General features: G+C 38.5%; 2 protein-coding genes across 7 annotated transcripts; one reads left to right on the top strand and one right to left on the bottom strand.

The window, feature by feature from the left end:
• Positions 1 to 1,508: 1,508 nt before the first annotated feature.
• LOC128738462 (uncharacterized) lies at positions 1,509 to 79,367 on the bottom strand. 6 transcript variants are annotated; one of them, XM_053833613.1, is made up of 6 exons: positions 79,106 to 79,367; positions 45,388 to 45,592; positions 12,450 to 12,582; positions 3,223 to 4,016; positions 2,876 to 3,160; positions 1,509 to 2,805 (listed from the first exon to the last, which is right to left on the bottom strand). In XM_053833613.1, the coding sequence occupies exons 2-6, from the start codon at positions 45,429 to 45,431 to the stop codon at positions 2,430 to 2,432; spliced, it is 1,632 nt and encodes a 543-aa protein (XP_053689588.1). In that variant the 5' UTR covers positions 45,432 to 45,592; positions 79,106 to 79,367; the 3' UTR covers positions 1,509 to 2,429. The 6 variants fall into 6 exon arrangements, with proteins under 6 accessions (XP_053689588.1, XP_053689589.1, XP_053689590.1 ...); XM_053833614.1 differs by having other exon boundaries at positions 45,388 to 45,576; XM_053833615.1 differs by having other exon boundaries at positions 79,235 to 79,367.
• Positions 79,368 to 99,455: 20,088 nt separating this feature from the next.
• On the top strand, positions 99,456 to 99,966 carry LOC128736835 (Golgi-associated plant pathogenesis-related protein 1-like). Its single transcript, XM_053831330.1, has 2 exons — positions 99,456 to 99,463; positions 99,531 to 99,966. Exons 1-2 carry the CDS (start codon positions 99,456 to 99,458, stop codon positions 99,964 to 99,966), a joined length of 444 nt encoding a protein of 147 aa, XP_053687305.1.
• Positions 99,967 to 105,782: the final 5,816 nt, after the last annotated feature.

Genomic DNA, 105,782 nt, shown 5'->3' with positions numbered 1-105,782 from the left:
GCCCTTCCAGATCAAGATTTTACCCCCGCGCCTGGGCTGTCGTACGCCGGTGCACCTGCCGGTCCAACTCATTTCGGAGGTTATTGTCATCAAGCTTTCCTGTAAGATCTCAGCTAAGCAATTCCAAGTTGTAATCTCCATCGTCAGCAGATATGGACCATGAAGTCCATATGTGGAGATCCAGATCTTCCGACCAATACCCTGATTGCCATCGCCCAGGCAAATGCGATCCTAGTTCAACAACATCAGGTAAGCAGACTGAAGTTTTTTTTGGAGCGTCTTAGTAGAATTGGAAACCTGAAATTAAATACAAAGACTACTTTTCCAAACTAATAAATAGTAGAATTTAACTTGGAAAAGTTTTCTTTTTATTTGATTTCAGATCAGGCAGCTCTCTTGAAATAGATTCCTTCACCAAACATCTAATGCGGTTGTGCAACGAACGCGGATAAAAAGGCAGACGAAAAGGGGCAGAGCCGTAGCGTGACATTGTGGTGCCCTTGACGAAGACCCGATTTAATGTACCCTCGTTTCTTAAATCAGTGTTCCTTCCAAGTATTATTTTTTTGATAAGATTTTGAACCACCAACCAGATTTTGAATTTGGACTACTTTCTAGACCACATTTTTTCAGGTTTTGTTACAAATTTTGAAATAAATTTTGAAACAAATTTGGACTAGATCTTGGGTCTGATATTGGACCACAATCTGTACCAAAACCAGATTTTGGACCTGGATCATCCTTTATCAGTTCTTAAGCCGCCAAGCAGATTTTGGATCAGGTTTTGAACCAGATTCCGAACCTGGACTACATCGTGGACCACATTTTCATCAAATTTGAACTAGGATTTGGGCAATATTCAAGACCACATTTTTTATCAAATTTTAGACCAGATGTGAGACCACACTCTGGGCCAAGACCAGATTTTGGGCCTGGATCAGATTCTGAACCATTATCAGATTTTAAATCAAATTTTGGATCAGATGCTCAAACTGGACCAGATTATAAACCAGATTTTTGATCAGATTTTGGACTTGGAGCATACTTTGGGCCACATTATTCTATCAAATCTAGATTCATAAATTAGAGTTCCTTCGAAATTTATTATTTTTTAGAATTAGACTGTCATACATGATTCACCTATGTCTAGTACTTCACTACACTTGAGAGTGCCTTACTGAGGTTCAGGTCATTTTTGGCGCCCTCTAGAGCTAACGCTGGCTCTGGGTCCACAGTTGGTAGTGTCTCACTATCCAGGACAGGACAAAATTTTCTGATGTATCTTCTCAAGATCTGAAAAGTGTGTTCGCAAACACTTAACATCTCTGAAGGCGTATCTCAAGGAAGTATCTTGGGACCCATCCTGTATAACTTCCTTCCCCTCCCTGAGTCTGGGGTATTTACTGTCGATAATGCCAATTGTAGGTGAATGCGAGAATCTAACTTACAATTTTATTTTAGTTAGGAATCATGAATTGTGAATATCACTAAGCAACTAAAAGCGGAACTGTGTAGAACCATAAGAGAATAATTTTTTAATATTTGAACTTGCGTGATTATTTGCTTTCGTTTAATGACACAAATATTATGGCAATGAATGAATATATTATAATAATTTTGGTTTTACTTCAAATAGTGTATGTAAACTTGCTTTTGGAATAAAATTTTGTGCTGCTTACAATTCATTCCTAAAAATTGCTAAACCGCGTATCGTATAGTAACCAATCAATCGATTTTTCCTTTTTCGTCAGCCTAAAGTTAAAAATTCGAGCATGAAACATCTACAAAACGTTACAAACAACATCTAGGTACTTGCCAAACGTGGCGCGAAACTCGCCATGTGTGTTTGTGTATATTAAAGTTTAACCGTAAATTACCTGTGTACTTTTTATTGCAAAGCTATCAAATGCTACTGAGAGCGCGCTGTTAAAAAGCTCCGATAGAAAAATATGCTTTCTCTCCTCTACTGATATATACCCATTCCTCTCCTACTCTGTTTCGCTCACTCTCCCACACACCAACCCGTTAGCGCTTTTAACATGGGGCAAGCTTTTTTTTTATAGTGATAAGTGCTTTCCATTAATATGGTGCGTTTCTGTGCTATTATGGATCGGTAACGGTTGCTGCAAAGGACGAATAATGTGGAGGAACTGCAGAGAAACATCCCGCGAAGGCATCTGTTCTCAGGTTACTTTGGGTAATTGCTTTGCTTTGCTGCTTGCAGTTTGCTGCAGAGACTCGTACTTTCCGACCCGAAGGCCGCCATTGCTTAAGTAGGTTTATGTTAAGTAACTACTCTAAGTCAGTGAGGATCATCCGGATTAGATGGAGGATGGTCTATCTATTTGTTACGAGTTGTGATAAGGCTTCACGTGTGTCCTGAAGATTGCGTAGGATGTTTGAGTTCAGTGTTTTGAAAGGAAAAATGTTTAATTCCGTTTTTGAACGTTCGCTACAAACTGTCCCAGCACGTTTCCTCGAGGGTAGTACGTACAAACGACGATAACTTTACCGCTACGGGTTTGCCCGACGCCGACGCCGAGCTCTTTGGTTCCCTTCCAGACCATCTGGGTAAACTGTCCACCCTTGATGACGCCACGTGGTTCAACGTTGAACGAATACTGCTTGACTTCCTCGTACCAGGAACGGCACACGTCTTTGGGATTTGGTTTGGCATGCCGATCGGAAGACCACAGGCAGTACAGATTTTCGCCGTACTTGGAATTCTGTCGGTAGGTGAAACGGTCATCCCGCGCCAGAATCTCCGCCCATTGCTGCGCATCCCGGAGTAATTCTTTGTGCAAACTGAAAAACAGACAAGCATTTTTAAGTCTCGTTTCCAATGCAATGCACGACAACGTGTTATGGCACTCACACTAAATCCGGAGCCCCGTGCCTGCGACGGTACTCATTATGGTGACGCAGCATCGCCTGCGAGAACTCGTCAAACTGGTCGGGATCATTTTCATCTACGATTCGAACGTGTTTTTCCGCTTTTGGTGTAGAATTTTTCGGCTCCCCTTCTGCTGCCTTGTTTGCCGTTTTATCAACGATAATCTTTGGTACCTCAAAACCACCCGGCGGAGGGACGTTCTTAGCGAAGCTCCCTATGTAGTTGCCCGGCGGGTCATAGTTGGCTACAACGAAAATTTGACCAGATCTGAAAAAAAAAACACAATTTAGGAGATTGCCTTCAAAACACCAATGACCAATTAAACTCACCGATTGCTAGCCATCCCAACGCCCAGCTCTCGACTGTCCTTCCAGACGACCTGCGTGAAATGTCCAGTCTTGAGCGTGGCCGGTTCCTTGCCGTACGCGTGGGTGGACTCCTCGCTGTACCAATTTTCCACTGGTTCCCGCCCGGTGATGGCAACATTGGCATTCGGCGAGCTCCACGAGCAGAAGATGTTTTCCCCGTACTGCGAATTGCTCCGATGAACCAGCACGCCCCGTGCCGCTATTACTTTGGCCCATTCGTCCGCGTACCGACAGAGACGTTTGTTTAGCTTCAGCGGCAGCACACCGTGCTTCGTCCGGTACTCGTTGTGCGCTTTCAGGCACTCTAGCTCGAAGTCGCTGAATATTGACCGCCGAAGAGAACTCTGCGACGCCGAAAGGGACGGACTCTTGTGGCGTAGATTGCTGATGGAGGGACTCTTGGAAAATCGAGTTGACTTCGGAATAGAGGAAATGTATCCGTTGCTCGTACTGTTATTACCCCTATCCAGTGATTTATGGCGCGTTTGAAAATGTTCCTTAACCAATGTGGTGGTCGTTGTATTGTTGTTCCGATCACTTTTGCCGCCCGTTTCCAGCTCGGTCGTCGTAGTCAGAATCGTTCGCAGTGGGCTAATCGATAGCCGTGGCGATCCCATTAGTTTACCGGTGGACAGCGACTTGTTCATATCGTTACCGCTGAGGTCGAACTTTTCCTTGAAAACCACAGTCCGGTCCGGTTTGTGGCCCTTGTACGTTTGAATGGTTTCCATCGTGATGACTTCGCATAGTGGATCCTTGAACGGAAGGAAGTAAGAGAGAAATGGGGGTTTGTCAATATATTTTTGCTCAAAAAGTGCAACCGTGAACTTCACTTGAATTGAAGGTGCATGTTTGCAGTTTTTTTTTTCATTTTCATTTCAGCGGTGCGGTTTTCTCCTTTCAAGTAAACTAATACCGTGTGCCAAACGCGCGCACACGCCAAGGTCGGAGGAAAATCTGACAAGCTTTTCCGCACTTTATTTCCTCTTTGTTTGCAATTCAAACAACCCGTCATCGAAGTTAGGAAAGTTTTCCATTTCAATACGAATAAATTGAAGTAAAATGGGGTGTATTTTCACGTAGAATAATTCGCTCTTACTAGGATAACGTGGCGAGTTCCATTGAATGCAGAAAAACGAAAAGAGGCACAACCCTAACTAGGAAAGAGTTAAGCCCCAAACACAATGCATACGGATTTTACTACGTTGCGGCAATTTGGCAGTTTTTCCATGGGTTTTCTGTCAAATTTCCGCAACGTAGTAAAATCCGTATGCATTGTGTCTGGGCCTTTAGAATTATGATTCATAAATGTATCTGTCAAATGGGTCTTCCAAAATATAAACATCCTATCCGATTGGGAGTGCAGTATGCCATGATCTTCAAATGAGGCTTCACAACTTTTTCGCTGGCAATCAGCAGAATATATTGCACAATGTGAAAACTAACTACTGGGGGCCCCAACAAACACCGAAGCTGAATTAAAATGCTTCTGATTTGGTTATAGCTGATTTAACTCTGAATACAAGTGGTAGACGCTGAATAAATTTAAACAAAGGCCTCTGTATTCTATAAGTGTTTAAGCAGCCAACGAATGCGCTGTAAATCAGCTGCTTCACATGACAGTGTCACAAGCAGATTAGGCTTCAACATCTCCACAAACTGTCAATATTCCAAATAATTGTGCTATACTAACTGAATAAACGATTTGTCATCTTAATAAAAAGCCCTGCCAAGAACCATTTATGCACTGATTGAACATTTTAGCAGCCATTATAATTCAGCCATAGCTGAATATGCATCGAATAAAATTTATGGAAACAATTCTACAATACTTATTCAAGCCGGAAAATGGAGAACTTATACAACCTATTTCGTTTGAGGCAGAAAAAACACTTGTTAAGCAATTATATCGCCCTTTATATAGCCACTGTGCGCCTTGTTTCCAGCTTTGCGCAAGTTGGTTATTTAAAAACACGCAATGGAGCTGCAATGCAGCTTAATAGAGTCTTTTGCGTGTTTTTAAATAACGAACGAGAACGAGAAATAGTTTTGCAATGCTTTTTCAGTCGCCTAATCAACGTCTCATCAACCTTTATGCAGCCAAAAATAATCTTTTAAATTAAAAAAAAATGGAAAGCGTCATATTTATTTTGCTAAGGCGTCGTATGCTATATTTTAAATTTCGAATAACTTGAATTCGTATATGCAAGCTAATTAAAAATGCATGTCGTCATTTTTCGGGAATTGAACCGCCATCTTTTGAAATTAAAAAGTTTCCAAGCATTTTAAACATAAATTCTACTATTTATATTTATTCGTGACAGACACGTATTTCGCCTACGACTTGCAGGCTTCACTGATGAAGCCTGCAAGTTTCTGTTTTCGAAAAATCTTGCACACTGAATCGTCTCAAACCAACTCGTAAACAGCAAGAGCAATTGCTGTTTACGAGTTGGTTTAAGGCGATCCAAGCTGCATAAAGTAAGCACTGAAATGGTGTTTGACCAAGCGATGTTTAAGCTACTTTAAGTTTTTTCAAACCAGCTTTTATTCAAAGCTGATAAACAAGCTTAACAGCGGATTTTTTTGCTAAACAATCCGCTTCTAAACAGCCATAAACATAGAACCGTTTTACGGTTGCTTAAAGGTGCTAAAGTGGCTTTATAAACCAGTAGAGGTTTTCACTAGGCTCACAGCTTTCAACCTACTTTAAAGCTGCTTAAGGGTGTTAAAGTGGTTTTACAAACTAATACCAAACTTTCATTCGGTTCACAGCACACATACTGTCAGATCATAGAATTTCGCAATTCGACTGGCAGCAAAAATATCATAATAATATGCATAAAGGTTGATGAGCCGTTTATTAGGCGACTGAAAAAGCATTGCAAAACTATTTCTCGTTCTCAAAATAGAATTGACAGCATTGCGCAAATTGGTTATTTAAAAACACGCAAAAGCCTCTATTAAGCTCCATTGCATCTGTGAAAGCAGCTACCCAAGTAACAATTTCAGGCTGATCAAACGTTTTTTAGCTGAATTTTTTCAACCTGTGACTGAACTATGGTTTAGAAATTTAGAAATAAAAACGTTTTTTCAGCTCTTAAACATCTAAGTCAAGCTTCGGGCATGCTAATAGCAGCTTTGAAGCTGTAATGTAGCTTAATAGAGGCTTTTATGCGTTTTTAAATAACCAATTTGCGCAAAGCTGGAAACAAGGCGCACAGAGGTGATATAACTGCTTAACAAGTGTTTTTTCTGCCTCAAACGAAATAGGTTGTATAAGTTCTCCAATTTCGGCTTGATAAGTATTGTAGAATTGTTTTCATAAATTTTATTCGATGCATATTCAGCTATGGCTGAATAATTATGGCTGCATAAATGTTTCTTGGCGCTTACCGGGAAGTTTACCGAGTCTGCTTTGATAAGCGAATGATCCTGGGTTCGAATCTTAGAAGAATCAAGCCATTCGGTTTCCATGTGACTTTAGCATGAGTTTATTCTCAGGCCTTCCTTCGTGCTGAATTCTATATAATCCCGATGAAGCCTGCTTGACAGTGCAAAAGTCACAGCCATAATTGAAGACAGTACTAGCATGAGAAACGAGTATGACTCGTGCTGTTTCAAGCAGTCGTCTTCATTCAGTTGGATCTTGGGCCACTGGTCGTCGCCAAGTTTCCAGTCGTCTCAGAAGTCGCAAATCACTTTCGGCCTGGTCGAGCCATCTTGCACGTTGAGTCCCTCTGTTCCTGGTCCCAAATACACGATTTCATTTATCAATTTTATGTTGTCTCCGTCAATGGTTAACGTCCGTGGGAGACGCGTATTTATTTCGTTTGACCTTCTTGCTTTAATGTATTTGGTCTTCGATGCATTTGTTTTTAACCCAATTGTCCTAGACTCCGCTTTCAGTTCCTGACTACGACATCAAAGCCATCTGCAAAGCCTAGGTGTGTTGGCTACCCTTGGAGAAAATCGTGCCTCTCGTTTCGATGCCCGCTCGTGGGATCACCCCCTCAAGAATGATATTTAACAGCATGCAGGATAAGCGGTAACCTTGTCTCAATCCTCGCCGCGTCTCTAAGGGACTCCAGAGTATCCCCGAGATGCGCACGAAACACATCACTCGATCCAATGTAGCTCTGATCTGTCGCGTCCGTTTACTAGGAAAACCGTGTTCGTGCATTATCTGCTATAGCTGGTCTCGATCGACTGCATCGTATACTGCTTGGAAATCAATAAAAATTTGATGCGTTGGCGCGTTGTACTCTCGACATTTCTGCAAGATCTGTGAAGCCCGCCTGATAATTCCCTACGAAACCTTGTGCTATCGGTGACAACCGGAGTAACAGGATCTGGGAGAGCACCTTGCAGGCGGCGTTTACCAGCGTTATGCCGCGGTAGTTGCAGCAGTCGAGCCGGTCACCCTTTTTATAGATGAGACAGACCACTCCTTCCATCCAGTGTAGAGCCGTGCCAACATTTCTAGGTTATGTTTATAAAGCTCTTCCGGTAAGTGGTCCTTACCAGCGACTTTGTTGGGTTTCAGCAATCCGATTTCTCGTTTGACTTCTTTGGTGGTTTGGTGCTGGGACATTACTATCTTCCATGGACACTTTTAGATTAAATTACTCCCAGTGATGAGCCCATATAATGAAAATAATTACTACTGCCACTAGTACTACTACTGCTACTACTACTTATTTGTTTTTTTATTCCTCCTTTTTATTCCACTTTTGCTTCTTCGCTGTTTGCCTTACTTATGATTATAGTTTTTGACTCTCTTTTCTTTTTTTTCATTTATGTTCCTCGTTTTTGATCTAGGCTACTTTTTCTTGTTTTTGTTTCCCGTTTTTTTGTAGGTTATAGTCACTTTAACAACTTGGGTCATACGTGACTTCTGCGGGGTCGCACTGCACCGGGACTGACCCCGTTTTCCTCATTTTATACATTGGTTTTGCTCTATTTTTTTTTGTTTCTCGCTTTTGTCCCTCGCCTTTGTTTTTTATATTTTCCTTCGATTTTTTCTTATTTTATTTCGTTTTTCATTTATTCTTTGTTTTTCAGCTTGTTTTTTCTCACTTTTCTGTTTATTAGTATCTCCCCGCTTTTTTCTCATTGTTTCTTTGTTTTGTTTCCGCTTTGTGCCCCTTTTTTCTCAGTTTTTCCTAATTTTTATTCCTCACTTTTATTCATCTTCATTTTTATTTTTTGCACTGTTCCCCGTCACTTTGTTCCTCGCTGCTATCTCTCGCTTTTGTTACAGTAATGTTCCTATTTTATCAGCCCCATGTTGAATTTTGGGCTGATAAAATGGGGAAACTGACAAAATCGGGAAATTTTTTCAAAATTCAAGACTTAAGACCTTGCAATATCGAAGACTTCTACTAAAAATTAAATTTCAACCCTCAATTGGTCAACCGAAAGCTCAATGAACCAACCGGCCACAGCACACTGGTCCAGAGCCTTTTTTGGTGCGCATTAGCTTTGAGCGGGAGAACTTGGTTTTAGGTTTATGGAACCTTTGGAAGAGTTTCTTAAAATTGAAAGCTCTATCGTCCAGCGGAATTCAAATTTTGATTATTCCCTCTAAAAGTGCAATAAAAAATTTATTTCACTTCAGTTTCAATATAACACATTGATGTGTTCTGCAAAGTTTTACAGCATATTATTACAAGAAATATTGCTGAAGACAGTAACCTTCTATCTCTTCAGCAAATATAGAAAAATCCTATTTCTTATAAATGAAAAATCGTTAAAATCAGTTATTCTATTTTAGCTGTTTTTGTAGTTGTATGACTTTTTTCATGTTCTACAAAGTTATACAAATAGTAAAAATACACAACATTGCTGAATATAGTATACCTCTATATTTGCTTCTTTAGGAACTACAGAACTTTTACTATAAAAATACCCTAATTTTGACCCCGATTTACTCGCAAGAAGGCATCGTTTTATTCAAAAATTCTTCCCAGAGAACCAGCATAGTTTCAAGCAGGCTTGACAGTTCTATAAATCATGTTTAAAAGCACAAAAGTTAAACAAAATTTATAGACTGACAAAATCGGGATAAAAACCTGTTAAAATCGGGGGTAGACAAAATCGGGAGCTGACAGAATCGGAACATTACTGTAATCGATCTCTATTTTCTCTTTGTTTTTTCTTAAGGAAATTCTAATCCTTTTTTCTTGAGAATTCCTTTATTTTTTATTTTTCTTTGTTGTTTACCTATTTTTTCTTTGTTTTGGTTCCTTTTGCTCCACTTTTTTTCTTAATTCCTATTTTGTTGCATATTTATGATTCTCGCTCTTGAGCCTCGCTTTTGTAATTTTTTTTTTTAATTTATCTTCGCTTTTCTCCTATATTTGCTCTTTTCTTTCTTTGTTTTTCTCATGTTTCTTTATTTTTCTCATTTTTGAGCGTTTTTTTAATTTTTTCTCAGTTTTTTCTTTTTGCTTACCTTTTCTCTTCTTTTTCTGTGTTTGCCTAGTTGTCATTCCTTACCTTCTTACCTTCTTACCGTTTTTATTTTTTGTTATGTCCCTTGTTTTTGTACATTGCTTTTGTTGCACCTCGCTTTTGGTATTTGTTATTTTTTGCATTTTTCTTATTTTTTCTTGTTTTCCACCATTCTTTATGTTCTTATTTTTTTGTTTTCTTTCCTTATATTTTCTTCTGTCTTTTTTTGTTTTTGACTGAAGTTTTTCAAGTGTCTTAGTGTAATGTGTAACACGAACATTGAAATTAAACAAATTATTTTTCCCGCGTGATTAAAATCAATAGTGGACTTCAATCGTGAAAAAACTTTTTTTTAATTTCAATTTTATTTATTTTTCTTGTATTTTTTGTCTCTTTTCCTATTTAGTTACCGTTTCTCTCCTTTTAGTTGTTGCCAGATATTGTTTCTTCCTTGCTTATTTTGCACATTTTTGATCTTCGTTTTTGTTTCTTGTTTTTTTTGCTTGTTTTTGACCTAACTTGTGTCCCTTGCCCTTTCCTGAAATTAAATTGAGGTTTCGTATTCTACTAAGACGCTTCAAAAATTTCAGTCGCTTACTTTTATAGTTCGATTTTTTTGGATTTTTCTTCACTTTCATCTCATTTCTTGGGGCTTTTTAATATTTTCCGTATTTTGTTCCTTTTTATTCGTTTTACTTATTTTTTTCTTGTCATTTTTTCTTTGTTTATATCCTCGTGTTTTGTTTATCTCTCACTTTTCCTTGTTTTCTTCTTACTTTTCTCTGTTTCGTTTCGTCTTTTTTTACCTGTTCTTTGTATTTCTTAGTTTTTGCTCCTTGTTTTTATATTCGGTTTTGTTCCTTATTTTTGTTCCACGTCATTTGTCTTTTTTCACATTTTTTTCCGGTTTACATTTTCTTTATTTTTCTCATTTTTCCTTATTTTGTTTGCTCTTTCTTAATCTTTTCTGATTTCTCCACTTTTTGTTTCGTTTTTCCTAATTTTTGTTTCGTTTTTCCTAATTTTTGTTTGCCGTTGTTTCCTATTCGTGTTACAACGAGTAACGAAAACATATATTCGTATTTGCTTTTGACGCGATTTTTGTTTAAGTTTTTTTTTAGTTTTTTCCTCGTTTTAGTCTCTTTCTACGTCAGCTTTGTCGTCTTGTTTTACAAGCTTTATTGTTCCTGATTTCATGTTCTCTTTTCTTCGTTGTAGTCTTTTTTTCAGCTTTGTCTTCTTTTTTCACGTCTATATCTTTGGTTTCTGCTCGTTTTGATATTTTTTTCCACGTCATTGTCTTTCTTTTTTCTCATTTTCTTCTTTCTTACGTTTACGTTCATTCTTCAACTTTTATTTTTATTTCTTCGTCTTGTTTTTTTTATCATCTTTCCCATTGTGGTTTTCTGTTCTTGTGTTCTGTTATCGTCGTGACCTTTCTTATTGTTCTTTTTGTTTTTTTCGTTTTCTTTTTACCACATCTAATTTTTGTTTGTTCTGTTTTCTATTACTTTTCTTCGTAGTGACCCCTCTCTTTTTAATTTTTTCGTTCTTCTTTGTTCCAACCCTATTTTAACCTCATCTTCTCGTTATTTACGTCGCATTAGTCTTTTTTACTTGTCGTTATATTCTATCTCCTTTTTATTCGTTATATTTTTCTTTTTTTTCTTCCTCGCCTATTTTTCCCTCGTCTTCTATTCTTTTCATCGTCGATTTCATATTCTTAATTTTGCCTTCAATTTCATATTTTCCTCATTTTCGTCCTTTCATATCATTGTTTTTCCTGCTTTATATTCTACTTTTTTTTTCTTTCGTGTTCATCATTTTTGGTTTTGCTTCCTCTCTTTCCTTTGTCTTCATTTTTTTTGCTTTTTTCTTATTTATTTTTCATTTTTTGTCTTATTCTTCATCTTGCAAAAGTTTTTTTTTCTTTTTTGTTCGTTCTCTTTCCTCGTTCTATTTCCTTTGGTATCGATTGGCAAAAAACAATCCACTTGAAGCATCTTAAAAATAGTTTTAGTGCTTTTTCAAAGAACAACAACTCTTTTAAACGTCAAACCTCTAACGGGCAACTAGAGCGCCTGGCCTGCATTTTTCGAGCCAAAATGTTAACCCAAGTAACCAACAAGCATTAACATAAGAACTAAATCAACCATTTTATGGCATTTCTAGCGTTTTTTACTGTACGTTGCTGTATAGTAGCTTTTTGACTGCATAGCTGTGGTTAATTGGCCAAAACCCAAATTCTATTCAAACTCTTCTTGTCAGTAATCAGCTTTAATGTAGCCAGCACTATAAGAAAGATAGCAGTAAAGTAGCGGTATATTTTGGCGTAAGTGAATTAAATGCTTATTGGCTTGAATTAAAATAGCATTGATAATGCTTATTATTTATCTGGGAACTCATTTATCATTCAAAACTAATTTTATGTAGTTCCAAGTCTCTAAAGTTAGAGGGTTAAAATCCAGCAAAAGGTTGAACAAAATAGGTGGTCGTTCAAAAATGCTGTCGCGGTCAGAAATCTGATGATCAAGATTGCTTATAGTAAAAAAACTGACCGTCGAAAATGCTGATGTTACCATTCTGGAAACCATAAAAATTTCCAAACTATGCACTATTATTCATTTTTCTCATTTAGTCCAATTTAATTTCACCTTCACTTTCAATGGTTTTATAACGATTGCATGGATCCGCCGAAAAACACTATTTTTATTTGTTCACATTTGACTCACCTTTTGGCTTCCCTTGTGATTTATAACGCGTTGGTCCGTTTTGCGCACCATCACCACCCGGGACAGGGAACCGCAGTCGTGGGACGAACCGGCCGTCGACAGCTGCGTTATGTCCTTGATCGGTCTCGTGGGCCTGCAAATTAATCACAATCGAAAGAAAAACAAATCAATTTAGTAATTGATTCCGGTTTAGGGTTATCGAGTTTTACATTTGCGTTGTTCAACAAATGTAAATTGAACTAGTTCAGAAAGTCACTCGGTAGTTATCGGAAGTAGAATCTGGCTTCTGTAGCTACAGTATTGTTTGGCGGCACTAAGAGGACTAAACATTCTTTCTCAGCACGCCTGCCAGCAGCCACCATCATGAGATTGTAGAAAGAAAGCATTTGAAGCATGACTAGTAAACTTTACACCTTCGTTAAACAATTTTTCAATATTTACCACAAACCAACAGTAAACGGTTTGTGGTAAATATTGACCCAATTCCCCAATTCTGGGTTACAGCGCATAATTTACTTTACTAAACAGAGCAGAAGACCCGCCTCCATTGTGACATCTCACAAAGCAAGCCAGTCAGTCTCTGCATTATCCTTCCCACGCTTTGTATGTTGCCATTATCATGATTTGCGTATTTTGGTACAGTAAGGAAAATTACCTGTCAAAATCGGACGTCCGCTGGAACTTATCAATGTTACAGTGATTGAATAACATACTTAGTGATTTTCGCAAAATATTTGCTTTATGCAAACATGACACGTGACAGAAAAAATATTAAGTCCATTCAATGCACGATGACACGCTTATCAGCAATAAAAACCTCTCACTTTAGTAAAAGTACGCAATCAGAGCTCCAAACAAGTGGCCTACTCTTATCGAATGATGAGTCAACCTTTTCCGAGCTTAAAGCGAATGATTGATCGAATCAATTACACTGCTTGTGACTTTAATACTTTCCTATGTGAATACCGCAAAATGATAAGAAAACATGCTCTTTGGACTGGAAAATAAGGCTATCATCAGTACCGACGGCAACGAGTTGACGTCAGCCGGTCTGAGAGGCTGACTGACTGGGCTGAACACTGTTGCTGACGAAGATGTCCTTCCTATCGATATTGGCTAGATTCGTTTATCATTTCGTGATGTAGGTTTATCTGAATGATGCGGCAGAAATATATTATCAATTAATTTATTTATTTTTCCGAGGATGGCAATAATTTGCTCTATATAATGCAGCTCAAACGTACTTATGTTGCTGCACTTTTCTGCTGTAAAATGCAGCTTGTCTACCACATGAAACATGTTTTATAAAGGACACCATACGAACCGTTCCTTTTCAAGAGAGTGCGCTTTTCTAGTGGTAGTAAAATCAAAATTTCTCACTTATCTATGTTTATCTACCTAAAAAAACAATCACAAATCTAATTTAATTTGTGGTACAGTTACTCTGTTATACTTAATTTTCATGACTTCTGCCTAATTTTGATAACAAACAATCTTTTCCCATACCTCTCCATAGCATCTTACTACCACCAGTCATCCGAGAGCTCGGAAAAGTGATTTGATACCGTACGAGAGTCAGGAGTTGAATATGTTTGCGGCATTTCAATTCGAAAAAATTAAATTTCGCAACGTGAACGCAATAAATAAAAACAATGTTTAGCAACTATTTATTGGTTCAGGTGTCAAACGTCATTTTGCGATTAGCGATAAACACAAATGAAACTGAGATGCATGAGACAGTAATGCTGCTGCTTGGAGTAAATTTATTGTCGTGCAAACTTGAGCTGGGATGGGATTCCAAATGATCTGATTCGCAACTACCTTTCTTGGAGAAGTCAACATAAGCGGGATAAATAGCTCTCTGCGTCTATTGACGGTTGACGTTCCACAAGGTAGCAATATGGGGCCGCTTATTGCTTCTCTACAGAAATGATTTACCTACACACAAAGCCTCGATTATTTGCTGACGATACTTAGTTATCGTACAAAGGAACGAAATCTAACGAAAATTTATCACTGGACTTGCGAACGCGGATTCGTCGATACTGAATTAAAAACCGCCATATGTCCCTCGTAACGTCAACCTAGCTCTTCGCTACTCTATCCATACCACGAATCATCTCATCAGCTGCTCGGAGTTGAATCGGAATGCTGGCAACAAGGCACTACTAGAACCCCTGTTGGCTCTGACTCAGTCGTGAATCACAGGGCAGAACGAATCGCCATAGCCGTACTGTATCCTGACACCAATGTCGTGTCGGTCGTGCAGTCGGAGTCGCGGCAGGGGTCTCTCAGCCTACCCAGGTAACCAAAAGTTCCGATAAAAGGAGATTTTTTGGTCTATTCAGCCAACGAAATGATCATGAATAGAACTCTATTCAGCTTAATTTTTAAGTCATTAACCGTACTTTCAAGTTCGTATTTGATGATTAAACTTCAAAGGGAATACAGAGCAACTTCCAACAGAACTAGAAAGTTCGCAAAAAGTTCACTCAAGTCGCTATATAGAGCACTATTCAGCTCAAAAAGAAACACTAATCATCTTAAAATTTAAAAAGATTGGGGGAATTTTCCCTCTTCTTCCTATTTTCTAGATTCATGGCATTTCCCATTTAAACTAAGGCATTTAATTTCGGTTAATAGTGATAGCCAATATCAATTATTTTTTATTTAAAGATCATCATCAGAAGAATCAGAAGAAGAATGCTAGTTAGAGTCAATAGGATTGTTGCACTGGCCCCGTAATTTTCCTGTACTCTAACAGCCGGCTGCGAAGTCTGTCGATAAAGAAGGGTAATGTCTAAAGACGGTATAAACCCATGGCTTTGCTTTGCATCAGAAGAATAATCGACTGGTTTTTTTATAAATATTAATTTATTGTAACTTACCGCACACCAGCAACCAAAGCATCAGGGATTTGAACTCGAGTACTCCCTTTCGGTGACATAGATGCATACCACTGGTCAGTTGCTGGAATATGCGATCTGCATCGATTTTACTTGATGTGCTAATTTCTCATTTACCACAGCCCCGAAATGAACTTACACTCAAGAACAACTCATCGGCAAAATTCATGTCACTGGCAGCGTCAGAGGTGGCGCATGAACTGACTTTACAGAAGTTAGGAGCAGGCGGATAGGTAGAAAATAGAAAAGTATAAAAATAGAGCTTGAAGTACTATTTTATAAATTTCTGACAAAGTTTCTTAGCTTAGCGCTCTATGCAGCGAGCTCAAGGCAACTTTGAAGTTTGGTTAATTACAGGTAAAGCTGTTCAGCAAGCTATAGATCCATAGGCATAAAGCTTATTAACCTTCCTTAGACACCATTATCCGAACCCTTTGTCACTTTAAAGTTGCATGTTGTGCTTTCAAGTTTCATGTTGAACTTTGATGTTGCATGTTGAACTTTCAAGCTGCATGTTGAACTTTCAGGTTACTACAGATATTAACGGTACTTTATTAAGAATGAAGTTCGGTTTACAAATGTGGTGTCTGGTTGTTCAGCAAGAAAGTTCTGCGGAACTAAACCTGAACCAAATATGAACTTCTAAGTTCGTTTCTTAAGTGAAATTCGAACTTTTGGTTGCTTGGGTATATCGCCAGGCAAGATGCGGAATCCAGTCCGCCAGTTCGCCAATAAGTGCGATCCACAAGGTTTGGGGAGAAAAAAAGCTTTCGAATCCGGTTATAATTGGCTCCCATAGCATGGTTCGATCCGCAGATCCCTCAGCTTGGGTAAAAGAGAGCATTATACAAACTTTACAAGCGTTGCTTCAGTGACTCTCTCTTACCTAATTTTTCGCTCTTTCACCTTCACGCCTATAAACACCTTTGTTAAATTACTTTCTCCCTTCATCTATTATCGCAGACTACCGTTATGAAAAATTAATAAAATACCTAACCTCATTACAAAAATCAAGACAAACACACGAGGTTGGTCTAAAAGTATACAGGGTGTTAGGTATATTAGGCTTAATATTTCAAGCGGTGATTTTTTTTCCTTTCTTGTAGAGCCATATTACAACTGCGTTCATTGATAAGGAATATTGTTTTATGACCCATATTTGATTTAGTGCTGGTCAAATTACCTGTCACAATTAATGTGTGATGGACAATGGTTGACATAGCATACGATCCCAGTTAGGCTCGACTCGTTTTAGGACCAATCAGAGCCTTCCCTAGCTGGATTGTCGGCTTTTTTTGTTTCAAGGGGTTATAGTAAACCACATTTGACGAAAAAAAGTAGAAGGATGCGCATTGTCAAAACTCAATTTTTTTATTCAAGCAGAGAAGCGTTTGGTGCGAAAAATGTTAGACTGAATACTGGGCAAGTTTTCGATCTGCGGCTAAAAATATATTGGGTTTGGTTCGTGGCACTGGGACTCCAACCCAGAATTTCTCGATTAGTACTCGAGTGCTTGCCCATTTAAACTATACCACACCCATGTATTAATTAGCCTCAGATCTAGTTTTGTCCTACCAGTCCAAGCATTCCATCTTTCACACACATACGCTCCCCCGGTGACGGTTATTATTTGTAATATGACTGTCCTTTGCTTCTACACGAGAACCACCAAACGCTCCTCTGCTTTAATCAAAAAAGAGTTTACGTTTGACCGCGAAAAAGTCAGTACCAGTAAAAACAAAAAACTCACCCGGTGAGGTTTAACACCGTGGTGCCTCGACGACGGTAGGCGCCAGAGTCTGGGTTGGAGTCCCAGTGCCACGAACTAAACCCAATATATTTTTAGCCGCAGATCGAAAACTTGCCCAGTATTCAGTCTAACATTTTTCGCACCAAACGCTCCTGCGCTTTAATCAAAAATGAGTTTACGTTTGACCGCGAAAAAGTCAGACAAATCTCAATTGTTACAAAGTTATTAAACATTTTTAGTTTTCGGTTATGTTTCCATTAAATTAGCTCTTGTACTAAAAGCGCGCCTGCTAGCTCAATCCTCTTACCTTCATTCGAAAGCTGAGAAAATTATACACTGCGAATTACGCTTCTACTTCATGAAATTTAGATTCTTTTCAGAAGCAAAAAGCTTTAAAATTCTCAAGGCGTGTTCAGCAAATTTCTTCTAAAAAGGCGTGATAAATTTGTTTACTTTTATTACTTTTATCTAGCAATTTGAAGTTTTTTGACGTAAAAGTGCCTATATCTTTCAGTTTCGCTGCAATTTTATTTTTTTTAAAGCAATGTGTAGAGTGATGAATTAGTACAGGTATCTCTCGATAGAACGTACCCTCGATAATACGTATATTTTGCCTGGATAGTACGTAAATTTTCCAGCAACACTTTACTTGTTTCATACCAAGCTTCACAAAGGGCAAAAATTAAATGTTATACTAAATCAACATCACAAAAAAATATATATACTCAATAGTTTATGCAAATTTGCAAATTTCATGCGATATTAAGCATAATACAACAATGCTTCAAAATCTATAATAGTGATTCGATAGTACGTGCATTTCGATGACATGTACGCTAAACGAAGCAAACGTGTACGTACTATCGCGGTATACCTGTATCTGAAAACTACGCGAGTTCATACATCACGCATAGCACACTAGATCAGCGCGTGCAATGGACATGATCTAACGCGTATGGAAAACAATAACGAAATGGACTTCGTTTCGGGTCTTTTTAGGAAGTTTCAGAAGACAATTGCAGCATCAAAATGTATTTTTCGGAAGAACTTGCGGACATTATGATATAATTTGATCTAGTTTATATCAAAATGAGTTACAATTATGAGTATTCTTTCCTGCTGTATAACCAAATTGTACCAAACGAGATAGAATCTTGGTAGAACATTTTGTGAGTCGCAAGTTTTTCTATCACATTCATAACAAAGATTGATAGAAATGTCAACTTGAGCAACAATTCTGTGATATTTTTGTTAGAATTATCTGATCGGGTGTTGTTGAAGAGAGAGGGCATCACTTAGTTTGCTGATGACGTAGTAAAGCTTCACAATGTCAGCGTAACCTTTTTTGTAACAATTCAAGATGAAGTTTGTATCATTCATGTATAACAGGAAAAGAAGCGGACCAAGATGGCAGCCTTGTGGAACTCCGGACATAACTAGGAACGAAGACGAAACATAATCTTCTATCTTAACGGAGGTAAATTCCCAATCTCTTGAATTCTAGCAGTGCGATTGGAAATGCAGTTGACTGATCAGTATAAATGGCATCTTCTTCCGAGCCTTTCTCCATATGGTGAATGACAAAATAAGTGAATGCCTCAGCGTTGGTGGTAGTTGATCGTTTTTGGGAAGAAACCAAATTGATCTGACGAGATGTATGGCGAATATTTCTGCATCAAAAATTCAAGAACAATTAGTTCAAAAAAACTTTGAAAAGATACACAAACCGGCAATTTCTCAATAATTGGAACCGGAACGCTTGCATCCCTTTGTGTGAACCAGAAAAACGTAAGAATTTTCCTGCAGCTGAAGAAAACCCCAGTGCACAGTAGTCCAAAAGGTCGAAAAGCGGAACTTTTTTCCTAGTTTCTTTTGCTTTCATCTTATCATTTATGGTCTTCAGCACTTTTGTTCGTATGAATATCCCCCTTAATCTAAAACTGTCAAAAGATAGTCATTGGTTACTACAATGAAAATAAAAAAATAACTTTTTTGTGTTAGGAAATACAGTAGACTCTCGGAAAAGTTAATCGATTGGGGAATTGGTCGATTAACTTTTCCGAACTATTAACTTTTCTGAGTAGTCCTAAAAGTCATTGAAAATGATGAATACAAAAGCTAAAAATGCATTCCGGGATATAGGATACATATTTTTATGTACCTGGAAGTTGTAATGGAAAGAAATATGTAGCAATATCTTTATGAAATTATAGTTTCATAGTTTTTTATAAAATAATACCTTTCACTAAGTTTAAAACAGTCGGTTACACTAGTTTACTTTTGTTTTTTCGTAGTCTACGTTTTGATTAAAAATAAGCGTTTGCGCTAATTTTTAGTTCCTTGCTGTTCCTTCTTTTGCATTCAAAATTCAATCTGAGTTTGCGCTTTTCCAGTATATTTCCAAAAATCCTGAAGTAACTATATGCCCGTATTGAACTATTGTTGCAACTGTCCGATACAAGAGTTTAATTTAATCCCAGATATGATGCGACTCTGTATGAAACTGTGGAAAGGTGACAATAAGCCGAAAAATGAGAAATAAAAATAGAAGGTAAACACACGTGTGTGAAGAAACGCTTGGACAACCAATAAATTCAAACTCTCAGAAAAGTTAAGGCAAAAATTAACTTTTTAGAGCGTTGCATGAGAGCTGATATGCGCTTAACTTTTCTGAACAATTAACTTTTCAGAGAGTTAACTTTTCTGAGAGTCTACTGTATAGACATAGTTTTTTCGGCAAAGTTGTAAATATTGTAAAAACAAGCAACTTTGCTGAAGAAATAAAATTTTTATCTTTATTGAGTTCTGAACTATAGGGCATATTCTTTAAAACTTCTTTAAAAATTGGTTTTTTATACTTAGCTTTTCTTAGTTGCATTTTACAAGAGTATAATGTTCTAGGCAATTATCGAAGCACTCAAAATACACGTTTCTGCAGAAGACTGCGAATTTTTTGGACCTTTACTTGCTAAGTTATCGCTTTAAATTTCCATAGCTTCACGAGCCCCCATGGGGTAAAATGGGGTAAGCGGATTTATGAAATCAGCGCTTCATCTTAAAGCTTAAGTCGAGTACTATAAACTTGTATGGGTTCCGCTTGTCCCGACCACTAAAATGAAAGTATGGCAAGCATACGTTTTATGTGTTTTTCGGTAAAGTTATAGAAAATATAAAAACAAACAACTTTGCTAAAGAAATGACATTTCTATCTCTCTCGAGTGCAGAGCTACAGAGCATTTTCCTAGGAAATTCTTTAAAAATTAGTTTTTCATACTTAGCTTATGTTGGTTGTATTTTACAAGAATATATAGTTCTAGGCGATTATTGAAGGACTCAAACAGGGGTCAGTCCCGGCGTAGCGGTTAGCATTCACACCTCTCACGCCGAGGACCTGGGTTCAAATCCCAACCCCGCAGAAGTCACGAATGACTCAAGCTGGTTAAAGTGACTATCAAAAAAAGGGCTCAAAATACACGTTTTTGCAGAAGATTGCAATTCTCTAGGTCCTTTCCAAAGTTATCACTTTTGGCTCGTGAAGTTAAGGAAAAATAAAGCTTAAATAAGCGATAACTTTGTAAGAAAAAGGTTCTAGAGATTTGCAACTTTCTGAAAAAACATGTGTTTTGAGTCTTTCAATAATCGCCTAGAACAATATACTCTTGTAAAATGCAACCAACATACGCTAAATATAAAAAATTTATTTTTAAAGAATTTTCAAAGAAAATGCTCTATAGCTCTGCACTCGATAGAGATAGAAATATCATTTCTTTAGCAAAGTTGCTTGCCTTTATGTTTTCTATAACTTTGCCGAAGAAACCATGCGTCTATCAACGAACACATAAAATTAACGTGTATCGAACCTTTAACGAACGCGAAACATATAAAACGTATGCTTGCCGTACTCTCATTTGGGTGGTTAAAGACTAGCGGAACTCATACAAGTTTATAGCACTCGACTTAAGCTTTAATCCGCTTAACCCCTCTAAGGTCTACATCATTTTTAGCACCGCAAAATTCACTAAAATGGCCATAACTTTTTTATCTTTTAATATTTTTTCACCAAATTTGGGAATTTTGCCGAAAATATTTTCTATTTTCATAATATCTATAGATAACGGCCATATGCCATATGGTCCCGGAGTTATTCCGGAGTTCCTTGGGGGACCGAGATATGGCAATTTTAGATAAAGTTGCCAAATATCTAAAATTTGTTTGAAATCTTTTGATTTTTGTAAACATATCATCTACTGTGGATATATCAGTTACTTTGCCGCAGTTATGAGCGATGGTGCGCACCATCCGGATCCGGGGGGACACTATGAATCTGGAACCGGTTCCCGTAACGGGACATTTCAGCATCAGTAAAGCATGTCGTGTCGAATATCAAAAAAACATCAGCATTCGATAAAATAGCGATTGGTGATCATCTCATGTCTCTCAGAGGCCGTATGACCGGTTCCGGGTCCGGGGAGGGTTTCTTTTCTGATTCAAGCACGGAACGGATTTCGGAGGAACTTTTAGATGTTTTTGGTGAGGATTTGTCGAGGCTGGGTAAACTTGCCGTTTTCCTATTTGCTTTGGAATAAACTGATCGATTGCATACAGTAAATAAGAAAACTATTCATACCAGCACAGTCAGCTTTCCTAAACCCACTAGCACTAAACTTCTAATGACTAACTTCTAATTCTATGCCTAAACTTCCAGTTTCATAATACATAGATAACAGCAAAGGCGGATGGTGTCTGCAATCTTTTACCAACGGTCGTTGGAGCAGGTGTCAGACTGATATTAGTCACTTTTTTACTCACAAAGCAGAGGTCTAATAAACGGCCTTTTTCATTGAATATATGATTTAGCTGTCCCAAACAAGCTGTACTAAATGCATGCCTAACAGTGAATGCCGAAACATACGGTGAAATTCTACAAATCCTTGCCGGGGCCGAGAGGGGGCAAACTAGTTTAAAACATCAATTCCAGTTCAAAAATTTGGTTTATTGTTAGGCCATTTGAAATCAATCGTGATTTATCGATTTTGATTCAAATAACTAATTAGGAGTCGCGTTTTACTTTAATGGAATGACGATTCGGTTTCAAACTGCTTCCGTTAAAAGCGTTTAACAGCCTAAAAACAAATAAAGGAAGAGTAAAGTTCCGCTAATGACACTGAACCTCAATTCATTTTGAATGACTTTAACGGTTCATTGCATCACCGTTGCGGGACGACGGGTTTCCATTGAAGGTGATCTTGTTCGGTTTTGTTCGCAAACTTTATTTGCACTGAACCACTAGAAAATGAAATACGCTGCACGGCCTCTCCGCTCTAATGACCTCTCTGCGTCTAAGGAAGGATCATAACTCATCATTAGCCATATCTAAAAATACCATAAATTTCAATCCAATAATGCACGTCAATGTCCGATTGGAAAAGTACTTTCTTCCCAGCCTCGTTATGTGGTGTGATGGTGATGATTTGCCCGTTTTGCCTCCGCCAGAATGTAATAAGGTAATGATGAGATACACTATCCACACCCGTCATTATCGATCGTAAATCTGCGCGCAGCCTGTCGGTCGGTCGGTCGGTCGGTCGGCCGGTGCCGTCTGCTGCAGTCTGCAGGCCACATGGCATCGCAGCAAATCGGTCCGATCAACTCTAGTTTATCCGTACGGATCTACATATTGCACTTGCTTCCATTACTGATATGGTCTGCATATGAATAGTCGAGCAGAAAGGATTTTTTTTTTCTCAGATTGCGCTCTTCAACTGTAATGATTCAGCCGCTGAGCAGACATACAATGTGTACGAGCGGTAAGTCAACAAGTTTCGTGATTATCTCTTTAGCAAGTGCATTCGTTTAACAACTGCAACGGGAACAGTAACTGACCGAAGCTGAATAGAAAAATGGCAAAGTGTGGATATCTCAACCACAGACAGGATAGAAACAAATAATTACCTATCTAGAAATCAATGTTTAATTTTGACCTTTCCTAATAGAGCCCAGCTAGCTAGCCAGCCAAAGAAAATAGTCTTAACAATCATCACCATAATATGATCAGACTTTCCACACTCAGGTGACGGTAACATGATGCTATAATAAACAACAAGTGTTTATTAACATTTGCTAGTGATTACTAGCCTAGAGCTGCTGCTGGCACTGCCGTCCCCAGTTTGCCACCCCACCCGTGGGGCCCGTCCAACTTTCTACCGTGGCTGGTTGCAATGCAACACAATCATATGACTGATCTACTTCTATTAGCGCACATCGCATCGCATCGCATCGGTGAGACCTAACAACGTCAATGAAATTTCCCATCGCATCGTGCATCGTTCAGTTCGATCCAATCGCAGTCGTATATGAAAGAATGATTAACCTCAATTGATGAATTAATTATTCGCCGGTCCGTGCGTTATGAGCTCAATTATCGGCAACCCTCTCGGTTCTCAGTCAACAGAAATCCGTCTACATTCTCGCTGCAGCAGCAGCAGCAGCACCCCGACGGATGGCCAAACAAACGCAACACCCGCCGCCGGCAGCCGTCCACCGTCGCAACATGTTGCTGCGCAAGCGAGCATATGTTTACCATTCAGCTTATGGTTGACTTTGACACGCGGCCCAATAATGAACGACGACGACGGGTGAAGCAAATTGGACTCGTCTCGTTCGTTTCATAATTTGCGCCGGTCGATTAAGACGCGCGAAGCATGGCGGTTTCGCGGTTTCGTCGAGAACTGTTGCTTTTGCTGAAATCTATCGGTAAGGCTCGGCCCGGCCCGGCTCGATGGCCCGGTGCGGATATAACGAGCCTCCGGCCGTCCGTGCCTGCGGTTTTCATTTTTTGGGGTGGCTGTGGCCGGTCGGGCGGTGCGGTGCGGTTGTGTGGCGACACACGACCAAGTGCTATGCAAGATTTGTTTTCGTCGCTTGTTTCGCAGGTAAGTCCGCGCTGCATGATGAAAACGGCCAACGATTTACGATCGAGCAAAATAATATGTAAATATGTGCTTTACGATTTGACAGTTTTTTTTTGTTTTTCGACCAAAACATGATGCCACCGTTTAGCGCGGGGATTAAGTACGTGACGACGGGATGACAGTCGTTATAAATAGAATTGTATTCCAGAAGACTGTTGGAGCTTTTCGGGCAAGGGGAATCGGCTTTATTTTCGTTTACGATGGTATTTGATGCCGGAAGCTGCTCATCTGACAAACTAATTTAGCTAGATTTGCTTCCACGGGACTAGATTCAACTAGCATTCAGGCTAATCCGCAATTATTGATTTCCGAATAGAGAAAGCCTTTGGATAATGCAAACCATCATCGGTTGGTAAACATATGAGAGGCAGCTTGAATAGAGTGATATACGATATATGATACCGACCCCAGAAATCACCCATTTCATTAGTCTTTAAGGTTTAAAAATTAATAAAACGATATAGTATAATAATCCAGTGCCGAAACTGAGTGAAATATGAATAAAGAAAATTTCAATTTGATAGCAAAAAAGCTCGTTTTGAATTAGAACCTCTAGTAAAACATTTCCTTAATTCGTTTTCCATATGATCCGCCCCTTTGTTATTGGTTATGAAATTACAAAATATGCTCAACAAATATTTGGTACTTTAAATCAGAAATCAATTTAATAAGCCGTTCTCATCTTGGCACAATAAGAAGAAAGGATCAAGAGAACCTGGGTTTTTACTAAAAATGTATGTGCATTGCCGTAAAAAGTATTTATACGATCATAATATCCTCTTAATATTTTAAAGTACCTATAAATTTGTTTTTTTTTTTTGTTTATAGGAGACTAGACCACTGCGACCAGCATTTAGATCTATTGTGGTATGCTCCATCCTTAATCTATGTGCACTGTCTGACATACCACCAATAATCCGAGCAGTTGTCAGTACTCAGTATGCACAGTTGTCCCAATTAGGCATAGCACTTCTTATGAAGTTGATTACCTTGTTGGGACTTTCAGTCCAAATATTCAAAGGCTCCAATGTTCCTTTACCGAGGACTCTTAATCTGCATTGTATTAAAGCACCACACTCGCACAGTAGATGTGCTGATGTTTCAGTGTCGTATCCGCAAAAGCGGCCTGTATCTTCACTGAGGATGCCCATCTTCGTGAGATGGTATTTACTCGGGCAGTGTCCTGTAAGCAATCCTGTCATTATGCTTAGTTCTTTTTTATTTAACAGTTTTCTTTTATAGTTATGTTTTCTCACTGTTTGAATTCCATTTTCAGGGCACATGGTGAGACCCCGCAAAATGGTTCTGGACCAATAAAGTTAGTGGATGAACCTTGTCTTTCTAATGTATCAACTTTCTTGTTTCCTTCTACCCCGCAGTGTCCTGGAACCCAGTATAAATTTATTTGGTTCATTTCAGCCAGCTGTCGAAGATAACGGGCACATTCCCCTACTAATTTGGAACGACATGTGGGTGAACTTAGAGCGTTCAGTGCTACCTGACTATCTGAGAATATGCAGATATTTGCATACCTATATTGCCTACGTAGACAGATGTATGAGCATTCTAAAATCGCATATATTTCCGCTTGTAACACTGTCGGCCAGTGACCCATAGCTATTGATCTGTTTATTTCTGGTCCAGGAATACCGGCTCCAGTACACCGGTCCATTTTTGAACCGGCGGTATAGAAAATTACCGAGCCTGAACGCACAGAAGGGCCACCGTGTTCCCAGGTTGAGCGTTCGGGCAAGATGATTTCATAAGGAATTTCGAAGTTTGGCGTCGTGCTCATCCAGTCTTCTATTCCTGTTCATTTATACGGACTTCCTTCAAGATCGAATAACGATGTCCTGTTAAGTTCCCCTCCAGCAAGGATTTGTTGCGGTTTAATCGCAATGCTGTTTTCTTTGCTTCTAACTGTATCACTTGATGGCGAGGAAGGAGGTGTAGCATTGCCTTCAAAGCTTTCAATGGGGTGCTTCGCATGGCTCTTGTTATTGATCCACACGCAAGTCTTTGCAATTTGTTTAGCTTTTTTTGGGTTGATGTCTCTCTCGTTTTAGGCCACCAAATAAGCGAGGCATAAGTTATCATCGGCTTCACTATTATTAAGTAAACCCAGTGGACCATACTAGGTCTAAGCCCCCAAGTTTTGCCGATTGCTTTATTGCACAACCAAGATGTTGCTTTATTTATAACTTGTTCTACGTGGGCGTTTCAGCTTAGGTTTTTATCTAGTATGACACCTAAGTATTTCACTTCATTGGATAATTGTATTTCGATTCCATCCAGCAAGAGTTTCTGAATAGTATATTTCCTCTTACGGGTGAACGGAACTATAATTATCTTTGAGGGATTTACGTTTAGCCCCTCCTTTTTACACCACACCAGTGTGTGATTAATGCTGATTACATGCTATTTGAAATCACATCGTCGTATTTACCTTTCACGAGAATCGCAATGTCATCAGCGAATCCCACTACCTCAAAGCCTCTTTCGGTTAATGTTTTCAGTAAATCGTCCACAACTAGTGACCACAATAGAGGAGAAAGAACTCCACCTTGAGGACAGCCTTTTGTTGTTTTCATCGATTGAGTTGCATTCCCAAGCGAGGAAGTAATTTCCCGATTTACTAGCATTGCCTTTATCCATTTTGTTGTGTAGATGTCAATCCCATGTTTCCTCATAGCTTCTTGCACTGATCTATGAGAAACGTTGTCAAAGGCTCCCTCTATATCAAGGAAGGCTACCGGAGAGATTTCTTTTGTATCTATAGAATTCTCAAGATTTATTGCTCTGAAATGCGAATTGAAAAATACTCAATGGAGCTTTCTCTAAATATATTGCATTAATGTAATAGTCGACAATTTTCTCCATAGTTTTTAAGAATATGGAAGTCAGACTGATTGACCAGAACGCTTTCGAAAGTGTTTTATCACGCTTTCCAGCTTTCGGTATGAATATTAGGGGAATGTCGTCGTGGTTGGGCCGTCTTTTGGTCCATGAGTTCCATTTTAAAAGAAGTTTTGAAAATTTAACAAAGGTCTAAATACGAACTATTAATAAGACCTTTGTTAAATTTCCAAGGTTTCTTTTGGAATAAGATTTGTGGACCAAAAGATGACCCAACCACGACGACATTCCCCTACCCTTGTTTGTCTCCAAGCGATTGGTACATGATTTAATATAAAACTGGCCCTAAAAATTTCTTTCAATAATGGGGTAGTTAACTGCTTGCTCTTCTGCAGCATTACTGGCAATATCCCATCAATTCCAGGTGCTTTGCGACGGTTCGAAGGATTCGATTTCCCATTCTATTTTGGACTCAGTAAAAATGGCCTTGGCTATTTCATGAGCTTCTGGTTCAGCTTCATTCGTTCCTGGCTCTGACTCGTCTAAATTTAGCGTCCGATTGTTGTCTGTTTTTTTTTCATGTGTGGACTCATCATTACGACCAGTATCGTTAATCTGTTGTAATATCTCTGGTGAGACACGTTGAGGAAGAACTTACAAAATGCAGATCTTCGTCAAGACCCTCACGGGCAAGACAATCACCCTCGAGGTCGAGCCATCGGACGCGATCGAAAATGTTGAGGCCAGCAGCTGGAGGATGGTCGTACCCTGTCCAACTACAACATCCAGAAGGAGTCGGCACTCCATCTGGTGCTGCGTCTTTGGGGTGGTATCACCGTACCATCGCTGCGTATTCTGACCCAGAAGTACAACTGCGACCAGATGATTTGCCGCAAGTGTTACGCCCGTCTGCATCCGAGACCGACCAATTGTCGCATCAAGAAGAAGTGTGAACACGCCAACGATCTGCGCCCCAAGAAGAAGCTGATTGGATTGGATGTTGTCGTGTTGGAATGGGAGGAAGTGTTCGGAGTGGATTTCCGGATTTGTATCAGAATATGTTCAAACATAAGGAAGGAACACAGTTCGTCAAGTTACAAGTAATATTGCCCGCGTGTTTGCTGCATAACCCGCACTGCATTTCTTTTTGCAATAATCGCTTTTGAGTGAGTGATATGCTTATTATATTATATGCGCGCCTGTGTGTGTTGGGGTTTACCTTTTCTTCAAAACTTGCTCTACTTTACCCACTAGTTCCTCACTACCAGTGCTATCCCATCTCGCCGTTCCTGGCGAGAACTCGGCGTTTCTTTAACTAGTACACTTAACTAGTTCTATCAAGAGGCTTCAAGAGTTCAGCATGAAGGAAGGGCAATGAGGCGTCTGAGAATAAACCCACGCTAAAGTAACTTGACAGTGATTGGTCTGATGTTAATAAGATTCAAACCCACGGCCACTCGCTTGCCAAAGCAGATTCGGCAACCTTTCGGCTGCGCTCTTTCGGTTGGTACTCGAATGTTTTACTCGCTAAACTGCTGCCGCCCGTTATACTAGGTAATCTAATACCTAATTTGGTTTTATTATCCCGATTCTTTCACCCTCGTATATGCGTCACACACTTTCCATGCGACAATATAATTTTCGTACGACTGCTCTTTGTTTCTATCGCCGAGAAGATAGATTGTTATCTACCTGGTCATTGCGATAAGGCCGATAAGGTCGATAAGGTTCAGCGCACACCCGGTGACCAACGAAATGCGCCTAAGACTTATCGACAAGGCCGCATCCAAGAGCTTAGCCGTAAGCAGCACCTTATTTCAGCAAAGACTCCTACAGAAGTACACCTGGAGGTCGCCAAATCAAACAGAATCACAGATCGACTACGTTTTGATCGACTGTCTAAACTTCTCAGACACCATTGACGTCAGATCCTATCGAAGCGCTAACGTTGAGTCGGACTACTACCAAGTGATGGTTAAGATGCATTCAAAACTCTCCGTTGTGAACAAAATTCTGTATCGACGGCAGCCCAGGTTAGATCTTACGCGGCTAAAGCAGCCAAATGTTACCATAAACTACGCGCATTCCCTCCAAACTGCGCTGCCGAAAGAAGACGCAGAAGAGGCCGCGAATACAGAGTTCCCATGCGCTATTTGTTCGTTGACTTCAAAGCTACATATGATACCATCAACCGAGAGGGGCTATGAAAAATCATGGACGAAAACAGCTTCCTCATGAAGCTTCAATCTAAGATGGATAGTACACAAAGTTCGGATTTAGAGTGAATTGTCAAGTTCATTCGAATCACAAAGAGAGTTTCGTCAAGGTGATGGTCTCTCGTGCCTGCTTTTAAAGCAGGTGAAGCGGGATCTAGCGGTGGGTACACGGTGTCCAAGGAATTGACCCACAACCGAGTAAATTGTAGCTATGCCTTCGGACGGTATGCCAATTAAGTAAATTTAAAACTTTGTCCACTGATCGAAAGATCATTTCTGATTAACTTTACTGAAGTATAAGAAGATATAATGTTCTATAACTTTTCCTCAATTTTATTACAAGTGTTCATTCTCGAGAATGGTACAATCTTGCCTAAAATATTGCATTTCTTTTCCAAACCACATCGAATCATAAAAATACTTAATATAACGTAATGCATTTTATCGAAAACTGCGGAAAATTGGACATAATTTCATATAAACTAGACTAGCAACTAACTTTCTAAGTCTAACAAAACGTTTAATTCACCGACATACCTAAAAATAGGCGGAATTGTGGAGTGTGGACCATACAAGTTTCTAAGGTTTTCAGTAATCACAACTAGATCTGGCCTGGTAAAGTGTGATCAACCTCCCTTTACTTCTGCGGAAAGTATTAGAACCGAATCATTAGTTCAGATATATATTCATGAGCCTGTAGAGAATCAAATGGTTGAATCACGATCTGCAGCATTCTATAGTGGGAGTACTTGTTATCAGCAAGCTCACGACAGCACAGTTTAATTATTTATCCGTCTGGTATCTCACTCAGGGCAGTTCAACAAGTCCTTGAGTAAGATTAATGTGCTGTAATATACTGACAACCAACACTCTCCTGTATTGTAGGTATCACCTTTTGGTGTGTACAGCTAACAAGCGGACCCAAATACGTGCTGCTTATCCATCTAGATTAGACTGTAGAAAAATAATTGAATACCAGCGGGCTCTGGGTGGTGTGTGGCATTAAAATTACCGTAATGATGTGTGATTGTTATAGGTTAAAATTCATTACAAAACGAATGCTATACTGAAACCGAATCGATTTGGAATTCAAAGGTGCCAAATTATGAAAATGTTACCATATCCTGTTACACATTCCGAAAACTGCCTAATGCTTATTGTACTGTCAATCGAATTTGGGTGTCACAACTGGAGCTATGGGAATTAGACTACATGCCAGCAGCGGCACCTGTTGATTTGGAAGCGTAGAGCTTCGCTTCTCACAGAACTTTACTCTATCCTGAAACCGTCGCTAGAACAAACAATATCATTTACTGCTTTCAATATGTTAAAGGGAGCATACCTGTTAAAATTGTCTGGAATTATTGACTTATAAATATCGTTGTTGATGCCACGTTCCAAACCGTCACCTTTGTTTGCTAGGGCTACTGTGATCCATTCAAAGTTAACAATGAATTTAGTCATTTTTAGATGAATAATTGAGACTTCTCTTTTATAATTATTTATTTAAAAAATACTAGTAGCATATTTAAAGCTAACAGTTGTCGTTTCTTATCTTATCAGAGATTATTTGCAATAGCGTCGTTGAACTGACTGATTCCATTCACTCAACTGAATGATTATAACTTTTTGCTGGATTAAGCATTTTTTTCCCAAACAACATTATAATGTTGTTTACGGAAAGTACAATCAAAACAATGCTGTGTCATTAACCCTCTAGTTTAATTATTACAATCAATTCGCCATTGAAAAATAAATTTCATTTTTATTTTTCATCAACCATGTAAAATAATCACTGGTGAAAAATGGAACAGATTCTGTAGAACTAATCTATTCAATTAGAATGGCCTTCCCACTCTGCCCTCCACTGGTTCTTCTAATAAACTAGATAATCAGAATCGATCATCTATATGACAAACGATTGTCATATATGTACCTAGTTTGTAACAAAAAAAATACACCCGTGTGGGGGGCAAGTCACGCAACAGCCTCATAGATCCCACAGTATTAATTTCGACTCGCTATTTACGCTATTCAGGGCAAATCGAACGAGCAAATGAAGCATCTCAATGCACCGGGCACAAGCCAATTCGCAATCACTATCTGTGTGCCTAAGCTGAGAGGTGCCAGTCAGTCAGTAATGCATCGTGTAAATAAATTCATGCTCGTAGCTTCGATGATAGAACAATATGGTAGACTGGAGACATTGCGATACAATTTGTCATCATAGTAAGTTGGACTGAAAATTTTACTCTGCGCTCTCCTATCTGTAGCTGATTGTTCTAGAATAGAGAGATAAAAATTATCTAACATTGACTTACAAAGGTTCCATCAATGAACGAAAGAAACAATGACGTACTTCAGCCTATATTTTGATGGGCAATTTCTGCTGTTCTGTTCTGTGCAAGAAACAAGCAGTAGGCCGGAGGCAATTTGTCACATCAATTAGTGCAACCAGGCGCGGTGATGGCCGTGAAATTTACTGCACAGTTGGCTGGGTTCGACTAATACTAGGAGGCTAGCTAAACTGGCTAAACTGTTGTTTTATTTACGAGAGTAATTTGATTTCTGTAAACTTTTTGACAGTGAAAAATGAAATTTTACTGTTTCTCTCTTCGTATTTTAAATCCGAGATTAACTTAAATATAGCCATCTATCGAACAAATGAGCAACGATGAGCCCTTGATATTTAAAAAAGTAAAGCCTTTGGCATAAACGTTTTTCTAAGATCTGTCCCTTCTTTATCGACAGCCTTCGCAGCCGGCTGTTAGAGTACAGGATAAATACACACCCTTGATACATGACACACATACATACCTTATGTGACTGGAATTCACAATATTTTCTGTTGGTTGGTGTCTTCAAATTATCAAATCAAAAAGGTTTACACTAAATTCCCGCTTTTCCTACGAATGGTTCGTATTTTGTACGAGAGCACATTCGTAGCATATCTTGCACAAAATTCATTTGATGCACGGTTATTATCTGGCTTGTACTAGTCCCGTAACTGTCCTGTTCTCTAATAGCCGGTTGCGAAGTCTGTCGATAAAGAAGGGTCAAGTTCTCAACAGGACGTTTATACCCATGGCTTTTTTTTCATAAATGTCGGTATTGTACTATTTTTAACGTGAGCTTTTCTGTACATTCGTATAATGCATGAAGCATTTTTTGAATAACTGTGGACCCCCGCTAATTTGAACGATTCCTCATGAAATCTAACGGGGATGATTTCCAATTTGAACAACTGGCAAGCTAAATATGCTAAAACTTGTGTGAACTGGCTATAACTTTGTTTATAGGTACGACGCATTCAAGACTGATTTTACGAATCTACTTCGCGGTAGAAAACAACAAGAGAATTCGCGAAACAAACGCTCGTTTTCGTACTATAAAACATGCATTATTCTTACTGTAAAACAACTCACAGAAACAGTTGCTTCGAGATCAGCTGGATCGAATAGTTGAAAGGGCGCTGATTTGAGATGCGATGCGGTTTGAACAAGTTATGACCTATCACAGATGGAAACTAACTAGCAATTCAGAAGACCTAGCAGCTCCAAGTTTATAAAACCTAACCAGTTCACCGTGAAATTGACGGATACAGTGGTGATACCAGCAAATTATGAACGTGTCTGAAATTGCCGATGAAGTCAAGAGGAAATGTTTCCGCAGAGGGGCCATCCATATACCACGTGGACAGCTTAGAGGAGGGTGGGGGGTGTAAAAATGTCCACGCTTGTCCACGGAAGGGGGGGAGGGGGTATGGAAGTGATTGTTTTTGAGCTTAAATAAAATTTCATCTTCTGAGGCATATGTTGACCTAAACACATGAACCGAGCATTACGAAAGCACATATCTGGCATAAATCTTGTTGAAAAGATTAAGCCTGCGTTAGTACACGTAGATGTTGACTGCCTAGCCTGGATGAATCCACGAATATTGCACCGCTTGCACCAAATGTGGATTGCATTTTGCCTCAAAATCAAATGCAGCTTATTACAAAAAGGGCATCCATGGGCAACGTATTTCCAAAAGGATTCGCCATCAGAAAATTTTACGAATCACATCGTGTCGGAAAGATCTTGTGTTGTGTTAGGTAGACGGCCAAGCCAGTGGTGCTCTGGTTAGACAAAGATGGAAAATTAACGGAAAAACCATGGAAAAACTCAAATTTCCGCAACGACTAAATATTCGCATGCATTGTGTCGGTACCTTTAGACTGGAGCTTCCTTTCACGTAAGCTTTTTCAATAAATATTGCATAAATGAAGTTGAAAACAAAATTTTCAAAATGTAAAAATGTCCACGTGATCAAACAGGGGAGGGGGTGGGGGTAGAGCAAATGTCCATGCTTGTCCACGGAGGGGTACGGGGGGGTTGAAAATTGGTATTTTTCTGTCCACGTGGTATCTGGATGGCCCCAGATATCATTTTTGATGTTGAGCGTTTTGATGCGGAGACAGCTAAAATGCTGAATACTTTTTTTGTGAAAAATGGTGAAGAAATGCATGACATGATATCCGTAAAGGGGTGGCATCTTTGAAGGACTGTGCCGGCGTGGATAATATTACGAAGCCAGTGAAGGTGGATGCGTTTGTAGTTATTGTAATTTATATGCTGCGAATTTTGAAAGGTTCTCTCCAGTGTGGTGTATTTCCGAGCACGTGTAAGAAATCGATAGTGACTCCGATTCCGAAAATCGCGAACTCGGCAAAACCAGAAGACTACAGACCGATAAACTTATTACCACTGTACGAAAAAGTGTCAGAGATGGTTGTGAAAGAGCTAATATGGCGTATGTAGAACAGCCGGTGGTTGGAGAAATCATTCGTTCGAATTAGCTTTAAACTTATTGTAACAAGGCTCAAAGAATGTGTCTTGTGTCAGCTGCACTAAACCTTGGGGTTCCATAAGGTAGTGTATTTGAGCCGTTGTGGTTTATTTTGTATATAAATGAAGTGAAATAAATGTTGGAAAGGGCAGAAATTAAACTTTTTGCGGACGATACAGTACTTTTCGTAATCGCGACCAGCTACGGTGGATTACCTACGAATGGCCGAAACACAAATGGCCGAATCACGAATGGCCGAAACATAAATGGCCGAAATAACAAATGGCATAATATATCTAATGGCCGAATCACGAATGGGCGAAGCAAGAATAGCCGAATGTCATATTTGGCCGAAAATATTCACGGCCTTCAACTTGCACAAAAATTGGGTATATGTTGTCCTTACTCACTGCCGCTCGTTCGGACTTAACTAAGGGATAATCCCTATTAGTCAGTAAACCTAGGAAAACATGTGCACCTAAATAGTAGTAGTTTCTGTGGGGGCCGGCGTTTCCGACGGCGGATCACCGGCGCGCACTCGCAGCCTAGGGCCGTCACGCGCTGAATCATCTAGGAAACATTTGCTACTGACACGATCAATAGGCCGCGCACGGTATAATAAACTTAAATCATTCGCGCTTAGGGGAAGAAACAACTATCAATCATCTATACTCTATCTACCAAACTACAAAATAAGACGCAGAGTATGTCCTGTTTTTCTAAAACTAAGGCACAGAGTTTTACGAAAAGCTTTTTTCCTTCACCTCATCACAGAGCTGTGAGTGGAACAGAAGGCAATAGAGGGGAAAATTTTAAAGGTTTTTCAGGGGGATGTTTCAAATTCGCGGAGAGTAATAGATGAAAAAATTTATTCAAAACGTGTAAGGTCTCACAAAATGAGCAATAAAAATTTTGTTGATTTAGGCATTCCGGAAAAATTCGGCCTTTCGTGATTCGGCCATTCGTGATTCGGCCTTCCGCGATTCGGCCTTTCGTAATTCAGCCTTCTGTGACTGTTATTTGGATTTCGGCCATTCGTGATTCGGCCATTTGTGTTTCGGCTATTCGGTACCAGCCTATTATGGCGTATGCCAGTGGTTTGGAAGAATCATTCGTTCAAATTAGCTTTAAACTTATTGTTATTGAACCGAAAGCAATGCAAGGAACTAAACAAAACAACATATTCTTAACAGTATTTGTTCATCTTAAACGTGCATTCGAAACAATTGATCGGACAAAACTAGTGGAAGCTTTGAAACGTTCTGGTGTCCACGGAACTGTGCTGACGTGATTTCAAAGCTATTTGTAACAAGGCTCAAAGGATGTGTCTAGTGTCAGCTGCACTAAACCTTGGAGTTCCACAGGGTAGTGTATTTGAACCGTTGTTGTTTATTTTGTATATAAATGAAGTGAAATAAATGTTGGAGACGGCAGAAATTAAACTTTTTGCGGACGATACAGTACTATTCGTAATCGCGACCAGCTACGGTGTGTGTTTCAATGTGGAGTAAAGTCACCTGATATGAAATCTCTCAAACTATAGTCAAAAAGATATCTGTGTGTAAACCTTCCACGCTACTACAAAAGATGTGTATTTGGGTGTGAGATGGGCCACCCAAGCTCGGAAGCTCGGAAAGGTAATATAAATATAAAATATGGTGAAATATAAACTCAAACAATATCAACTTAAACTTTACCATACTAGAGCGTCGAGCAATTGCTTGAAAAATAATCCTGTCAAGATTTAAAAGTGTCACGATTTTGTTCAAATATATTTTTTTACCGTCCCTCTCTGAGCGAGGGAGGTCACTAAAATTACCATTTTTCCAATCTTTTTTCTTTGAAAAATTCATAACTCTTGAACCACTGAACCGATGTTAATAATTTTGATACTAAACAAAAGGTATTTTGATGCACTTCTCAGGATAAATTCCATTGATTATATTTTTCTGGAAAGCTGAGGAATCACATAATATTTATGGCAGACGAACCAGACGTGTTTGTTTTGTTTCAGGTGAAAACAAATCACCAAGCCTCTCCATTGCATTCTTACAACTCCATTCCTTTAAACACATTCCAAAAACCTAAAAATATACATACAGCAGTTCCCCAAATAAGACGGTGGGCGTCTGTTTTCCTTTCAAGGCCCCTTGAGGGTCCACTAATGGCGACTTTTTTTGCATTATCAACCGTATAATGGACCCTCACTTATTGCCAATTTCGATTTTATGGCATTAATAATTAAATGCTGCTAAAATTTCATAAACTGTTATGTTTAGTACTTTCTGTTTCGTGTCATATGTCCTCAAAAATAAGAAAAACAATCTAATAAACACCAAAATTGTATCTTACGATCCAATATATTAAACTATCCTCGATTTACTTACCCTATGTTATATAAAAAATTAAGTTTTCCAGAAAAATCGAATACCATGAAAACAAAAAAAAAATCAAATTCCTACGGTCATAAAAAACTTTGAGCTCTACCGTTTAATATTTTTTTTTTTTAAAAAGCTCTATAGCGACCTTTTTCTTTTATCAAATGAATTTCACTTGAGAGCGGACTGCCTAGCCTAATTTATTTCTTTATTTTTCTCCCTGTGCTTTCTGCTTTTTTGTTAGTCCTACGCAATCGGACGTTGTGAGACGGATCGATCATAGACCACGTCTCGTCATGTATACTGATCTGCTCCATAAGCATAAGCAAGATCCTAAATAAACAAAGTCGAGACGATAACGATCAGCGGTACCACAACAGCTCATTAAAATTCCTTTCATTTGTTGTCAAATTCCAAATCGGTGCACTTTTAAGGAACGATTGATAAATTTGAAAAAAAAACATGAGACTGATAAAAAGTGTTTCAAGTAACTCCATATGCAAGTTAACTTGCAACACGTATCTTTTCAGTACATAAATTTCATTAATCAAATTTAACTTAACTAAACCTTGTCATACTTTGAGTGATTTGTTATAGCCTTCCGCTGTTTAAATTGTCGTTTACCTTACCCCCTCAAAGCGAAACTGTCTAAAAATTGTGATGAAACCTGCCCAGCGGAGCAAAATCGGATTAGAACCTTTTAAATTCCATTTAAACAATTACATCTTCTGCTGACAGACGATTTCTAGCTATTATATTCCTAAAGGTCAAGTTCAGCAGCTGGTAACGATCCAGCTCCCAACGCCAGCTGATTTGCAACTAATGACTATACTAATAACTGCTGCTTCAATTATCCACCGAAAGGCTCCGCCCGCAGGGAAACAATCGCGATGAATTCCCACGAGCCGGTCGCCGATTTCATCAACGACGTTCAGCTGAGCTGTGAATGTCATAACTTAGCCGGAACAAAACACAGCACCAGCACCAGCCAGCACAAGCACAGCGAATGAAGAACAAATGAAATTACAGCGATAAAAACAAAACTCTCCCGTCTGTTCTGCTCCAGCCCGTACCCCTCCGGGGGGCGGCCAATTTCACCAGCTCCTCTGTTGTTGCACGACAATGAGCACCGGGAAGCGGCGGGAAGTAGGTAGTTACCTGACTTCCACACAAACAGAAGCGAAAAAAAAATTATATGGAAAACTCCAACCAACATGAAATGAACCGAATGTCAAGGTTAATGGCGCAGGTCTGATCGTCATTAATGTCGTCTGCTATACCTACACCGCACCGGTTTTAACAGTACCGACCAACGTCAGCCGGTAACGGACCGCGAAACAGTTTTCACGTTTTTCACCCCGAAAAAAACCGGAGAGGGATGCATGGCAGCCGAAACGAACAGATGACATGGTCGCAATTCGTTTTGTTCCTAGCGAGGTAGGTACTATTGTTTGCATGACTAGAGGCTAACCACGAAGCAGAAAGCAGATTCGTGTCACTGTAGAGTAAATTTGGAATTAAGCTTTTCCGCTTTTTTTTGTTTGTGTTGGATCAAACGAATCACAGTCAGAAGGTCACACAAATCATCAACTGAGTGAGCTTTTGAAGCGATGTGGAATTTAAATATGGTGCGATTGTTCACGCATTAAATAGTTTCCTCTTTCACAATTGAACATGGGCTCGGATAAATGTTACATTTAGATACTACAAAATTTATAGTTGTATCCGTTAAAACTAGCGTTGCTTCTTTAAACAAAATACTAAATTATCTCGTTTGTTTCCCACCCGAAAGACAGCGAACATGTTTTCTTCACAACTACTCTAATAACTGTCTGTGAACTATGTCCATAAAGAAGGATCAAGTCTTAGAAAGACGTTTAAACCCAACGCTTTGTTTTTCATATCCAATTTCAATTCCTACTTTGAGTTCAACTCAAGTCTAATTTCATATCTAGTTTCAAGTACAATTTAAGACAAACTCTTTTCCTGAAAAACTCGGTTTTTTTGAACATATATCTAATTTGAAAATTCATATCTCGTGAACTCGGTTTTTTTGAACATATATCTAATTTGAAAATTCATATCTCGTGAACAAAATAACTCAGTGCAAACCGTTTCTTTTACTTAGCGTATTCACAGATGGTTAGTCGATGGATTTAGAGGTAGATGATTGGTCCGTCTGCTGCTGCTTTCCGGCATAAAATATAAAAAACTCTCTCTCTCTTCTCTTTATTATTGAGATTTTCAGCCGTGGGCTGGTTCATCTCGTGTATAAAAAAAACGAACATAAGGAGAAAAAACGGAAAAGAGCACGAAGGAAAACGTGTCAAAAACTAAACAAGCGGGATGGAAAAAAGAAAAAATGCAAGAGAGAGACAAATAATGAAAACTGGCATGAAAAAAGAAAAAAAAAACGAAAGAAAAAACATGACAGAATGGAAGGTAAAACAGGACATAAAAAGAGAGATAAAATAGAGGTAAAAAAAACAAAGAAACTGTACAGAAAAAGATGAGGAACGGAAGAGAAAAGAAGAAAATAAGAATAAACATAAATGAAACAAAAAAATGAAGATAAATTGACCAGAGAAGGAGAAAAAGAAATACAGGAGCAGGAGAATCGAGAACGAAAAAGAGGAAAAATGAGACATAAAAAGAAAAGCATGAAGACGAAAGCAAAAAAAACCAACAGAACAGCAATAGAACGTAACAGAAAAGGAGGAAAAGCAGGACTTGATAAGATGAAGAACGGAACAGACGAAAATGAAAAACGGAATAGAAAAGCGAAAAAGACCGAAAAGAGTAGAAGTCGAGATGGGGCAAAAAGTGACGAAAAACGAGAGAAAAAAAAGGAAATACGAGACAATCAAAGAAATACGTAACAGAAAACAAGAAAAATAAGAGAAAGCAAAAGATAAAAGGAGAATAGCAAGAAAGAAAACAGAAAATCTATAGAGGAAACGGAGAAAACGGGATAAAGAGGTCCAACGGGAAGAGGAAAAATGGGAGAATGGGGCAGAAAAAATAAAATAAAAGCAAGAAAAACGGAACAGACGAATACGAAAAACGAGGAGGAAACCAGCTAAAAAAAAGTTGGAAAGAAAACGAAAACTGGAAATGAAAAAAAAGGGAAAAAGAGTAAAGAAAAGACGAAAAAGAGGCCAGCACAGGAATTTACTAATAAGATTTCTTTAGTGCGAATGAACTTCACTATTGTCAAGCGCATAAGGTTGATCTATATAACCTAATGGCTGGAATCCTTCTCTTATTTGCAATAATTACACGAAGAAAAAGATCACTAAAAGACAAATAAAAAACAACGGAGAGTCGAGAGAAGACAACGAAAATGCGATGATAAGATGACAAAAAATTGATTGAAGGATAGTGAAAATACGATGAAATGTGCGAAAATACGACAAAAGAAAATTCAAAAAGCGTTAAAAAGGCAATGAAAGGATGACGGATACACTACAGCAAGACTACGTAGGAATGATGAAGAGGCAGTAAAAAGACGATATTTCTGTTAAATTGACAACAAATAGTTGTTGTTATTCGTTTGGCAAAAAATAGAACAACAAAAAATGGGAAAAAATGATGAAAAGATGAAAGAAAGACAAAAAACGTTAAAACAGTAACAGAAAACGGCAAAAAAATCACCGAAATAAGCGATAAAAAATTCCATAAAAAAGGATCTACTTATAAAACGACGAAAATACGATAATAAGATGGCAAAAAGATCAAGAAAAGATAACAAAAATACGATGGAGAGATGAAAAAAAACAACGAATACGAAGAATAGAAAACAGAAAATAACAAAAAGGCGTCGGTGAGACAGTATGATGACCAAAAAATAAGGAAAAGACAGCCAAAAAACGATAAAAAGTCGACGAAAACGTGGCGAATTACGACGGAAGAGGCAGTAAAAAGACAACTGAATACAAACAAGATGACAAAAAAATGGTAAAAAAGTAATAAACAATGGCAAAACGAACACAGAAAACGATGAAAAGATGACAAAAAACGAAAATAGTTGACAAAATGACCAAGAAAAGATGTCCAAACAGTTACGAAAAAAAAACGAAAAAAGCCGTAGAAATATACCACAAAATAAATAAAAGAGACGGACGAGAAAATACAACGAAAACAATAAGATTAGATTAGATATTGCTTTATTTATGGAGTGGTTTAACTGTCGGATCATTCACCACTCATAAAAACAATAAGAATACGACAAAAAAATGACAATAAGACGATGAATACTTGAAAATACAACAAAAAGGTGATAAAAAGCAGACGAAGGAACGACAAAAACACAGCAAATAGACGACAAAAAGACAACGAAAGACCGGCAAAAGGCAGTAAAAAGACAACGGAAACTTGACGAAAAAGTAATGAAAAATAGGCGAAAAAGCGATTGGAAACATACGGAAAGACGACAATTATACGATGAAAACAACCAAAAAAAAACAAATAATGAAAAAAACCACAAAAAACGTTAAAATATGACAACAAATCGCTGAAAAAGGACAACGAAACAATGAAAAGGTGGCGAGAATACAATAAAAGACCCCAAGACAGCAACAAAAAGATCAAAAAACGCAACACAAAATGACAAATACGACAGAGAGACGACAAAAAGACGACGATTACGAAAAAAGACAACAAAAAGGTGTCGAATAGGCAACAATAAGATGGCGAAAAGGTGCTTAAAAGCGTGAACAAAAAAACACGTCAAAAAGACGATTAAAAGTAACGAAAACGACGAACAAACAACGGAAAACACGATAAGCAGACGTTTACAAGCGACGAACAGACGACGGAAATAACACGAAAATACGATAGAGACAGCGAAAAGACGCCAAGACAGTGATAAAATGGTCAAAGCTGTCAAAAAACCAACAAAACGTAAACATAACAAACAATTATTTAAAAAGCGTCAAAAAGGCTACAAAATATGTAAAAAAGACGATGAATATAGGATAGACGACCAAACGATATTAAAAAGAACATTTTGGTTGCCTTTTTTTAAATACCAGAAGCCCATTGTGTTAAAAAGCCACTGCGAAAGTCTTAAAAATATTGTCTTCATGCCAGTTCTGCTTGCATTGATGACGACGACGAGAAAAGGTGGCAAAAAGAGAATAAAAAGATTAAGGTGAAGCCAGTCCCAGCGTAGTGGTTAGCATTCACGCCTCTCACGCCGAGGACCCAAGTTCAAATCCCAACCCTGCAGATGTCACGAATGACCCAAGCTGGTTAAAGTGACTATAATCAAACAAAAAAAACATTAAGGTGTCAAAACAAAAAAAAAGGACGATTACGAAGAAAAGACAACCAAAAGACGGCAAAAAATGCCGAAAAAGCAACAATAAAATGACGAAAAGATGCCAAAACAACGGAAAAAACAAGAAAAAATGACAAAGAAAATTAAAAAACGACAAAAAGAAGTTTAATAGTGATAAAACCAACAAACAGACAACGGAAATAATATGAAAATACGATAAAGACGTCGAAAAGAGGCCAAAGCAGCGAAAAAGATTGCAAAAACCCATCGCAACAAAAAAAACACGCACGAATTAAAAAAAGGCGAAAAATTATTGCATATGGCCATTACAAATATTTTTGAAAGTTTTTGTCCTTCCGGTGCTAGGCAACTGAAGGGGGGCGAAAAAAACAAAAAGATTGTTTTAATCACGCAAAAAAATTAAGATTTTTAAGAATTTTTGCTTGAAGTTTAATCGTGAAACCCGAATTTATTCTTGCTTTTGATATATACGTTGTTATTTTCTATGCAAAACCTTCCAATATAATTTCAAAATCGAAAAAAAAATTTTTTGCCGGTTTTCGGAAGCTACATTATTTGTACTTCCATTTTTGCTTCGTGCTAGAAGCGTTACCACTCCGTACACTCTTTTTTCGAGTTCTTTAGGCTGTAAAACCCACAGCTAATTGATTTTATACAAAAAAATTTTACTCAGGTTTAACAAATTTTTTTTTGCCTCCTATTTTTAGAGCCAATTTTGAAGGGCGGGGGGATAAAAACTTACAAATAGGCGAAAACTCCATTGAAAAAATATGGAATACGACAAAAATATGATGGAAAACTCTGGAAAACACAAAAAACGAGCCATAAAAGACAATAAAATATGACATCAAATTGTTGAAAAAATAAAAAGAAACAATGTAAAGACGGCGAAAATACGATGAATAGACGCCAAGAGAATAACAAATACGACAGAGAGACGACAAAAAGGCAACAGAAAGATAATGAAAAGACTACTAAAATAAGATGACGAAATGATGCTAAAACAGCAAAAAAAAAAACAGCAAGCGAGAAAAAATCAACACAAGGACGATGCCAAAGTTAAAGTATCGAAAAAGTGACAGAAAAGGTAAAAAGCCGTTGAAAAAGGCGACAAAAAATACCAAAACAGAGATGACAAAAAAGGCGAAAAAAGACGAACAGGTGACGGAAATATGACAAAAACACAATAAAAATACGACAAAGAAATGACAATAAAACAATGAATACGAAGAAAAAACTACCAAGTGGTGACAACAGCAGACGAAAGAACGACGAAAGGACAGTAAACAGGCGACTGAAAGTCGACGAATGAACGGCAAAAATTCAACGAAAAGATGACGGAAACTTGACAAAAAGGTAATTACAGATAGATGAAAAACCCTGGGGGAAAATACGAAAGACGACAAAAATACGATGAAAACCCACTGAAAATACACCAAAAAAGCGATCAATCAAAAACGCCACAATAGACAACAAAATATGATAACAAATCTCTAAACAAAGAAACGATGTAAAGATGGCAAAGATACAATGAAGGGAATCCAAAACAACAACAAAAAGAACAAAAAAACGACAAAAATTGCAAATAAATGCACAGAGAGATGACAAAAAGACAAGGAAAACGAGGAAAAGACAACAAAAAGACGATGAATACGAAGAAAAGAAAACAAAGAGATGACAAAAAGCAGGCGAAAGAACGACAAAAAGACAGCAAACAAGCGACAGAAAGACGACGAAAAAGAGACATATATGCAGCCAAAATGCGATGGAAACATAACGAAAAGATAAACGTTAAATAGGCGAAAACCCCATTGTAAAAATGCGGAATACGACAAACAAATTTCCTGTATCAAGGTTTACAACTCACATATAATGGAATGTCTTGCAACAAAGAGGATGAAAAGACAACAAAAACGGTAAAACGACAACGAAAGACTAAGAAAAAATGACAACGGTGAAATATATTGCAAAAACCCATCGCAACGAAAAAACACGCCCGAATTAAAAAAAAGGCGAAAAATGCAATAAGGCCATTACAAATATTTTTTTAAAGTTTTTGTCCTTCCGATGCTAGACAAAGTGAAATGAAAACTAGGAAAAAAGATCAATGAAATGACGATGCCAACGTGTCAAAAAAAGAAAAAAAGCACGATTACGAAGAAGAGACAACAAAAAGATGGCACAAAATGCCGAAAAAGCGACAATAAGACGTCGAAAAGATGCCAAAACAGCGGAAATAATATGAAAAAATAACACAAAAAATGAAACAAAACGGCAAAAAGAAGTTTAAAAGTGGCGAAAATAACAAACAGACAACAGAAACAACATGAAAATACGATGTAGACGACGAAAAGAAGCAAAAAACAGCGAAAAAGATTGCAAAACCCGTCGCAACAAAAACAAACACGACCGAATTAAAAAGAAACGGCGAAAAATGCAATAACTGAGATCGACAAATGGTGAACAGATGACAAAAATGTTATGTAAGGATTGCAAACAAACCATTAAAAGAGAACAAATATACGACAGAGAGTTGGTAAAAAGACGGTGGAAGCGCATCGAAAAAAATGAAAAGATAACGCAAAAGCGACATAAGAACAACGAAAAGACAGCGAATAGAGGACAAAAAGATGACGAAGAGGTGGCGAAAAGATGACGGAGAGAAGACGAAAAAGTGATGACAATTAGGCGAAACCCCGATGCAAATACAAGACGAAAGACGACAAAAATACGACGGCGAGACGCCGAATATACGCTAAAGAAATGACATAAAATGTCAATAGAAATAGTGATAAACGACGAAAAGACAATCGATTAAAAAATGATTAAATGCCAATAAAACTGCGACAAGAAAAGGAAAGACGCCGTTAAATTCAACCAAAACGCACAAAAAGACAACAAATAGCTACAATAAATCGCGGTAAAGAGATGACGAAAACGATGTCAAAATGCCAGAAAGGCAGATCTTAAAAAGAACGAACCACTAAACCACAACGGAACCGAAAAACCACACGAATAAAAATGAAAGATTAAAAAACATAGATTAAAGGCGAAGAAAGATCAATAACGAAACTCGAGAGTAAGCGTCTTTAATTAATTAGTCAACGCTCAAACCTACATGCAAAGATTTAATTCAAAAAAGTACTAATTTCCTTCAACTAACAATACTCATAAAACTAATGTGCTAAAGTGTGTGATGACACATTAAGAAGGAATGAAGTGAAAGAAACTCTAGTAAATTAGAAAACAGGCAGGAAATTGATATACACTTTCCAGCAAAACGAACAAACAATATTATCAAACCAGCAAACGAAGCACAAAAGTCAATTAAATTTTTATTTAAACCAAAAATTTGATTCAAAATTTGATTAAGCTTCGCAACTAAATTGATTTTGAAACGAAGATGTAACCCTTTTCTTTCGATGATAAAAGTAAATTATGAATTGTCTCTCAGCAAAGCCTGGCAACGTCGACAATAACGTTTCTAGTTGTATCCGTCGAAACTAGCGCTGCCTCTGTAAACAAAATACTATATTATCTCGTTTATTCCCCAGCACCGGCAGACAGCGAAAATATTACGCTAGCCGATACAAAACAAACATCGCCCGGTAAAGACAACTACCGGGTGGCAGCTTGTGTCATACAATGTTGATCGAATCGTAAGGCGTGAATCCAGCAGATACGTGCGATTTTCATTCGGTAGTGTTATTAATTTAAAAAGCCATTTACCTGCATCTGGATGCCATTTTCAAGCAGCATACTTCCATCGTCATTTTATTCCGCACTGTTTTTTTTTCGGAAACAAAAACGGTTCCACTCGCAAATCACTCGTTCTTCACAATCAAACACGGGCACTGCTCAGTTTTCATCATTACACTTGGTGCTGCTGCTTCCGATTTGTTTCGCCGGCTTCGCCACCTACAAAACTCGTGTTCTGTTTGGACAATTAGTTTAACAGTTCGGTCGGTCCGGAATGATGTGCACACAACAAAGGCCAGCATTCAGCACTGCAAACAGCTGTATCGTATTCCCTGATCACCACCAAACCCATGTACCTACTACCACCCATCCACACATTTTCGCACAGACACTTGGTATTGACTTTCTCGTGGGGTAGTTTAGATTTCCCTAATTCGAAGCACGTGCGTCGCCCGGTTTCCCTCGGTCGATGTTTGCAAGCTCATTAATTAATATTCATGGTACAATTACGAACGACTTAAAGTCCAACTTTGGCTACCGAAGCGGGGCCCCAAATAAGTAGTAGGAAGCCACTTGTTTGACCGTTTCGATTATTTCAACTTTTGCAATTGAATTTCGACTAGCAACTGTCATAGAAATCTGTTCCTTAATTGCGGAAACTGAAATAATTGTAATATACTTGAGGTTCTCGCTCAACATACAAGCTATTCCAACTGCGTCTATTCTACATAAATATACTGAATAAAATTACCTCTTCAGCAATTCTTGAAAATAATTTCCTGCAACAGCAGCACACTTCATAGTTGGTTGCCCGCGAAACGCCACTCTTGCATTAATCTTCCATCTTGTGCTGTGCGCTGGCTGCAAAGCTCGTGTCACAACAACCCACTCAGGCATTGGTTGGTAGCAACCGACAGCCCCATGGGGGGTGGTGCAAAACTGCCTCCCATATGTATAGCAGCTACACGCAGTACGGAATTATGAAGTGACATTCCGCTTGCAATACGTGCTACGCTTTGATTCACGAACTGCACATATCATCAGGGGGATATGTTATGAGCCCAGAACTCGACCCTAAGAGTTTAACTTGTCTGGCTGGCTGGCGACCAAACGTGCCAAAAGTGCCACCGCACGGGGAGAATAAATTTACCGACGCAGACAGTGTTTTCGGTTTGCTGCATTGCAACCAGAAGAGAATGTAAGCATCCAGAGCATACCATTTACCATATATGTGGCTTAGTTCCAGATAGCCGTAGGTAGCTTGCAGTGGCGTGTCCAGGGTGGAGCTCACTGATTTTTCATTTTTCACACAACATATAAGTTGTCTTGAAAATTCATGATTTTTTTTATCACCGAGTAGAGTTGTAGAGTTCTTTGAATAAACCAAAGGTTTGAAAAATTCTGTAAAGCCCACTTGAAATATTCTGATCTTCTCAGACTTCACCATTCTCAACAATTTTTAATTTATTAACTAACAGTATTATTATTTTCGGAGTCCGTTCAGATAAGCTTAAAAAAATGACGACATAATAAGAAATTTTGCCATGTTTAGCACGCCGACAGTCCACTTGTAAAAAAAGAGAAAAGAGCATTAGTCCTAGGTTGCTTCCCTGGGGTACACCGGAGACAGTTTTCCGTTTTACACTTGCCACTCATTTTGTTTACAGGTAACATAACTGGCAGTTTTCATTGGGTGGGAAACTAATACTGCTAGATTGAATCAACAAATTGAATTTTATTCAATTTGAAACTAGTTTAGTGAATAAAGTACCGTCAGGTCCAAATAAGTCACAGTTCTGCTGCTACTTTCCATTCGGAACTGAACCTTCTGTTTCTATTAGACATACTTCACAACGAGCTGTCAATTGCGGGACTACAATCTACGATTGACTCTGGCAGTCTCTTTCAGCAGAGATTCTAATGTAGCATGACTGGCTTGTTAGACCAGTTCTGTTGTACCTCAAAACCAACTGGGGTCAGGTGCAATTATTAAATTTTCTGATGGCAGATTCGACAACCTTAACAATTCACGAGGGGCATTGTAGTTGATGACTTCGTTAGGAGTGCTTCTTTTGGATGCCAACAAACTATTGAAGGCATGCTTGAAGAGGTGTTGTGTTGCGAAGAGGTTGTTACATTTATCGTACGTTTATCCTTAGTAATTAGCGCAGATTTTTGGTTCGAAGTCCACGCACATTCTGGTAGTAGATCAACAGAAGTTCGGAAGATTTTAGCAGATTAGGCATGGAAATGGAAATGAAACTTTACAACCATACCAATTTGAAATGTGATTTATTGCGTTCAATTCTGTATCATTTTTAATTAATGTAATGTTCTAGAGTCGGCCGTCACAGCGCGAACAATCCCTCAATAGCCCTCGGCAATAGCTTAGAATAGAAAACATTCTTGTGCACTTTCTTGAAAAGCTTTTCCATCTGCTTGTCATTAACCAAGATGACCTGCTTCAGAGCCTGCGGCTGGTTCGCCTTTTATGAATAAAATACTGAATCCAAGATGGACATGGATTCTTTTCTGCGCGATCTGTAGAAGCAAACCTGGAGAACTTGGTATCGTTCTACGTAAAGAATACTAGCGCCAAAGCTCACGTTGACACAGTTTTTACTGACCTAGAAGCCGTTTTTGATCTTGGTACAACTTGGTAGCCGGTCTGGCATGTTCACAAATAGTTCTGGAGTACCACAGTGTAGTAATCTGGGACCATTGCTTTTCTGTATCTACATAAACGACGCAGCGTTACTAACCAGTAAAGGTGGGAGTCATTTTTTCGCTAATGACAGGAAAATCTATCGTTCAGACAGACGAAGCGGAGGACTGCATAATCTTACAGGGGCTTTTAGACTTGTTTAGTAACTGGTGTGTAGGGAGGCAATTGTTGTTAAGTGTGGAGAAATGCTGCCCCATCCATTTTAATCGTACTAGAAGCGCAATAAATTTAGATTACGAAATTACTGGAGCCACACTGAATAAGGCACAATAGGTGAATACACTTGATATAATACTTGACGAGAAGCAAGGTTTTAAAGTCCCACAAGTCCAATCTTGATAGTCTTGAGTTTATATTTAAGATCACCAGTGAATTCAATGACCCGCAAAATGTTTCGAAAGCATAGAATCAACAATCAAACACATGCTTCAATAAAAACAAATTTGCTTATAATTTTATGTAAAAAGGTTGCTTTTCAGGAAAGGAGCGCATGAGATCTGTTGAGAGGCAGACCCAGAGGCTCATGCAGACGCTGCTTAGTCAACGACATCCGGGCTGTTGAGCTTACCCTGCCGACAGGTCATGGCGGGTAACCGTCGGCAGTGGAGATCTCTGATTTCATCCTTTTTTTCTACCGGACCGGTGGACATGGACCAGAAGGTAAGTAAAGTAGAACATAACACGATTTACGATTCATTTGTTCGCTAAATTCACTTCACATTACATTCGAGTACGTAGGAAGAACCGTAATTATTATTACGTTTGAACAAAGTTTTTATTGAGTCGGTTCATGTCAACTTGATTCTATGCTATGTTTTTATAGCAACAAGCGCAAAACTCACACATATTTCTTCCCGTTTGATCACATTCTGCTTTGCTTCAACTGCTACCCGGAGCTATGCACATATACATACAAATTCTTTATTGAACAGCATAGGCATTCTCTCGTGCGATATGCGGGAATATCGATTCCCGCGATGGAAAAATGTAAATTCCGATGTTCCAATATGTTTGCCATCTTAATTTATGAATGTGCGCGGCATTTTTCGCTGCGATGATTTCTTTGGAGGTAGATTCTCTTCTCTGGTTTCTCTGGTTCGTTGTTTAAAATGCCAGCTGTGGAAGAATTAAGCAAAATGCTCACAGCTGAATTTGGTTCACATCGCATAGCAACAGAACAGAGACGTCGCGTATAAAAGCGAGTGAAATTCATATGTGAGTTTGGCGCTTGTGATCAAAGTTGAAATTTCTTGTGCTTGAAATCTCATTGAGTTTTTTGCTGCTATGAATTTTTCAACACTGCGCAGAGGAATGATCATCTGTAGCACGTACTCCATCTGTACCGCCTACTCGGATGTCATCGATACGGTCTTTTCGGGGACCAAATACGGTCTCTATTCACTATGTCGTCGTGTGTAAGATTCACGCAAAAAAGCCGAACGTGCCAAACGCTCGCTCTGAGAGGACACTACGTTTCAACATCTAGCGAAAAATAGCTAAAAGAAACGGAAGAAGGTATTAGTGGGCTGTGGAGAAACCTCCATGGTGCCATTGAAACAATTGCGATAGAGGCGGTAGGTACAATGCATGAAAGACATCGTTACAGCTGGTTTGTTGCCGAATACCAGAGAGTGACAAAGGAAAAAAACCTGACCAGGAGTCGTATGCTCATTGCGACTACGCGTTAGAACCGTGAAAGGTATAGAGAGAGTTGCGCTGCAGAAAAAGAGCCCACAGTCTATAAACTGTAGTACAAGAAGCACGTGCTTGAAGGCGCGTACTACTTACAGACTCATCATCTGTTTGTGGGCTTTAACGCGGCGTACGATCCAGTCAAACAAAATAGTTTTCCGATGAAATTAGTTATGCTGATTTGTGCGACGCTAGATGGGTCAAAATCATGCGTCACAATAGCGGGTGATACCATGGCCGCTTTGGTGGCGTTGGATGGACCGAAGCACGGTGATACACCCTCTAATCTGCTATTCAACATTGCCTTGGAAAATGCAATACGAAGAGCAAACGTGAAGAGGAACGGGACTATCGTCACGAAATCTCACATGCTTCTTGGTTTCGTGGGTGGCATCTATGTCATCGAAATCAGCCGTAGAGCAGTGAAACAGGCCTTTAAGCCTTTTAGACTACCATTAATATGGCCAAAACGAAGTACAAGTAAATGGTGTTGGTGCCGAAGGTTAGATGGATGGGACACGATATGATGTAACGAGGAATTTATATAGTTGGTAGGCTTGTGATATGTGACATCGATGTAAGTCGCGAAGTAAAACGATGAATTGCAGCTGCGAATCGGGTTTTCTACGGATTAAGCAGCCAGCTTAAGTGCAAACTACCTGGCAAATTGACACAAAACTAGCGCTCTACAGAACACTAATTCTCTCAGAGGCCCTTTACGGACTTGCACCATGCACGCTTAAGGAAGGTGAGTACTTGGTACGAGTACTTGTGGCTTTTGAGCGCAAAATTCTGCGATTTGCGGTAGGCTCGGCACGGAGTCAGAATGCCCAACGAAAGAGTAGCTTAAACTGTTTTGGACAGAAAACCAGGAACATACCGTAGACTTCGGGGCTGACCCCGTACCTGATGGATGTGCGCTGTCGACGCACGTTCAGGTGGTTTGAGGGGACTAGAGAACGGCAGCACTATGGGCCAGAAATTAAAATTTCGAGACAAATATATTTCCGGTTAAATGGCATGTCTCAGATGATGCATCTTTTGAAGGGGTAGTTCAATATTTAAGCGTTACTTAAGCAACAATTTAGGTAATAACTTTTTGAGTAAACTTTTTTTCACCTTTTTGGTTTCAAAATATTAAAGATAAACCAATTTCAAGTAATTTTTCTGAAGATATAAAACTTCTACCTTTTACCCATTTTCAGCAACAGACCTTTGTTAATAAACGACCCCTCAAATCACATTTCTTCTTGTAACATGTTTATTTCAACAGACAGCTCAATGTGATGTTCTAGACAACATTTTACACATAAAAGAGGACTATTTTTGTTAAAGACTGTTTTGCTTTTTCTGCATTAGTTAATAAGATATAACTGATTTTAGGTTAAAAACTGTCTGATGAAAAATGTGTATTTTTTCAAGGGTGGTGTCTTCGGAGAAGTAAAATAATAAAATATAGCGCATCTTCCTGCACTATTAGAGTGACCATGAATTCACCTATTAGGGTGATGCAAACTTTTGTTTTCTTAAATAAGGCCATTACAAATATTTAAAAATGTTTTTGTCCCTCCGGTGTTGAGCCACTGAAGGGAGGGCGAAAAAAAACAAAGAGGTTTTTTTAATCGAGCAAAAAATATGGATGTTTGGCCTTTTTACTTAAAGTTTAAACGTGAAAACCAAATCTATTCTTGCTTTTTATAAATACGTTGTTATTTTTCATGCAAAAATCTACGAACAGAAAGACAAAAACGAAAGAAATTTTTTTTGGCCGAGTTTCGGAAATTCCACTGTTTGAACTTCCATTTCTATTTCGTGCTAGAAGCGTTAACTCAACTCGTACACTCATTTTTCGAGTTTTTCAGGCAGTAGAGCCCACAGACAATTGATTTCATAAAAAGAATGTAACTCATAAATCCTTCAAATTATTTTTTTGCCCCCGATTTTTCAAACCAATTTCCAAGGGGGAGGGGGGCGTGACATAAACTTTGACAATGATTTGCAATGGCCTAATTTCAAAAAGAAAAAGAAGTTGTAGAACATACTAAAATTAGCAATTTTGCTGAATAAAGTAACTATCTATCTCTTACCGGTTGCGAAATATAACGATGTGTTAAAAAAGAGCACTTAAAAATCAATTACACTCATTAACTTTGCACACGTTTATTTTATTGCTTTCAAATGTTCTACAAAGTTATTCAGTATGTTGAAATACATATTTTATGTGAAGACCGTTTGACGCTAGGACGCATATTTACTAAGTTACAAAATGTTTGAAAAAAAAATCCGCGCTACTCCTAGGTATTCTCTGAAATACACATTTGGCCAGATAACTTTAACAATTCCTTACAAATTAGTATGGAAACTAATTGCAGATACTTGCAGATGGCTATGATATTCGGATTTTTCATCAGACGATTTTTAACCTAAAATCAGTTATATCTTATTAATTAATGCATATAAAGCAAAACAGTTTTAAGCAAAAATATTCCTCTTCTATGAGCAAAATATTTTATAGAACATCACATTGAGCTGTCTGTTGATGTTACAAGAAGAAATGTGATTTGAGGGGTCGTTTATAAACAAAGGTCTATTGCTGAAAATGGGTAAAAGGTAGAAGTTTCATATCTTCAGAAAAATTACTTGAAGTTGGTTTATCTTTAATATTTTGAAACCAAAAAGGTGAAAAAAGTTTACTCAAAAAGTTATTACTTAAATTGTTGTTTAAGAAGCGCTTAAATAGACGACCCCTTCAAAATATGCATCAATTTTTTATTCAAAAAGTTGCCGAAGACCACATTGAGCTGAGACATGCCGTTTAACCGCAAATATTTTTATCCCGAAATGTTAATTTCTGGTCCATAGTGGGCAGCCCAGGACCGACAGTACGGGAAAACCATAATTTGTTCGCCGCAGGAACGGTAATGGACCGTCACCCCTATAGTAAACTGAGTGAGAACATCACCAGACAATAAATATTTTACTTATTTTAAACTATTTCAATCTATTTTTTTTAAACTAATTATAATTAGACCTCATGGCATTCCAACTGTGGTTTTGAGGAAGCAGAAACTGCTTCTGGTAGTTGAAAAAGCTAAACAGTGATTTATTAAATTTTAAGATCAACAAATAAAAATTATATGAAATCAATTCCCAACAACTGTCGCAATAATTTTCCAATCTTCTTCTTCTACATATATATAAGAGGCTTATCTGTACCCAAAACCAGGTCTCTAACAGGACGTCATAAGAGGCTTATCGGTAACTAAAAACAGGCCCTTGACAGGACGCCATACTTTCGTAGCAATGGGTTCTATTCTCAGTCACCTCACTGGTCGACTGCTGGACTGCTCAATTGCTTAACCGGTCAACTAGACTGCTCGACTGGACTACTCGACTTAACTGCTCGATTCAACTGCTCAACTCAACTGCTCGACTCTACGGCTTGATTCGATTGCTTGATTAGATTGCTCGTCACGATATGATTGTGCCGCTTATTTGAATCGGTTCGCGGGCAGAAAATGAACGGTTCAGAGCCACTCGCACAAAAGAGCCATTTTGCCCACCTATGGAATCAGCCCAATGGAGATAATGTTTTTATTCAGTTAAATAGAATCCAATGCGAGCATGAAAACTATTTTTTCAGTTCCAGGTTATGCCTCTTTTAGGAACAACATCTTAGAGCTACATTATTGTAATCGTAAGATCTTCGCACGTCGTGATGTAAATAAATTTAAAATAAAGTTCAAAGACCTAATACAAAGATTAAACATTTTCGCAAACACTGACAAATGGAATTTGTCTGCAGTTTTCTTACCAGACATTTATATTTTCCGGATCGTAAGATTCGGGCTCAACTAGTTTTGGTAATAAAACAGATAGTTCGAGGAAATCTTCGAGTGATGTAAAATGTAGTATGTAAAAGTAATTATTCTCTGTATGTGATGGAATGGGATTACTTAGTTCTCAGGGATCAGTTAGTTCAGCTCGCACCAATTCACAAAGTCGTCTAGTAAATCTAGCAGCCGGTCACAATCGTCGATTGAGCGCACAGTAAGAAACAGTTTTGGATGGTCACTGTCGATAAGTAGGTAGGCATCCGATTTCAAATAATATAGCCACATCGTTGCTACAGTAAGGTGAAAATCAGAGGCCCTGTATTGCTTCCCCAAGGACCACATGATTTATAAGTAGGTACCGATGAAACGGTAGATTCCAGAATCAAACAACGACAATCCGGTCGAATGCAGTTTTTAAATCAGTGTAAAATCTACTTGTGCTCTGTTTTCAAGCTGCGCTATGCGTGAGGGCGTAAAATCGAGTAGATGTGTTGAGATAGATCAGCTACTCAAGAAACCGTTTTGATAGGTGAAGATGTAGTTGAGAATTGCACAGCTGACGATAATTTCAGTTTGAAAATAGCATGAAATATCCAGATAACAAAAAAATTGCCTGGCGCAACGGAAGGGATCAAAGGAAAACCAATTCGCTGAAACAGACGAGAAGAAGGATACAATCATTTTACAGAAATCTGTAAAGGAACAAAGCTCTGATCGAAAACACTTATAAAACTCCAAACAGCTTTCGGATTCCTTCGGGTTCTAAATGTTCAGATTGAGCACAGGCCTGGGTAGAAAACACAAGTCTGCAAACATATATGAAGCAAATTTGCTAAAACCGAAACAAAGAGAAAAAGTTGAAAATCGCAAAATTCTCTCTATCCAACATTTCATCTCGTCGGGTCGGGCAAAAACATTGTAGATGTTTGCAACCCTATCTTTTTAACCCTAAATACGACAATATAGTGGAAGCTTGTGCAGTTATTTGAGAAAATTATGCCAAGAAATAAACGCACAAACATGCTTGGTCGTTGAAACAAAAAGGGAAAAGAGCTGAAAATTCTGAAAAAATGTATACATCGTGACAGCTTGATTGCGGAGAAAGTTGGCTGAAAAACCATGTCGGCACACGGTTTGATTTACTTTTTCTTATGTTTACAGCGTTTATATTCGCCGAAAACGTTCATCTATGGAAAGTGTTATTCAAAATGCTGTAATTATTAATAATAGTCCATTTGGTCATCTGTTTTCGAATCTGCTCGAAGCACAATATAATAATTTATTCTAACAGCTACGAATAAATAAATTCTAAATAAATAATAAATAAATTATTCGAAATAATTGCATCAGTTTTTCCGACTCAATTTCAATTCCATTCAATTTCAAATATAATTTCAATTACAATTAATAAAGTATTTTATGATCATAACACTAAGTTATCCCGCGTTTGGCTCGCGTGCCAGGCTATATTTTAATGAAAGAGAAGCAAACAAAACATTTGCCGACAAAGCGTTCGCTTTCCAATGGGTCGGCAAATTAGAATTAATCACCAACCAACCGACAGCCTGTCGTTCGAGGAAAGTGGCTTTCTGGCCGAAAACGGGCAGAATAAGGGTGGCATTCCATACGCCGAAAATAGTCAAACGAAATGATGGCCTTGAAAGTGGCGTCTAGACGGTACCCGCACCGAACCTCAACAGTGGTTAAACACGTTTGTTTATCGATTAATCTGCGATTAAGTCAATTAATCTTAGAAAAATAATCCACTCCTGATGATGTACATCATCGTGAACGGCACCTACTAAAGCCGAAAGAAATTCTCCCATAAAACAGCTCGACAGAATACATATCCGCAGTAAACGCAATAGGTTTATAGCCCATAAAGTACCTAATTCGAGTGAGCCGCTGCTTTTAGACTGCTTCCAATAAATCACAAGTCAATAAAATGTTTACATGTCGATAGGCTCTTTAACATCGTTTCTTGGGCAAACAGACAACTTATCAACGGCTTTGAACTGACTGACGTGACGTGTCGTTTGACATTCCACCAAGCTAATTAGTCTATCCAAACAGTCAGCCGCGGCAAGCGAAGCGGTGAATGAGAATGAGACTTACTTAGGCCTACGTTACGATCGTATCGGCTATAATTGAGTTATCGTAGAGGTTCGCATGGCACACAGTCGAGTGCATCCCATCAAAGAGCAGAGCGGAACACTGAGCTCGATTCATCTGGCGTTGTTTCGGTCCGGCGAATAGTTCGATCTGAATCGAAAGATACCTACAGTCGGATAGTCAACGTCGTAACTCAATCCGACACTCAATGTCTATTTTGACTGACAACAATACGCGACTCTTTAGGTTTTGGCTAAAGCCATCCTCATGAATAGATTTCCGTGTCGCAAAACCGGTTGACTCCGGGACGCTAATCACGCTATCGATCGCCATCCGTGGCACTGCGCTGTTGGCGGACCGCCACCACTAGTGATATGATGGAATTATTTAAATTTTTTCGCTCGTTATTTCGATCGATGCGAATCTGACAGCAATGATGTTCTAAATACATCGAGTTATCACGCCGGGAAATAGCCGATTAAACCAAACATGTCGATACGATGACGACGAATAAACAGTTAAATTCGCACGGCACGGGCTTAGGCGAAACTTGACCTAAAGTTTAGAGTGGTCGATCGAGAATTTATTTCGATTCTTTATGGTGTTTTACTTCGTTTTAGACGGTAGTAAAATATCATCGATGACAGTCATTGGGTTTGTTTCCTTTAGTAAACAATAGGTCGTAAACTTTGATTTCTTTTGCCCGAAACCGAGATAAGTATTTTCTTTTTATTTCGAAATCAGATTTTACGGAGAGGTTTTGTATCGGGCAGAAGGTTCAGGTTTCCACTAACGTGGAAATAATTATGACATAATAATACAATAAAATGAAGCTAAGCAGACCTACGCTACACTTAACCTGGCTAGAATTACAGCCAAAAAATGATATAGATGTAAATCGAGGTTATGGGCCTGATTTATTCGACGAGTTTATAGGATTAATCTATTTGATTAAAAAGTCAAAAAGCTGATGGGCTCTCAATTAAGTGCATGAATAAATTTCAAGTCTTTGATACCATGACACTAGGATATTTTTTTAAACTACTTATCTCATTTCTATTTTTAAATAAAACCAAAATATTCTTGATTTTGTATTTATACATATATGTTACGTGAATATTAATTATATTTGATTGGCTTTTATCAAAGTCTAATCTAAATTACGTGTGTTTCGTTTATTATTTCAATTTTGTATTAAATTTTAACCAATTTTAGTTTAAAAAAATCTTCTATACCTATAAAAATGGATTTCTGTCTGTCTGTCTGTCCGTATGTTCCTTACGGAATCGAAAAGTACCGAAGCGATCGGCGTGAAAATTTGCATGTAGGGGTTTTTGGGGCCAAGGAACGTTCTTATGATGGTTAGAGACGCCTCCCCCGCTAAGAGGGGAGGGCTTCCATACAAATGAAAGACAAATTTTTGCATAACTCGAGAACTAATCAGGCAAATGCAACCAAATTTGGCATGTGGGTAGTTTTGGAGATAAGAATTTTTTTGTATGGTCCATTAAGACCTCTCCCCTCTATAGGAGGCGAATTATGACCCCTCCTCCCTATAAGAGGAGGGCTCCCATACAAATAAAATACAAACTTCCTCATAACTAGAGAACTAATCAAGCAAACCAAACTCAATAAAAAAGAATAATCAAGCAAATGGAACAAAATTTGGCATGTGGGGGATTTTGTAGGCAGGATTTTTTTATGGTGGTTTGAGACCCCTCACCCCTGTAGTAAGGGAATAAGGACTTTCATATAAACAAAACAGACATTTTTGCGTAACTCAAAAACTAATCGAACTCGAGAAATTTTAGAAGCTTCCGTATAACATAACAGTCAATGACAAGACTACCAAAAACTATCTGCAGCCCCCCGCAGAAATCACCTCTGTCTAGGTTTATTTGTTTTGCTAGGTCTACTGACCTCTATTACTTACCTTCAGTAGGGTCTGAACGAGCGACAACGAGCAAAGAGAGGATCACCCCGAGGATCGAAATGGTACTTTCCACGAAAAGGCTTCCCGTGAATAGTACATTTCGCGTAAGGTTTTTCGCGAAATGGTATTCGACGAAATGTTATACAACCACGGCGAATATTTGAATGCTATCCGCTTTATTCTAGCTGGCTAAGTAACGGGGAGATTGTTTTCTACTTTATTGTGAGGCAAAATTGAAAATTTGTACATTAAACTACCCATGCTTTCATAGTGACGTAACTGCCAAAATGAATTATCTTAGGTTGAGCTCCTCAGAAACTTGCTAAACTCGAGATTGTGACAGATTTACGATTTATGTACAACACATTTTAATTTGTGGCAATACGAAGTTTGTCGGGTGAGCTAGTAAATATATAACATTAGGTTTATATCATAACCGCCCAGTTAGCTTCGAGGTACGATGCTGGTCTAACAAGCTAGTCGTCGTATGTTCGAATCTCGGCTAGGCGGTGCTTGCTAGATAGAGTCAGTAGGATTATTACACTGGCCCCGTAATTTTCCTGTACTCTAACAGCCGGCTGCGAAGTCTGTCGATAAAGAAGGGTAATGTCTAATGACGGGTTAAGCCCACGGCTTTGCTTTTAGGTTTATATCATATTTACGTGGTATTTATCTAAAATTTGTTTCCTTCAATTTTTTTTTCCTAAATGAAATATTAGAAAAACTGAAATGAAATTCCATGCAATTGAAGCAAAATTGAGTAAAAATGGGATACAATTGTAAAGCTGTTCAACAAATCTCCAAAATCTGAAACGCAATAAGCTTACGTAAAGCTCAATCGTTTAAATCAACTGTTTAAGGTGAAAGTCGTCAGAGGCCAGCTGCTTTTTTACTGATTTCAGTACTTGTTTCTGCTATCGTTTTGTTTATGCTAAGTTTATGCTGAGTTGCTAGTACAGTGGACTCTCGGAAAAGTTAACTCTCTGTAAAGTTAATTGTTCAGAAAAGTTAAGCGAACATCAGCTCTCATGAAACGCTCTAAAAAGTTAATTTTTGCCTTAACTTTTCTGAGAGTTTGAATTTACTGGTTGTTCGAGCGTTCGTCGACACACGTGTGTTTACCTTCTATCTTTATTTCTCATTTTTCGGTTTATTGTCGCCTTTCCACAGTCATGCAGAGTCATACAGAGTCGCATCATAACTGGGATTAAATTAAACTTAAATTAAAATAGTTGCCACAATAGCGTATTGAACTATTTGCTAGTTACACATAGTTACTTCAGGATTATTGATAACATACTGGAAAAGCGCAAACTCAGATTGAATTTTAAATGCAAAAGAAGGAACAGCAAGGAACTAAAAATAAGCGCGAACATTATCAAAGCGAAGACAACGTAAAAACAAAAGTCAACTAGTGTTACCGACTATTTTAAACTTACTGAAAGCAACTAAGTATTATTTCCTAAAGATCTTGCTCGATATTTCTTTCCATTACAACTTCCAAATACATAAAAATGTGTATCCTCTATCCCGGAATGCATTTTTCGCTGTTGTATTTATCATTTTCGATGATTTTTCGGACTACTCGGAAAAGTTAATCGACCCATTCCCCAATCGATTAACTTTTCCGAGAATCCACTGTAGTAGGTAATAATCTGTTATGAACAATTATGAAACGTAGAATCGCGTATCCATTTTTGCTGGTGAACTAGATACGACAGTAATTCTATCACATAAAATGTTGTTTACGGTGAATTTTATTATCAGAGAATTATTGGCCAATTTCATGCTCAACGTAAATATGGCATCACTCCAGTTTCCTTGGTAACGTATCAACAACGACGGTCGCGGATTCGGAATTGCAATCGAAACGAAGTAAAGTTTTTCATATCAAATCAAGTGAACAGTTTGGGCAAAATCATTATAATATCTTACCAAATAACTGTTCGTGAGGTAAATTCAAGTTTTCTGTGTTTCAAGTTAAGTTTCGAGAGTGATGTGATGAATGGAACGGCCGAAAAAATTTGAAGAAAAATCGACGGCGAAAAAGTGAAAATATAGTGATGAATTTTAATTGGGCAGAAATCTCAGTATTTAGTGTAAGTTATGCCCCAAAAAGTAATAGAACCTATAGAATGCAATGTTTAGTGGTTCGAGTTGCAAGATCTGATTACGGCTAGCAGGTTAGTTGAATTAATTTTATTTTTTTGTGATGGTTTCCCGAGTCTATGGGAGCATGTTGACACACTGATGAAGGGAAGGGAAGGGTGAAATTCGGTGCCATACTAACTGCCATAAATGGACTCTGACGACCTTGTCCTTAAAAGTCAATACCAATGACGACGCGAAGGCGCCAAAACACTAAAACAGCAACAAAAAAACAATAACAATAGAGGATATAAAGCTACTGAATAAAGCGACAAAAGATGACAAAAACAATGAACAGAAGTCAGAATACGATAAAAAGATGGCGAGCAATAAAAATACGACAGATAGATGAGAAAAAGTCAAAGAAAAGATAACAACAGATCGAATGAACAAAACAGTTTGCCTTACTTCTTCCATAAGATTTTCACGGGAAAAGCACAATATAAGCTATTTTATTCAAAAAAAAACCTAGGTGCTACATTCCGTTATCGAAACTTGACTTTCTGTTTTTTTTATACGACAGACTTTGCAACCAGCTGTTAGAATAAAGGACAATTGCAGGGCCAGTTGCTACGATCTTGATTCGATGACGATTGATTCCAACAGTCTCTCCCAGCTGGGAGGATGTTTTATTCATATAGCTCAATAGTCTCTTACGTTGCAAGAAGATACGAATGTGAAAGTAGCTCAATAGGCTGATGAAAATATGACCAATGAATAACGAAAGAATAGCAAAAAATAAACGACAAAAAGACGACGAAAAAGGCGGTGAAGACAGCGAAAATCGACAAAAAGATTACGAAACAGTGATGACAAGTGGGTTTAAAGACGATGAAGAAAAAACGAAAAACAACAAAAATACGAGCAACAAAAAATGCCGAAAAAATAACAAATATCGATGAAATGACTGCTAATACATGCAGAAAAGGCGTTGAAGAGTTCATTAAAAATTGAGCCAAACAATGACAAAAAAAAGTGAAAAAAATCCAAAATAACCGCAAAATGAATGACTACAATAACGGCGCACAGTGGGACGGATTAAAAAAAAGCGGACATCAGCTTTTGCGTAGAAACCAATAAGTTTTCTACATTTGTGTCTTCACAAAAGTTTCTTGATTTTTGAAGTACAGTCTAGTCGCTTTTTACGCGAAGGATACGTCCCGCGTAAATTCCGAAATTCGCGTAAAAAAAACGCGTTAATTCCTAAATTCGCGTAAAAAAAACCGCGTAAATTCCAAAATTTGCTTAAAAAACAAAATTTCGCGTAAAAAAAACTTTGTGGATTTCAACACTACGCGAAAAAATAGAGTTTTGAGCACATCCGCGTAAATTCCGAAAATCGCGTAAAAAAAACCACGTAAATTCCGAAATTCGCGTAAAAAAACCGCGTAAATTCCGAAGACGCGATCGTAAAAATAGTCGCGTAAAAAACCGCGTAAAAAGCGACTTCGGTGTACATTTTTGTTATACCTAAAAAATTGGCACTAAGGGGGTGGGTCAATAAATAATCAATTCAGCTTTTCTATTCAGAGCCAGAAATGAACAAAGCCCAAGAAAAAGTTGTACATAATGTTAAGTAAGGAGTTTTTGCCGAAGAAAGAAAACTTCTATCTCTTAAGGAAAAGAAGTTAAAGTGCTACAAACTAATGTATCCCCTTAATGCCAGTTTTTCTAACTTTTTTTGATTATTTTCATTTCTACGCAGTTTTAATGTTCCACAAAGTTTAACACACTATGAAAATACATCTTTTTGCTGAATGAAGTGTAGCTCTAGCCTTCTTGGTTTTCGAGCTATTCCAGCTTTAGTCTAATTATCAATCAATTTTTAAGGGACTTTATTTTAAAAGGATGCAGGTATGCGCAGCCAATCTTCGCCACTTTACGTACTGTAATGTAGTGTGTTTCGTTTCATATGCATGTCATGGTGGATCTCGGTGCAACATTTAAGAAAACTGTAAGTGATCAATTATCAATTTCGCACAATTTTTTGCTTTGAAATCGAAATACGCTAGATGCAAATACCCAAAATATATCAAAAACAAAAATGCTCGAATGTGAGTATCTTAAATAAGCACCGCAAGCCTAGCCAGGTAATTGTTGATTATTTTTGGAAATATTTTTTCCTGCATATTTTAATTCTGAACAAAGAAATCATGCAAAATTGGAAATTTCATTTGCAGTTTTCTCAAATGTTCCACCGAGATCCACCTATGAAATGAAACACATTATATTGCAGTACGCAAAGTGGTGGAGATCAGCCACGTAGCCAGAGGTGGGGGCTAGGAGCCCTATCTTGGCTCCTAATACAATATATGCATATCTTACTGCTTATAAATATAATACACTAGCTGACCCGACAAACTTCGTATTGCCACACATTAACCTGTGTTGTACATAAATCATGAATCTCGGATGATCTTTGTCACTATCTCGAGTTTTGCAAGCCCCCCAGTGGGCGGCGCTTCCGACGGCGGGTCACCGGCAACACTCGCGACCGGCTCGTCCTGAATGATCTAGTGTTACTATAGATAGTTTTTGTGGTCTTGTTATTGATTAATGTTTTATGGAAGAGTCTCGAATTTCTCGAGTTGGATTTGTTTTTGAGTTTCGCAAAAATTTCTGTTTTATTTGTATGAGAGTCCATATCCCCCTACCACAGGGGTGAGAGGTCTCTAACTATCATAAAATAAATTCAAGACTCAAAAATCTCCTACATGCTAAATTTGGTTCCATGTGCTTGATTAGTACTCAAATTATAAGGAAATTTGTATTTCATTTGTATGGGAGCCCACCCTCTTAAAAGGGAAAGGGGTCGTAATACACCACAGAAAAAAAATTCTGCCATCTAAAACTCTCACATGCCAAATTTGGTTCCATTTGCTGGATTAGTTCTAAAGTTATGAGCAAATTTGTATTTCGTTTGAATGGGAGCCACCCCCCCCCCGTCCTAAAAAGGTAAGAAGTCCTAATTCATAATGGGAAAAATGGTTGCCTCCAAAAACACACATATGCCAAATTTGGTTCAATTCGCTTGATTAGTTCTCGAGTTATGAGGAAATTTGTATTTCATTTGTACAGGAGCCCCTCCTCTTAAAGTGGGGAGGGGTCCTAATTCACCATAGAAAATTTTCTTGCTCTCGAAAACCTTCACATGCCAAATTTGGTTGCATTTGCTTGATTAGTTCTCGAGTTATGAGGAAATTTGTATGGAAGCCCCCCCTCTTAAAGGGGAGAGGAGTTATAATTCCTCTTATAAAGAGGGGAGGGGTCTCAATTCACCATAGAATAAATTCTTGTCATCAAAAAAAACACCCACATGCCAAATGTTGTTCTATTTGCTTGATTAGTTCTCGAGTTAGGAGGAAATTTGTATGGAAGCCCCCCCTCTTAAAGGGGAGAGGAGTTACAATTCACCTTATAAAGAGGGAGGGGTCTCAATTTACCATAGAATAAATTCTTGTCACCGAAAACACCCACATGCCAAATTTGGTTCTATTTGCTTGATTAGTTCTCGAGTTATGAGGAAATTTGTATTTCATTTGTATAGGAGCCCCCCCTCTTAAAGTGGGGAGAGGTTCTTATTCATCATAGAAAAAATTCTTGCCTCCAAAAACACCTACATGCCAAATTTAGTTCCATTTGCTGGATTAGCTCTCGAGTTATAAGGAAATTTGTATTTCGTTTGTATAGGAGCCCCCCCCCACTTAAAGTGGGGAGGGGTCCCAATTCATCATAGAAAAAAATTTTGTCTCCAAAAACACACACATGCCAAATTTGGTTCCATTTGCTTGATTAGTTCTCGAGTTAAGAGGAAATTGGTATTTCATTTGTACAGGAGCCCCCCCTCTTAAAGTGAGGAGGGGTCCTAATTCAACATAGAAAATTTTCTTGCCCTCGAAAACTTTCACATGCCAAATTTGGTTCCATTTGCTTGATTAGTTCTCGAGTTATGAGGAAATTTGTATGGAAACCCCCCCTCTTAAAGGGGAGAGGAGTTATAATTCCCCTTATAAAGAGGGGAGGGGTCTCAAATTACCCTAGAATAAATTCTTGTCACCGAAAACACCCACATGCCAAATTTGGTTCTATTTGCTTGATTAATTCTCGAGTTATGCAGAAATTTGTGTTTCATTTGTATGGGAGCCCCCCCTCTTAGTGGGGGGAGGGGTCTCTAACCATCACTAAAACCTTTCCTGGCCCCAAAAACCTTTACATGCAAATTTTCACGCCGATTGGTTCAGTAGTTTTTGATTCTATAAGGAACACAGGACAGACAGACAGACAGACAGACAGAAATCCTTCTTTATAGGTATAGACTAGCTGACCCGACAAACTTCGTATTGCCACAAATTAACCTGTGTTGTACATAAATCATGAATCTCGGATGATCTTTGTCACAATCTCGAGTTTTGCAAGCCCCCCAGTGGGCGGCGCTTCCGACGGCGGGTCACCGGCAACACTCGCGACCGTCTCGTCCTGAATGATCTAGTGTTACTATAGATAGTTTTTGTGGTCTTGTATTGACTAATGTTTTATGGAAGAGTCTCGAATTTCTCGAGTTCGATTAGTTTTTGAGTTTCGCAAAAATTTCTGTTTTATTGGTATGAGAGTCCATATCCCCCTACCACAGGGGTGAGAGGTCTCTAACTATCGTAAAATAAATTCAAGACTCCAAAATCTCCCACATGCCAAATTTGGTTCCATTTGCTTGATTATTTCTCAAGTTATAAGGAAATTTGAATTTCATTTGTATGGGAGCTCCCCTCTTAAAAGGGGAAGGGGTCGTAATTCACCATAGAAAAAATTTCTGCCATCTAAAACTCCCACATGCCAAATTTGGTTCCATTTGCTTGATTAGTTCTCGAGATAAGAGGAAATTTGCATTTCATTTGTATGGAAGCCCACCCTTTTAAAGGGAAGATGGGCCATAACTCGCTTTCTAAAGAAGAGAGGGGTCTCAATTCACCATAGAAAAAAATCTTACGTCCAAAACCACTTACATGCCAAATATGGTTCCATTTGCTTGATTAGTTCTCGAATTATGAGGAAATTTGTATTTCATTTGTGTAGAAGCACCCCCTCTTAAAGTTGGGAGGAGTTCTAATTCACCATAGAAAATATTTTTGCCTCCAGAAACCTCCACATGCCAAATTTGGTTCTATTTGCTTAATTAGTTCTCGAGTTATGAGGAAATTTGAATTTCATTTGTATAGGAGCCCCCCCCCCCTCCTAAAGTGGGTAGGGGTCCCAATTCATCATAGAAAAAATTTTTGTCTCCAAAAACACCCACGTGTCTCATTTGGTTCCATTTGCTTGATTAGTTCTCGAGTTATGAGGAAATTTGTATTTCGTTTGTATAGAAGCCCCCCCTTTTAAAGTGGGGAGGGGTTCTAATTCACCATAGAAAATATTCTTGCCCTCGAAAACTTTCACATGCCAAATTTGGTTCCATTTGCTTGATTAATTCTCGAGTTATGAGGAAATTTGCATTTCATGTGTATAGGATTACCCCCCCCCCCCCCCCTCCTAAAACGGGGAGGGGTGCCAATTCATCATAGAAAAAATTTTTGTCTCCAAAAACACCCACATGCCAAATTTGGTTCCATTTGCTTAATTACTTCTCGAGTTGTGAGGAAAATTATGTTTCTTTGGTACAGGAGCCCCCCCTCTTAAAGTGGGGAGGGGTCCTAATTTACTATAGAAAATATTCTTGCCCTCGAAAACCTTCACATGCCAAATTTGGTTCCATTTGCTTGATTAGTTCTCGAGTTATGAGGAAATTTGTATGGAAGCCCCCCCTTTTAAAGAGGAGAGGAGTTATAATTCCCCTTATAAAGAGGGGAGGGGTCTCAATTTACCATAGAATAAATTCTTGTCACCGAAAACACCCACATGCTAAATTTTGCTCTATTTGCTTAATTAGTTGTCGAGTTATGCAGAAATTTGTGTTTCATTTGTATGGGAGCCCCCCCTCTTAGTGGGGGGAGGGGTTTCTAACCATCACTAAAACCTTTCCTGGCCCCAAAAAACCTCTACATGCATATTTTCATGCCGATTGGTTCAGTAGTTTTCGATTCTATAAGGAACATACGGACAGACAGACAGACAGACAGACAGACAGACAGACAGAAATCCTTCTTTATAGGTATAGATTACTGTACATTTAATGTATTGTAGTTCTTAACGAAAAAATATGCGTGTAAAACAGTTAAAATCAAAATTGGGCCCCCGCCCCCCCTCCTTCTGGCTACGTGGCTGGTGGAGATTAACTGCGCATACCTGCGTCCTTTTAAAATAAAGCCCCTTAAAAATATACTGAAAATTAGACTAAAGCTGGAATAGCTCAAAAACCAAGAAGGCTAGAGCTACACTTCTTTCAGCAAAAAGATGTATTTTCATAGTATGTTAAACTTTGTGGAACATTAAAACTGCGTAGAAATGAAAATAACTAAAAAAGAAATTAGAAAAACTGGCATTACTATTACTTCTTTCCCTTGAGAGATAGAAGTTTTCTTTCTTCGACAGAAACTCCTTAATTAACATTTTGTACAACTTTTTCCTGGTCGAAACTTTTGTGAAAACACAAATGCAGAAAACTTATTGGTCTCTACGCAAAAGCTGATATTCGCCTTTTTTGAATCCGTCCCCTGTGCGGCGTCACCAAAGGCAACCAAAAACAACAAAAAGAACAACACAAAATAACAACAAATCACTGACACAAAAACGATGTAAAGATGTCATAAGGACACATGTTAAAAAGAATGAAAAAATAACAACAACAACAAACAACATGAAGACGACGGTAAAAAGTGGCAGAGTGCACATGATAAAACGACGAAAAAACTAAACAAAGCAAAATGAAAAATGAAAAATGAAAGACGTAAAAACATAGACGAAAGGCGAATGATCAAATCTCCCGTTTTCTAATTTTGAAATGAAATTATGGGCCCTATTATGTACGTCATGTCGACTCTCAGTTTGCACGATTGGTTTATTTTGACATTATGTAAGTCGTGATCGATTCGATTCTGTCGAGTAAGCCGACTGAATCGACCGCTCGACGATGGTGATAAATTAGACAGTGGAAGAAAGCAATTAAACAAAGGAGTTGATCGTATCTCAGAAGAGACACGATGGGATGGCAGCCAATTATAGTCGGATTCGAACCCAACGTTTCCCCACGCCTTGTAGGTCGCAGATATCGAAGAAGCTTTGAACCACAGTGGACCGGATTAAAAGGAAACTGTTCAACCCCGTTATTAGGCGTGTGACGTGCGAGATTGAAATATTCGCTTTAATAAGCCTCTCTTACTTAGAACCAACGTTTCAAAAAATATCTCTCTTACTTAGTTTTCCTTCACGCCTTGTCTCCCCCGAAATTCTGTCAACACCTCCATTTCATTAAATTCTTCTACTGTCCACTTCTTCAAGTTTAAAAACTACCCTTTTATAAAAAAAAAATCATAAAAAATTACTCGACTTGTTTAATTGTACAAGCAATCTGTATCGACAGTGACTGAGTCGAACCAAGTTGCTCGATTTAGGACCCTGTAACAGTTTTGTTCGTGATCTAATCATGTTAAAGCTACGGATTATCCTTCAGTAAAGTCTGTACGTGAACCCGAGTGGCTTTGATGGAAAAGAAAAGCAGGGCTTTCTAAGAAAAATAACAAATTCAATTTCAGCTGCGTTAGTAGTTGGGAAAATTGGGCAAATCATGATCAAATTTTGCTTAAGTTTTAAATTCGTAAGTATGTTTAGAACTATTGCTACTCCAATTTGGAAAATAAATTTTACCACGGCTATCATTTTTTAGAAGTTTACCTCTCCAAACAGGTAAGGGTGAACTTCCAAAACCGCAACACCTTCGTTCACTTCTTACATGCTACACAAGGGACGAACATCAATTTAAATTTAATCCCACGAGCAACCTGAATTTATATCGCCCATAAATATGCCGGATTATTCCTATACTGATACCACAGAAGGTAAGAATTGTTTCGCAGAAAGCAAGGTGCAACGATAAGTGGCACAAAATACGACACAAACAACAACTAAACTAGGATCATTTGTATTCATATCAGGTCAGGGTAAATTCATAATTTACTAACTTTTAGCCGCCTTTTCGTGGGATATTTGATAAGCCATCACTGATAATCAAGTGCTTAAGCGAATCCCCTGAGTTCCATGAGTTCATAAACCACGCGTCTTCATTATCAATCACAGCACAGGGATGTAAAATTTTCTGATTGAATACCAATCACAGAAAGAAGAGTAAAACCGTCTCGATCGCCCTGTAAATCCCGTTTCAACCAAACATAGACACAGACACACACCGCAGTATCTGCGTGCGAACCGGAAAAGTAAATTTTAATTTCATGCTTGATGGTTATTTCATGAGATCCGCGCCACGCCGCCCATACCTATACCGCCACCGAACCGGTATGGTTTCCGGTTGCGGTGGCTTCTCGTCCTGCTCATATCCACGTGTGGTTGGTTGCTATCGATTCGCCAACCTTCTGCAGCCAATCTCTCAGCCGCACTAGGCACCACACTCAGCTTCGTCGACGTGATGAGCATGAACGAGCTTTCATCATGCCATCGCATCGCCATCGCCGAATTCGCTGATTGTAAATCCACGAACGTGCCCCGCTGGGGATGGGGTCCCAAAATTGTGATGGGTTCGATATCGATCCTTTTCCATTTAGAATTAACCTCAAAATTAAATGATTAGCTTATCATGAAAACGAGATGGTATGACTGGGAACATTTTATTAGGATTCAATTATCAATTTCTCATTTTCTTTTCACCTTCAATTTAATATTGAAAGAATTCCATGTTTCATAAGTGTATAATCGCTGGAGACGGGTAGGTTTGAAACTTAAATGTTTTACAACCCGCATTTCCGGTTCAACCATTTGCCGGCCTTTCTTTCAGGTCGGCTTTGTACGAGACTGGCATAAAGCGAATTGCTGCGCTATTCAGCTCTCACGCGAGCATTCTATAGCACCAACCAAAGTACCTACAGCCAGTTGCCACTATGTAAACATAAATAAAATTCACAACTTATCACGCGTCAAATAAATCTCCACGGTCGGCATCAATTGACTGTATAACCGCGTAGGGAAAAAATCAATGTAATACTATCAGACTGTACTGTATCGTTTATGCATAGTTTACGGACAAATTTATTCATTGCGTCATCCGCGGATGCTCCCGTCGTGCTGGCAGATACGGAACCGGCGCGATCGGGAAACCGGGAATTACATCAGTTACTCGTTGTTGTACGCTATAGGTAAACAATCCACCGGGGAAGCCGGTTTTACGACCGGAGTGGGAATTATTTTTCATCGCCTCATTAGTAACCATCAGGCTTTGACAGATTAAGGGGCTCACTAGCGTCGAGTTCAATGGGACACCGTCAAACGAACTGACTGAACACGCTTTGCGTGATTGCATTTTATTTGAAGAGTCATTGTAGCAGCTAATTTATTCTAAAGGGAATCGTCGTCGTTTCGCATGGTCGAACGATAATAAATGTGATTGAAGAAACAGATAAACCGATGCAAAGCCGTCCCAGTTAGTGCTAATCTCTGAACTGTGATTGAGAAATAAATTTTAAATGCAACGGACGTATGGGGAATAAATTAGTTTTGCTGAACTCCTTAAATTGACCTCGAAAAAACTACAAAACTGGCAATGCATAATGGTTTCATAACGCATAAAAAGTGACGATAAAAAAAATCCATATTTTGCTTCCATAAAGCTGCATAAAATAATAATGCCTTAATTTTTTATGTTCATAAAGTTGTACAGTTATTGAATTCACAGTCTGTAAATAGACTTACTGTTATGAATATTATAGGTATTATAAGCTTTATTGAAATTAACTACGGCAGCACGTGATAAGTTTGTTGTAACGCTAGCTGATGCGACGAGACGATTACCACAGCAGCATATGGTTTCGTGATTTGGGGGACATGTATGTTTATCTGATTCAAAAGAGAGCTTAAATCTCTGTTGAGTAATTCGAAAACAAAACCGTTTTTTATTGGCAGTCAACGAATTCGGGTCAATCAGTTTACAATCAGTTCCTTGTAAAGCTGGTTGTAAATTTGTTTTGAGTATCGTTCCAAGACACGTAACGATTTATGGCTGTAAATATCATGGAATATGTTAGTGTTTCTTTTCAAGAATCCTAGTCTAGCGTAGGTCTTGGCTGTGCTCGTGGAGATGTAACCAACTCTTTATTAGACTGTACGCGGAGTAGTTTGCATAACTCGTTAATGAATAGAATAAATATCAAAGACCCCAACTGACTTCCTTGAAGCACACCACATGGTATCTCGAAATTAGGCAATGTTGTATCGTTGTAGGGCAGAAACGTATCTCAAAAAGTCTTTTTTGAATAGCTTCGATCCTATTTGCATGATAAGATATCTACACAACAACACGAATTCTCCAAAAAAGTGCTCCCTTAATAGTGCACAGTATAACGATTTAAGTGTGTAAATATCCTGAAATGCGTTGGCTGTCTCTTTTGAAGAAACCTGGAGTAGCGAAGGCCAATTTTTAATGGCTTGTACTCGGAATGTGGGCCTCCCAGTGCTGCTCGTTAACAAATAGAACGAATCCAAGGCTCCAGATGACTTCTTCGAATCACGCCAGTTGGTATCTAGAAACTAAGTAAGCTAATACCTTTAATGGTGACCAAAATGAAACGTTTAGTACCATTAAACTCAAGTTTGTGCTAAAGGCTAATGGCCGAATCACGAATGGCCGAATCACAAAAGGTTGTAACACGAATGGCCGAAAGTCATATTCGACCGAAAATAATCACTGCCTAAGGCCTGCACAAATATTGGGTATATGCTTTCCTTACCCGCTGCCGTTCGTTCGGACTTAACTAAGGGATAACCGCTACTAGTCAGTAAACCTACGAAAATGCATGCCTCTAAATAGTAGTGGTTATTGCGGGGGGCTGCAAATACGACAAATACGATATCAACAGGAGGATATTACTTGTTGAAAATTTGTAGCAGCGTGATACATCACTCACATATCTGTTTTGAAAATACGGTGAAAAGAGATTTATAAAATGTATTTCGCTTTGCCATAACTTAATCAAAGCCCGTCAAGCGCCTAGCGGGGTAAAAGTGCGATTCACGGACGGGGCAAAAGTGCCAATCGGCACTTGATCAGAAAAATGAAGAATTTTGCATTACACTATTATTTCATTTTCTCGTTTTAATTGGCTGTCAGTCTATTGATAGTAGAACAGATTTTGTAATCTTTCCAACGTTTCAACTGTGTACGTACAGGTTTGGCACTTTCAGCAAAGTTATAATAAATATCAATAAGAACAACTTTGTCAAAGACACCATACTTGTATCTCTTCATGGAAATTGTCTATGAAGCGTTATTCGTGTACAAATAGTACTTTTTTGAGCTTAAATATTTCCCAAAGTGGCAAATGGTGGCAGATCAAAACACTCCTACTTAAAAGTACAAAAAACCTTTAAAGGCAAATGGTGGTAAATTTTCAGGACCAAGACCTTCAGCAGAATTAATGAACGAAACAGCTTCTTTAACATCTTTGATGGACACACTTGAGTGTAGCAGATATATGTCGTGGTACGCTATGCCAATCAGCCAATCACGGTGTTTATCCGGCATACGAGAAGTAGGAATAACTATTTGTACAAATAGTCTTGATAAAACTTTGCAAGGATATCAGTTCTTTGTGGAGTTCCTCTCGCGGATACTGCCATTTCGTCTCAGTTTCTCCACAAAGGTCCAGAAAGACGATTGATCCCAGTTTACGTTTGCTTCGTTGCGGAATATGTACTCATGGATCGTAGAGATTTTGATTATTTTATCCTATCCATCCTATCGAAAGTGAAATCCGTCCTCTGCAAAAACTCCACCGACACTACGATTGTCGGGTACAACCCACCGGCTTTTGAAATCTACTCCGCGCTTGCGAATTCAATCCTGTACATTACATTTTGCCTACCGGATGCAGATAAAGTATGCATTAAAAAATAGAACGGCACTTTTTCATGCGATTCTCATACCCCCTGATAGTGAGACCACCTATGTATCGCCAATCGTAGCAAGCCTGTTGTGTTCAGAAAAAATTGACAGCATCAGTTGTAAGTTATCAGTTGGTTTGCAGCAGCCACAGCGAAAACAGTAAAGCTACTACGCTCGATGCTTTGTTCGTACTGCCCGCTCCACTCCGGAGTAAAAAAGTTGTGCATCGTGAGTCACTTCGTGTCCACCGGATACAACCGATTGAATATTCACAATGTCCTCTCCCTTCTCTCGTAAAATACAGTAGAGTCCGAGAGCAAGGTGGCCTCATCTTTTTTTGTGCCGGGAAGTCAGAACAACTAGCTAAAGACTGAAGAATTGCCTGATCAAAACAGCTAAGATTTTTATGCGAAAGCATCAGTGTAGGCCGGTAGTGTCTGAGTAGCAGCCAATCATCCCGAAGAAGCGGCTGAAGGTGCTGGTAAAGACATATTTTTTGTACCGGTAGTTTTTTACCGATGAAACAGTAGAAGAAAGGTGGTATTTCGATAACGGAATGTAGCACGTAGGCATTGCTTTACTTTCCTCAACTGCGACAGATAGAAAATCTCAAACAGTGCATTTGCTCCAATAATTTCGTGGTGAAGCAGCTGATCGCCAAGGCCAGCAGAGCAACACGCCGACAACTTTCTTATCATTGGCCATGGCAAAGGTTTCTGACCAACTGCCATAAAAAAGCTTTGGGTCTTTTACTTGACCCTTTTTAGGAGGGCAAGTGCAACGATCCTACTGACTCTAGCCCCACTGCACAGTGGTCCAAATGGACGAAAAACGGAACTTTTCTCATAGTGTCTTACTTTCATTTTATCATTTATGGTCTTCAGCACTTTTTTTCGTATAAATATCTCCCTTAATCTAAAACTGTCAAAAGTTAGTCATTACTTACTATAATAAAAATAAAAAAAAAACCTTTTTTGTGTTAGGAAATATAGACATTCTTCGGCAAAGTTGTGAATATTGTAAAAACAAGCCACTTTACTGAAGAAATAAAATTTCTATCTTTATCGAGTGCTGAACTATAGGGAATCTTCTTTGAAATTTCTTTAAAAATTAGTTTTTCATTCGTAGCTTTTGTTAGTTGCATTTTACAAGAATGCAATGTTCTAAGCAATTATCGAAGCTTTCAAAACAAACGTTTTTAAAGAAGATCGCAAATCTCTGGGACTTTCTAAGTTATCAACTATTCAAGCGTTAAATTTCCGTAGCTTCACGAGCCTGTGGGGTAAACTGGGGCAAGTGTATTTATGAAATCAGCGCTTCATCATAAACCTTAAGTCGAGTACTATAAACTTGTATGGTTTCCGCTTGTCCCCAACCATTTTTTTTGTGTTCGTATATAGAGACATGGTTTCTTCGGCAAAGTTATGGAAAATATAAAGGCAAACAACTTTGATAAAGAAATGATATTTCTATCTCTATCGCGTCCAGAGCTATAGAGCATTTTCCTCGGAAATTCTTTAAAAATAAGTTTTTCATACTTAGCTTATGTTGGTTGCATTTTACAGGAATATATGGTTCTAGGCGATTATTGAAGGACTCAAAATACACGTTTTTGCAGAAGATTGCAAATCTCTAGGACCTTCGCTTTGTACATACGCTATCGCTTTGTACATACGAGACGACAACTGGCTTCTTAGACCAGCTTCGTGTCTCAAAGCTAGCTCAGTGGCAAACGAATTCTATGCATAAAATTATGTGTTTTAATCTTGATTCTATGCAATTAATGAAAATATCGCCGAATGCGCAGCCATTGGACCTGGTACGGCGACGGGTGCTTTTACCGTGCAATACCGCTTTCCCATAAATTGGCCACTTTTTTGGTAAATTTGCAATCTCCCGGTATGACATAGTGCATTTTTGTAGAAGCAACAATAATGAAATAACAAACTGCAATTGGTTTTATGATAGGAAACCCCCAATTACATTTTTAAAGTTCATCCGGCTTTACTTCGTTGCTTTTGTGCTTCTCAGCGCCATTCATCCATTCCAAAGGACCGCGCTTTTCCATCAGCATTCGTCCTGCTGAGAAAAAGGATATGTTTATCGTCGTGCTACTACCTGTCGCTGAACACGCTTTGCCAATCATCATCGTATCACCATGCCAAGGCAGGACGTCTGCCTGCTTTCATACCGTCTGCGTCTGGATGAAGCATTCAAGTAGACGGACTGATACACACAGCCGACAGCGTCTACCGTGTTGGAGTCTACCCGTCGAAGATAGACTTAAGCTCTCTTTTTTGTAAATTTGCAAACTTTGTAAATAAAGAATTAATAAGTTGCTCTGATATGTTGTAGAACAAGTTTTTTTTCCTCTTCCAGGAGCCCAATGCCAGGGGACGGTCACGGTACATTTCTTTAACACAGTTCTACACTCTTGACCTATCAGCAGAACTTTCAGGCCACTTCACCCTATTTATTATTTTTGGTCTAACGCGGTCGTTATTGGTCTTTTCCGGGTTGCAATTCAGTTAGGTTTGTACAAACACCGCGAAAGAAATCAAACAAAGAATATTTTTGCTTACGATAGCGATCCACTGTATGTCTTATATATGATGAAGTAGGTAGTAGGTAAAATTTTAAACTTTTGGTTTGAATTAATCAGTAAGCTGGATTTGGCTCAAACTTGGTTAATACTACTTAAAAAGCCTTTAAAGTGTAGATGGGACAAACCACTCGTTCCATCCATTCCTCGAATAGTTTCTTCTTCTCACAAATGATGGAAATTATCTAATGAAGTACCGATACTAATGACGCCTTGTAGAGTTTTGCTTTGAGCCGGTTCTGGAGGCCACCACAAATCTAGCACTACTACCTGCTACTAGGTAGTCTCTACTTTGTCCAGGAAATCGAAACAAAACGGCCCGTAGACTCGATGTATAACGACTTAGTTTTCGATAGTGTACTTCACATTTTGGTTATGGCCAATTGTGTTCAAGCAAATGGGCCATCCAGATTTTTTTATTGGAGCCTGAACCACTGTGACCATTAGTTAGTGGTATATTCCGAGTTGCTGTTAGCATAATCAGTTCGTTCCATTACTATGAGTTAGAGTGTTGGTCGCCCTATGAATTTGCAAGAAGGTATGACTTTCTTAATGAATTTCAGTACCTTTTTTGTTTCAGCAGACCATATCTCGCTAGGCGTTAGAATGCCCTCTCCGAGAATACGCAGTCTTCGTTGAATTAGTGCACTACATTGACACAGTATATGTTCCGAGGTCTCGATCTCAAAATTCTGCTCGGACAGTGTCCGGTTAAAAGACCGGTCAGCGTACTCAGATCTACTTTATTCAAACTGATTAAGCTGCGTGTGATGCTTTTGCATGGCGTAATGAAACGCTTTGATTGTCGTAATGTCGTAATGAACCGCTCTCCAGTTGGCATCAATCGTTAATGATTTCCAGACTTTGAGCTCAGCTTTTACGCAGGATTTAGACACCCCGCAGAATGGCTCAGGCCCAACGAATTCAGTTGAGGAACCAATTCTCCCTAAGAGATCGGCCTTTTCATTTTTTTCTATACCGGCATGATCGGGTACCCAGTATAAATTAACATTGTTAGTTACAGCAAATTGTCTTAGGAAGAGGATGCATTCCTAAACCAGCTTTGGCTGGCATGTGTATGCTTTTAAGGCATTTAGAGCTGCTTGACTATCGGAGAAAATACAGATGATGGCATGTCTGTATTTCATAGTCAAGCAAATATTTGTACAAGTTGAAATGGCATGTATTTCTGCTTGGAAGACTGTGGGCTACTCTCCCATTGGAATTGATATGTCGATTCCTGGTCCAGTAACCCCAGCTCCTGTAGATTTGCCAATTTTAGAACCATCGGTGTAAAACAGGAGTGATCCCGGACGAGTCTTAGGACCATCTTCTTCCCATAATCTGCGATCGGTTTCGATTACTTTGAAGGGTATATCGAAGTTTGCCCTAGTTTCCATCCAGTCTTCGTTCATGATTACCATGGTGTTCAGTTGAAAATCTCGGAGGATTCGTAGATGTCCATTGAGATCCCCATCTTGAAAATGTTTAACACGCCTAAGCCTAAGAGCACCTTTTTCTGCTTCAAATTGTACGAATTGGTGCAACGGTAGAAGATATAAAAGAGCATCTAGAGCTTTGGAAGGTGTCATTGCTCCAGTTATTGAAGAGCACGCCATACGTTGTAGCTTTCCAAGTATTTTTTGAGCTGTTATTTGTGAAGTTTTAGGCCACCACAATAGCGAAGCATATGTTAGTCTGGGTCTCACAATTGCCGAATAGATCCAGTGAATCATCCTCGGTTTAAGTCCCCACTTTTTGCCAAACGTATTGCTGCAAGCCCAAAGAGCATTGTTTGCTTTTGAGATTGCATATTCTAGATGATCGTTCCAATTTAGCTTATGGTCAAGTATAACACCCAAGTATTTTGTACGTTTGGATAGCTGCAATTGGCCCCCCTTTCATCTGCAGAGCTGCAATACTGTATTTCCTTCTTCTTGTAAATGGTATTGTGACTGTTTTAGAAGGGTTAATACTTAGTCCTTCCAAGTCACACCATTTAAGTGTGTAGTTCAGGGCAGATTGCACTCTATTGGAAATAGTATGTTCATACTTTCCCCTTACTAAAATTGTTATATCGTCAGCGAATCCTATGACTTCATAGCCTTTTTCAGCCAATTTATTCAGAAGATCATCGACTTCTAGGGACAACAGCATAGGGGATAGGACTCCCCCTTGAGGGCAACCTCTAGTTGGTTTTGTCGTTAAAGTAGATCCTCCCAGTTTTGTAGTTATTGTGCGGTTGGTTAGCATAGCATGTATCCAACTGGAAATGCACCTGTCGAAACCCCGTTTCTCCATGGCTTTATTTATTGAATTGTGGGAGACATTGCCAAATGCTCCCTCGATATCAAGAAAAGCTGCAAGTGAGATTTCGTTATTGTCAAAAGACTTTTCTATTTTTGAAATCAACGTATGAAGTGCTGTTTCAGTTGATTTTCCTGCTTGGTAGGCAAACTGGAATTTGTTCAAAGGTCTTCTGTTCAAATATGATAATTTGATATGAAGATCCATGATTTTTTCAAACGTTTTTAAAATCACAGATGTGAGACTGATTGGTCTGTATGCTTTGGGATTTATCCTGACACGTTTTCCCGCTTTAGGAATGAAGATAACCCGGACTTCTAGCTCAACTCTCGACTCCGTGAAAATAGCACTGGCTAATTCTTGAACTCCATCTTCGTCCCTAATTGAACTGGACTGAACTGCGTTGAAGCCCTGTGCGTCATCGGAAAACGTTTGAATTGAGCCTGGAAAGTGTGTGTCTATCATGATACTAAGTAATTCCTGAGAATCGGTTGTAAATTGGTCATGTTCATTTTTTAGGCTTCCAAGTCCATTAGTGTGATCTTTTGAAAGGGCTTTGTAAAGTCTTTCTACAACAGGCAAGCTGTCAACTTGCTCGCATGTATTCCTAAAATCCCTTCTTTTAGATTTACGAATTTCTCGATTGTACTCTGTTAGACATTCTCTATAATTAGTCCAATTAGAAGTAGCCTTGGCTTTGTTGAAAAGTTTCCTAGTCAATTTTCTAAGCTTATCAAGCTTTCGATTCCACCAAGACGCGTCTTTGCTTGAAGCTTTTCGCTTCAGTGGGCAGCTTTCCTCAAAAGCTGTCATGATATTAGTGGTATATGTTGACGAGACTATTTCAAGTTGCTCGATGGAAGCTGTATTATCCATCGGTAAAAAATCATCGTTCAAAAGTTTGGAAAAGTAGGTATCCCAATTGGTTTTCCTTGGGTCTCTGAATAGCTCGATTAAAAGATCCCCAGAATTGTAATTAAACATTATATGTTTATGATCAGATGATCAGCCATCCAGATTGGCTTACACCATATCTGATGGAGCGCATCGCCGACGTTCTTGATTTTTTCTTATCCTGTTCGACGTACCTTAAAGCAGCGTACTCGGACAACTGTTGTTCAGCATCTTCGCAGTTGATTTAAGGGCACTTAAATATCCTACATCATCGTTCGCATATTGTGTAGGGCTCTAACTAAAAATTAGGACACTTTCAGGCTGCCGAGTCATCAGCGACGCAAGTGGATCAAGGCATGCTGTGACTGTTATGCGTTTATTCTTGCTTATTCAAGCACAAATAGACTAATAGACATATATCAGTAACTTCAGTTACTGAGAACAATTTTGTTAAAGGCTAATTTTCTAGTAATGAAAATTCCACAAAAGTGTGGTTTGCATTGCTAAATTGTGACCGAAATACTATGCATCGGCGATAGACAGTTTATAATTCAAAACATCTGATTTATACCCTTTGGAATTTAAAACAAAGGTACGTCAATAAATTTTGAAAAGAAACTGGACCACAATCCTCATCATTCACAGTTTGGTTACACCAGCTGGTCAGTAGTACGAAGTTATGGTCTGTTTTGATGCAGATTCATAGTCTCATCAGTTGCTCAACGAATCACTGCTTCGAGACTCGTACCCTTATCAAGTCACTGAAAGGGTAAATAAAAAAAAAGTTTTTTTGAAAGTCCCGAATCACTTGAAAGTCGTCGTAAATATATGCAAATTCACAACAATGACAATCTTACCAGCCTTAGCTGTCGACGATTGAATGGAGTAAATCCCATAAAATAAACAATCATTAAAAAGAGAAGAGTTTGGATCCAGAGATTACAAAACGATGCTCGGCCTGAGTGCTGAGGCTATTGTTGTGCTAATTCTTTTTTTCGCGTTTATCGGCCAATCATCATCGAGTTCTGCATTGAAAGTCAGGATTACACCATCCAAATATATCTGCAGCAATTTTTTTTACGATTCTTATTATTCTACGATATCCGGTACCATCCACAGTCATTATTAACATCATAGCAGGGGCAATTATCTTGGTTGCGACTAAATAAAAACACACACAACACCAGCCTTTATGGCCAAAGCTAAATAGCACTTCACCAATATGGTTTCACTATCAAGCAGCATCTCACTTCGTGGCAAAATTATCACTGCCTTTAATCTTTTTACTATCGAATGGTCATTCGTTGGTGAACTGTTTCAAGCTGGAGCATTTGTTTTGAACCTACTCACAATGATTTTCCCGAATCTGTTCTAGCACTTTTCAAGGCACGTGTCAAAACAAACACGCGAGCCTTTTCATTGCTCGTTCACGGAATTTTTCAACATGAATTTCAGCACTTACATTTGAAATCAACCGCTATAAAAAAGCTATATGTATTCACTCGACACCCGCGAAAACTTCCCCCGAAAACTCAATGCACGTCCGTACAGAATTTTCCACCCGTTCCGGGAAAAGGAGCCTTCTTCCCACCTGCACTGCAGTTGCTACACACTCTCAGAACACAGAAACAATTGCACACAAAAAAAAACTACAGAAAAAACTTGTAACCAAACAACCAACAACCTAACAGGGGGTAGAACTGCCACCTTTGTTGATGCAATGCTCATCGAGCACTGACGACTGACGTGCCGCGCTGAGTTCCAGCAGCTTATTCTAGGCACAGTTGGCGGCGACAGCGACGACGACGACGACGACGACGGCTTCGGCGAGATTCTCTTTTTCACACGCGCGCCGGGTCGGAGCGGAGCTCACCAGTCAGCAGCAGCGACGTCGACGTCGGCGGTTTTCGCGCGTGATATCACTCGCGGGCGCACCGGTGCCACAGCACAGCCCAGCCAGCCAGCATCGACTTGTGCGAAAAGTTTCGATCTGCTGGGTGACTGAAATGATAAACAATGAGAGACCGAGCGAACGAGGGAGAGAAAATTGCATGCGGTTTGATGGTGTTTGTTAGTGTGTTTTTCGCCGCTATCTGTTTCTGGTCCGGGCGCAGGCCGGCCGGGGCCCGTGATGAACCGGAATGCGGTTTGTTGATATCGACGAGGGGTGTCACAATGTAATACAAACCTATCTTAAAATATTGTTCCTTCCAAAAATAAATTTAAATAAGAATTAAACATAATATAAACCAGTAAGGAAATATTATAGATATATCAAAAATAAATAAATAAAAGTGCAAATTGATATGTTTATTACATCCAACAAATGAAGAGATAGATTAGAACAAGGTAAATGGAATGTTAGCAGCTTTACCTAGTCTGGTGTCAGAATGATACTGATCTTCCACCCCCTAAAGTAAAAATATATTGCGAAAAACACACCCCAGTTTGTACTCTATAGTAATCTCCCTCGTTTCCGTATCCTCAACCAAAAATCTACAAACACCAATCTAAAATCTGAGGAGAATTAACCATTTTCCCTTGTCAGTAACAGTAAAATTCTCGGTACGATTCCTTTCCGGTAGGCTCCCACTATGGAAGAGAAAACGCTCGACTGCTTACCGGGATGAACAAACAACAACGCCTGTTTCGCATTGTACAAGCAGCAGTAACTCAGCAAATTCCACCCACAATATAACCCCCTCCCACGCCATCCACCCAAAAAAAAATACATGAATGCATCGTGTCAGGGTCAGGCTGAGCACGAACCTGTTCCAATTTATTGCTACAAATTTCCTGTCATTCTTCATTAGATTTGTTAAGTGCAGCTAATTCAGCTGATTAAAAAAATCCTTTTTTATTTTCAACGCTATAAAGGAGTTCGCTCATAATACTACTGTTCTTCTAAATTCATTCTCAACTTGGAAAACATAATGGACGATAGACGATTGGGATTGAAAAGCCCAACTGCGTGAATCGGCATATGGAAACGATAATTCAATGATTGCCGGTGTGCATTCCGCTTCCCAATTGAAATCCAATCCTTGATGACATCATCGAACGATAGCTAGCTATCGTTTGATCATTTTTTTGTTGTCAATCGGTGACTATTCAAAACTATTCAGGCATATCGTGCGGAAGGAAGGCTGGAAACGAACGCTTCATGACTACTAAACAAAGTAACGAACAAAAGCTGTATCGAATTTCATCGAAAGGCACACACGCATCAAGTGCTGGCAAGTAGGTATTTCCATTTGAATTGCCTCTTTATTTTTGCGTTAGATCATTGCTGCCGCTGTGGTCACAGTTGTAGAATCAATCAGCAGCGGCTTAGCAAATAAAAATGTTTTCGCACAAATCCCCATTTATTGAAGGGTTGTTCTCCCCTCCGCCCGGTCCGGCCAAATCCAAATCCAAATCAAAAGTTACGCTGATGGGGATGAATGAAAACCACCACACAGACAGAGAGCAGATCACTGATGTTTATACAGCTTCTATAGCTACATGAATACATATCTAATGTGTACGCAACATGACGCATCCGCAGTAAGTCCCAAACCGGAGGCGCGCCTTTGCTGTTTCCACTGCTCTGCAGTAAATTCCGCAAGATGAACCGTCCAGCAAAAGTTATTTTTACTACATTGTTTTGGATCGAAAAACTCAATGCCGGTCAGTACTGTAAGATATAGTTTAATCAGCTTGTTGGTCAACTTTGCTTAAAGTTGAAAATATACAGTTTGAAGCTTTTCAATAAAAACTCATGACTATCCTTCGCTTCCAAAGCGAAGGGACGGCATTTTTCCCTTCCCAACCTTGTTAAATCTGTCTTCCAGCATAGTTATTCTATTGCAAACTTTTCCTATAGTTTCCTGCTCAATGTAGCGAACGCCATTTCTGGTACCCAGGCTCGGGCTGGGACGCGTGTCCCACCTTTTGTTTAAAGTTTGATGTCATACACATTGGTTTGCGGATTGCACCCTATCTTTTATTAAATCACAGAGCTCTGTTCATTAGATAAGTTCGGGTTTAAACTAAAATACGTACTACTGTTTTAAATTATCGTACAGTCGAAGTACGGGTCGAAGGTTTGGGAAACTATTTGAAATATGAAAGTTTATAGACTTATACGAAGCCAATATTTAAATAATTCAAAATCATTAAAAATTCCAAAAAACTCTAATAGGAAATTTTAAATTATCTTGGATATCGCTCATTCCGAAATTTGACAACCCTTGAACCAAACCTCGTAGAATACACTATTTTTTATGCAAATGCAAAAAAATATTCATCAAATGGAACAGCTTGAACCCCGTAAACTCTGTAGCGTAAGTCTGCCGGAGATCTTTCGCAAAGGCAAGAAGGTTTGGAAGATCCGCGGCGGAAAGGTTCAGTTTTACCAGAGCGGTGGCACTCCAACGAAGTGTTGGGCAGTCCAAAGGGCCGTTTGAACTGCCCGCACGAAGGTAGACCCGACGACGTAGCTACGCGTAACAAGTTGTCGTTGTGACTCCTACCATTCGTCCAATGCTGGAAGGTGCATGGGTCGAATCAAGCTATAATCAGAGATTATAACCGGATTTGAACCCACAACACCCGCCAGGGCGTGTGACTCACTGGTACTTGTACCTTTGAACCATAGAGGCGCAGGACAAAAGGAGACTGCGCAACCCCCCTCATTAATGTAGCGACGTATCTGGTTGGGTTATTTTTAGACACAAATTGTGCCTCCTTCTACTGTAGAAACCAACGACCGAGAAGTTTTTACTTTCAGGTCGACGTCACTATGCAGGCCCTTACGACTTGCAAGGTACTGCGTGTGACGCTGTTCGTCTGTCAGCGTGTTAGCCGCAATTCTCAGCGCGGGTTTACGGAAAAATGCTCCGTTCCTATGAAATAGACCAAAGTCGTGTTATTAGTCTTTGACCTTGAAAATTACATTACTTTCCCCTACCGTCCCTCCATCAATTGTAGAACCATCGATTCAAAAAATATTAATATTAATGCATTTCAAGGTCAAAGACTAAAAGCACGAGTTTGGTCAGATTGACCACGTTCTTGTAGAAGGCCGGTGTTTCTCTAACATCACGAACATACGTTTCCCACGGAGTGCGGATTTTGACTCTGACCATCACCTAGTCCAACAGTATATGTGCGTTCAAAACAGTCAGCCGAATATCAGAGACGTTAAAGCCATCCTCCTCGGCCGAACATTCGGCAGCTAAATAACCCACAATCTGCCGAGAACTACGCTCGAATACTAGATGAGGCACTGCCTTCTTTCGAGAAGTTGGTTGGGAGCCTAGCCCATCGTACTTTATGTGAAGAGCCCCGGGGAATATAAAATAATTGGTTTGATGGGAAATGCCAACAAGCGGCTTGGAAAAATTATCTGAGTATTGCCACTACTCCCTGCTGGTCATGGACCAACGAGCAAGGAACCAGTTGATCCGGAGGAGTAAAAAGTGCCAAAAGGCGCCCAGCGACCGTGAAGTATTGAAAATATTGGAAGCAGTTCTTCAATAAAAATCTCAATAGCAAACTTGCATAGCGAGACGGAACAGTAGTTCCAAGAGTGCCCATGGAAAATAGTAATGTCCTAGCACCTGATCTCCAAGAAGTCAAACGAGAAATCGGGCTGCTGAAGACCAACAAAGTCGCTGGTAGGGGCCGCTTACCGGCAGAGCTTTATAAGCATGGTCGAGAAACGTTGGCAACGGCTCTACACTGAGTTATTTTCAAGATTTGGGAGGCGGAGAAGCTACCGGAAGAATGGATGATAGGATTTGTGATGTGTCTCATCTTCAAAAAGGGTGTTCGACTAAACTGATGTAACTATTGCGGCATAACGCAGGTGAACGCTGCCTACAAGGTACTCTTCCAGATCTTATTAGGCCGGCTGTCACCGATAGCAAAGAGCTTTGTAGGAAATTCCCAGGCGGGCTTGGTAATTGGTGGCTCGTGCATCACATCTTTATTGATTTCAAATCAGCATACGATACAGTCGATCAAGACCAGCTATGGCAGATAACGCACAAATACGGTTTGCTGAAAACTAACGCGACTGATGAGAGCTACATTGGATCGAATGATGCGTTTCATGCGCATCTCGGGGACACTCTCCGTGGACGGCAACGAACTAGAAGTGGTAGATAAGTTCGTGTATTACGGAATTGCAGTGACCGCGGTGACCACAGTCAACAACACTAGTTAGGAGAACCAGCGGCGCATTCAAGCGGAAAATCAGATCTACCGTCGCAAAACGTTACGATCAAAAAGCATACGCCACCGTACGAAGTTGACAATGTACAAAACCGTTAATAGACTGGTAGTTCTTTACCTACAATACACTGGAAGGTTGAGGTAAAAAGGTTGGGGGGACAACAAGTCAAGAGGTCTAAATAGGTAAAAGGGCTTGCGTTTGAACCGATAGCAGTTGTGCCGTGACTGGAAGACGAAAGGAGTGAAGGTATATATGAAAAAAAGGCTTTGTTATTCTTCCATTATAGAAATTTCGGAGAACAAACAGGTGTGTAACCGGCTGCCAGAGAGAAGGGGAACTGGCTGAGGAGAAGCTAGCGAGGTGGAACGTGTGTATGTATTTATGTTTCGCAATAACTCTGGAACATCTCAACGGTTCTTTATCAAACTTTGCACATATGTTCTTTGATAAAATAGAATCAGCACAGTAGGGTTGACTAAACGGGATACAAGTGTTCTGAAGGCTTCTGACAAGGCCTGGCTAGGTCTAATCTAAATCTATACCTATAAAGAAACATTTCTGTCTGTCTGTCCCTATGTTCCTTTTAGAATCGAAAACTACTGAACCGATCGGCGTGAAAATTTGCATGTAGGGGTTTTTGGGGCTACGGAGGGTTCTCTCGATGGCAAAAGACCCACTAAGAGGGGAGCTCCCATACAAATCTATGCCTATAAAAATGGGTTTCTGTTTGTCTGCCCGAATGTTCCTTATAGAATCGAAAACTACTGAACCGATCAGATTGAACATTTGCATATAGGGGTTTTTGTGGCCAGGGAAGGTTCTTACGATGGTTAGAGACCCCTCCTCCCACTAAGAGGGGGGGCTTCCATACAAAAGAAACACAAATTTCTGCATAACTCGAGAATTAATCAAGCAAATGGAACAAAATTTTACATGTAAGTCTTTTTGAAGACAGGAATTTTTTCTATGGTGAATTGAGACTCCTCCCCTCTTTAGGAGGGTAATAATGACCCCTCTCCCTTTTAAGAGGGGGGGCTTCCATACACATGAAATACAAATTTCCTCATAACTCGAGAACTAATCAAGCAAATGGAACCAAATTTGGCATGTGGGGGGTTTTGGAGGCAGGATTTTTTTAAATGATGGTTTGATACTGAAATGGTATTCTGCGAAACTCTATATCCCGCGTTATGGTCAACCGAGAATTGGTGTTACGCAAAATGGTATTCGGCGAAATGGTTTGTAATGATGGCGAATATTTAAATGCTATCCGCTTTATTTTATCAAGCTACGCAACGGGGGGAGTTGTTTCCTACTTTACTGTGAGGAAAATTTGTATATTAAAACACCCATGAACTCCCCAGAAACTTGCAAAACTCGAGATTGTGACAAAGGTCATCCGAGATTCACGATTTATGTACAACACAGTTTAATTTGTGGCAATACGAAGTTTGTCGGGTCAGCTAGTACATATGTAAACGTAAGTAACATAAGTAAAAATTCCAAATAAGGAAAGGAGGAAGGTTTTGTGTGTCGTACAATACAGATCAATGACAGATGTACAAAAGTTGAGAGAAAGGAGGGGGATCTAAAAATGTTGGAGATGGGGTGGAAAGCAAAGGATAATAAGGGGAGTAAAGACGTTTAAATGAAAAAACTACAAGGTATACAGTCCTAATGGTTGTACGAAAGGGTGACGTAGGACTATATCAGATCATTAGATCAAAGACTAACGTAAACTGAAATTCAGGCAAATGTATGTTTATAAGAATCTGTGAGTGAGAGAGAAAAAGTGAAATATTCAGATTCAATTCTTCATTGAATGCAATGGTGGCTTTGAAAATACGTGGACGGGGGTTCATAAGTACAACGCCTGCAAACATTGAGATACAGAAATTTCTTTTAAAAATCACTTGTGTGTATCATAAAGGTTGAAATAGTAATGAATGACCAGCCCACAGATTATTGTATTGAATATGATTATGCATAGCTTGACATGTTCCAATAATCTTACTTTAACTCCCTTGTGGCCTTTAAAAGGGCCATTGGTTACAAGTAACATGAAAGCCAAATCACGTTCATCGTAAATATGACGTGCCATTCGAATGTCCTTCTCTTTTGACATGAATGGCAACAGGCACGTAAGTTAATGACGTCGATTCACTATCTTTTGCTTCGAGAAGGTTTAACTAGTTTACTTTCACACCTTACCGCTTGTTACATAGCATGAGTTACATTACATAGTTACATGAGAGTCCTTATCCTCCTAGCACAGGGGTGAGGGGTCTCAAACCATTATAAAATAAATTCATGCCTCCAAAAAACCCCACATGCCAAATTTGGTTCCATTTGCTTGATAAGTTCTACAGTTATGAAGAAACTTGTCTTTCATTTGTATGGGAGCATCCCCCCCTCCTAGAAGGGGAAGGAGTCTTAGTACACCATAGAAAAAAAAATCCTCCCTTCTGAAACCTACACATGCCAAATTTGGTTTCATTAGTTCTCGAGTTTTGAGGAAATTTATGTTTCATTTGTATAAGAGCCCTTCTTCTTACGCCCTCCTTAAAATTGCTCTCTTACCCCTCCATAAAATTGCTGGTCATTTTATCTATCCAACGACATATAAATTGTTCAATTTCATACAGTAGTTCAGAAGTTATTACAATTTGAAATCTTTCATTCAAACGTTACACTTCTATTTTCGTTTTCACAAAGTGCTACCCAGTCCCAGTATAGTAAACAAAGACGTAGTCCTAGGTCAAAAAGGTTTATATCTTGCTTCATGAGATTTTCCGCTGTAATAACACAGTGCGCAGTGGGCAGAATCGACCGAAAAAACGGAACTTTTTGTTGTCGTTGTTTTAAGGGGTAAAAAGTGACTTTTCTTGTGTACCTTCCCAACAAGAATGCCTTCTTGAAAATCTCTGGTAAAAGTAACGAATTGGCATTTTGCCTTAAATTGAATTGAAATTGAACTGAAATTTAAATTTAAATTCGACCTATAAATAAAATGCAAATTAGACTGTAAATTGCCTACATTTTAAATAATTTATATTTGAAGTTTTATTTTGAATTTAACTTGAACTTATTTACTTACTTACTTAATTATTGTGGTACGATGTCCTTTAGGATTTCATCTGCACAACAGTGTTCCGCCAACAAACTCAGTCCATGGCTGTCCGTCTCCAATTTCTCGACTGTCTCACACTATCCCTCTAGCACACTGCGCGTCTTTACGTGTGGTACTAACTGGATTCGAGACGAACAGCATTTTGCGGGATTGTTGTTCGGCATTCCCACAACATGTCCCGCCCATTGTACACTTCCAGCTTTAGCAGCTTTCTGAATGCTGGGTTCGCCAGCTCGTGTCTCATCCTTCTCCTCCATACACCGCCAAAGATAGTCCTAAGCAACGACCGAGCATTATCCACGTTCCGTGCCCGTAGATAAGACTACCGGTCGACTACTGACTACCTTATAAGACGTCAATAAGGCTACCGGTCTTATTAGCGCTTTGTACTTGGTACATTTGGTACGTGGGTAAAGTTTACCTAACCTTAGGGTCTTATGGAGTCCGTAGTAAGCACAACTTCCAACAAGAATACGTCTGCGCATCATTCTCTACTGAAGAAATTTGACTTGAAACTGATATTAAATTAGACTAAAAATTGTACTCAAAATCGGACTGAAAACTGTACTTCAATAGGCTTTAAAATTGGGCAAGAATATGGATTCATTTTGACCTTAAATTATGTACACTGAAAATTGGCTTAAAATTTAACTTGTAATTAAACCGCAAAGTTGGCTCAAGAAAAAGACGTTTTTCCCTTTTTTTAAAACAAACAACTAGTTTGAAAATTATGCTTAAATGTGTTTCGACTAGGTGTCAAATATCGTATGTTTCTCAGAGACGACCAAATCGATTTTCACGCTAGTACCTTGCGGTACAAAAACAGACACTGAGGAAGCCTGCAAGTCGTAGGCGAAATACGTATCTGTCATTGAATAAAATACACATAGTAGAATTAAATTGGATAAGTTTTCTTATTTTTTATTTTTATGATTTTTCAACCAACGCCGGACTTTACAAATCAGTACTTATTAAAATCACACTGAAGCCCTCAAGTTAGATCGGAAACGGATATTAAGCGCATCCGACTTGCGTCATTAAAAGAAGAATTAAATGACACCAAAACGCAAAGTCTCCTTTCCATTGTATGGCCATCTGTTCGATTCGAGCATAAACGTTCCAAGACGTGGGTAATATTCATTTACCTAGTTATTCTCTATCGATTCTGCCTCTTCCATTGTCATTCCATTGTCCGATGTGCTTCAGCGAGCGCTGCTCGCATTCGCATAGAATGCATTAATAATGGAACGATGCAGAAAAATCGATAAGTAATTGCATAATATCGGCTACCCAAGTGGAGCGTTCCTATCTTGGCAGCCGCTTCCAGTGCCGAAGATATGCGCGGTTGCTTCCTTCCCTTTTCTCGGTGACACACCAAAACGGTTAGTCAGCAGCAGCAGCAACAGCAGTTCGAATTCATATGCGGGTCACAGCCCAGCACAATGCACCGGTCCGGTAGTTAGTGGCTTAACTATAGTGGTAGCAGAGCATAGTAGCATAGTAGAGTGTGATGTTTGCGTAGCGGTCGTTCATTGACCCTCAACTTCAAATCGGCAAATGATTGCCGCTCGGTTGTCACGCTATTGCACTCTGACCCGCAACACAGCTGGCGGTTCCTCAAGTACTGGCCTGGAGGCATTGTGCATTGGTTAATGGTTAGCATGTTTTGGGATAACGTACCCACAGCGGACAATGTGCATGCTTCGGAGTAGTTAATTGACCTCCATGCGGTGGTCAATTGTATCCGTCGTGCTTTTGTGAGGGTATAAAGTGTTTCGTTGGGAAGCATTTTGATGATCTTTGTACGGAAGAGTACCACACAGTACATAAATAGTTTGGAACGTTTGATTGAAGCACACTATCGTGTGCGTGCGTGACATTGTGCTGCCACAAATTGAATCGCGTGGACCAAACATATTTACTCAGCGAGCAGCATAGCACCCTGATTGGATGGCAAGCAGCGGCATTTAAGCACGCAATAAAACAAGCTAATGGAATTTAAAAGGTGATCGATGTGCCAACCGCAAGTCAGAAACTGCTCAACGTAATCACATTCTTCACTTCGATTGGCACTTGTCTTCTTATCAGTGTGTTCGATTTAATCGATATATAACTGATTTGTTACTACAAATCGTTGGCAAAGTGTATGCCGACGACCACTTAATACCATTTAGATATTTTATTTACTTATTCCGTACCTAGCAACGTAATACTTTAAACTATTTTTTATTTTTTGATTAACTTTACCATGATTTTGAGAACTTGACACAACATACGTCTATAAATTATCAAAATCATAAATGCTCTATAGCTTTGAAAAAGAAACCAAATCACAAGAAGGCGAGATAAGAAAGTTAGAAATTGTACCAAATTAATTTTAAGGCGTTAGGGAAAACAAGTTAGAGAGCCCATTCATTGCTTCCTATACGTGGAATTCTTACCACGGAAGTGATATTTCCTTCAATTACGCAAGAACACACTTGTTATCTTATGTGAAACATTACTATGTCCATATAATGTAACACAAAAGTCGTGACGAACGACAGTCAGCTCCGGCTCCAGTTGATAAAACAACGTTATCGCGTGCAATAATTAGCGAGTAAAAGGGGTTTCGCATAGCCACCCTCTTTACTTGTGAAATAAAATATTCTTGAATGCAAAATCTCTGACCAGTCGTACTGGTTGGTTAGCTAGTTTTATTACACAATCGCAAATTTCAAATCCTAACCAATCATAAACTTTGTTGAACCGCATTCCCATAAACCGGATGCACAGTAGTCCAAAAGGGCGAAAGGTTGAATTTTTTTTCCTAGTGTCTTTTGTTTTCATTTTACCATTTATAGTCTTCAGCACTTTTGTTCGTATGAATATCCCCCTTAATCTAAAACTGTCAAAAGTTAGTCGGTTAGTCACTATAATAAAAAAAATACTTTTTTGTGTTAGGAAATATAGACAAAGTTTCTACGGCAAAGTTGTTAATATTGTAAAAATAAGCAACTTTGCTGAAGAAATAAAATTTCTATCTTTATCGAGTGCCTAAGAGAGGCTTAAGCTTAAGTCGAGTACCGCCCAAGTAACAATTTTGGTTTTATTACACTCTTATAATGGCATTTAAGACCAATATTGGTCTTGAAGATCACCATAAGAGTACAATAAAACTCACATTGTTGCTTGGGTGTAAAGTTGTATGGGTTCCGTTTGTCCCCAACCACCCAAATGAGAGTATGGCAAGCACACGTTTCATGGGTCTAGCGTTCGCTAAAGGCTCGATACACGTCCATTTTTCTTGTGTTAGTAGATAGACACATGGTTTCTTCGGCAAAGTTATGGAAAATATATAGGCAAACAACTTTGCTAAAGAAATGGCATTCCTATCTCTATCAAGTGCAGAGTTATAGAGCATTTTCTTTGGAAATTATTTAAAAAGAAGTTTTTCATATTTAGCGCATGTTGGTTGCATTTTACAAGAGTATACGGTTCTAGGCGATTATTGAAACACCTGTTTTTGCAGAAAGTTGCAAATCTCTAGGGCCTTTCCTTACAAAGTTATCGCTTATGTAAGTTTTCTTTTTCCTTAACTTCACGAGCGAAAATCGATAATTTTGTAAGGAAAGGTCCTAGAGATTTGCAATCTTCTGCAAAAACGTGTATTTTGAGTCCTTCAATAACCGCCTAGAACCATATATTCCTGGAAAATGCAACCAACATAAGCTAAGTATGAAAAACTAATATTTAAAGAATTGCCAAGGAAAATGCTCTATAGCTCTGCACTCCATAGAAATAGAAATGTCATTTCTTTGGCAAAGTTGTTTGCCTTTATATTTCCCATAACTTTGCCGAAGAAACCATGTGTCTCTACTAACACAAACAAAATGGACTTGTATCGAGCCTTTAGCGAACGCTAGACCCATGAAACGTATGCTTGCCATACTCTCATTTGGGTGATTGGGGACAAACGGAACCCATACATGTTTGCAGTACTCTACTTGAGCGTTAATATGAAGCGCTGATTTCATAAATCCGCTTGCCCCATTTTACCCCATGGGATCGTGAAGCTATTTAAATTTAAAGCTTGAATATGCGATAACTCAGCAAGTACAGGTCCAAGAGAGTTGCGGTCTTCTGCAAAAACGTGAATTTTGAGAGCATCGATAATTGCCTAGAACATTGTATTCTTGTAAAATTCAACTAAGAAAAGCTAAGTATGAAAAACCAATTTTTAAAGAAGTTTTAAAGAATATGCCCTATAGTTCAGCACTCGATAAAGATAGAAATTTTATTTCTTCAACAAAGTTGCTTGTTTTTATAATATTTACAACTTTGCCGAAGAAACTATGTCTATATTTCTTAACACAAAAAAGTTATTTTTTTATTTTCATTATAGTAAGCAATGACTATCTTTTGACAGTTTTAGATTTAGGGGGACATTCACACAAACAGAAGTGCTGAAGACCACAAATGATAAAATGAAAGCAAAAGACACTAGGAAAATAGTTCCGCTTTTCGCCCTTTTGAACCACTGCTGTGGGGTGGGGTCGTATAGTCCATAATTTGCATTCCGTCCTTCCAGGTACAGAAAGTTCCTAGTTCTGAGATGCCGTTCGGGTGTATACGTGTTAGTAAACTCAGAATGGTGGGACAGTCAATATCACCTAGTAGTAATCTAGCCAGAAACACGGCTTCAGCGTTGGCACGTCTTCTTTCCAGAGGCTCCAAATCAAGTAAGCGACAACGTTCCTCATACGGCGGTAGGTTTCTGGCATCACGCCATAGAAGACTGCGCAAAGCACACCGCAAAAATTTCTTCTGTACTGCTTCTACTTGGGCGATCCAAATTTGACGTAGAGCATGTTACTCGAGCATCAATCTTCAAATTTGTCTACCAGGCGTTGCAGTTCAATGCAGTCGGAATCCATTTTGATTACCTTAAAGATTTTTACATCGTCGGCAAAAAAAACCGACAGCCAGGTGGCAGGAGAGTTCATTTAGAAAAGAGCATCGGTCCAAGGTTGCTCCCCTGTGGAACGCCAGAGATGGTGCAGAACGAGTCGGAAACCCCAGGCCCGACCTTCACACTCAACCTACGGTGTGTTGGATGCGATTGAAGCCACTTGCAGAGCGGTGCGGAAACTCCCAGTTTCTCAAGATTTGCAAGGAGGATACCGTGATCCATCCGATCAAACGCTGCTTTCAGGTTCGTGTACACTGCGTCGATTTCACGATTATCTCGAGCACTTTAGAGCTGGAGCATAATGATGTAATCCTTCGATAGCTTTTAACGTTGCGCTTATCACTCTTCTTGTGTACAGAGAACAGTCTCGACAATCATCTCAGTTACACGAAAAGCGTTGAGGTTGACGACTTCGTTAGGAGTGTTTCTAACAGCGGAGGCAATTTGTTCCAAGGAAACAGGAAAACGATTTAAATCCTGCATGAAGTGTGCCGCAAAGAGGTTGCATCTAACGCGCGCAGCGCAGAGAAGAACCGGCCAGTAGCACTTTTACCAATACTTGCTCAAGCATTTTGTAAATTAGGGATGGGTCCAACTGAGAATGCAACTTAGCTTATTGAAGATCGCGATCAGGCGTTCATTAAAACGATTATATCGAAATTCCACAATTTGGTCCGAAGTCCACGCACATTCTGGTAGTAAATCAGCAGTGGATTGGAGTTCTGCTGCGGATCAGGCACAGAGCTGGAAACGGGGAATGAGTCATCAGATGTATTATTATAGAAGTTATTGCACTTATAATACCGAAATCAATGCCGGTATAACTCATCGGTCACTGGAAACAGAATGTGTATCACCGGTAGAGAGAAAATCGCTGATCACGCTGATACTTATCAGGGTTTACTTTTTGGAGGCTTCGTTCCGTACAACTGCACCCAGGCACTATGGGCCAGAAATTAAAATTTCGGGACTAATATATTTGCGGTTAAACGGCATGTCTCAGTTCAATGTGGTCTTCAGCAACTTTTTGAATGAAAAAATTATGCATCGTTTGAAGGGGTCTTCCAATATTTAGGTGTTACCTTAACAACAATTTAAGTAATAACTTTTTGAATAAAATTTTTTTCACCTTTTTGGTTTCAAAATATTAAAAATTAACCAAGTTCAAGTATATTTTCTGAAGATTTCGAACTTCTACCTTTCACCCATTTTCAGCAATAGACCTTTGTTTATAAACGACCCCTCAAATCACATTTCTTCTTGTAACATGTTTATTTCAACAGACAGCTCAATGTGATGTTTTAGACAACATTTTGCACATAATAGAGGAATATTTTTGCTGAAGACTGTTTTGCTTTTTCTGCATTAATTAATAAGATATAACTGATTTTAAGTTAAAAACCGTCTGATGAAAAATGTGTATTTTTCAAGGGTGGTGTCTTCGGAGAAGTAAAATAATAATAGCGCATCTTCCTGCACTATTAGGGTGACCATGAATTCACCTATTAGGGTGATACAAACTTTTGTTTTCTTAAATAATTTCAAAAAAAAGTTTTTTTTCTCTAAAAGTTGCAGAACATACCAAAATAAGCAACTTTGCTGAATAAAGTAACTATCTACGTCTTACCGGTTGCGAAATATAATGATGTGTTAAAAAAGAGCACTTGAAAATCAATTACACTCAATAACTTTGCACATTGAGCTGAGACATGCCGTTTAACCGCAAATATTTTTGTCCCAAAATTTTAATTTCTGGCCCATAGTGCCAGGGCCACGACGACTGATGTGCGCTACCAAAAAGAACCCGACTATGGTAGGAGGAACAGAAGTCTCCATGATACTAGAAACTTGAGCAAAACCGTCTATATTTATCATAATAAAAGAATTTAAGTTAAAGAAATCACTCCAGATATGGAGGAGACTGAAAATGATAAAAACATATACATCATACGTAATCGAATATATTTCCAAAAATTAAATTTTATATAGCATTTAAGAATATAATTGCCAGTAAAAGCAAACATTGTTTTAGTTGACCATTTCAAGCACATTCCATATTAATGTTCCAGAAGTTTAAGGTCAGAGTCAAATGCATCTAACATTCGCGCTATATTTGCTAAAATCATTATTACTGAACCGTGCGCAATTGTGCGCCCTAGATCGTTATTAATAGTGTAGGGCCAATGGTCAATATGCTCGGAGCGGACAATTCATACTTCCCATTACAGTTCCCAGCACAGTACGTGGGCTTGGGCTGTGTTCGCAATTGGACTCGGTGAATTGCACTCATATCATATCGTTGCGTAGCACTGGCGAGCATACCTAAATGGTGACAATTTCATTGCAAACAGTGAAATGCAAGGCCGCTGTGGTCGGCGCCATACAATGCAATCATTAGATAACAGTTTCTATGATTGCTTTTCGATTAATCCTATTACAGTAATGTAAAGGTTATGAATGTGATGAAAATTTGGAACCTTACCAGATATTCAAAACCCGAATTAATCCACCTAGCGGCGTGACCTAGCCTTTCTACTGCCACAATAATCATTATTTAATTTCTCAGGAACTTAATTGTAGATGTATAGATGTTATATTAGACTATATTTTTAAATATCCGTTCCGTATTCCTCAAAATCCTTATTTGCCAGTAATATTCACAACGTATTGTGTAGAATAATTATATTTTCTTTCCTTGGGTGCGTAAATACATGTAAGCGTCATTTATGTTACTTGATGAACACCTTATTTAGTTTTATAATATTTATAGAAAAATAATGTAAACACAAAAGATAATTTTTACAGACTTGAATGAATATGTATAGAAAATTATAAATTAACCCTCTAACGGGTCTACAGACGGCCTTAACTTTCGGGCTTCAGAGCCACATACGAAACTTGTTTTGAATTGACAATATGAAGTATTTGTTCATAGCAGATTTTTTGATATTTTGATATTAATACCATGCATTCAAAAGTTAGCATCTTTGAAAAACAAGAGTTCAGAAAAATTATTATTATATTTCGCTTTTGAAAAAAAAGGATATCTACAACAAAATGATTGATCTCAAAATTTTATTATTGGTTTGCTTGGCTTCAATTTTGCAATATATCTGAATTAGAAAAAAATTACTGAATAGAGCATTAGATATTAAAACGAGAAATGGAACTATTTCTTCGCTCTTTCAGATAATTATTTTTGCATGAAAATCAAAACTTAAGCTTCTTTTGAATGTACTTTAATGAAAAGATAGTCATTAGCTTGATCGCATCGTTTTTACAATGTTAGAGGGTTAGGAAAACAAGATGAGGTCGAAAAATAATGCCAAAGCTGCGCCATAAACATGCTTGAGAATGGGAAATACGATCGATATGATTCCCAGTGCTTGTCTTTTTTTTATTTATTTATTAAAACATGATACATGACATAAGACATCTGTCCTTTACAATATCACTAACGAAAACAAATCTTACAAAATTTCTACCGTGCAACGTTTACTTCCTATTTTTCATATAACATTTCTAAGCTCTAGTATCTATTGATTGAAAAGAGCATCTATTGATGCGCAGAATTTGTTTGGAATTTGTACAAATTTATTTGGAAAAATCAACTCACAAGTATTTTTGATTCTATACACCACTATACCTACATGCTTAAATAAACTGCTTTTCTTCGCTTTTTGCTTTTCTTGTACAATTGTGAGTAACAGCAAGTGAAGAAAATGACAATTGAAATCTGAAATCAAAAAAAAGAAAAAACTTTCGATTGAATCCCACTATTTAATATTTATTTGCAACAGATACGTAGTTCACCTACGACGTGCAGGCTTCATCAGTGTCTTATTTCAAAGCGTATACGTATCTGTCGCGAATAAATATTAAATAGTGGCATTTAGTCGGTAAAAGTTTTTTCTTTTCTTTAATTTCAGAGTTCGTATTCCACTAAGAGGCCTCAAAAACTTCAGACAATTGACATGTTTCTCACTTTTCTTGAATTGCATTGCAAATTTTAAAATTGCAAATTGTCATCACATACATACATACATACATACATACATACATACATACATACATACATACATACATACATACATACATACATACATACATACATACATACATACATACATACATACATACATACATACATACATACATACATACATACATACATACATACATACATACATACATACATACATACATACATACATACATACATACATACATACATACATACATACATACATACATACATACATACATACATACATACATACATACATACATACATACATACATACATACATACATACATACATACATACATACATACATACATACATACATACATACATACATACATACATACATACATACATACATACATACATACATACATACATACATACATACATACATACATACATACATACATACATACATACATACATACATACATACATACATACATACACACACACATACATCACACACATCTCATACATTGAATACAACCAACATTTGATTGATATGTTTTGATTTCACACGTTTTAACGGTTTAATATACGGTGCTTAAGTGTTAAAGTTTGAATAACTTTTGAATGAAGCGTCCGATTTTAAATAACTCGGTTTCGTTTGATAGATCTCAGCAGTAATTTTTAAATAATCATAAAATGTATGATGTTTTTCACTAAATTAATGTTTATATGTTACATAAATATGTTTTAAATACTATTTTTTCACTTTTCTTTATGTAAGTTTCAAACTACAAGGCCAATCGTCATGAAATTTGGAAGTTAAGGGTTTGTAAGGCTCCTCTTTCATATGCAATCAATTTTGTTCAAATCAGTTAAGAGACCTATGAGATAATGAAGTCCCATATTTTTCGTATTTTTATACATAACTTTTGAACTAAAAGTCCGATCAGTATGAAATTCAATAGCGACCAATGGGACACCTAGACCTTTCATTTGACACTAGGAACATTAAAATCGGTCCAGCCATCTCCGAGAAAAGTGAGTGAGATTAAAAGCGTCACATACACACACACACACATACACACACACACACATACATACACACACACAGAAAATGCTCAGTTTTCGAAACTGAGTCGAATGGTATATAACATTCGGCCCGCAGGACCTTCTTTCCATTTCCGGTTTTCCAAGTGATTTCTATACCTTTATACTATATATTTATATAGTAGAAAGGCAAAACATTGAGTCATCTATTAATGTATTTTAACCTTGTGATGAAAAGTTGACGAAAATATGGCGATAGACAATAATGCTAAACCGGAATTGACATAAAATACAATGACTAAAACAGCGATAAAAAAGACATGAAAAAAAGTTATTCATAAAGGCTAAAAACGGCAACAAAAAAGTGACGGCGTCAATATGATGACCACAGAACAACAAAAAGACAGCAAATAGACGACAAAAGACGACCATAAAGCGGCGAATATATGACGGGAAAACAACACAGATGCAGTAGAACGTACGAAAAACTGGCAGAAAAGTACTGAAAGGACATTAAAAAATGGCGAAACGACAACAGAAGACGATGAAAAGATGACAATAAACGAAGTAAAGATGACAAAAAGACGCCAAAACAGTAACAAAAACATAACAAAAACGGCAAAAGCTATTGAAGAAAACCACAAAAACAGTTGCGAAAAAAGACGAGCAGACGACAAAAACATAACTAGACAAAAATACGACATAAACATAAATAATATACGACAAAAAATGACAATAAGACGATGAATACGAAAAAACAAACAAAGTGGTGACAAAAGGGCAGCAAATAGTCGATAGAAAGACGGCAAAAGAATGACAAAAAGGCAGCCAAAAGACGACGGAAACATGACCACAAGGCAAATAGGCGAAAAATTTATTGGATAAATACGGAAGACGACAAAAATACGATGAAAAACCACGGATAAACGCCAAAAAAAGCGATCAATCAACAGCACCATAAAAGACGATAAAATATGACAACAAATCGCGGAAAAGAGACAAAGAAACGATGTAAAGATGTCAAAACGAAGAAAATACGCCAAAACAACAATAAAAGGAGCAAAAACCACGACAAACAATCGTGACAAATACGACAGAGAGACGACAAAAAGACGACAAATACGCAGAAAGACAAAACAAGATGACAAAACGATAACAAAAAGGCAACAAAATCATCTGGCAAAAAATAGCGAAAAAATATGACAAAGAAAACAAAAAACGCGACAAAAGATAACAAAAACGACAAACAGACGACGGGAATAATATGAAAATACTATCGTAAGACGCCAAAACAGCGATAAAAATGGCAAGAGTGCAACAGTACAAACAAAAACAAACACTACAAAATTGCCAAAATGACGATGTCAAAACAACAAAAAAGACGACCAAAATGGTAAAAAACCGTTGAAAAAAGCGAAAAATGTCAACAAATGACGAACAAACGACGAAAATGTAATGTACAGATGGCGAACAGATCATAAAAAAACTACCAAAATACGAGAGATGACAACAAGACGGTGAAAGCGCGTTGAAAAAACTCCAAAAAGATAATGAAGAAACGACGAAAAGACAGTGAATAGATGATAAAAAGACGCCCTCGAGCCAGCGAAAAGTTGACGAAAATACGATGATAAGTAGACGAAAAACCAATGCAAATAAAAGAAGACTAAAGACGACAAAAATACAACGATAAGACGCAAAAAACACGCCAAAGAAGTGACAAAACATGTCAATAGATGTAATGAAAAACGACGAGCACTAAAAATAGATGCAGAAAAGACGATGAAGAGACGAGGACAAAAAGACGCCATCAAGAGCAACCAAAAATGCAACAAAAGACAGAGAAAACCAACAACACATCGCTGTAGAGAGACAAAAAGACGATGTAAAGATGAAAGAAAGACAGACGTTGAAAACCACTGAACCACTGCACCATCACCGCACCGACCCGAAAAAGCACTCGAACAAAAATGAAAGATGAAAGGCGATGAAAGATAAAACAAATGTGATAAAGAGTGATTACACATGAGAAATGAAGTGGAGTCTATCCGAGTTAAAAGAAACTAGTATATTAAGAAACAGGTAGTACATATCGCAATTAATATACACTTTCCAGCAAAACGAACAAACAATACCCTACTGATTCTAAATTTGATTAAACTTTGTAATTAAATGGATTTTGAAATGAAAGAGTTACCCTTTTTTTCGGTGATAAAACTACTCAGCAAAGCCTGACAACGCTGCACCTTACAGTAATCCAACGCCATCAATTGAGGGCAATAAAATGCCCAATGAAGAACCATCAGCTGTGCTGTGATTAACGCCGTAAAGATAAACTACGGCAAATTAGAATGAACTCATTAGTAGTGCACAAGGAAACCGCACCTTCAGCAAAGCATGCGTTGAAAACCACCATTTAAAAACAGTTCCGAAGTAGCTTTTCGGTCACAGTTAGGTCCAGAGCGATTGTACCAACATACTATCATGTCAGCGTAAGTTTTGCTAGACTCTAACAGAATTTAAAAACTAATTCTATCCACCGTTCCGACCATTTCCTAGTCAATTTCAGCAGGAAGTACTGAACGAGCATAATCGCTTGCGCGCCCAGCACTCGGCACCACCACTGGCACTGAGTCGGTCACTCTGCAAGTATGCCCAGGATTGGGCACAAAACATAGCCAGCCGGAACCGGCTGCAGCATCGAACCGAACGTAAGTACGGTGAAAATTTGTACGCTCAATTCGGCAAGACCCAAATCGCCGGAGCCGATGCCGTGCAGAGTTGGTACCAGGAGCGGAAGGATTACACCTACGGTCAACCCGATCCGGGTTCGAATTTCACCAAGGTCGGGCACTTTACGCAGGTCGTTTGGAAGGGGTCCCGCGAATTGGGAGTCGGTATGGCTGTCAACGGTAGGAACGTGTTTGTGGTGTGCAACTACGACCCGGCTGGCAACTACAAGAACCAGTACGCGCAGAATGTGACAGCGACTTGAAAAGAACATGTCGAAAAATGGAAGGAATCGAAATTCTGATCCAAAATTTTACTTGTTAATAATTATATTTCATATCTAAAAACCAAAAACTAAGTATACGAAAAACAAAATCAAAGTAGCCTATGGAAGCTTATAGAAATATATTACGCATTTCGAATTCAAAATAAAAACGATATTCAAAATAAAAATTATACTCCCAAATAAACATACATACGAGTTTGCTTCAAATATCCTTAGAATTATATTCAAAATGATATCGCCACACGGGAAGAATCAGGTTGTTTGCAGGTTAAATTGGTAGGAGCACATGCCCAACGTCACATTGACAGCGGCAGCAGCTGTCGGAGGGTTTCAGAATATAATTCAATACTGATGAGAAGAAAGACCCAAAAGTCGCAGCATATAAACTGCGAAAAGTTTTGCTAGAACAAAAACAACCCTCATAACTAAAACTGTCCTTTTTAGAAGCACAAGAAACATTCAAAACGGCATTTTTTAAAACCAGTGCAGCATTTAATGAAGATTTAATTGAATTATATTTCTTTATTTAAACACAGGAACAGTTAGAAATTTTCCGAAAATAAATCACTTGGATAAGATATGATTACTACTGGCAAAATTTGCGAACATAACCTTTGTGTCATCCAACGGTAGGTCTGCATTGTTCATAGGCTCAGACCCTTGTTCTATTTTGTCGACTGCCTGCCAGTTTTAAAAACTCTTTTTTTTTGTTTGATTATAGTCACTTTAACCAGTTTTGGGTTATTCGTTACTTCTTCGGGGTTGGGATTTGAACCCGGGTCCTCGGCGTGAGAGGCGTGAATGCTAACCTCTACGCCGGGACTGACCGCTTAAAAAGCTCTTTGAGATAATGAATAATTTGATAATTTGATAGTGAATCAATAGTGAGTCAATGGAAATAGATTCGTCATAAAAGATTCAAGATCCATGATTTGATTCTGGACAGTAATGTTTCAGACATAAAAAATTGTTAGCTTTTTAATATATATTTTAACAAAAATCATTTTTAGGGGGGTCAAAGTAAATTTCATTGCAATCATTTTCAGGTTAGTTTCGAATATTTAACCCAAATTAAACATCAACTAGCCATCAGAGATATTATTAAAAAAATAATAGTAACAAAATAGATGATAGATTAGAAGGCGATCAACGAGAGAATGTGTCAACTAAGGCTAAAGGGCCGTTTATTCAATTACAGCATCATCAACGTACACCGCCAGAAGGTAGATCCGACGATGAGAAAGGAAACGTTCTACGCGGGGCTGAACGCTAGAAATCCACAAAGCCGCCTGGAGATCACCTGACCAACGTACAACGAACCAGATTGACCATGTTCTCATAGATGGCCGGTTGTTCTCTAACATCACGAACATACGTTCGGGACAACCCGCAATCTGCCGAGAACTACGCGCGAATTCCGGATGAGGCACTGCCTTCTTCCGAGGAGTTAGCTGCTTCAAACCTAGAAAACGGTTGGGGCAGAATACACTCGGCCATCGCAGGGCACTAAGTAAAGCGCTTAGGAGTATACAAAAAGATTGACTTCATCAGGAATGCCAACAGCGTTGAAGAGAAAATAAAATGCTTGGAAAAGCTGTCTGAGTTTTGCCAGTTGCCACTATGAAGAACTTGGCCAAATACCGCTTAGCGAAGTACCAGTTGACCACGATCCTGAGGAGTAAAAAGCGCCAAAAGGAAGACAGAGATCGTGAAGAATATGAACAGCTATTCCAAGTTTTACGAGAAGTTGAACCAAACTCGTAAGGGCTACACACCGAAACCTGACATATGTAGGGACGAGGAAGGGAATCTAATCACAAACGAGCGCAAGGTGATCGACTGGTGGAAGCAGTTCTTCGATGAACACCTTAATGGCTAAGTTGCAGAAGGGGGCGAAACGGAAGTTAACCTAGGAGTGCCCATGGAAGATACTAACGTTGCAGCACCTGATCTTCAAGAAGTCAAACGGGAAATTGGATTGCCGAAGACCAATAAAACTACTGGCAATGACTCCAAACTGGGCAATTTCCAACATTTGGGAGGACAAGAAGCTACCGAAATTCCATTCTGGATAGAAGAATTGGTTTGTCTCCTTCACAAAAATGTTGATCCGCTCGACTTTTGCTTGGCATAGTCAGGAACTTTGCGACAGCGGAGGCAATCTACGCCAGACTGAAAGCAGTTTAGAAGGATTGGGTTAAAAATAAATGCGTTGAAGACCAAATACATGAAAGAAAGAGCCTCAATGTAATCAAACGTGGTCCTCCCACGGACGGTACCCGTTGACGGCGTCGAATTAGAAATGGTAGATGAATATGTGTATTTGAGATCGCTGGTGACTGCGGAAAACAACACTAGTAAGAAGATCCAACGGCGCATTCAAGCGAGAAATCGGGCCTCCTTCCCCCTTCGCAAAACGCTACGATCAAGAAGCATACGCCGCCGTACGAAGCTGGAAATATTTAGCGAAGTATAAACTATAAGCGGAGAGTGGCATAAATCACGAGCTACACTACTGGACAAAATAAAGTACGCACTTACCACATCTTGAAACTTTCATGCTTTTCTCATTATTTATAGTAGATAACTATTCACAGTGATCGAACAAAAATTAGCTTTATAGATGTACTTTCAGAATATGTTTTATACAGAGGCTTTATTCTCCAGAGGTTTGTCGATATATTTTTGATCAAATTTAAGACGTTTGATCCTATACAAATTAATATTACTTAAAAACAAATATTGAATATGAAATACAAACCTGTAACATTTCGGATAAATGGCCTTCGTTGAGCAAATCCATTTTTAAATCCCATTTGCTTCAGTCTTCTACGAACAGTTCATTCGGAAATATTTAAGTTCGTATTTTCTCGGATTACTCGGCTGGTAGAGAACGGATCTTTAGCCACTTCTCGACGAATCAGGCGATCATCACTGGTTGTAGTCCTCCGCTTTCTTCCTCTTTCAGTCCGGTCCTTCACGCTTCCAAGTTCCTCATATTTTTTCAATGTTTTTCGTACTCCTGCCTCACTAATTTCATATCTTCGAGCAATTTCTCTATTCGAGAAACCTTCCTTACGATTTTTAATGATAAGTTTACGGATATCTTCACAAATTTGCTTTTTTGACATCGTACCAGATAAAAACGCGCACCAGTAATGAAAAATCAATCACAAACGATTTGTTTTGACACTTCGCTGCAGTGTGACGGCGAGGAAACTATTCGTATGCAGTAGGCGGCGTTGTGCATTATATTAGTAGTGCGTACTTTATTATGACCAACTAAAAGTTGACTTTTTCTAGAACTATACAATAGCTTGATCAAAATAGCTAATGTTTATATTTAACGATACATAAATCGTTTAAAGCATTTAAAACTACAATTTGTCCAAATATACCTAGTTCATATGTCTGACAATAAAAAAGATACCGCGTGTTATATAGTATGAGAGCGGGTGCGTACTTTATATTGTCCAGTACTGTATAACCACTGCTAGAAGAGATTCCCATCGTACGTCTGGTGAAAGTCAGTAGGCTACGGTGAGCCGGACACGTCGTAAGGATGCCAGACAACAGTGCACAGTGGGGAATCGCTGGCCAGCAGCCAAAAAATGAAAGTTCATTTCGACTCTCCGTTGTATTTTTCCTGTGATTCTATGCTATTGAAGTGTTCAAATCCAAAATTTTAGATCAATATGACAAAATTTGAATTTTCTATGAATCTTGAAAGTATGCTATCTCAGCATGTTTTAGCGTTTTTTAGAAAAATAACCCAATATTTCAAAACATGCTAGTGGTCTAATGGTAGCTCGGATTTCAACGGTGTCTAAGGAAAAGTTCTTCAAAAAATAGTGCTGCATAAAGCCCATTAATTGAGTTTGCAGTAATTTTATCATAGTATGCCACAATTTTAATTTTCATGGAAAAAGCGCCATATTTTCGCGTAAAACACGCTTAAAAGTTTTGAAGCCAAGGTTCGCCACTATTGACACTACCGGTAAAAGTTAGCGTAAAATATGAGCTTTCAAATGGATATAGTCTCATTTAGCGCAGAGTAGCGCAGAGCACAGATGTTACGCTTGTAAGGCTACTATATCAGAATTCAACAATATAGACAGAATGCAAACACTCAAAGTAAACGTAGGATATCTCAATTATGGGATATCTCCTTTACATGGTTGGATAACCTACTTCGAATGTATGGTCCATATTGCATATTGACTAGATTTTAGAGGTTGGAGGAAATCTGAAGGATACAGCGATAGTAATGACGGAAATACAGCTTGAAGATCTTATACCAATCCTGGTATTAGTTCTGAAATCACGGGTATAGATATGAAATTAATTAAAAGGTTGAGAAATTTTCTTATAGCAAGTTCTTGAACACATTATTTCAGAAAAATTCGAAACTTATTGTTTGTATACCAAAAACTTTTATGTCAGGGTATAGTCCTCATAGAATATGTCCACTGCAATGCAAAGAATTTGAATTCGCGGTCATAAATGAATCTAGACAACTATATTGCTGATAGGACGAATGACAGAAGAAGCACAAAAATAAGTTTTTTTTGTTTAATTATAGTCACTTTAACAACTCTGGTCATTCGTGACTTCTGCGGGGTTGGGAATTGAACCACGGTCCTTGGTGTGAGAGGCGTGAATGCTAGCCACTACACCGGTATTGACCCTCACGAAAATAAGGTTATTGCTTTATGCTAAAAATAGTGATAAAAATACAAGACAATATTTTATATGCAAAAATGAGTGTGAAAATACAAATCGTGATAGAATTATTCGTCTTCTTATTTCTCCGGATAAAGCTTATAGTTTCTTCGAAACGGAAAAATGTAATTAGAGAAATCTTTCCGAGAACGCTATATTACTATTGAAGACGAAACATGAAACGAGTGATTCTGCAGAAGGAGAAGAAGAAGAAGAAGAATAAGAAGAAGAAGAAGAAAAAGAAAATTGAGATAAAGAAGATTAAGAAAACTAATAAGGGGAAAAGTTTTGATTTTTGATAAATATTAACTTATATGGATTTTGTGTTGATTATTAAAGCTCATACTTGCTTTGTATTGTTTTATATAATGTTTTATCCTATAAAAATCCATCTGCAATAGTTTTCCAAATGACCCTCATTTCTTATACGTTATTATACTTAAAAAATACTTGAAAAATAGTCGAAAATTCTCCCTAACACAAAAAATATACGTTCTAATGGAAAATAAACCTGAAATTCGGGCTCAGCACCCCCAAATTACTTAAGAACCACATATTATCCTTGATTTAAAGAGATTTTTTTGCTTGGCCAGCATTTGTATGGAGTCGCCCCACTGTGCAGTGTGATGAAAACAGTTCTCTTAAGCAAACTCACAGGCAACAGGAACAGGGGGACTCGACGTGCAAGATATGCAGACGTGCAGGTCGAAAGTGATTTGTGACTTCTGAGACAACTGAGGGTAATTGGCGACGAGTGACCAGCAAAAAAGGTGAAACAGCACGAGCCATCCAGCAATAATTTAGCTAAATTCCCCGACCGAAAGCATTACCTTCGATTATACTGAAGAATTGCGCATGTACTCTTTCGAAACCTCTACAATTTATTATTTACCTATCGCTTCTTCCAGGGAACATTTCCTGGATGCTAGAAAAGATCCTATATCTTTCCTGTTTTCAAAAAGGACAACAAAAACGATTTTGCCAATTATACCGCGGTCGCTTTGTACTGGCTCGAAGTAATTTGAGATCCTTATCTGCGGATCGCTGCTTAGAAGTGACGCCCAAAACATCTC

This window comes from Sabethes cyaneus, chromosome 2 (genome assembly GCF_943734655.1).
Source record: "Sabethes cyaneus chromosome 2, idSabCyanKW18_F2, whole genome shotgun sequence".
NCBI lineage: Eukaryota > Metazoa > Arthropoda > Insecta > Diptera > Culicidae > Sabethes > Sabethes cyaneus.
The sequence above is the reverse complement of the archived record's forward strand: the minus strand, read 5'-3'. Positions and strand labels throughout refer to the sequence as shown.

What these genes read in the sequence shown, in the direction of transcription:
- LOC128738462 (XM_053833613.1), bottom strand. Translation starts at nt 45,431, where the DNA reads ATGACGATGGAAGTATGCTGCTTGAAAATGGCATCCAGATGCAG. An exon ending in AAAATGGCATCCAGATGCAG is followed by an intron (nt 12,583 to 45,387) that starts GTAAATGGCTTT and finishes ATTAATTTGCAG; the next exon opens with GCCCACGAGACCGATCAAGG. An exon ending in CACGGGGCTCCGGATTTAGT is followed by an intron (nt 2,806 to 2,875) that starts GTGAGTGCCATA and finishes TCTGTTTTTCAG; the next exon opens with TTTGCACAAAGAATTACTCC.